This window comes from Tiliqua scincoides, chromosome 2 (genome assembly GCF_035046505.1).
Source record: "Tiliqua scincoides isolate rTilSci1 chromosome 2, rTilSci1.hap2, whole genome shotgun sequence".
NCBI lineage: Eukaryota > Metazoa > Chordata > Lepidosauria > Squamata > Scincidae > Tiliqua > Tiliqua scincoides.
This window is the reverse complement of record NC_089822.1, coordinates 183,825,253-183,966,094: the sequence shown is the minus strand read 5'-3', so window position 1 is coordinate 183,966,094 and position 140,842 is coordinate 183,825,253. Positions and strand designations below refer to the sequence as shown.

Sequence of the window (140,842 nt, the reverse complement as noted above, 5' to 3'; positions counted from 1 at the left end):
TCTCTGAAATTGGTTACGGTCTTGTGAAAGATGGACCTGATATACATGGGTAGTGAAATAGGATTGTGAAATCCTGAAGTTGTATGGTAGACTGCAGTGCTTCATGCTAGGGGGGGGGAATACAATTTTTGAATATTTCCCCACATTTTTATTTTATGGGTAACATTATACAAAAGAAATTTATCCTCTGCAAGTAGGGAAAAAAGCTCACCCAGGGTGTGATTAATCTGTGGAACTCCTTGCCACAGAATGTGGTGATGCAATCTGGCCTGGATGCCTTTTAAAAAGGGATTGGACACATTGCTGGAGGAAAAGTCATCTCAGGTTACAAGTTGTGGTAGGTATGTGCAACCTCCTGATTTTAGATGCTCTTCTTATGTTCTTATGTAGAAGTAGAACAGCAGGAAGAAATCTGCTGGAGGGGATCTAGGAAATTACAGGACAATCAGCTTAACATTTGTTCTAGGTAAACTGGTGGGAAACATAATGCAAGAGTGAATTTATTGACAGCCCAGTCCTTACCTGCCCTGGTGCAGATGTATCCAGTGCAGGTTATGTGGAGGCTGGAGGTCTACTCAGGGTAAGGGGGCATTTGTCCCCTTGTGCTTGGTAAAACTCCAGCCTGCCCAATGCTTCTCGGATCTGTGCCAGCGATATTGCTGGAGCGAATCCAGGAAGTCCTGTGTAATGCCAGCTTGTTTGAGAAGGGGGTTAGGATATGGTGGAGGAGGCCTCCTCCATTGATTCTCCCCCTGCCTGGGAGTAGTGTAGGTGGGGGGATTGGTAAGTACTGCAGATGCTGCAACATACCATGTAAGTGGTCCCACTCATAGGACACATTCTGGGCAGCACCAGCAAGGTACAGGAGACACCATTTAATTTGGTGAGCACCTGTGTATTGCCATCATTGCTCAGAATGGCTCTGACTGCAAATGGGAGGGGCCGCTTACACAGCATATTGCGTAAAGAGCGCTGTGCCTGCCACAACTGAGGAAAGTTGTACACAGCCTATTGCAGTGCCTTCAGTACTTACCATTTTACCTCCCCTCTAGCTTCTCTGCTGCCTCCTAGACCTGTCCAACCCCCCTTCCTGTTCTGCCTCCCTCCCACCTGCAGAATACCCTCTCCCAGCCCCTGGGCCACTCACAGTTTACTCACCCCCACCAGCGGCCAGGGGCTCAGATTTAGTACCAGTTAGCCAGCACAGGCCTTCCCAATTGCACTGCTGGCTCACATTAGTTGCAAATGTGCTTTATGGCATGTTTGCAACTCTCTAGCCAGCACTAAATTGTCTGGCCTTTCTAACCTTCTAGAGTTATATGAACATGTGGATAGCACAAGGACAAGTGTATGGATAGGTGATCCAGCTGGCAATCTCAGATCTATGTCATTTTCAATAAAGGGGGTGTGTTCTTGCTAGTGTTTAATTTTGGTCACTAGTTTAGTTGTTATGAACTAACATTGGAAAAGTGGCCTTTTCTGTTTAAGGTTTTAATTTCTACACTAATTCAGGGCCCAGTCCTATGCTGCCCTGGCACTGCATGGTACAATGGCACCAAAATGGCCACTGATGTGTCTTGCAGGGTCAGAGTAGCAGCCAGAGGTCTCCTCAGAGAGGGCAGAGGAGATGCCTCGGCTTTGCACTCCCCACTGGGAACTGGCTTTGACTGCAAGGGGGAGGGTCAGCTTACAAGGCATGTTGAAGTGCCCTGCAAAACTCAGTGCTGTGTCCCTTTCATAGCTACACTACTGCATTCCATGGGGAAAGTTTCTAGATTTGTGACTGCTACTTCTGTCCTCCCAAGGCTGCAGTTCTATAAGCACTTACCTGAGAGTAAGCTCATTGAACACAATGAGACTTTTGAGTAAATATGCATAGGATTGTGCTCCATCTGCATCCTTGGAAAGGCTTATGATATTGAGCACATTTGCCAATCCCATTTGACTCAGTGGAATTTAATAGAAGGCACATATGTTTAGGATGAGAGTATAGCATTTTCTTTTAACCACTTCAGCCATGCCTCTCTACTCCAAGGGAATATGGGAGAGGAAGTCTCTGCAACAAGGGAGAAACTATCAGAAAATGAAACTAATTATACTATAATTAATTACAGCAACTTGATGAAATGGAAGAAAAGTAGTTAGCATGAGAATTAGATGGAATTATTCTGGGAAAAATGGTAAATGTGAACATAGTTCAAAGACTAAAGTAGTATTTGCTAGACTTTCTTTGGTGTGATCCCTGGCGCAGCTAAGGGGCTCATGGGGGGTACTACCTTTCTAAGGTTTTCAGGAGACCTGCTGAGGGCCACAAAGGAGAAGGCGCATCTGGAAAGGAGGCTCTATGTTGGACATTTTGTCCTTTCTCGCCAGGAAGATAGGTAAGGAGATTCTTGGGCTTGTGTGTGAGTCAAGACACTTGTTGTTCTATCTTACAAAACACTTTGCCAGCAGTCCCCCTTTCTTTGTACTAGGCAAGTGGCTGTGCTTTTCTTTATTCTTGGGAGACTGTTGGTTTCAGGCAAAAAAGTTATTACTCTTCTACCCAGGCTGCTTGCAAACCAAGGCACAAAAACTGAGACCCAAAAATTTAAGACCAAAGGCAGTTTACTCACAATCTGATGCAGACTTATACAAACATTTTTCTCACATCAAGATTCTTGAAATTGGAAAACCAGGAGCCCTAAACAGCTGCCCCTGGATGCATGTAAGTATGATAAAACAATAGTTAAAAACAAAGATTAAAATACACTCTCCTCAACTACAAAAGTCAGCAAACCAGAAGCTATATATACATAAGGAGGAACCAGCAAAGAACACACCCTTTAGAAAGACCATTAAAGGGACCACATACAATTTCATTTTAAAGAACTAGATACTCAACTGATGAATACTACTCAGTGTTGTTATTCCCCAACAGAGACTGCCTCCTGGACCCTGGGGTGCTGACATGGGGATGTTAAAATTCTTTGTGCCCTGGGTACCAGTTGGCTTAGCTACACCACTAAATGGGATGACCTCTCTATTTTATATTGAACAGTCTGCAGTGAAGAGGTAGAAGAGTGGCTGTTAGATGGACAGAGGAAGCCTTACAAAATTCACCACGCATTCCTTCTTCATAGGATCCTTTGAGAAGACTAGACAAAGGCTGATGGACTGAGGACACAGAGCTTCAAAACTTATACTTTATTTTAATAATACCTGATACATACACAACATGCCCTGGGGCAGGGGAAGTTGCAGGGCTTCTTTCCAGTGTATAAAAACAGGTATATGAAATTTCAGCAAGGAAAATGTCTGCTTTTTGCACCATATCACCCTACTTCTTGTTCCTGTGGGAAAGCCCACACCACCAACTCCATGTTCATCTTACACTTGTCTAATACTTCAGGAATGGAGAGGCAAGCAGAGACATGTGTTGAGTACTGGCGGATATATTGTGCACAGTGATTGGGATTGTCAGTGGGTTGCAACAGTGAGACCCCAGCTTCACTAAATTCTTGGGAAATATTCTTTCAAGAAACCAAGATTGAGAAATACATCTCATCAAAAAGTGTTTCATGTTGGGGAAACCCCACTTCCTTGATTGAAGAACAAAGGTGCATAGTTATTTGATTTTTCTCTGTAAACCGCTTTGTGAACTTTTTGTTGAAAAGCAGTATATAAATACTGTTGTTGTTGTTGTTGTTAACAACAACAACAACATGGGAACAAATATTGAAAGCTGGAATGGGGAATCATATGAGATGGGCACATCAGTAAGTTTCCTGCCTCAGAAGGGCAGAGTCCTCAGGGGCAAGCTGCCACCTGGTTTGCTCCAAGGGTTCCTGGGATTCCTACAGACTCAGGGAGTCTGCCAGACAATAACTGGCAGTGCAGGCAAAGAAACTAGTGTGGCTTTCACTATAACAAAAGCCCTGGATTGCAGAGCATGTCCTCTGCTTTCCTTGCCCCTTGTCAGGGGCTCCCTGGCTGAAAATGTGCTGTGCCTGCTGCAAGCGAGGAAAGATGTGCACATATGCACCCAGGGCCAGTGCTATCATTAGGCCAACTAGGCAGCTGCCTAGGGGGCAGACCTCAGAGGGGTGCAGTACTGGCCTTTAAGGGGCACAGTTTTATATGGATTAGTTTTTTTAGACTGACGGAAGCTGGAACTGAAGCTGACAGAACATACCAAGATCCAGGTCTCCAGAGCTTGCGTCCTGAGTACACTTCTGTACTGCAGCGAGTCATGGACTCTTTGCTCACAACAGGAGAGGAAACTGAACACTTTCCACATGCGCTGCCTCCCATGCATTCTCGGCATCACCTGGCAGGACAAAGTTCCAAACAACACAGTCCTGGAACAAGCTGGAATCCCTAGCATGTATGCACTGCTGAAACAGACACGCCTGCGTTGGCTCGGTCATGTCGTGAGAATGGATGATGGCCGGATCCCAAAGGATCTCCTCTATGGAGAACTCGTGCAAGGAAAGCGCCCTACAGGTAGACCACAGCTGCAATACAAGGACATCTGCAAGAGGGATCTGAAGGCCTTAGGAGTGGACCTCAACAAGTGGGAAACCCTGGCCTCTGAGCGTCCCACTTGAGTTTGAAGTTCCTTGAGTCCCACTCTCCCAGTTTGAAGAGACACTTGGCCAACAGACTGAGGCAAAGAAGCAAAAAAGGAAGGCCCATAGCCAGGGAGACAGACCAGGGACAGACTGCACTTGCTCCCAGTGTGGAAGGGATTGTCACTCCTGAATCGGCCTTTTCAGCCACACTAGACACTGTGCCAGAACCACCATTCAGAGCATGATACCATAGTCTTTTGAGACTGAAGGTTACCAACTATGCTAGTTTTTTTAAACCATTTAAAAAATGCAACTGACAATTTATATTTTTTAAGATAAATACCACAACATATATAAAATATACATACATCTTCATCATATTATTCAAAATTTTATTTTTTAATGTATATACAGCCTTTCCTTCTCCTCAAAGTACTCTTTTGGATATTGCTCAAGGTGGTTTACACATGTAGGCTTCCTAAATCCAATAAGGGTCTTTACAATGTTGTTATGTACATAGAACCCTTCAAATTCCAGCTGTTATCCTTCAGTGGTGTAGTCAACTTTGTCTTAGCTGTAGGAACACTCCGAGCTTTCTGCAGGCAAGCCACACAAATCAGGCCAGCAGGAGATTTTCCACCTGTTATCCTTCTTGTCACCGACATTCTCAACATTCCAAGCTGCTGTTCTCCCACAGCAAGCAACAGCTCAACAGCAACTCCTCTCTGCCATCAAGGGTCATGACAGCTATCAATTGACTTTTCTGATCTCACCTCCAGTAACAACCTGGGCTGCACCTGCTTAGCTTCTGGTAGTCTTCAGGCAGCTCTTCCTCCAGATTTGCATACTGTAACATTTTGTTTCATATTTTTATGAATGATAATCAAACAATTTAGTTTTGACCTTCATCTGAAGGGCCTCGCCGAACCTCCCAGATGTAACCAAAAGTGTCTTCCAGTCGTGTTTGGGAAGTGTTCTGAGGTATGGGGAGGCTATACGTAGGCTCCCTCTGGAAGCAGTAGCGTTGCTATATAAGTGCAGGGGGTAGCAAATGCACCGGGCTACAGCTGCTGAGAGGGGCAACATCAGGGGCTGGGGGGCAACATCGGGGCAACTCCACCCACATGTGAGTTGCCTTGGGCTGCTGCAGCCCCGCCAGGTGCCCTCGCTCTGCGTTTGGGCAAGAAGGAGGCAAGGAGACGCGCCCTGTGTCTGTTGCTGGCAGAGCCTGGACAGGGGTCGAGGAGGCAGCAGCAGGCACTGAGCGGAGAAAGTTTGCAGCTCTGCTCTGCTGTGCCGGAGACCTCGGCGGGGCTTTGGAAGGCTTTCCTGGGACGCTTCAATGTGGGGAGAGGAGGTGCAGGAGGAGGAGGCTGCGGAGACAGGACCTCCTTCTCCTCCCTCCCTCTGCTGAGAGCCAACAGCTACAAGTGCTGACGCCGCCGCCTCCACCACCACCACCACGACCTCAGAGCACAATCCTATGCATGTTTTCTAAGAAGTAAGTCCCATTGTGTCCAATGGGACTTACACCCAGGAAAGCATGGACAGGATTGGAGCCTCAGTCAGACAGGCACAACTTCCTCCTGCCTGCCTGCCCCAAGACTCAGGTCCTCCTCCCCACAGCCACAGCAGGAAAGCCTTCCTTTCACTCACCCACTCAGAGCCAATCCTTGGCACATCTACTCAGAGGTAAGTCCCAGTGTAGCCAATGGGGCTTACTCCCAGGAAGGTGTGGAGAGGATTGCAACTCAGAGCCCAAACCTGTGCTGGTCTACTCAGCAGTAAGTCCCATTGTAGCCAATGGGACTTACTCTCAGGAAAGTGGGGCTGGGACAGGAGCCTGATAGCCCAGCCCAGCTTAGGCATGTCTACTCATAAGAACATAAGAACAGCCCCACTGGATCAGGCCATAGGCCCATCTAGTCCAGCTTCCTGTATCTCACAGCGGCCCACCAAATGCCCCAGGGAGCACACCAGATAACAAGAGACCTCATCCTGGTGCCCTCCCCTGCATCTGGCATTCTGACATAACCCATTTCTAAAATCAGGAGGTTGCGCATACACATCATGGCTTGTACCCCGTAATGGATTTTTCCTCCAGAAACTTGTCCAATCCCCTTTTAAAGGTGTCTAGGCTAGACGCCAGCACCACATCCTGTGGCAAGGAGTTCCACAGACCGACCACACGCTGAGTAAAGAAATATTTTCTTTTGTCTGTCCTAACCTGCCCAACACTCAATTTTAGTGGATGTCCCCTGGTTCTGGTATTATGTGAGAGTGTAAAGAGCATCTCCCTATCCACTCTGTCCATTCCCTGCATAATTTTGTATGTCTCAATCATGTCCCCCCTCAAGTGTCTCTTTTCTAGGCTGAAGAGGCCCAAACGCCGTAGCCTTTCCTCATAAGGAAGGCGCCCCAGCCCCGTAATCATCTTAGTCGCTCTCTTTTGCACCTTTTCCATTTCCACTATGTCTTTTTTGAGATGCGGCGACCAGAACTGGACACAATACTCCAGGTGTGGCCTTACCATAGATTTGTACAACGGCATTATAATACTAGCCGTTTTGTTCTCAATACCCTTCCTAATGATCCCAAGCATAGAATTGGCCTTCTTCACTGCCACCGCACATTGGGTTGACACTTTCATCGACCTGTCCACCACCACCCCAAGATCTCTCTCCTGATCTGTCACAGACAGTTCAGAACCCATCAGCCTATATCTAAAGTTTTGATTTTTTGCCCCAATGTGCATGACTTTACACTTACTGACATTGAAGCGCATCTGCCATTTTGCTGCCCATTCTGCCAGTCTGGAGAGATCCGTCTGGAGCTCCTCACAATCACTTCTGGTCTTTACCACTCGGAAAAGTTTGGTGTTGTCTGCAAACTTAGCCACTTCACTGCTCAACCCTGTCTCCAGGTCATTTATGAAGAGGTTGAAAAGCACCGGTCCCAGGACAGATCCTTGGGGCACACCGCTTTTCACTTCTCTCCATTGTGAAAATTGCCCATTGACACCCACTCTCTGCTTCCTGGCCTCCAACCAGTCAGTCCCATTATAGTCAATGGTGCTTACTCCCAGGTAAGTGGGGCTGGGACACGAGCCCAAGAGCCCAACCCAGGCTGGTCTACTCAGAAGTAAGTCCCATCATACCCATGAGGCTTACTCCAATGTAAGCGCAGATAGGATTGGAGCCTCAGTCAGTCAGGCGCAACTTCCTCCCCCCTGCCTGCCCTGAGTTCTCCTTCCCCCACAATCAATGTGAACGGCTGGCTTCTCCACAGCCTCCTCTACCCCCCCCCACAGTGGCTAGACCCGAGCTGTGCCACCAAACAAAATGGCGGCGGGGGACATGCCCCACTTCCCCTCAAATGCGCAGGGCTCTCCTCAATGTAGTCCTTTGCCCCCTGCAGCCCAATGTGCCTGGCGTGTGCCAGTGGTGGCGTCTGCTTCTCCCCCCCATGAGCCTGATGGGGCTGCACGAGCAGCCCAGCGTAAGACCTCAGAGGGAATGGAGGTGAAGTAGGAGGGAGCTGGTGCTGGGGGGAGGCAGCTTGGGGGATGTGGCAGATTTTTTATTTTTCACTTTTTAAAAAAGTGGGTGTGAAATCAAAACCCGGAAGTGACGTCACTTCCGGATGTGACATCACTTCCGGGGCAACATCTTGAGCTCTGCACCGGGCAGCAGGATCGTTAGCTATGCCACTAACTGGAAATGCCTCTCAGAAGCCTCCCCTGGGAGGCCTTCTAAGGTGCAAGGTCACAAGAAGCCTCCTTGCACCACAGAGGGCCTCCAAGAGGCTTCTGAGAGACACTTCTGGTTTGACAAGTCTCTCAGAAGCCTCTGGAAGGCCGACATTCTCAACATTCCAAACCACTTCCCACCACAGCAAGGTTACAAGCTGCCTCCCCATGCCTCCAAAGGCATCCTGAAAGCTTCTGAGAGGCACTTCCAGTTTTTTGTCAAACCAGAAATGCTTCTCAGAAAACCCTGGGAGATCTTCTTAGGCATGGCCTCCCCATGCCTCAGAAGACCTCCCAGAGGCTTCTAAGAAGTACTTTTGGTTTGAAGAAGAAATGAGAGGACCCTCCACTTCCCATGAGGTCTCTGACTAAGAGAGGCTGCTTACCAGTTCGTATCTCTTTCTTCATAGCTTGTGGACCCATGAGCCTGTGACACAAAAGGGAAAAGGATGAGTGGAGAGGTAGGATAACTAGTCTTCCTTTCTTTTGAATTCATATGCACTGGGTTCATGCCGCTTTTGCTTCTCAGCTGGCGTTCAAGAAGCATGCAACTCCATGTGCTTTCAGAAAGTTGTGATGGCTGTAAAGTGTGCTTTGCCACTAGAATGCTAGCTATGGTGGCAGGAAGGGGGATAAGATTGGGCCTCTAATTTATGGCTGCTGAAGCTTCTCCTTAACAGCTCAATCCACAGCGCTAGCAAAGAGAAATTAGATGCAAGAATTACAGCATTGCTAGTAATCACAGATTTAAACCAAGAGGTTGTGAAGGCAGAGCAGTGCACTGCAGCATGAGGGGTACAATTTATGGAAATGGGCTGCCGAGGGGTACACAAGTGAAACATTTTTGGGAACTACTGATCTAGATAACCACTGTTGGAAGTGGGATGGAGAACTAGGTCTGATTGCAATATAAGTGCTTAATTCAGTTTTGCAATAACTGAAGCAATTCATTTTGCAGTAACTGAAAATTATTGTCCTTTATTATTGTTGTTTATTAATACTGTATTATGTTTGTATTGCAAAAAAAAATTGTTGCTTGTAGAGCCTTTGTTCGCAACATAATCAGGAAAGATAAAAATGGGCTTTAGAATAACCATCAGTGTCAAAATATAACTTAGCCTAAGTTTCTGCTTTGCAGCAATGTTGACAAGTTAACCCATCATCCCACCCTCATTTTTGCCACTAAAACGACAAAATATTTATCACTCTTGATGAAGTGGCAGGAACAACCTTCCTCAAGCTGTTCAGCATGTAAACCTGCCAGGGTTCATTTTAGACTTCCAGCATTTCCTATCTCTGAAGAACATAAAGCAATCTTTCATTTGAGACCTAGAAAATTAAGGCACACTGAAATTTTTTCTTAAGTATTACTCTGAAAATACATCTCAGAAAATTAATCTCCCTTAATATGTAATGTAAAGGTTACTTTTTCTTGGGATTTAAATAAAAAGCCTGCCTATGTAAACCGCCTTGAATAAAGTCTTGAACAAAGACCAAGAAAGGTGGTATATAAATACCTGTTGTTGTTGTTGTTGTTGTTGTTGTTGTTGTTGCACATAAATTTTAAGAAAAAGCCTGCAATTATTATTTAAAAAAGGAGCCACTGCATAAGGTATAATTCTAAAATCCTTCAAAAGCAAGCACACCTGCACAGTACTGTAGGACTCTGATCTTTCTAGTAAAGGGTGCCACCAATTGATTGTAGTGGAATGGATCCAAAGGTGAGGGGCCCCTTCCACAACATGTTGAGTGCCTGCAAAATGTAGTGCTGTGTCCCCCCTCTGGGAATGCCACTATCCTTCTTCCACTATAAGAGATTAATAGCTCAGTCCTGATTGACCCAGCATGCAGTGCTGCCACAGTATCTTGTGCACAATGGGGCAGCCGGCGGTGGCTCCTCTGGAGAAAGGAACATTGATCCCCTTCACCTGAGTAAGGGAAGTACCCTGTAATGGGGCTACTCAACTCTGTGGTGGCTCTTTAGCTGGTGCAGAAACAAGAAGCCTCGTGTTCGGCCACGTGGTCCAATACAGGGCTCTGGATCAAGCGCAGCTGAGCTCCACTGGTCCCACTCCCCTCCCACCCTATTCCCTCCCCCATCATGCCTTCCCCCGCCCTCTACATGCCCTGAATCACCTCCTCTGTGCCTCACCCCACACCCTGACTTACCTCTCCGCTGCTAGGTGCTTCGCACAGAGCACCTGGTGGTGGATCGCCAGCCTCCAACCTGTGCTGTCCCAACACTGGCTGATGCTGGGCCAGCTCCAGTGCTCAGCCAGTGTAATGCCCACAAACGTGCCTTATGGCATGTTTGCAACAGTGCACACTGATGGTGAGCTGGTGCACACTGCTCTGGATCAGGCCCTAACAGTGCAAGCCTAAGGGCCCAATCCTATCGAACTTTCCAGCTGCAGTCCAGCCGCAATGCAGCCCCGAGGTAAGAGAACAAGTGCTTCCATACCTTGAGGAGGGCTATGTGATTGTCCCCCCACTGCAGGATGCAGCAAACACCCCATTGATATAGTTGCACCAGCCCTGGAAAATTGGATAGGATTGGGCCCTATGTCTACTAAAACTGATTTTAGTAGGCAATTAAGGGCTGCAAGTCTATATATACATGCTTGGAAAGAAGCCTGGGAGGGCAGATTCAGACACTCAAAAGAGTTTTTCTTTCTTTATATGATGTTCCCCAAAGCAACCATGTCAAGAGAAATATCATGCTGCTCACCAGTCTCTCTGGTGTTGTATATTGGAAATATCATGAAAACAAGGTATTATAATTTCCTGTAAATTTGATGTGCGCTCCATATAACAATTCATTCTAAGAACCTCTACATTTGGAGAAATCCTCTTGAGAGAGAATGGGTTCCCTTTTCACAAACACATTGAGCATGTTCTGAGGGCTTTTTGCCATGTCAGTAGTTGTGCCCTCACATGGTGAAAACTGGTACTAAACATGATGAAGTGAGCTCATTCTGGTTTTAAAGTGGTTTACATTTAGTAATCTCCTACTAGTAGAAGGTGTCAGAACCAACCTTCTATGTGTCTCAAGAGCCTCTTGTACTGAATGTTTGATGCCCTTCCCTTCTAATACAGCTGTAAATGGAGGCACTTCACAGTGAAAAGAAATGGTTTGTTGATATCCTGTGAAGGAATTATGTGCACACAGTGGAAGTGTCAAAAAGGTATTTCACTACATACGCAGAGAGAGAACAACTAGGCACCACTACAAAGAAGGAACAAAAATGAAAGGTGACTGTGAGCTCTCTGGGTAACATGATAACATGACCTTTTACAAAGGATTTGTTCAGAAATCTCATTACAGATATGATTATACATAAGAGATTAGGATAGTGGGTGAAAGATATAATGAAAGATGGTATACAGGCTTTGGAAATGTCTTTATGAGGACTGAACTGTTTCTGCTTTTTATTCTTTCACTGCTGGTTCATTTAGTTTAGTGTTCCCATGGAAACATAGTGTTGCCTGTCTAGTTGTTTCCTTAGTAAGCGTGTGCATGGTGAGTGCCCTAAGCACTGAACTATAAAAAAATCTGTGGTATTTTTAGATGCTGAACTCACATTTCAGTGAACGCAGCATATCTGTGTGTGTGTGTCAAGAGTTCATAAATGACATACGACTGGAATGTGATGTATGAGGGATATCACTGAGGTAATTTGTAGAAACTTACATAATTCAGTACATTACTGAAATGTTACATTGTTTTTGTTGTTGTTTCTGGTCTGAAATATAGTAATACTTGAGTCCTTGTCTCCACATAGGGAGTTGATAAGTACAAATTGATGAAATAGTGAATTATTCATCCACATTCAGTTGGTGTTGGTATAATTGGTTTGCCAAATTCTGAGTGCCAAAAATGTTCCTGAACCTGTTTTAGTTGAGGGGTAGAGAGAGACACGTTTATTCTCTGTGGCAAAGGACTGTGAAAATACTATTTACTTCCCCCCCCCCCAAAAAAAATATTTGGGTACTTGTACTGGTGAAGAGTGGCTCACTTCCAACTTTCAATTCCATAGACCAGTGGGTCTCAAACATTTAGCACCAGGACCCACTTATTAGAATTAGAATCTGTCAGGACCCACCAGAAGTGATGTCATGACCGGAAGTGACATCATTAAGCATGGAAATTTTTAACAATCCTAGGCAGCAATCCTGCCCACACTTACCCAGGAATAAGTTCCATTTACTATCATTGTTAAAAGAATATACATAGTAGTCTGTATACAGAAGTGTAACATTTTCCGAAATGCATACATATGATGGTAGCATCAAGTCGACTATATTAAAATATTGAAATGAATGGGGACCCACCTGAAATTGGCTTGTGACTCACCTAGTGGGTCCCAACCCGCAGTTTGAGAAACACTGCCAATAGATAGTTAGAATGTTCTGAGAACTGCGTAACATTATCTACAGCATGATTTGAATGTTGTATCTGAGAAACATGATACTCTTGAGTAGAGTGGGCTACAAACACCACTTGTGCATTGAATATCCCAGAATAGCACTATGAGCAATATGTTACATGACACATTAATACTATGTACAGTGATATCAGGATTGTAGGAGACCAATATTAGCTAATGTTTATATTCAGATTACCTTTGTCTGGTTATTTTTGGTGATTTTAGGGCATGCCAAAATAAAGAAGAATAGCAGCCCAATCTTAACTCCCCTAGAGCTGATGCAGCCACACCAATGGGGCATGTGCTGTATCCTGTGGGGGGCAGTCACAGAGGCCTCCTTAAGGTAAGTCTCTGCTTCCCCAGTGGGTCTCCTTGGATCTATACCAGCTATGTTGCTACCATAAGTCATAGGAGAATAAGGAAGACGGAAGGGGAGAGGGGTCATTGGATCTATGTCAGCTATTTTGTAGGAAGCAGGATCAACACACCCCCATCCCAATTCCACCTCCTGCTTCCTCCATTCCTCCCATCACCTTCTCCCATGTCAGCTTACCAGTACTCACATGGGTAGGCAGTAGTGGCAGTGAGCTGTTTGTGGCAGTGGCTCTAACATGACCACTGGTGCCATGCTGCCGTATGGCTATTTATTACAGCAGAACCTCTGTTCATCTGTCATAAATGTTAGTTAGTGTTGAGCTGGAGGACAGGACTTAACAGGCAGCCCTGAAGTTTGCTTCTGCTCTGTTATGTTGACTTGCAATGTAAAGAAATAGAGTGGGAGAAGAAACAGATAATTCCCTTTGTCTCATACACTACTCTCTTGAAACCCTTGGTCTCAAACATTGGTCTCATACACACCTAGACTTCTAAACTCCATATCTATGGTATTGGCAATCTTGAATTCTATAATCCTATTGAATTCTGCAATCCTATGAACAGTTTCCTGGGAGAAAACCCCACTGAACACGATAGAACTTGTTTCTGAGTAGACCTACATAGGATTGCATGGTTAATCATATAATTTTATTAGTTAAGAAAGCTTGGGGTCATGTGCACAGGGCTCACATGCACACAAGAATCCACATCAGTGCCTTACGAACCCATTATGCAATGACAGTATGTTCTTGTAGTTGTTCCCCAGTACCTCCTGGTAAGTCAGAGTCCATAAGGATGCTTACTGGGCAATTGTGGGGAAGCTGCAGTAGCAGAATTCTGACTTCTTTTTCCCCCCAGTACCACAATTTGCAAGGCCCATGATGCTGCATCAGCAGTTGGGGAATCCAGGAATTGTTAAACAACGGTAACAAAGAAAAATTATGGCCTGTTGTGGCCACCTGTTTCACACTCCCTCCCAGTAAGCCTCCTCATTGGATTTCCAGCTGGAAAGCTAACCAGCAGCTAGGCAGTAGATAAGAGAGAGCTTTCTTCATCACTACTGCTGTAGCTGGCAACATGAACGAGGACTTAGGTCCATCTGCTGCCTGGTCCTAGGGTCCCAATAACACCCACAGCAAAACACAGCAGTTGTCATAGTGGCCATCTCCTGGTAAGAACAGGCAAGAATTCTAGGCCCTTGTGAGGGGAGAAAGGAAGGCCTGCATAAGCAAGAAGGGCAGGAGACACAGAAGTAGTGGCTGAGGATAGAAGGACTAGTCTAAAAGGGGTCTGCCTGTACTAAGGGTTGTGTAATTAGTGATAGGCAGTCCAGCTGTAATTTTGGTGACTGAACAACTTGCCAGTGACGAGGAACAAATGTACAAGAGGAGCACAGTTTCATTAGGATGGGCAAACTGCTAATTGTGCTGTAGGAACAGTCACAGAAAACTGGAACATTTTCTTTTCTAGAATCGGCCATGCCATCAGCTTGGATTCCTTTCCCAGATCTGCTAGATCATTAAACTGCAACACATGCAGACTGATTATGTCATCACCCAGAAGCCTGCCTGCCTGCAAGCTTCAACATGCTCAGCACATCAGGCCAGTCTCTCTTCAACAACAAACCCATTGCATAATGTACTCTGAGGGAAGTACATAGAAAGATCCTATTATGTAGGCCATGGCCTGCCCAAATAGCCAAAAGTACTGGGATGAGGATTGGGGGGAGGGATCTAGGAAATGGTGGAATTCATCAAGGATTCTAGGAAGGAAAACAATGTTCTGGGATCTGTCTCACTGGACCTTCAAATTTGTTGCCAGAATCCATCCTGTTTTTCCACATTTTGATGGAATCTACTGAGATTCAGTATTCCATATTCTCAATAGTAGGGACTGAAAGGGTAGCAAACAGTCGTATAGGAGCCCCCCCCCCCCAATAACATTCTCACCCCATGCCTTGGAAAGCATATGAACATGCCAGCTATTCCCACAAGGGTAACCATAGCAGTTTCAGTTCCAAATGAGATGCCATCACACACTCAATCTCCTTGTCCAGAAATGGGAGTTTGGAAACTGGTGTATGATTCCCCAACATGATGAGACACAGGATGGTTTTCTTCAGAAGGAAACATATCATAGCCCAGTGTTTCCCAAATTGTGGGTTGGAACCCAACAGTGGGTCACAATCTGATTGTTGGTGGGCTGTGAAACTGATGCTGATAGCTGACAAGAAAAAGGTATTGAGCCTATGGAAAGCTGAGCTGCATACATACATTTACTCATGGATTAGTGAATGTGTCTCATTCACCTTTTGAAGGACAAGCTGAGAAGAATGCAATACTACCAGAATGGTCCCAATTCAATGAACACAAGCCCGCAAAAACACACAAGAAGGAAATCTCCCTTCTCACCAAGCTAAGAAAGATGTATTGAGCCCTATGGAAGGTGAAACTGAGGTGCATGCATGCATTTACTTATGAGTAGGTAATGTACTTCAGTTCATTTTGAAGGGCAGGCTGAAAGAATGCAACGTTACCAGAATGGTTCCAATCAGATGAATGCAGTACCCTACTCTAAAGAAGTCCTCCCCTTAAGCTGACAAGGAAAATATATTGAGCCCAATGTGCATATTTACTAATAAGTAGGCAAATGTGCCTCGGCTCCTATTGAAATCTAGGTGAAGGGGAATGCAGAATGTTCCTGATCTGAAGAACATGGAGCTCAACAAACACTCCAGAAGATGTGTCCCCAAATAGTAAAAAGGATCAAAACAGAGGCTTGAGCAAGCTGGTAAGATGAAACTGTTCTATTTCCCGCCTCCCCTTTAGTCTTGTAAAGCTAGATAGGTCCCAATAGAGTGTTATTTTTAAAAGTGGGTCCTAGCACTAAAAAGTTTGGAAACCACTGATAGCCTGTTTTAGTACCACTGGTAACACGTCTTCCATCAGAGATGTCCTATTAACTTCTCCTGACTACTTTCCCAGTCCCCTGCCCCCAAGCAGATCTGATAAATCCAGTTGGGCAAAGGTCAAGCAGGCAGCAGATGGTCTCACACTTTGTGTGAACGTTAGTCCCTGGAGAAGTGGAACTACAGGTTAAGTATCCCTTATCCAGACTGCTTGGGATGGGAAGTGGTCTGGTTTTGAGATTTTTCTGGATTTTGAAATAATTGCATAAATACTGTATAATAAGATATTTTGGGGATGGGGCCCCAAATGTGTTTGTACTTCAGAAAACACTTCACAAGAGCTCCTTATGATTACTTCTGTGTTCAGACTTATGTTGACACTTCGTAAGTGCTCCTTCTGCAGTCTGCAATGTGCTGCACTGCTGGCTTCCTCTTCTGGGTGCATAGTGGTGCTATGCCAGCCAGGAACAGGAAATTTTTTCAAGAAGTCATGGCCCCCCAAATGTCTGAATTTTGGAATAATCCAGATTTCAGATGTTCAGATAAGGGATAACCAACCTGTATGAATGAATGAATAAACCTTTATTAGGCATAGATAAAAAAATCATAAAAGCAAACATAATCAGTGCTAATCCCGTTTACAAAAACGGAGTTTAAGATACTAAATTACTAATAATACATTTACAGTTCAACATAAAACCAACCTGTATAAGATTGACCGACATGCGTGGGTCAGAGGAAATTTTATTTTGGACTAATTGAGCTTACTTGCTATATATAACTATTCTTTTTCTAGCTGAAAGAGTGCCAATGTGAAATCAGGTCACATGCAAAAGCAAGTGTGAAGAGACAGTTGTAGGCTCAAGCATTTTGGTATGAAAGCTCCAGTGACGTAAATGTGTCAGTGCATCCCAGTCATGTTCTGGCAGGAACTATTTTCAAAATGGAAGTGAAAAAAAAGAAAAAAAGAAACATTATATTAATTTTCATTTCAACAGTGACTGAGCAGGGCCAGTCTATGTTCTATGGACTGTCACAGGAACACTTTTGTTCTTTTATGTGATAGCAGTTGCTCAAAAGATTTTTTATTTCAGAACAAATAACTGATAATGATTAATTATATTTGAAATAGCACTCTCTGTAAGTGCTCAAAAGGTTTCACCTGCATTACCTCCACAATTCCCACAAAAGCCCTATAAGTAGAGGTGGGAGAAAATTGTTTTATTTTTTTCATGGATTTTGGTGTTTGCCAAAGTCAGAAGTGCAGGCAAGTGCAGAAAGTGGTGTTATGTGTTTTTATTCAAAATTTGCATTATAATTATAAATTATAATTGCTTTAAAAGTGTACTAGGTAGGCTATATAGCGTCAGCAGATGCAGGCACAGTCATTACCCATGCACCCCCATTTGATAATAAATAAAAACCAAATAAAATTGTGTTTTTTTCAGATTTCCAATTTTTTTAAAATGAGAAGTGTAGAAAGCAGTGTTATGTGTATTTTTTTCATTATCACCTTTTACTCCCATGTCTGTTTCCAAGTCAGTTCTTTGTAACAGAGTGGCCATACCCTCAAATCAGGTGTTCTAGTACAGCAAAGCATTGATATAGTCTTTGACTTCTTGCTGTACCACATGCCTGTAACATGAAGTACTTTGTTAAGGTGACCTGGGACAGTCCCAGACCAGGTCCCTGCTGAACATGCTTTGGGGTCATTGCAGGGCCAGTCCATCCATAAGGCCAGCTGATGGAGGCTGCATCAAGGGCAGATTGCAAAGAGTCCAAGGGGACAGTGGGGTCAGGCTGACTTTTACCCTGAATCTACTATAGCTGTCTCTCTCCAACCTGCTGCTGAAGCAAGCTGCAGTGATCTGCTTCTTGCTTGCTGAGCAAGAAGAAAAGCATTCCCCTCCATACTGTGCTCCTCACTCACATCAAATCTGGAAGTGTGGGGCCACTGGTGTCGCTAGGGGGGTGCAGGGGGTGCGGGCCGCACCGGATGATGCACCGGGGTGTGTGTGTGACACGTCCTGGGGGGAGGATACGCTAACATCGTGGGGTTAGGAGCTACCGCGTCCTTCCATACACCGTTGGATGCGGAATTCCCAGCAGAGTGCAGTGCAAAAAACAATTAAAATTGCTCCTTTCGTTCATACGTTATGGCCAAAAAACCGGAAGGGAAAAATGCATGGAGCCCTATGGAAAGTGAAAGTGAGCTGTATCGTGTGTTTACTTGTGAGTAGACTCCCATAGTACTTCCCATAGTCTGTTGGAAAGGGCAGGCTGAGAGGAATCCAATAACACCAGAATGGTCCTGATCCAATGAATTCAGCTCCTCAAAAACACCCGAGAATCTCCCCCCTCCCAGCTGCGAGCCTGAGTCAGAAACGAGGCTGCGTTTACTCACGAGTAGGCTGACTTGCCTTAGTCAAGGCAGGCTGAGAGGCTCCAAGGAAGTCATAATGGCCCTCATCCAATGAGTGCAGCCCCCAAAAACACCGGGGAAGGAGCTGCCTCCCTCCCAGCTGCCTCCCTCCCAGTCTATGGAGCCCTATGGAAAGCAACACAGCCTCAGTTGTGTTTACTCACAAGCAGGCAGACATGCCTTGGGTGGTGGTCAGGCCAGGCAAAGGGCAATGTGAGGACACCAGAAGGGTCCTGATCTGATGGAGCTGCTCCAAAAGGCAGCCTCCCCCTCTAAAAAGAACATAAAAGAGGCTCGAATGGTAAGGGGAAAGTTTTCTATTTTGCACTTGTGAAGCCAGGTGGGTCTTTATCTTGATACACCTGAAATAGAAGAACTTTAAACTGGGTACTGGGGAGGGCTGGAAATCTCACTGATTCTTTTTGGGGGGTTGTTATTGCAGGCAGTCTACAGAGTAAGCCCCATTGACCACTATGGGACTTACTTCAGAGTAGACATGCATAGGATTGGGTTCACAGGCTGTAATCCTACCCACACTTTCCTGAGGGTAAGCCCCATTGACCACAATAGGACTTACTTCAGAGTAGATTCACTTGGTGGAACAGGACTGGCTCCCCCTAATTTAATTATTTCTTCTATTTTAATTTAATTATTTATAATTATTTATTTTAATTTGCTTGATAATGTCACTTCTGGCCATGACATCACTTCCAATGGGTCCTGGACAGATTGCCATTCTAAAAAGTGGGTCCCAGTGCTAAAAGTTTGAGAACTGCTGCAGTAAGGTGTTAGTAAGTTGACACGGGGTGTGTGTGTGTGTGTATGACTCTACAAGTTTTCAAAATCACTAAAATCAGAATTTGGAGGAATAAGACCATTATGTTATATATCAATCAATGCTTAATTTCATGCAGAATGCAATTAAACAAACCACATTGAAATATCTGTGTTATAACAAAAGGTACAGCCAAAAAACCAGTGGGGGCGGGATGATGGTGCATCACCATGCCCACCTGGGGCGTTGCCCTGCCCACTGCACGGGGTGATGCACAGGCCTCCTGCACCGGGTGACGCGAATCCTAGTGACGCCGCTGTGTGGGACTTTCTGTTTTATTTACAGGGACAGCTTTAAGAAAGGCATTTACATTGTCCTTGTGAATAAAAGTGCAAGTCTCTCACTTCCAGGCTTGAAGACAACATGCATACATCATGGTAAGGGGTTTGGAGGTTTTTTGTAAAGTAGAGTCAGCAGATCTGAAACTGCATCAGGTGACATACATGTGGATAAGCAAGGATGTCACTAACCTCTTGTATACCCCCCCCCAACTATGTGAAGCAGAGACTGAGCACAGTCTGGGGAGCATCTATACTCTCATGCCCTGTCACCAACCTCTTATTATGCTAGAAGCCATGGAAAATGAACACAGAGGCCTAGCCACAACATGTGTTGGCGGCTGTTTTATTGAATATTTTTATATTGTTTTATGATGGAAATTTATGTATATTTTGTTAGCTATCTTGGGTGCCCATCATAAGGGGGAAAGGTGTGATATAAATGCATCACATAAATAAATAAACTTGTCTGCATTCCAAAAGTAGGTTACAGAACTGACTTGGAATTCTGTAATCTGCTCCAAAAGTTTAACAGGGCAGAATGGATGCCTGTTTTTCTTCATATGATGGAATGTGCTGCCTCTAGCAATCTTGCTGCCCTGTGCAGCAGGCCCAGACCAAGCCAAACAGGTGCCCAAAGCAGTGACCAAATTCCATCCCCCTTTGGGGTGTGTGCACACACTAGTACATGCCTGCCTGCCCCATTACCTCCTCCTCTGCCTCCTCCACCCTGTCTCACCATTGCATCTTCAAAACAGGACAAGGAAAAAGGACCCTGGGAGCAGAAGAGGCAACCATGTTGGTCAAAGGAAAAAGAAAAAGCTAAATATCACTAATATCATTACATTATAAATGCCAGTACAATCTCCCACTGGATAAAATGAGATTTTAAAGGCTAATATGTTACCAAAAGGGCTGTTTTGTTTAGGGGAATTATTACACTGCCCTTATTGGAACATTAGGGTCGTAGGCTGGATAACAAGATGGCGTAATGCAGAGAAATTCCCTTTTGCTTAAAGAGGAGACAGAGAAAGATAACTTTTAATAAAAGATTATAGTTTTATTACAAAAGCGCAACGGTAAACATAATGCACATGGAGAAATGATAAGTGTATGTTTCTCTGTCCTAATGCTTGAATTCAATGTACCTAGCTTTCATGGTGGTTGCGTATGAAGAGTATTTGGTGCATCTGAGGAAATCAGAAACGAAAGGGGGGCTGTAGGGAAGGATTTTAGGGGTCCCTGCTCTGCCAACCCCAGCTGCTAACTAAAGATGGGAAGAGGAGAAAAGGGGGGGGGAGAAGGGAAAGTTCCAGGCATAATGTAGTTACCTATCCTGTAGAGCAGTTGGAGGGGGGGGAAGAGTCCTGTGAAGAGGACCCTCTGACACAACACAGATGTGTTGGTCCTTGGAGAGAGAGAGAGAGAGTGCATGTGAGAGGAAGCCCTCACTTAAAAGGGGTTGGGAGACAGTGCTGAGCTGGATGGTAGCTTGATTACTACCACACAGCAGGGTGCTTGGAGTATGTAGAACATTGAAAGAGGATCAGGATGTCAGTTATCAGCAAAATTCAATGGGGTCTATGGCTGGCTTCCTAGATGGGGGAATGTTGTAAACAAAGGGGGGAGGGGGTTGGGGAATTTAGGGTTCTTAGTTTTCATACCCTAAAACCCTCAAGGCCCCTTGCTCAGTAATACTGCCACCACCCTGTATGTGCCAGTGCCTCAGTCCAGGGACACTGAGACCCTCTAGGCTTAATACTATCCCTTGCAGGCACTGAGCTCTTTTTAATTAAAGCCTCAGTCCTCAAGTTACTAGACCTCAACGGATGCTTGGTAGCTTGCTGAATGACTAGGCAGGATTCTGAACCTTTGTTCTCAACAGAGAATGAAGCAACTTGGTAAAAGGTATTTTAGTTTATTAAGTAGATAAGGTTACACACTCTACATAAGGCAGCAAGTGCTAGAGGCATAAACATCTAGGAAACATATCAGCAATAAAATAATAAGGCTAGCTGGCTATCTCTATTAATAGCTATCTCTCACCTGGGTCAGTTACTCTTGTAGATCTCTTAGCTCCAGGGCTACCTATGGGGCCAGGTGCCCATGATGGACAATGGAGCCAACAGGATGTTACACCCAAAACTCTGTTGAAGCCCCATACGCCCCCTGGGCACTCATTATTATACTGCTTATGCTAATAGTACTGAGGTGACTTCATACTTACTAGACTGTCCTATCAGAACCCTTGAGGAACAGAGCCTTCTCGAATTTGGCCTGGTTGCTAACCCCTGATAGTTCTTACCCCTCTCAACTGAAGATCCACAGCTGCACTCAATCACCCTTGATAAGGTGCCCCTCTGTCTGCTAAGGTGCTAAACATTCCAATTGGTTGTAATTCTTGTTATCTGTCCTTCCTGGTCATCAAAGGAGAGACAACACATTCCTTCCTCTTTGTTTATTTACCCACATTCCTGCAGTTGGGAACTGCTAGCAACTTCTCAGTTACACTTTCTTAGTTTGGTTCAGGCTTCTGATGCTAACTTAGGCCTAACATGGACTTATTCATGACAGGGAACTTAAACAATACAATGAATCAGCAATACAAGAAGGCAGTTCAAGTTTGCATACAGTACTTAAACAGTGATTGGGTTAAAACAATACAATGAATACAGTAATGTAGGAGACACTTAAACAGAGATTTAAGACGCAGACTTCCTCCCATAATGTGTGACTATGGGTGGTGGTGGTTGTGTAACCATGGGCTTGTGGCTTGACCATAGTCCTGGAAATGTGGCCTATGTGCTGGGAGAACAGTTTAGCCTGCATGATATTTTAGTCCATAGTAACATAACCAGATATAGAGAGAAAATCACAACTAAAAGGCAAAAGGGGATTTTTACGTAACAAATAACTCAAGAAGTATTTAATGGATTTTTTCCAAAATAGCAAGAGAGGCATGATGAGGTTTAATATTTTTTGTTTGGACCCTTGCACTAATTGCCCATTGTAAATGTTCGTCTAGTGTGACATTATATCTTTTCTTTTTCCCCTAAAGGACATAATTTCTTTATTATCATAATTGCTCCTACATGTCTTCTATAAAATATCTTTTACTTTCTCCTCTTTTGAATTTGCTGACATGCATACCACTATCTCCTGAAAAGTGGCAAGTCTTGATCATCTCACAAAAGACGTGAGAGTTACAAATATAACGAATGTCATTGGTACAAACGTCCATGAAATCTTGGTAGTGACTTTCAGGGTCTTTGGGATGGTAGAAAGGGTTGTTGCCTGTTAATGTAGCTTGTTATTGAATCATTATACAGAAACTGACTGCTGCTACAGTGCATTTTCCTGTAACAAACAGAGGTGTTGTGTTTGTGCTGGTGGCAGGGTTAGGGAGGAGCCAGCAGTCACTGTATTTTATGCCTATCCCAGATGACAGATGCTTCCCAAATGACAGCGTAATATTATGTCAACGCTGAAGCTAGCATAGAAACAAAAAACCATGTCGACCAGTGTTTCTCAAACTGTGGGTCGGGAGCCAATTTCAGGTGGGTCCCCATTCATTTCAATATTTTATTTTTCATACTTGAGGTTAACGTGGTATGTGACTGCATTCGGGGAAATGCTACCCATCCGTGCTTTTAACAGGCTACTACATATATATCCTTTTAATGATAGTAAATGGGACTTTCACCTGGGTAAGCGTGGGTTGGACTGCAGCCTTGGAGCCCAAGCCCATGCATGCTTACTCAGAAGCCCCTTTCTAGTCAATGGGGCTTACTCCCAGGAAAGTGCGGTCAGGACTGCAACCTGGGCGGCAGAGGTCTCCTGCCGGGGAGGAGCTCGCGGCCAGCCCGCGCCCCCTGCAATGACGTAAGCAAGGCGAAGCAATGCGCGTGGGGAGCACGACGGCGGCGCCAGCGGGCGAATGAATGAGCCGGCGCAGCCGAGGGGCGGGCAGAGCGCGAGCGACCGGAGGCATTCTACTGCGTTTCATGTCAGTCACGCGATCCCCCGGCGCGCGCAGCCCCCTCTGCGCATGCGCTGTCCGCCTTCTTGGGATCGCTCCACACACCAGGCCACCTTCGTGCTGTGCCTGGGAGGGGGCGGGGCTACGGAGACCAGTGACGCTCATCATCAGTGAGGAAATCTCGCGAGACTTCTCCCCGGCCCGGGCAGGATCTTTCGAGATCTCTCTCTCTCTCTCTCCTCGCCCGCTGCCGCTCCCGGCCCCCTCCCCTCGCGAGGAGGCAGCCGGAGTCTCGCGCCGCCGCCGCTCATTTAAACAGTGCTGAGTGGGCCGCAGTCGCCTTTAGTGACGGGAGCGGCAGGCCAAGCAGCTCCTCCCTCAGCTCTTTGCTTCCCTGCGGACTCCGCAGGCCGCCTCGCGTCGCCCCTCTCCGGCCTCGCCTCCTCCTCCCCCCGGGGCAAGCATGTCCGTGGTGGGGATCGACCTGGGCTTCCAGAGCTGCTATGTGGCGGTGGCCCGCGCGGGGGGCATCGAGACCATCGCCAACGAGTACAGCGATCGCTGCACCCCGTGAGTAGGCGGCGAGAGGGCGGAGGGCGTGCGGCCTGGGCCGGGCCGGGAGGGGTGGTGGAAGCATGCCGCGGCTGGCGCAGTCCTGCCGGACCAGTGCTCGGGGCTTAAAGGAGAGGCAGGCCCCTTCCCGCCCCCTCATTGATTCAGCGAGTGGGCGACCACCCCCACCCCAGGCCCATTGAGCCGCAGGCGAGTGTGCCTGCGAGCAGAGGAAATGCACTTTCCCCACGCGTGCGCACCCAGGGGAGGTGCTTCAAGGCTGACCAGGGGAAGCCGCCCCACTGGCCTGGCTGCGATGGAGAGGCAGGACCCTGCGGCAGGCAGTGCTCTGAGTTCAGGGGCGTGCTGTGGGCATCCAGTGCCCGAAAAGTGCCTACTTGGAAGTGAGTCCCATTGTCTTCAGTGGGGCTTACTCCCAGGAGCATGAGCCTAGGATTGCACCCTTAGTGGCGTCACACTGCAAAGGCGTTTTCTCTTTGGGAAGCTGGTCTTGTGGCACCCTGAAGCAGTGTTTGTCAAACCTTCAGCGCTGGGGCCCACAGGGGTGTCAGACATAAGGCTCGCGGAGGCTTTTTATCCTGCCCTCAGGCTCTCAGCTGCTGAGCTAAGGAGTTACTGCTGAAAGGGCAGCCCACATGAAAATGGGGCTCTCCCATGTCTTGAAACATGATCAAGATTTGTGTATTTTCTCTTCTGTCATTTGCAGGTCATGAATTCCCAAGTGGGAAAAATGCTTATTTTTGGTTATGACCTGTTTAATGACATCACTCTGCCTAATGACATCACTTCTGGCCCTTAGCAGGCATTGTGAATGCTATTCAGCCCTCTATATGACATGACTTTGACACCCCTGGTTTAGAATGAGAATCTACCAGGACCCCACCGGAAGTGATGTCATGATCAGAAGTGACACCATCAAGCAAGAAAATTTTTAGCAATCCTAGGCTGCAATCCTATGCATGCTTACCCAGGAGTAAGCCCCATTGTTAAAAGCATATACAGTACATAGTAGCCTGTTAAAAGTACAGATCTGTAATGTTTCCCCAAATACAGTCACGCATTATGCTAGCATCAAGTCTAATATTATAAAAATAAAATATTGAAATGAATGGGGACCCACCTGAAATTGGTTCATGACTCACCTAGTGGGTCCTGACCCACAGTTTGAGAAGCATTGCTTTAAGACTTGCAGGTACATTTCTGTGGAAGAGTCCATGGAGGTCCGTCTGTTTCCGCTTTGCTAGCCTTTAGTGTTGCAAGACTGTCTGTGTTTGCTGCAGTAGATTTAGAGCCCAATCCTATGCATGTCTACTCAGAAATAACTCCCATTATAGTCAATGGGGCTTACACCCAAAAAAGTGTGGATAGGATTGTAGCCTAACATAGCTACCCTTCTGGAAGCTGGTCACTTGGTGAGTGGCAATTTAACCCTTTTTTAGGAATTTTCCCCTAGGGCTAACTATCAGGTGCTATGTATGCCTCCTGCATGATACAAATGTGCATATCTCTTCTGATGAGGTAAAGTAGAAAAGGTCTATAAGCACAGATGGAAAAGCAGAAGACTTTCTGCTGAAGTACTTGGGTATAGTACTGCAAGACTTGTGCTTACAAAACAAAACCAGAATGGAAAAGTGTGGGAGCACATGTGTATTTCAGTGTAAGTTGTAAAACAAACTTTTAGAATTCTATGAATTCAGTGAACTGATAGTTTTTCTCACAGTATGTTGCTCTTACAATTGGACTAGCTAGCACTATTCACACGGTATTGCATGTTTTCTCTTACCTGCTCCTTAGTTTTAGTGCATGTACTTACTATTCATGTCATGTCAGTTCACCTCCCCATTTTCACTCAAGTGCAGGAACCTTACACCAGACTCCCATGTTACATGCTTTTACCTGGCTACCTTTACATAATGATACGGTCATTATGATACATAATGATTCTCACGGTCATGTCGTGAGAATGGATGATGGCTGGATCCCAAAGGATCTCCTCTATGGAGAACTCGTGCAAGGAAAGCGCCCTACAGGTAGACCACAGCTGCGATATAAGGACATCTGCAAGAGGGATCTGAAGGCCTTAGGAGTGGACCTTAACAAGTGGGAAACCCTGGCCTCTGAGCGGCCCGCTTGTGCAGCATGGCTTTTCCCAGTTTGAAGAGACACTTGGCCAACAGTCTGAGGCTAAGAGGCAAAGAAGGAAGGCCCATAGCCAGGGAGACAGACCAGGGACAGACTGCACTTGCTCCCAGTGTGGAAGGGATTGTCACTCCTGAATCGGCCTTTTCAGCCACACTAGACGCTGTTCCAGAATCACCTTTTAGAGCGCGATACCATAGTCTTTCAAGACTGAAGGTTACCAACTTGACCTTTTAAAAAATTTAACTTTTTATTTTATACAATTGTAAATTGGACTTCCAGGCAGCCAGGCCAAAAGGTACCCAAAAGCTGCTGGTATAGCGCATGTGTTTGAATCTTTGGCCAGATGTGAACAGATGCATTTACAGGACTGTCCTGAATAAGGAGAGATTGTGAATGGGCATGGAAGCAAAGTAGTGAATAAAAATAATCAATTTTTATTATTTGAAAGCTTGTTTACTTTTAAGATTATCTCATTCATAAGGTGACTCACATGTCAGGTTACTCACTAACTCAGTTATTTAAAACAGCATTTTCTGTGCAATTAATTCTTTCTAGAACTTGGGTTTAAACAAACCATTTAAAAGGATCCTGAGACCCTGGCAGTACAATTAAACAATTTCTTTTGAATTCTGTGAGATGTTTCAATATTTTACACTTACACTGTGGTGAGGAATGGATATATTTCCAAGTAACAGAAGGACAAAAACAAGTCAAGTATAAATTCCTTAAAAATAACTGTTCTTAAATGAGTAGTGAAGTATTTTTAACATCTGATAGTTTGGTAGGTATTTATGAACTGTGGAGAGCAATACACAGTTCTTTTACTTTAGTTGCTGGGTGATGTCAGAATACCTTTTTCTGTTTATTGTCTTTTATAATGAGATTAGCAAGGGCTCAAAAATTATGTTGAATTCGGTACCAAGAATCAGGTTGCTGCTTGTCTGGATTTGCTGGTTTTCAGCTCATGAAATGACAGTGCTGTGTTTGGTCTTCCAAGAGCCACAATGTTCTTCATCAGAATCTCTTGTTGCTTTTCATAAGGAGCAATATGCAGTTTGTCTCTTACACCTCAAACTTGAGGGACTAGGGCAAGGAGTAGTTAGATCCAGATATAATGCCTCTGGTATTAAGCTGACTTCTTACATGCTGTCTTCCCCTCTCCCCTTTACCTGAGAGGCACATTTGACAGAGGAAGGCAGTGATTGTAAATCAGCTTTTTAGCAAAGCATGTTGGAAAACAGTATTGGGGAACCATTGGTATGCTGGTGACATTGATCCCAAGTTGATGATTCATATAAATAAAGTGCTGTGATGAAAATATGGGTGAAGTGAACCCTTGAAGGAACTGTATCAGGCTTGTAGGAACTCTTACAAAACGTTTCGTAAGTTTGCATGCATCTCTCCTTCTCACAGTGTTGATCGTTTGTGGCACAAATAGCCCCAAAGAAAAAAAAGCAACTTGCTTCCAGCTCATGAAAAATTTCATGCTTTTTCACATGGAAGTAGTTCTTACTTGCCTAAGGCAAGTGGCTGTTTGCAGGTCAGAGCTGTATGATTACTTTGCTTCATGCCCAGCTCCATAGTTTAGGGTACACTGAAAGACTTTGAAATGAAGTCTCTGCCTCTGTAAAAGAGGAAAACAAAGCTGTTAATATTTCCTCTTTTCCTTGACCAGTCCCAAACTACAGTTTTGTAATCCACACTTGTAAAAATAGGCAGCTCAATCTAGCCCCTCTTTCATCTAATCTTCAAATACTGCTTTCCCAATGCTTTGTCATAAGGATATTTATGTTCCTTGGCACACTGGTTAAGTGGTCAGAGCAGTGGTTCTCACACATTTAGCACCGGGACCCACTTTTTAGAATGAGAATCTGTCAGGACCCACCGGAAGTGATGTCATGACTGGAAGTGACATGATCAAGCAGGAAGATTTTTAACAATCCTAGGCTAAAATCCTACCCTCACTTACCCAGGAGTAAGTCCCCTTGACTACCATTGTTAAAAGAATATACATAGTAGCCTGTTAAAAGTACAGGTCTGTAACATTTCCCCAAATGCAGTCACAGACCATGGTAGCATCAAGTCTAATACATTAAAAATAAAATATTGAAATGAATGGGGACCCACCTGAAATTGGCTCGCAACCCACCTAATGGGTCCCGACCCACAGTTTGAGAAACACTGGGTTAGAGGATTCTGTGTGTAATGTTGGTAACGGTAATGTTAAGCAGGTTCCACAGGAATTTCTGGGAATTGGGTTGTCATTGTTGTGGCATTTATTAGTGATTTTCAGGGTATGAACAGAAGATGGTGAGGTCTTTAACAGATCTTGCAAAATGTGTACATTATCCATTTAAACAAATTGCAAGTTGTGGTATTCTGTTTTCAGTAGCTTGGCAGCAGTATGTATCCTCAAACGAGGTTTACAGCTATCTTCCCTAAAAGAAGACTTTTGTGTCATTGTAGCAAGTCTCTACTTTAATGTAAGCTATGGGAAACAAGTTGAGGATTTGAGTCTTAAGTAAGCTTGCTGATTTAAGACTTGTATGCCAGCATTCTGTCATATGACAGATCCACCTAGGCAGCTAAGAGGCAGTTAAAAAACAAAATATTAATAAGCACAGTCAGTTTGAAGGAACTTTGCAGCACAATTCTGTTTGCTCAGAAGTAAGTTCCATATAGTTCAGCATTCTTCAAACTGCGGATCACTGTGCTTTGAAAGACCCGTCCTCATTGCAGAGAAGACACTTGATTGGAGGATGCTTGTAGATTAGTTGCATTGATTCATCTTATAAATCAGAATACAGTAAAGGAGTATTGGTAGCAAGTGGCAGTTTCATTCTAGATCAGTAAATAACTTAGTCATGGCAGTTGGAACTGACCAAGATGATGGATACCTCTTATGTAACTGATTGGTATTAAAAAGACCACCTTTATAAATGGATTGGTTTGATTAGCACTTTATTCTTGTCACCACTTAAACATTCATACTATTGTTTTTAGGTGTAGATAGACTGATTTATTTCAACTTTTGTTCTAGAACTAAAAACATTTTCTCATTCTAGATCATGTATATCGTTTGGACCCAAGAATCGCTCAATTGGAGCTGCAGCCAAAAGCCAAGTAAGGGTTTTGAGTGTTCAGGAATGTATCTAATTGGAACAACAGTACAAAATCTAATTGGAACAATGACTGGAACAGTACAAAAATCACTAATGCTCATTTTAAATTGGACATTTGCTTCTCAATTCAACTTCATGAAAAATCAAGCTCATAATAGATGCCACTTCTTATCTTCCTTTATTTTCCAAACTGTTGCATATATGCCTTATGCTCTCCATTACTATGTATTATATCCCCTTTGAGTGCCAAGCAGAGGGATGAATTGAACTGTATTCTGGGAATCAAAAGTTTCTATGTCCAGTAAAATCAGATTGCTTTCTCAAGGATGCTGCTGTCTTTGCTTTCTTTGTTGTTTGTATTATTGATGCTTCTTTCAGTAAGACATTCTGGGCAGTTCTAAGCATTTTTATTCACAAGCTCTTTTGAGTTCAGTGGGATTGCCTCTTGCACATTGATATTGTACGCAGTGGTAGCATGAGTGTACTTAATAGTTGAGTCAGTGACAGTTTGCTAAAATGAGGGTTGCCTTTCAACAGCTAGGCTTTGTGTTGCTTATAAACATAATACAGTTACTTCAACAAAATCTAATGTGTGTCCTAATAGCAGCACATCTTGTTTTATTTATTGTACATAAAAATAATTCAAGGAAACTGAAATGACATTACTGATTTTCTTGTTAGATTTTTAGGGTGCATCCTTGGCTCATTCATTCAGAATGTCACGGTATTTTGAGTTCTTGCTCTGGCTTGCAAGTGTCTCTGACTGCATTCATTATGCTAGGTGTTAACTAGGAGTTCTAGACACTCAGTACTAGTTTTTGCTTGCACACGTTTACACCAGTGTTTTTTGAGTTGCTCTGAGACCCTTAGAATGTGGCTTAAAGAGCTATTTGCAGGTGTGTCTTCCTTTCTGTTGAGAGTGAACAGTGGGAGGCCGCTGGGGGAGTACCTGTCCTCAAGCAGAGAGTTGGGATCGTTTTGAACTACAGCAAGGAGGTCAGGTGTCTCATTCTAGGAGTCTAGAAGGCTGATGCAGTGGCCTTATTCTAGTGTGCATCAGAGCATTGGAGCAAGCAGTATGAGTTTGCTAGGTGACGTTGCTGAAGAAGCTGTTGTAGCAAAAATGCTAAGGAGTATCAATTTCTATATTCCACTTTCAGTGTATTTTCAAATAGCTTTGGTTGTTCATCTGATTGCTTTATGTACATTCTCTGAATATTAAAAAAATAAAGTTGTACTACACAGAAGGTCAAAATAACTGCAAAATATAATTCAGTAAGATGAAATGACTTATAGAAAGCCTTTTACACAGTTAAAAGAGAAAATGTTCTAACTTGCCAGATGAGGCTAAACTCTTTTCTTCTTTTAGGTAATTTCGAATGCAAAGAATACGGTGCAAGGTTTTAAAAGATATCATGGCCGTGCATTTTCAGATCCCTTTGTTCAAGAGGAAAAAGCAAAGCTTGCTTATGAACTTGTCCAGCTGCCAAAACGCTCAGTTGGCATCAAGGTGAGTTATTTAGACAGAAGTAGAAGCCAGTAGATTGGCTTATTGAGGTATAGCTGTCTGAGTTACATACTGCTGCATTGGTGCTTTTGCACAGGAGCAGTATATGTGGTGATTTTGTGCAAGTGCAGTAGAGCTGGGCTGGCAAGAGGTGCTGTTTTAACTTACATGCATTCTGACCTAGCGTAAATTGTTTAAAGGATGAAAGCATGGCAGATACGCTGATGCTCACTTGTGAAAATACAGAAATGCTTTGACAGGCGTGTGAAAAAGTAGCATTGTTGTAGTATTAGAGATGCATGTCTTTTATATCTTAAGCATTAGACATTGTGATCCATACTTGATGATTCAACCAAATTGCAGGTTTTTTCTTTCCAAACCTGTTACTCCATTTGAGATAAAATAAATGTAGTCCATAATTGGAATCTTAATTTCTTAAATGTAAATTTAAAATCATTTAAAAACTGCTTTTAAACAAGAGAGGAATACTTGTGCACCCTAGGTTTGGCATTGATAAAAAGCTGCTTGGGGCTTTCTTGAAGGTTTAACATTTTACAACATAAAACATTTTGCATTTGTTTTATATTTCAATTAAGGTTCAGTACATGGAAGAAGAACGAAATTTCACAATTGAGCAGATGACAGGGATGCTCCTCACTAAACTAAAAGAAACTGCAGAACATTCACTTAAGAAACCTGTAGTTGATTGTGTTGTAGCTGTAAGTAGCCAATATGGGTGGGTTAATTTCTACACTGGTTTTCTGTAAATGGAAAGAGTACAGTGCATGTTTAGAACTAACTGTTTCATAAAACCATAAAATTTGGCACATTGTTCTGAATTAAAGTGAGAGTATCTCATTTGTAGATTATTTCTATGAGTCCTTGATTTTCTCCTAGGTGAAAACCAAGGCTAATGCAAGCCAGAAAGTGAAATTCTACAAGGTTAATAGAGTATAGTGAACTACTCAAATTGAAATTACCACAGCTTCAGTGATGCTACCATAACAGCATCAGTGATAGCAGCTCACCTGAGATAGGGCAAACAATGTTGAAAAGTCTGTTACATAGCTGTGTAGTAGTAGAGAACAGAATAGAACTTGTTGGTATGGGCAGAGGTAGTTACATTGGAACTGGATGTCTTTAGAGGAAAAACTGAAAAATGGCATTTGAGGCCACTGAGAGCTGCATTCTTTTTTGAACTGGTTGTTCTAAATCTTGGAATTTTAAGTAAAAACTGCTGTTATTTTTAAGTTTACTCTTACAGTTGTGAGGACTAGATGTTACAGCAGATTACTTAGGATCCCAGTTTTCTTAGTGTTATGCTAGAAATAGTCAGTGAGCAGCAATGCAGTTTCAGTCTGGCAGTAAATGTCTGATTATTTTAGCTGCTGTTGTATGGACTAATGCACAGAAATAGATTGAAAGGCATGATTTGTATTTTTTTTGTTTCACAGAACTACTGTTACTGTAACATTTTATTTATTTACTGTAGTTTTATCCTGCTTTTCTCCCCATACAGGGATCCGAAGTGGCTATTAAAAATACTTAGACATTAAAAATATCTCTAAATGTGGAGAAAATGTTAAGCAGATTTTGTTGGTGTTTTTCTGCTCAGGGAGTGATTTTTCTCTCAAATATGGTTTTGTGCATCTTTTGTAGGTTCCTTGTTTCTATACAGATGCAGAGCGGAGATCTGTGATGGATGCTACACAGATTGCTGGACTCAACTGCTTGCGACTAATTAATGAAACTACTGCAGGTAAGTAGTTGACTTGAAAGGAATTCAGTAGCTGAGTCCAGATATGATGCAAAACCATAGGGGATGTTAACCATAATTAAGGAAGGTCAAAACTTGCATTGGGGTTTGAGCTGCTCTCCAACAGGTAAAATATGACTTAGAGCTGCTTTTCTACTGTTTCTCATCTGTTTGTGATTTGGCTTGTAACTTTCCTTCCACTTTTTTTAATGATGCAGCAGCCTTGGAAGCAGAGCAGCTGCCCCAACAGATTTGTCAATAGTGTTTGAATTCAAGCATTGTAGGAAATAACTTGTTGCAAAACTGTGGTTGTTAGATGGTTGTGCTGCATAGTGACAGGATTTTTCTAAATGGTAGACATAGCCAAAAATGAAAGTTGTTTTTACTTACAGTGGACTGAATTCTCTCTTTAGTTGCTCTAGCGTATGGGATTTATAAACAAGACCTGCCTGCACTCGAAGAGAAACCAAGGAACGTGGTGTTTGTTGACATAGGGCATTCAGCTTACCAAGTTTCAGTATGTGCATTCAACAAAGGAAAACTGAAGGTAAGTGTATAGCTATGTATTGCTTTGAATTACCAAGGATATTGCTCCTTTTCTGATTGCTGCTGCTCTAGTTCTGAGAAGCAGGCAAGTATTAGGGCATGGAGATGAAGAAAACATTAAGTAGCCTCCAGAGTGTAGTGCTTATTGAAGCTACCTTTCCTACTCATACTTCCTATTGATATTGTTCAGGTGTACAGGGGCTGCAGAGGGGAGGGGTTGTAGGTAAAAATAATCCCACTCCCTTGTGTGAGCAGAATTTCTGTGAATGGAAGATGTTACTAAGATACAACATTAAGCCCTTAAGCATATATAGTACTAGTTGTTTGTGCAGCTATTTAGTTTCCTCCCTGGTGGGTATATCCTACTTGCTGAGTTCTGGTGAAATATCTTGATAGTTAAGACGAGTCCTATTTACTTATGTTGTTGTGGCCTTTTATTTTGAAGCCTTCTAGTTTGTTCTTCCTATGTGAAAAGGCCAGAGTGACTTGAAAATGACTTTACTGATGTCAAATGAACTGTTTCCTCAGACTGTCGTGAAATATGCCTCTTAAAAGGGGTCCTGGCATGAGACTAAGAGTTAATACATATTATACTCTTAACATAGATGTGCATGTAGACATGGTAAATGAGATGGATCATAGCCACATATGTGAAGTATTACCTATACATCAGTAATACAGGTGGAACCTCATTACCCACCGGTATCTGTTCCCAGACCTCCCCCCCCCCCCCCCAAGATACTGAAACCCATGGATAAACAAATCTGCTGGTCCTGGTCCATAGGACCTTTGAAGGCAACTGGAGATGTTCTCTGGTCACCATCTGGAGGTATTCACCTCCAGAGGTGCCAAAAAGGCACTTTCTCTTTCTCTGAAAACCAGAAGTGACTTTCTGGTACCTCTGGAGGCCTTTGAGGCCCTCAGAGGCTGTTAGTGACTTCGGCGGACCTCAGAAAGGCTCATTGACACCTCTGGAGAACATTTCCAGTTGCGTCTGGGAGCTCAGGTCTGATCTCCATTGCTGATTCAGAACCTGCTGTTAGTCAAAACTGTGGGCTCCAATTCTGCAGATACAGAGACTGCACCTGTGACAATGGCATGCTAAGGGATTCTTCCCTTTCCCTTTACAGTATCATGAAATGCATTGCTCATTTTGAGAATGCATTTCACGATATTGTAAAGGGAAAGGGGAGAATGGGGAAGTTCTCTAGGCACTTAATCTCTTTTTCTAAAATGTAGTTCAAGGGGACACCAGTACTCAGGAGACTGTCAGAGGCGTAATATATAGTAATACGAATGATCATAATATCATAAGAGGTCCCTTGGATGCTTGATCACCATGAAATTAATGATGTAATTTCCTGTGATGGGAAGCAAGAGGCTTAATGCTCCTTTTGCACATGGCGAGCCTTGCAAACAATAAAAAACATCCCATAAGAGAGAAAAATGGCAAGTCAACAATAAAATGTCTGATGCGAGACTTGCCAGCTCTGGAGGATGCATTCATAGTTGGAGCAACTGCATCTGGGTTCTTCCTAGGCCATGCTTGTCAGGGAGAGCTTGCACTTGCTGTCTACCTGATGGAGCACACGTGTAAGGCCAGAGGACACCTTGGGCATGCTGAGGCTAGAAATGTCAGCAACACAACAGGGAGCCATTTGGGTTGTCCAGCACACCCTGCCAATACCTCTGCCTAGCATATCCTCTTCCATCATTTGTACCTTAGGGCGTACCCCCCGCTTTCTTCCAAGAGGGGCTCATTGCTAGTCCCCTAGTGACAGTGGTCTGTCTCCCTCCTTCCTCCATCTACATCTGGGCCATTAGAAAGGGGCAGACCATTCTCACTGAAGAATTAGTAATGAACCTCTCCTGGGAGTAGGCGGGAGTACACCCTGAGCTACCAAGATGGGAGAAGATACAGGGAGGTGGGGGAGGGGAGGCAATATCACTATAAAAATACTACCCAGGCAAGTGGTGAGGTGACTAACCAGAAAAGAAGCTGAGGGAAGGGACTGTGCCAGTGAAAGCCCTCCTAAGGAGGCTAATTTAATTGTCCCATATGTATAGCTGAGGAGGAATCTTGGTGCATTCTCCCCTCCCCCCTTCCTGTAATGCTGAGGCCTAAGTGTGCTGAACCTTGTGGGGAACCAGTATTGGTGAGGAGGGAAAAGCCTCTAGATGTGGCATTCTCCAGCAACTTCCAGGATGAAGTTAGACCCCTCTAGCCTCGAAGAGATTGGACATACAAAATACTTAAAAATCTACAACAACCAAGACTTATTCTTACTTCAAATACCAGCCACCTACTTCACTTTAGAACTAATTGAGTCATGAGCAAAACAATAAACTCTAATAAAGGGTTAACACAGCTTTTACTATCCTAAGTTTTTATTCTTTGCTTTATTGTTTTATAGTTTTATGAATTTTTGTAAGCTGCTTTGGTACCCTGATAATGGCTGGGGTAGAGGCAGGGTATAATTTAATTAAAATTTTATTTAATTAGGAATATCACTTTGACTGCAACATAACTCTGCATAACAATTGTGATCCAGAGCCTTGAGTGATACTGACAGCCCAGTCCTAACCTGTGCTGGGGTACAAGCCATGATGTGTATGCGCAACCTCCTGATTTTAGAAATGGGTTATGTCAGAATGTCAGATGCAAGGGAGGGCACCAGGATGAGGTCTCTTGTTATCTGGTGTGCTCCCTGGGGCATTTGGTGGGCCGCTGTGAGATACAGGAAGCTGGACTAGATGGGCCTATGGCCTGATCCAGTGGGGCTGTTCTTATGTTCTTAGGTGGCTGGAGGACAACTCGGGGTAAGGGAATATTTTCCCCCTTACCCTGTGTCAAGCCCCATCCTCCCCATGGGCCACTTGGATCTATGCCAAACTACTTGGATTTGTGCTGGCACAAATCTGAGCAGCCTGTGTAAGGCTGCTGGGGCTAGGATACAGCTTACACTGCTGTGGCTGGTCCCACCCCTTCCTGAACCACCCTACCCCATCCAAAAATGCCTCTTGCTACCTGTTCTGCCCTCTCCCTATGCAGATCTGCCTAGTACCTTCACTGCCTTTTGATCTAGTGCCAGCAGGTCAGCACATGCCCTTGCACCGGCCTAGCCAGCTTACCATGTGCTTTATGGCATGTTTGTGACACTTGTAGAGTGGCGCAGGGACCTGTGCCAGTTTAATGAGCAGTTCAAATTGTGCTTTAAGTTGTGTAGAATCACAGTAGTTTGTGTTAACTGGGCTATTAAGTTATAGCCGTGAAGAGTGATCTGTATAACTCTGATGCTTATTCTTTTTGTTATGAAGGTTCTTGCAACAGCATTTGACACCATACTTGGTGGCAGAAAATTTGATGAAGTATTAGTAGATCATTTTTGTGAAGAATTTGGGAAGAAATATAAACTAGACATAAAGTCCAAAATTCGTGCACTGTTGAGATTATCTCAGGAATGTGAGAAATTAAAGAAACTGATGAGCGCAAATGCATCTGATCTGCCAATGAACATAGAATGTTTCATGAATGACATTGATGTCTCTGGCACTATGAACAGGTATCTGTTTTCATATTTGTTTGGCTAATCTTTGGATACAAATGTTAACTTTGTTTTCAAAAGATAACTACCACCTTTGCAACTTTTACTGTAACTGTATGCATATCAATTGTATATTTCTACCTCAGTGGTTCCCAATGTTCTACTCGGACTTTAGGAACCACTGAAGTCTTCATGTGGGGGGGAGGGGGGAGCAGCAACATGATTGCCAGGATCATGCTGTTGCCGGGCAGGGAAAGGGTTGATTCACTTACCTAGGAGCTCTCTGGAGGGTCTAGGGAGCCTCTGCAGCCCTTCTTGAATCTTGAGGGGGGGAAAAAACCACTTCCAGCTTTTGTCACAAAATAGGAAGTGGTTTTTCTTTCAACAATTTGAACTTCCTTGAGGATGGCTGCAGAGGGGGTTGCAGGCTCACCAGACTATCTGGAGAGCCGTTGCGACTCCCTAAAACCCCCTCCCTACCTGGCTGCAGCGCAATCCTGGTTGTTGCCTATTTCTGAGCCATTCCCTGTAAAGGCGAATGGCCTTTTTCCGGTTCCCCAGTGGGTTGCAACCCACCAGTTTGGGAAGCAGTGTTCTACCTGAATAGGTGGCCTTGAAGAAGAAATGCAAATGGAGCATGGAAAAGATGGTTGTTAATTATGAAACAAAATTATGTTGTTTTTCCTGTCCCTGCATTGTACTGTTGAGTACAGGTAAATTTGAGAATATTACTAATTTATTGCTTAGATGATACAATAAAATGAGCTTCATATGGTGGGTTTTGGAAAACAAGAAAAGGATTTTTTCCAAAGCTGTCCAGTTATTTTTCATGGTGTATTCATGTTGGACAATGGTTTATTACAGCTGAGTTCCCTAATGCTTGTTAGAGTTCTTTAACTTGTTTCTAGAGTGAGGGCAAAGAGTGTCAGTGTCCATAATCTGTAAAGGAGGCACTTTCACAGCAAGAGGCATGATTTCTTGGTATTAAGTTTCCATTATGTACAATATAGATGTATATGACATTCATTTCTTTTATAAGGCCACAGCGTTTGAACTAGGGTAGTGATTCTCAAACTGGTGGTTTGCAACCCACGAGTTGATGTAAAGGTTCCCCCGTCCCTTTAAGGGACGGGGAAAGAGAGAGGCAGGGAAACTATCCCCAGGATCGTGTCCCTATGGGGGGGATGCTTTCACTTACATTTAGATAGGTAGGGCTGCTGGAGGCTGCAAGAGGTACGGGGAGTCCTACGCAGCGCTCAGCAGTGCTCCTCAGGGCTTGGAATCTTTAGTAAAAGTGGGTGCAAAGCTCTTCTGTTTTGCATGAGGTACTTTGTGCCTGCTTTTACTGAATGTTCCAAACCTTGGGGAATGCTGAAGAGGGCTGTGAAGGTCTCCTTGCAGCTCCAGCAACCCTACTTAAAAGTAAGTGAAAGCACCCCCCCTTAGCAATGCAATCTTGGGGATTGCATTGCTGCCCTAGCCCCTCCCGTGCAACAACTTACTGATGGAGTAAAGCTCCTTCAGAGTTTGAGAACCACTGAACTAGGGTGTTTGTAATAGCATAGCCCTTCATCCATCCTCTGAGTGTTCTGTCAAAACCCATGACTGCAATTCAAAAGTGAGCATGTGCATGAGATTCTTTCTGAGAACTTCCCTGTTGTGAACCACATCTGTGAACTGATATGGATGGTATACAGTTCACTTACACTATACTACAGTAAATACAAATATAGTTATGTATGACTTTTTTCTTTGTAGTTTAGTTTTGTTGTGCAGCTTCTCAGTGGTTTTGTGCATTACAATTGTGCCAAAGCCTGTGGGGTGGCGAAAGGGGAGAAATAATGGTGTCTATTTGGGTTAGGAACCTCTTCCCTAGGTGTAAACAAGAGGTAACTGAGAAATATGGCACTGTAGAATACATAGCTTGTTACAATTATTTTTCACATGTGGTGTTGTGACCCATTTAAGCACAACTTTGTATGTGCTATCAAATGAGAGAGAAGATCCTGCAAGCAACTTAATTTTGTGCTGGTGCTATACTTTTCTTTGTGATAACTTTATTTCTATCCATCCACAGGAGCAAATTCTTAGAGATGTGTGATAACCTTTTGGCTAGAATAGAACCACCTCTTCGCAGTGTCTTGGAGCAAGCTAGTAAGTGTGAAATGTGTTATCTGGAATGCAGCATATTCCTAAAATATATCCTTTTTTCCAATCTGGCAGCATATTAAAAACTTTGGGTTTGTTATCCCCTCAGTATATGGTTCATTTCCTTTTCAAAAAATATTCATACATTAAGTAGAATATCTTTTCCCTGTTATCCTTTATATTGGTTGAAGAAAGAGGGATCAACTCATTTCCTCTGAACTATTGAATCAATGTGTGTGTTCAGTAAGTTCCTAGCAACTATGACCATTTTCATTGGTACGTGGTGACTTCACAGGGCAATGGCCAGAAGTCTGCAGAACATTGGCCAGGATAGCTTATTTGAGAAATTTATATCCCACCTTTTCCATGTCGAAGCAAATGATCAAGGTGACTTACAAAGCTCCATAGTAGAGTACAAATCAGTTTTTACAATAATTATTCTAGGGGCAGTTTGTAGAACCCTTCTCTTCCAAATGGAATGCTTCCCAGTGTGGTCATCACATCTGGGTATGCCTTCTGAGCTTCCAGTAGGAGCAGTTTCAGTTCACCTGGGGCAGTGATGTCAAGTAACATTGTGATACAATTTCTAGGTTCTCCCTGTAGGGAAGGGGTGCTAGTTGCTTCGTGCTCCCCACCTGTTCCTTCTCCTGTGGAGGCTATCCTTTGAAGGAGAAGGAATTGGGGCATAAAGCCACCAGACTAGAGCAGAGCCTGAGGGGCAGTCATCCCCCCCCCCGCCCCAGCATAGAGCCCAAGGCAGATGCTGCTCAGGCTCCACCCTTATTATAACTCTCTTCATCATCATTCGCATCCTTCAGTCTCGGAAGACTATGGTATTGCGCTCTGAAAAGCGGTTCTGGGACAGTGTCTAGTGTGGCTGAAAAGGCCAATTCGGGAGTGACAATCTCTTCCACACTGGGAGCAAATGTAATCTTTCACTGATGTGTCTCCCTGGCTACGGGCCTTCCTTCTTTGCCTCAGTCTGTTGGGCAAGTGTCTCTTCAAACTGGGAGAGGCCATACTTGCACAGCCTGCCTCTAAGCAGGATGCTCAGTTCACCATCTTCCTGAATCACTCTGTTCTCCCTCTGGAGAAATGGTAGTTTCAACTTAGTTGTTATTTTTCTGCTGGCTAAATACATCTCTGCCACGGCTGCAGTACTAAAATGTCCTTTCCCTTATAGAATTAAAGAAGGAAGATATCTATGCAGTGGAAATAGTAGGAGGGACTACAAGAATACCTGCTGTAAAAGAGCGGATCAGTAAATTCTTTGGTAAAGAAGTCAGTACAACTTTAAATGCAGATGAAGCAGTCACACGAGGCTGTGCATTGCAGGTAAGAATGCTTGTATGCAAAGTGTTTAATGTGATTGAATCTGAACGGAATAGTAATGTGTTGGGTAAAAATGCTTTTTTGTAGTTTTCTAGGTAGTTAGGTGAAATATTGGTTAATTACAGAACCTTTTACAGGATGAAAGCTTTTCAGCCACACAAATTGTTAAAATGGCAGACATACAGTATTGCTCTGTGGTCAGACAAATATGACTAGTATAGGTCTGCTCAATAAGCCATGTCATTAAGTTCAGTCCGCAGCAACCCAGGACATCCAAGTAGTGCTGAAGGAATATGTAGTGTAGTGTCACCCACTTAATCTGTAACATCTCAATTGGAGGGTATACCTTTTTAAAACTGGTCAGGCTAATCCTTCTCAATTGGTTTCTAGCTACTGTCAAAGTGGATGTGAATTTCTGTCCAACTTATATACTAATAAAATGTCTTGAAATGTAATCTAGTGCACATGGGTGCCACTGAACCATAGAAACTGCACTCAACCTATCGCAGCCCTCTGGGTATTGTCAGGGATAACTTGTCATTTTCTCTTTGGAAGGTTCTCCATGGGGTGGTTCACTTGATGACTAGCTTGATTACCTTGGGTGCTGCTGTTGTGTTTGAGTGTGGTGTGGGTTTTAAACGCTTGTTGCTTTAACTCTAAAATTATATTTTAATGATGGCTTGATGTTATGTTCCGTGTGATTATAAGTTGCTCTTAGAATTAAGAGATGGTATAATGCCTGTTTCTGGAAAGACACAAACAAATCAGGGGCACATTATGCATTCTTTGTAATACTTAGTTTCTCCCTAAGAGACAGCAACTTGGGAAAATTCATGAGAGAAACTGAACTGCCTGTCCTGGGTACCAGCCCCATTACTTCATAACCGGTTGTATTGTTAGGGATGTCGTCTTCATATTTACATGTTCATTTGGTTTGAAATGAATGAATTTGTTGAGAAAACATAGGAACATTGTTAAGAATGTGTGCTCATTTACCCCTCCTAATTCTTATTTTAGTAATAGTACTATAGTTAGTACAGTGGCATACAATTTTATTTAGGGTGAACTTGGTAGGATTCTGAAAATTTAATTAAGAGAATTTTATCCTATCTTTCCTACAAATGTGGTACAATAACAAATTAATACAACACAGGATGGCCCGATATCCAGATTCAGTTAACCGCGAATCAGGCCTATGGGTCCCCCCCAAGAATGCTGCCGCCGGAGATTAGCGGAGCAGAGCTCCCCTCAGCTCCAGAAGGTGGGGGAGGGGCAGGTTTTCCTTCCCCACATATCTGTGGTTTCAGGTAACTGCGGGTGAATCAGGAACTGAACCCCCATGGATAAGGGGGCACCCCTGTACTTTTTAGAAATACAATGTTTCAGCTTACTGAACGGGAAAATACAAAAATACATTGTCTGATAAAACCATCGAAGTGCAAAGGTCTTGGTTTCTGTTTAAAAACTGAGAAAGGGCGTTGGTCAAGCTTTCTGGATGGCATTCCAGTGGTGTGATGGCAGCACTGAAAAGGTCCTGTCTCTAGTACCAAACAGATCTTTCTTAAGCCATTTCTGCCCCACGTTGCATATATGCAGCAGGATCCAAATGTGTACACCTGTGGGCTGGGCAAAAATGGGTTAAAGTTGGGCCCAAGAGAAAGGCCTCTGAGGCTGATCTTGAGGTTCTGGCAGGTTTACATGGAAACATTTATAAGATTAGATTGCTTATTCATCAGATAAGCAGCATGCATAAACTCAAGTCTCAGAATATATTTTAGTAAGAAACCTTCGAAGGTATAACTGGCCTGTGTGCTTCTTGCACAACTGATCTCAATGTTTTGTTTTCTGCAGTGTGCTATTTTATCCCCAGCATTTAAAGTGAGAGAGTTTTCCATCACAGATTTGGTACCATACCCTATATCTTTGAAATGGAATTCCCCAGCGGAGGAAGGAATAAGGTAAAACTTGAGCACTAAAAGCAGTAACAGCTGATAACAAGAGATCTCTTGTGCAGATGAGAATTCAGAAAAATACTGAAGTTTTATTATCTTGGTTATTTAACTATCTGCAACTCATTCCTCAGGATCTCATTGCTCTATGAGATTTTGCAGTGCAAATTTAACATATCCACAAAACATTAGCTATGTCTTAAAGTCATACCTATTAAAGTCTGCACTTTCTTAAAACTTTCTCACTAGATGAAGTGAAGATGTTTGTTCAGAAATTAACTCTTCATTTCCACAGTGATTGTGAAGTCTTCCCAAAGAATCATGCTGCACCATTCTCCAAGGTTCTCACATTCTACAGAAAGGAGCCTTTCACTCTGGAAGCTTATTATAGTTGTCCTAAGGAATTGCCTTATCCAAATCCTGCCATAGGTATGTAAACAAAAAGAAAGCAGTGCTGCTTTCAGAAATGCTACTGGTTTCCTTTTGAAATCTGTGCTTAGGATTCTTTCCATCTTGCTGCATTTTACATTGTGCTAAGGATGTGAATATGCTCAAGCTCAGTGAAATGATTGCTGAAATGATACTAGCCTAAAAAAATATGCATCTTAGATTGGTGCAGTGATGTGTGCCAAATGGAAGGACAAATACTGGGTAACGAAGTTTCATAACCAATAAAGTGTTTCTCAGCATCACAATGGCAGTTGGTTTTAGTGTCTAAGCAAATGCCAGAATTGAAGAACTCCTCTTAAATAAGCAAATTTTATGTCGCCTGTATTAACACCAAACACTGTAATCACTGATGAGGGTTTTGATTTTAACAGTATATTAATAGTCCACACTTAGTTTACAGAATTATTGCTTTAATATTGTCTGGCTTTTCTTTTAGCTCAATTTTTAGTTCAGAAGGTAATACCACAAGCAGATGGCTCCAGTTCAAAAGTGAAGGTTAAAGTCAGAGTAAACATCCATGGCATTTTCAGTGTTTCAAGTGCATCACTAGTGGAACTTCACAAATCAGAAGAGAGTGAAGAGCCAATGGAAACAGATCAGCATGCAAAAGAGGAAGAGGTGATTGCTGTATGGTCTTACTAGTGCTTCTTCAGCAGTTCAGCATCACTGGTTGTCTTGAATCACTGCAACTAGCAGCTGGAGTTATAATATGACCCCCTCTCTGACCTGCCCCTTCTCCCCTTCCGTCTTTCTACTTTTTTTGCAATATCAGTAGTTTTTAATTATCAAAAGAGCATATGTTCCTGCCACAGTACTCTATTTCTTCAGCTCATAAAACCGCTAAAGTTAGCTGTGCTGCCTTGTAGCTTTAAAGTGCTAAGACAACCAGCTAAAACAATATCAGGATAGACAAGTGCCTCACTTGACCTCTGGAGAAATAGCATCTTCCTGTGCTGTGAAATAGAGATCCCTTTGCCCCTGTCATCCTACCTGTACCTCTTAATGGCTTGTACTACTGAGCATTTTGAATATGAAACCAGCTTTGAACAACTTCCAAATATGAAGCAGAAGTTAGTTCTCCGATAGCCCTATTCAGATATCTCCCCCCCCCCATTTTCATAGTTGTCTCATATCTACAAAAAGTGAAGCTCTAGGCACCTGCAGTGTAGCTGGCAAGCTGGTGCATCACAATGGGACATAGTTAGCTGGTCTTTCTCTGTTTGCCACCTCGCTTATTCGTCCTCCATAATATCGGCATAGGGTGTTATTCTCAAAGTTTTTTTTTAATTATTTCAGAAGATGCAAGTAGATCAGGAAGAGCAACAAAAGACTGATGAAAACCAGCAGCAAGCACAAGCTGAAAACAAGACTGAGTCAGAGGAAATGGAGGTAAAATTCTGTGTGATATTAATACTTAATTTTCAGAGTTGGATAATGGAAACATAATTTCCATTAGTCTTTATGGGTGAGTGACAATACAACACTGCATTTTACTCGGAAGCTTCACTGCATTCAGTAGGACTTGCCCACACATAAGAGTGCATAGAGTTGCATTCAGAACATATAGTTGACTAAACGTACTATTTCTAGATTCATACATTATCTGACATTTTGATTGTAAGCATACTGATGAGGAAATAACTGAATGAATTCTAGGACTTTCAAAGTGAAAATACGAAACTTGAGACAGACATCTGGAAACTAGAGTTGATATGTCATGTGTTTTAATGTTTTGAATTCTGTTTGAATTCAGACATCACAAGCCGGATCAAAAGAGAAGAAAACCGATCAACCTCCTCAAGCTAAGAAAGCAAAAGTAAAGACTACGACCATTGACCTTCCTATTGAAAATCATTTGGTGTGGCAAATAGGAAAGGACATGTTGAACTTATTTATTGAAAATGAGGTGAGCAAATTTAAAGTGCTAGTGTCAATAGAAGAAGACTCCCAATGCAGGGAGTGTGTAATACATTCCAAAGGCACAGTAATATCTTTTTTCTTTGAAGTGGGCTCCTTAATGGAAACAAAGTTGTAATTAAATTGTTTCCTGCAGGGTAAAATGATCATGCAGGATAAACTGGAGAAGGAACGCAATGATGCCAAGAATGCAGTGGAAGAGTATGTTTATGACATGAGAGACAAACTCTGTGGCATGTATGAGAAGTTTGTTAATGAAGAGGTGGGTGTTGCTAGAATATAAAATGTGTGATAACATAGTACTCCTGTAGTACACAGATGAGAACATAATGTACACTGAAGCGTTATATCTTGCTTGTGAAGATATTTGAAAATGAAAAGAATGACTTAAAGCTGCAGGCTCCTAACATTATAGTAACACAAGATTTTGTGTTAAGTGTGTAGGAGCAGAAAGTATTGCACTTAATTGTTCTTTCAATATATAACCTGACATTGTTAGATTGGAAACGTAATTTCATATCATTACAATAGTGTTGAAATACATTCTTCGTGGAAAAAGTATCAGTTTGTGTTTCAGTTGACTTGCATTTCATTTTATTCTATTTAGGACCGTAATAGTTTCACTCTGAAATTGGAAGATACAGAAAATTGGTTGTATGAAGAAGGTGAAGATCAGCCAAAACAAGTTTATATTGATAAGCTAACAGAACTGAAGGTAAGTAGTACTGCAGCACTATTAACACATTTAAATGAAACAGGACACAAGGGTCTGTCTAAGCAGCATGGAAGGATATCTCTTGGACATTGAACAGTTGACATTGAAAAGTTCTCCAAAGAAAGTAAATTGATCAGAGAGTATTGGTTTTATACATTATTATTTCTGTCAACCTCATTTCATAGAATTATAAATATTAACTTTTCATGGTCACTTTAGATATGTCTCAACACAAGCATCTTGCTTTAGAGTTGCAACTGTTTGGTAATTAAGTAGATGTGGAAAGCTGCTTTCTATAAAACATTTTTGTGTGCCATATAGATTTATATCTAGCCTTGCATTGGTGTGTAACTCCTTTCACATACAACTATCTTGATAAATTTTTCTTTAATTCAGGCTGTGGGACAGCCCATTCAGGCACGATTTCAAGAATCTGAAGAAAGACCAAAAGCCTTTGAGGAGCTGGGGAAACAAATTCAACTTTACATGAAAGCTGTTCATGCATTTAAAGCAAAGGTATTGGGTCTCTCTCTAGTCTCCTTAACATGGCAGATGATGTTTCACCTTTATTTTGGACATTTTTCAGTGGTAAGGCTTAAGTTACCATGTTGGTCCTGTTGGATTTCAGGTGTTATCAAAACTCCTGCCAAACTATAAATGCGGTGTAATGTATTGGTATAAGGCAGGGGTGTCCAAACTTTTTGGCAGGAGGGCCACATCATCTCTCTGACACTGTGCTGGGGGCTGTGAAAAAAAGAATTAATTTACATTTCAAATTTGAATAAATTTACATGAATGAATATATTAGAGATGGAACATATGAATGAATGAAGGTCTTGCAATAGCTTAAGGCCTATAAAAGGCCTTGCACAAAGCAAGGCCAACCTTTCCTTCACTGCCACTGCTGTATCACAGACGCGAAACAGCAAGCAGCGGAGGGAGCCCACAGCTCACGTGAGAGGTTGAACACTCTCAAGCTGAGAGCAGTTACATTGGGCCAGCACAGGCTCGAGCAAGTCTCCGGAGGGCCAGAGGCTCATTGGAGACTGGGAGCTCCCCGCGGGCAGGATTGGGAGTCCCTGAGGGCCACAAGTGGCCCCCGGGCCGGAATTTGAGCACCCCTGGTATATGGTGTAGAACAGCATTTTTTTAATTCTTTTTTTTTTAATTGTTAGGATGAACAATATGACCACTTGGATCCTGCAGAAGTGGTTAAAGTAGAGAAGAGCACAAATGAGGCAATGGAATGGATGAACAACAAGCTCAATCTTCAGAACAAGCGAAGTCTCTCTTTGGACCCTGTTATCACGGCTAAAGAGATAGAAGTGAAAACTAAGGTAAGTAAATACAAAAGAAAGTTAAATTGAATGATGTCTTATACTAGCTCTTAGTACATGATTCATAAAATTTTCACAGCTAATAAATACTCAGAGGCAATGTGAAGGTAGTTTGGAAGTAAGGAAAAGAAATCCTGGAATATTCTGACCTCAGTTGATCAAGTCACAAACTTTCATTTGTTACTTTACCATCCTTTTGGATGATAGTCTAATAATGTAAAACCCATGTCAACATCTTACTTCTAGATATCTTGTCTAATACTTTCCAATTTTTTCACTTTAGGAACTGATAAACTTGTGTAATCCAATAGTCAACAAACCGAAACCCAAAGTGGAACTTCCAAAAGAGGATCAAAAACCAGCCGAACAAAATGGTCCAGTAGAAGGCCAAGGTGATGCCAGCAGAGAGTCTCAGACTGCTGAACAGAGTACAGATTCAACAGCTCAAACAACTACAGAAAAGAAACTTCCTGAAATGGACATTGATTAAATTCCAGCACTTGTTTATATTAGAAACTATAATAAAGCTTTAAGTTGTCAGTTTTATGTTCTGAATATAAACAGGAGCCGGGTGAGAACCGCAGCTTTCTCACAGTTACTCTCTTTGGATGGGATTGGTCAGTATGAAGCATCAACTCTTGGGTAGCTAACTATTCAGTCAGATAAGTTCATATGTTTTGCATATTAGAAGCCCCTAGAAATTATTAGATTTGCAGAAACAGCCATAGGTTATCCTTCAATTAATCGTATTCCTGCTGAGTCCCACTTAAAAACAATGAGGGCAAGTGCAAGATAATTTTTCCTCTTCAAGTGTATTACTAGGTTGCTCTTGCGGATTGCAGCAGCACTGATTTAGAAGTATCCATTGATAGAGAATGTCAGAGGTATTTGAAGCTCTGCTTTTATTGCATAAAAGCATAACAAAGTATCAGGGTTTGATCCTTCTGCAAATACAGAAGCAATAATGGCTTGTTTTCTTGCTGGAAGTTGAATTCATTTCACATTGTGCCATTGATAGTTATGTGAGGTATATGGCGCCATGGGTAAGATTAAATGTGTGTGCCTAAACTAAAGAAATGGAAATGTTTGGAGTGGTATTTTAGCTCATGTCCACACTCCATTATGAATATTAATGTCCTGGACGTGCATCACATTGTTTATTGGATATTCAGATTAGCAAGAATATATACCTAAGACTGCTATTAGATATGCTCATGGTAAATTCTCCCCAGTTATATGAAATACTGTGTAAGTTTCTGTCTCTAGTTTTAAGTAGTTGCTTGTAGAGAATGAGGATATACTGCTAGCTGTCTGCTGCACTTATGAATGATTCTGATTAGTTGCTAACCTTGAAGAGAGTATTTGCTTCCGACATTTGAAAGTGCTTAGTTTTATTTTCTGACAAAAGAACAAGTCTGGCAGTTTTCTCATGTGCTCTTCTACACTTCAGCTGTTTGCTTCTAGTATTGATAATTGTCATATAAACTTGTATGTGTTGAAATCAAAATGGAAACATCTATACACACATTGCAAGAAATAAATGCACTGGATTGTACTGGATTTTTTAAACTGTTGATTATGGGTAAAGGATATAGAATTAAGAGCTTGGAAAATAAATGAATGCAGTCTTCCTTTTGCAATAGCTCCCCTAAACAAACCCACCTCAGATCACACTTGCACATAGGTCATGCAGTTTTATTTCGGGCTGTAACCATGTTTAGATGTTAAAACTTGTGCTTCTCCACAGCCAACTAGGTATTTGCAGGAATGGCAGTGTGCTGGAGTTTCAAAGCACTACTATGTTCTTAGTAGGACTCTAAAAGTACCATTTATACCTTCTTAAATCTTTAGCTTTTAGTTGAGACAAAATCAGTGCTTAGGGATTTGGAAGAGACTCCCAAGAATACTTTGAATCTAAAATGAGAGTTGGGAATATTACTGCTGATATTTTGTCTACTTGGTCATCAACTGCTGCCTGTTAATGATAGCTGCAACCCTAATGAAATAAAAGCTTTAGATCTATCAAGCCCCATTGTTTTAAGGCTTTTATTCTGAAAACCATTTCAATTCTAATTTCCCTAAATTCAAGAATCTTGCCGTTCTCTGCATTGCAGATTGTGTGGTATTTACAAAGTACTCATTTGAAGCGCTCAGTGTACATTATAGAAATATAAGCAATTACAGTGTACTGTATACTATAAACAGGTAATACTACGTAAACTTGCTATATTAAGCCTTTACGCACTTTGTATGTCAAACTGGAGTTTAAGGCATATGCTGGTTCCCTCTGAAGGAAATAGGTGAAGAATGAAGACAGGATCTGGTGGATAGTGTGGAAAAAGAAATAGATGGGAACATGAACACAAATCAGTATGTGGTAAGTGCCTGTGGAAAGCAATGGAAGCTAGAGCTTGCAGTGCGATAGAAGAAGCTAAAGAATCTTTTTTTGATTGCCTGTATATGTTAAGCATAGCACACTGGTGGTAGAGTGCAGGGTCAAACTTACTGTATTTGCTCACTCATGAAGCATCTCCCATGAAATCTTGATGGAGAAAAGTTTATGGGCACAGGAGGGTCATATAACAAATATCCAACTAAATGTTTTTAAACAGACGTCTGAGTGAAGTTTCTAAATCTCCTTGAGCCATTTCTTCCCAACATTGCATATATGCAGCAGGGATCAAATGTGTACACCTGTAGGGTTGGGCAGTAATGGGTTAATGGCATTGGGTAATGGGTTTTTCCCTATTTTATCCTAAAATGTAACTAATAGAAGCTGCCTGTAAAAAGGGAGCAGAGTGGGCATATTTTGTCTTTTTGGTTCTCTCTCAAGTTCATCAATCATGTTATCCACCTGGTTGGGATAGGACTTGAGTTTGTGCTTTTTATGGCCTTTCCTAGAGGGACAGTTTCAGAAGGTGGTGTTGGGCGACTTTACAGGCCTTGGGTAGAAAGGTAGTGGGTAATGCTAATAAAGGAATGTTGCAAGCGTAATGTAGGAAACACTAAACAAAATACATGCAAATCTCTAAAATTGAATTCAAGATGGCTGCTGCCTTGTGTGTCCATTGTCTTCTAGTGTTCTCATGGAACTACTTCAGTTCATTTATTCACTTAGTAACCAAAATAGGTCATATCACTACAAGTCTCATTTATAAAAGGTGTAAAATAAAATAAGTTTTCACAATCTGACTGCAGCATCTTAGTGTTCAAACTGCTGAAGTCTTGCTACTGCACTGTGCTGCAAAAGTCCTCAGCATGTCTGAATCTAATGTATGTACACCTGAATTGTTGGGTATTTCTTCGGATCAAGACTTTTATAGTGCAATCTTATGCATGGAATTGGAAACTGATTGAACATAAGTGAGACTTAGTTCCAGGTAAATTGATATAGGACTACAACCTTAGAGCTGCAGTTATCTTTACTGTAAGTAAAATTGGTCTTGGCCAAATATGATCTTGAGGCTTTATTTTGTAAGTTTCCACATTCCATTTTGCTAGACAGTACCAGGTCTCTGGTCTTAGTCCTACAGCTATAATGTATGGTACATGATTAAAAAACTTATTTGAGCACCCATACCTGGCCATTAAAATAGTTTCTTGAGCCCTTTAACATTTATCTAGTTCCCAGATTACGTGCTTATAATATTCAATGTTTGTCTCCTTTTACTTCTTTGGTTACTATGACTTGGTATTTTACAGACTTTGTCATGTTCACGAATTCCTCTCTCTGGTTCCAATAAACACATATTTTGTAATTTCCACTGTTCTATCTGGCCATCACAAAATTGATTTTTGAGTTTGTGTTCTTTGGGATTTACAAAACAAATTCTGTTGTGTTCAGAGGTTGTTGAATGAGACATTATATAAACAGCAACATCCTGAAAATACATTCCTATTAAATAAAATATTATTCCTATTACATTCCTATACAACACTATATAGTGTTAGTGGCTATTTTTTAGATAATAATAATAATATAATATACAGTATTTATATACCGCCTTTCTTGGTCTTTATTCAAGACTTTATTCAAGGCGGTTTACACAGGCAGGCTGATTAAATCCACGCAGGGATTTTTACAAATTGAAAGAAGGTTCTCTCTTTCAAGAACCACCACATTCAAGCTGTTACACTCCGATCTGGTTTAACATTCTGGCCTCCATCCTCCCACGCTCCGAGCAGATGGAACAGCTCAGCTGCAGCTTGCCAGCTGCTTCAAGGTCGCATGGTGCCGGTGGCCTCGAACTGGCGACCTTGTGGATGTTAATCTTCAGGCAAATGGAGGCTCTACCCTCTAGACCAGACCTCCTGCCTTTTGGATTTTTGGACATGAACCGAATTATGTAAATAGTCTGTTCCACCATGTTCAGAAACTATGTGCAACCATCAGAGCAGTCAGTATTTTCCCACAGATAAACTGGACTTGCATGCATATAGTTACAATTGCCATCAGTAGAGATGTTTGAAAATAACATCCAAAGTAATGTTGGTAATAACTCCAAAGTAAGCCCACTGTGTTGAGTAAGATGTAGGCTGAAAACCTATCTTACCAGAAACACTTAGCTCTGGCCAGCCACATTTTTATTTGCGCTTAGTTGCATAGTTAGTAAGCATAAGCTTGGCTACTGCATTTCTCTTATAATTCAACTTAATTCTGTAACGCTGGCATCAGTAGGTCCTGTTGCTAGTTATGTCACATTATATTCAGTACAGATACTTATGTTTTTTGCTCCCTTTTAAACTTTCAGTGTTGTGCTTTTGGATTGGTATACAGCTGAATTCTAACCAACTTTCCAGGGCTGATGCAGCTGCAATGCAGCCCTAAGGTAAGGGATCAAACATTTCCTTACCTTGAAGAGGCCTCTGTGACTCCCCCAATACAAAATGCAGCATGCACTCCATTGTCACCATTGTATCAGTGCTGGAAAACTGGTTAGGATTGGGCTGATAAAAAGCCAGCCAAGGTTTTGAGAGTGATGACACTATTACTGTTTTGAATAAATTGCTAAATAAGCAGTGATTGCTACAAGCCTTTATTGATCAATTTTGGTACAGGCATTTCATCTAAGAACACCTATTAGTTGCATCAAATCTTAACTTTTCAATTAAGATATTATGGCATAGCAAATTTGCATTTCCTTCAGTTCTAAATTCCTGACGGGGATTAAAATATCCTCTCTCAGCACAGGATATTTAACTTAGATATCATAATGGTTTGATTATCTTGTACTTGCTGACAGTTGTACAAAATGTACATAGCCTGGAACTTACCATCCAGCTGTGAAAATCTAGTGGTAATAAGGTCTGTAAATGGTTTTTTGTGTGGTTTTTTTGCTGATGTGGTTCCTTTTACAATGGAAAATGTTTTTATTTCTATGGTGCTATTAAGACACATGGCACATTGCACAACATAAAGATGGGTGCGCTCTTAAGATGGCAGAGGGAGAGAAGGAGATGGAGCTGGGGAAAAGGGAAGCATATACTGAGGTGTATAGGAATGGGAAGTGAGGCATAGTGTCACTGACCTCATTTGAAGGTTCTGAATGAGAGAGCATGCAGTAGGTGTTCAGGGAAGCAGTTCCAGCTAGCATAAGAGGAGGTAGGGGGAAGAATGGATTTTGAGGGAGCAGGATTGCTGTGGCTGCGTGATGTACACACAATGCAGACTGGTTTAAGGAAACCCCTCCCCTACTCCCTTCATAATCATTGGAAAGAGTTTGCATCAGTTTGCTGATGCCTTTTGTAAAGTGGAAGAGAATATGGGGAGAAGCCTCTCCATTTCTATGTACCCATGTCTGAAGTTCTCTAAAGTGCCAAAATTTTGTATATATTATAGCTTCTCTTGCTCTCCTGTTCTTACCATTTGCTAGCCTTGGGGCTCTTCCCTTACAGAAAAAGGAGGGGGGAAGAGTGGCATTGGCAACTCTGCTCCTCCCCTCCCTCTGCCTCTTAAGCAAACCTATCTGTAAAGGGTAAGCTGGGAAAAACTGGACTTAAATGTGACAGTGCATAAAGAGTTCCACTTTGAATTTGTGTCTCGGTATAATTCAAAGTGATTTTCACCTATAAAATCCTAAATAGCCTAGGATTAAGCTAGGACTGCCTTCTCCCTTACAAACCTGCCTGGCTGAGAATAGAGGCTTTGCTCTAGGTGTCCCACCATTGAAGTTAGGTGAGTGGCTAGTAGAGGTACCATACTTTCTGGGTGGCAACCTGACTTTTGAAAATAATCCATGGGAGGCATTTGTAAGGTACTTCATACACTTCAAGGCTGTTTATCATTGCGTGCCTGCTGATTGCTTTCATTCCTTCCTAGATAGCTGTTAGTGTTTTATATGTTTAATTGGTATGGTATGGGTTTCTGTATTCAGGGGTACATTTGAGCACTAAGAACATAAGAACAGCCCCACTGGATCAGGGCGTAGGCCCATCTAGCCCAGCTTCCTCTATCTCACAGCGGCCCACCAAATGCCCCAGGGAGCACACCAGATAACAAGAGACCTGCATCCTGGTGCCCTCCCTTGCATCTGACATAGCCCATTTCTAAAATCAGGAGGTTGCAAGTACACATCATGGCTTGTAACCCATAAGGGATTTTTCCTCCAGAAACTTGTCCAATCCCCCTTTGAAGGCATCCAGGCCAGATGCTGTTACCACATCCTGTGGCAAGGAGTTCCACAGACCAACCACACGCTGAGTAAAGAAATATTTTCTTTTGCCTGTTCTAACTCTCCCAACACTCAATTTGAGTGGATGTCCCCTGGTTCTGGTGTTATGTGAGAGTGTAAAGAGCATCTCTCTAGCCACTTTATCCTTCCCGTGCATAATTTTGTATGTCTCAATCATGTCCCCCCTCAGGAGCCTCTTTTCTGGGCTGAAGAGGCCCAAACGCTGTAGCCTTTCTTCATAAGGAAGGTACCCTAGCCCAGCAACCATCTTAGTTGCTCTCTTTTGCACCTTTTCCATTTCCATTACCGGTATGTCTTTTCTGAGATGTGGCGACAGAACTGGACACAGTACTCTAGGTCAGCATCGATTTGTACAACGGCATTATAATATTAGCTGTTTTGTTCTCAATACCTTTTCTAATGATCCCAAGCAAAGAATTGGCCTTCTTTGCTGCCGCCGCACATTGGGTCGACACTTTAATCGACTTGACCACCACCACCCCAAGATCTCTCTCCTGATCTGTCGCAGACAGCTCAGAACCCATCAGCCTATATGTGAAGTTTTAATTTTTTGCCCCAGTGTGCATGACTTTACACTTACTGACATTGAAACGCACCTGCCATTTTGCTGCCCATTCTTCCAGCTTCTGGAAGAAGTTCCTCACTTCTGGAGCTCCTCACAATCACTGGAAAGCACTGGAAAGTCCTATCAGTTTTAGGAAACCACTCACAAAGAAGGTAGTAGAAAATCCTGAGACCACAGAGTTAATACTACAACATCTCATTATCTGAAGGGAGTGGATGGATGCTTTGTGTTAGCCACTGTTGGGGACAGGCGTGATGGGACATGCTACTAAAACTCACTCAATTACAGTTCTGAATGCTCTATTGATAGTCAAACTTTCCCCCAGCTTCATGTTTGGGCTGGCTCTAGTGAGGTGGGAAGAGTGAAAACTGCAGGCAGAGGTGTAACTTAGAATGGCTTTATTCCTCTCTTATTTTTACTAGATCTCTGCTCCCTTACTCACAAAATAGTTTTTTTTTAAAGAAAAAAAAATAACCAATGTTTTATATACTAGGATAGAAGAGTTTGTGAGCCAACACTACAGAGCAGTTTAAGAAATACTGTATATACTTGTGCTGCAAGAAAAGGGGTGGTAGTTGAGAGAGCACTTACGATGACTCTGCAATGCCTGCAAATACTGTTTCCATAGTGCAGGCGTGGAGAAGGATTGAGGGTGAGTCTCTACCAACTGTACTCTTCCCATTTTTAGCTGTGTACATTTGATCCCTGTTGCATCTATGCAACATTGGGCAGAAATGGTTTAATTTTCTCCATACAGCACTTTGGTGAGCTATAAACACCTTGAAATCTTTACATAAAAGCCATGCTTGAGCAGACCAAAGGCCCATCTAGTCCAGGGTTCCATATCGCACAGCGGTCCACCACATGCATCAGGAAGCACACAAGACAAGATACTTGTAGTCAATGGTGCTTACTTCCAGGGAAGTGTGGATCCTGGCAAAAACAACAGAGTTGCAGCTCCTGTGACCATAATTAAGGCTGCAATTCTAGGCACATTTTCCTGAGAATAAGCCCCATTGCAGGACATGGGACAGCAGGAAGTCTTCTGAGTAGACAAGCACAGGCTTGTGCTGTAAGAGTCTTGGCTTATTGGTGAAAAGGGGTCACTTATTCGGGAGCAAGTCTCATTGAACTCAGTGGGGCTTACTTCTGGAGTACACAGGCTTAGGATAGTGCTGTAAGGTGCCCTGCAATCATGCTGAAGCAACACAAAAAGAAAAGACTCCAAAACCGAGTCAAGCTGCATACAAAATTATGCCGGGGATGGACAGAGCTATGATCTTTTTTTCTCTCACACAACACCAGAGCCAGGGGACAGCCACAAAAGTTGAGTGTTGGCAGAGTGAGAACAGAGAAAAGAAATACTACTTTATCCGGCCTGTGGAACTGCCTGCCACAGGAAGTCTGGCCTGGATGTCTTTAAGAGGGGACTGGACAGATTTCTGGAGGGAAAGCCCATCAGAGGCTGCAAGCCAAGCTGTGTGTGCGCAGCCGCCTGCCTTGAGCAGGCTGTCTCTGAGAGCCAGGGCTTTTGAGTGCTCTGGTGGGCCACAGGAGGCTGGACGAGCTGGGCCCTGGCCCGAGCCAGCTCTGGGGCTCCTCTCAAGCTACAGCCTGCCTGCAGCAGGCAGCCTCTCCTCCCCCACCAGGCCTCTCGCGGTCACTGAGCGGCCTGGCCCCCTGACGCGCCCCCAAGCACATAAAATGGAAGCCGGAAGTCGGGGGACGCGCCTTCCGGGCCCTGGTACTACAGAGAGGGTGCTCAGTCTGTGCCGCTCTAGGAGCCGAGCCGGAAGTGCCTGCCGGAGCCGGATTCGAGAGGCGAGGGGGACGCAGCGTTGGGAGCGGCCGAGCGTTCTGTGCGGGGCTCCCCTGAAGAGCCACCGCCCTGCGCGCGAGGCAGGTCCGGGCAGCCGGAATCCTCGGCGGCGGCGCGAAGGCGAGCGGTTGGGAGGGTGCCGGCTAGTCATGGACGAGCACACGTGACAGTGAGTGCCGTCCAGGCAGGAAGGGCGTTGCGACCCTGTGGCTCTGCGGCGTCTGGCGTGACGGCCCACTCCCAGCCCAGTCCCTGGCACGTCTACTTGGAAGTAAGTCCCATTACAGTCAATGGGGCTTACTCCCAAGTAAGTGAGGCCGGATTGCAGGCTTAGAGCCCAATCCTATGCTTGTCTATTCAGAAGTAAGCTCCATCTAGTCAGTGAGGCTTACACCCAAGTAAGGGTGGTTAGGATTGCAGCCTTAGAGCCCAAGCCTAAGACCCATTATAGTCAACGGGGCTTACTCCTAGGTAAGTGTGGATAGAATTGCAGCCCCAGTACAGTCTGGGATGGCAGCGAACTGGAATAAATAGCCCTTGTCTGCAGGAGAAGGGGGAATTAGCGGGTTTTCCAATAAGTGATGTTATTTACAATATTGAGGAGAAAACCTAGGGTTGGGCCTGCGGTTTTCAACCCTTTTCATCTCAGGGCACACTGACGTGGCACTAGAATTGTCAAGGCAGGGCAGGCATGCCATCAGTTTTTTGACAACTGAAATGTTGTGCCACACCAGGGGGCTCGTATCCCCCAATGGTCCAACTAAACAAATGACCCTCCCCCAAACTCCTGAGGCACACTTGCGGACCATTTGCGACACACCAATGTGCTGTGGCACAGTGATTACTGCTTTGGGCCCTTCCTGATGCATACATTGTGCAACCTGTTGCTCTGTTGTTGTGGGAGGCCCTTCAGGTATCCTGAACATAACACTTCTGTTGTAGAAAAAGCAACCTGTATGCCAGTCTACCAAATCCAGGCACTCTAACTATTATGCAAATCAGGTAGTGGGGTATAAGCATCATCCTGCTGTATTTCCATTCCAAATTGTTCTCTTTCAATGCTGTCTTGCAGCAAGGAAATTATCCATTTTTCTTACTTATTGTTGCTTGTTATGTGTATGTATTTGCTGTATTTATTCTAACAGTTGTACCCTTCCCCTTATCGTAAGATGATCTCAGAGGAGTTCACTATAATAATCTGTAGTTGAATCCTCGAAGTCTCCTAGACCAATATTATGCATGTCTACTTGGAAGCAAACTCCCTTGAACTCAGTTGAACCTACTCCTAGTACGTGTGTATAGGCTTGTAGGTTAAGACTGTAAACCTATACCCTTTTCTGGGAGTATACCCCACTGAACATAATGGGGTTTATTTGTTAGTAGACATGCATATAATTGCTCTGTAACTCTAGTAAATCGTCAAATTAACTATGTAGGTTATAATGTCCCTTGTAATCTCTTTTTTTATGGCATGGGAATTCCTTACTATATTCTTTGCTTTATGAAGTTTGGTACAAACACTTTTTGGAGATGATACTCATCTCCAACTGTGATACATTTGGAACTGTTTCACAAATAAAAACCAGGGCATGGTTGTAATACCCTATTTTTATGCCAGTGGTGGCTTTGTGAGCCCCACTCTGCTGTCATATATTGTTGAAAGCCTGCCTGTTTGTTCATTTCAACAGTCTGTCCTCCACTGATTTAGAATCCAAGGACAATTATTCTTGTGGTTATAGGAATTCTAGAGAAAGCTTCCTGGTCCCAAAGACAATTTATTATCAGCACTTCAAAATATGCCACAGAAGCTGCAGTGTGTAAAATGAGGAGTTGTTCACTTAGTGCACTGAGTGTTGTTCATACACCTGCATTCATCTGCATGTGCACTAGTTAGGATGCTTATTTTTTCTTACATATGCTTATAGGAAGACTGACAATCTGCATGCTTGCACCCAAGAAGATTGCAATTATGATATGTTTTCATTTTTAAGTGTGTTTCGTACTGTTTTATTCGTTTAAGCTGGAAGTGTGAATTGTATTTTGCTGTCTAAGAGCTCTTGCGCCTCTTGCACAGGTGCGCATCCTTGCATCCTTACAGCTCAGGATATGATAACCTTGGAGTTTTAGATCTTGGGATGCTGAACTCTTACTATCCTTTTGTAAGAGAGGTTTGGCATATGAATATGCCAGCTAATGCAGTCACATAATCTTTTTAAGTGATATTCTTCTAAATGTCAATCATGCTACAAGCTAGGGGATGGTTTGTATGCATGTGGAACTTAAGTGTGCAATGAAATACTTCCTTGAAAGTAGTCTTCTTGAAAGTAGTGAAGTTTGCGTGACTGTTTGCAGCAAGCATGTGTATGATAAGGATTCATACTCTGTTGGACAATCATAATTATAGTAGTCTAAGAATAGTAACTTACTCTGGGGGATCTATTCATCATTCACAGGAACTTTAAATGTCTTCAGAGGACAAAGAAGCTCAGGAGAATGAGCTTCTTGCTTTGGCAAGTATTTATGGAGATGAATTCAAGAGAGCAGAGTCTGTGCAGGGAGGAGAAACTAGGATCTCTGTGGACCTGCCACAGAACTTCATCATCTTTGTGCGAGGTGAGTCCAGCTCTTCTTGAAGTCAACTTCTTGAAATGGTGCATTGCTGCCATGTGTTCTAACTTGTACCCCCCCCCCCGGAGATCTCCGGTATTTTGGAGTTGATACCTATGTATGGTGTGGGACAGGCAAGGCCAAATCTCAAATTTGCATTCTCCCCCTTACATCAGTCATCTAAGCCAATGACAGATCATGTGGGTGCAGTATACTTTCATGTGGGTCAGATGACATAATCTATTTTTTACACAGGTACATGGGTAGCATCTGTTACATCCTGTACTGCTGCGTGAAACATGTTAGTAAATAAATTTGTGAATTGTGCAAGGTTCATTTTGTGTTTTATCACAAAATTATTTGGAGTATTAGAAAGTTAAGCTTGCCTTACTCTTTAAAGAGTTTTGGCCTACTATTACATATGGCAGCAAAGATCACTGTTTTACCCTGTGGAGTCATTTTTAAACTTTAAAAGTTATGGAAATTTTGAAAATAGAGATGCAAATCAGAGTAAAACATGTTTAGTAAAGAGACGGCAGAGAGAAGTATAGTGTAAAGGCTTAGGTTTCTGAGATAAAGTGTGTGTATGTGTTTTAGTGACACCTAATTTTAAACACTATCATCTATAAGCTACATGTAGCTGTAATGATTCCTTGAGTGGCTTGAACTGTGTGTTGGCATCCTTCAGTCTCGGAAGACTATGGTATCGTACTCTGAATAGTGGTTCTGGAACAGAGTGTCCTCTCCAGTGCGCAAAGCCTGGGTAAAGTAGATATAGAGGATAGACTGTTTCCCATGCAGCAAATCTCCCCTCTCCACGTGACTGAAATGGTCCAATGGAAAGGCAGAAGCCAATACGGTTGGTTCCAGCAGTGTCGCAGGAGTTGCCAGAACGTGACTGTGTTCAGCCATGAACTGCCTCAGGAACCTTGGCTCTGGATTTTGCCTCAAGGTTGACTCCTGAAGCCTTTTCCATAACTGGCTGTAGCCACAAGGCAGTGGAGGTTTGGGATCAGAGTTTTCCTTCTCTCAGATGAGCTGCCTTCCCAGGCTAATGGGACTCATTACTCGGTGGCTGTTCAGTCGCCTCTTACGACAAGTACAGCCAAACTGAGGGCCTATTCTTATCCCCAGCCCCCAGGCTGAACTGACATAACATTATTTGAGGCAGAGAAGTAACCTATTTTCAGTGCTGCATGCTAACAACAATGATGCTGAAATAATTTGTCACCACTTGTCTGCAATGAAGGCTTGCAGTGACATCAGTGGCCTTCTGGCAAAAAAGTTTCAGAACACCTTGTGTGTGAATAGTTACTTGCCCCTGTGTAAAACTGTTTCTCTTGTCCTCATTTCTGCCACTGCTTTGTTCTAGCAAAGGGGTGTCCAAAGTTTTTGGCAAGAGGGCCATATTATCTCTCTGACACTGTGTTGGGAGCTGGGAAAAAAAGAATTGATTTACAATTAAAATTTGAATAAATTTACATAAATTACATAAATGAATAAATTAAAGATGAACTTATATGAGTCAATGAAGGTCTTGCAATAGCTCAAGGCCGATAAAAGGCCTTGCACAAAGCAAGCCTCTCCTTTGCTGCCGCTGCTGCATCACAGACGTGAAACAGCAAGCAGTGAAGGAAACCCTCAACCCAGCTCACGCAAGAGGTCAAACAGTCGCCATCACACTGAGAGCAGTTGCAACGTGCCAGTGCAGGCTCCAGCAAGTGTCCGGAAGGCCAGAGGCTCATTTGAGACTGGGAGTTTCCTACGGGCCAGATTGGGGATCCCCGAGGGCCACAAATGGCCCTTGGGCCGGGGTTTGGGCACCACTGTTCTAGCATAACTCTACATCTGGCAATGGTAGCTTTTACCACATGGTAGCTCAAGCCACCTGCTTGTACTGGTGTAATATCAGCCTGTGATACTGGGGCAATGTCCAGAATGGTACAACATTGTGTCTCATCTTGATGTGTATGTTTTCTGGAACAGAAGCTTACTAAATCAAGCCTTATGTGTGCTTGAAAGTTGCAGCTTGTGTTTTCTTTATTTCTGATTGATGCTTTTGTATTTTCTTTATTTGTGTAAAACCTTTCATCTGAGATTTTAAACGAATTCCTGAAGTATCCAGGTGGAAGGAAACCTGACCATTGCAGCAGTCATCTTGTGCAAAATTATCCTTGATAAAAGTGATTATGAAATTGTTGTCACTAATAAGATTATTTTCTTTTTTAAATTCAAATTAATAATTCAATAATTGACTTTACTATGTCCTCTGTAAAGAATCTTTCACAGAGGAATAAATTATTTTTAAATTAAAAGATCAGGGTGATTTGAGCTAATTATTTTATGTATTCCACTACTTATTTTGGAAATGTAGATATCAGATTAGTATGGTATACTTTTCATCAGAAAGATAATTCTGCATCTGTTTAGTGTTCTGTAGGCAATTGTCTACATTATTAGCACTTCAGTAGGTTTTAATAAGCCTAACTGCACAGGATTGCAGCTTTTTTACAGCTCTAAGTGTGTACAATATTGCAATCCTATACAAATTTATGTCCTATGCTGACACCAGTGACCAGTGCCGGATTTTAGGTATAAACTAAACAAGCTACAGCTTAGGCGTCACAATCTGCAGAGACCTCTAATTTCAGAATTTGGGGTGGGGGCTTTTAAAAGGTTGTGTGCCAGATTTATATATTTAAAACTGTTTATGCAGGAAATTTTGTTATAATTTTTTAGAAGGGACCTCCAAGCTTTATATAGCTTAGGAACCTCACTAAGTCTAAATCTGGCACTGGCAGCGACTATAATTTTCTATGATATCTAGACAAGGAAGACTATGGTTATTGCTTTGTCTTAAAATCAGAATAGGAAACAACAGATTGAAGTGATTTCTGAATCTGATTGGGAGAAAACTTAGGTTAGCAGTAACTTTGTTGATTGATTTGAACATAGGTAGCTATGTTTGTTGTGAACTAGCAAGTGGAAGGGAGAATTGACGTGCGTGATGGGAGGAGGAAGCATTTAAACCCACTTAAACCAGGCCACTGCCTTTCTGAACCATTTGTAATAGAAACATTTCAAATGAAGGGAAACTGTGGGATTGTATTGGACAAGTTAGGGAGATAGCATCACTTTCTGTTTGCATCTTCCTAATACAATCAGTTGTGTGTTTTATTTGTTTTAGGCAACCCAACAGAGAATCTTCAAGGCAGGGAATTTGAGTGTACTGTTTGCTTTTTGCCTCCAATCGTGCTGAATTTTGAACTCCCACAAGACTATCCGTCAACCTCCCCACCTGCATTCACTCTCAGTAGTAAATGGCTCTCCCGTGCACAGGTTTGACACAAATCTTTTCTTGTAGTTCACCAGAATAGTAATCTTTTTAATGATTAATACTCTGGATGTTGCCAATGGAAGACCACTTGCACTAAAATCCAGATTCAGCTAGGGAAAGCAATATGTTGAAACTCCTCACATGTTGCAGTACTGTCAGAAGTGCTCCTTAGATTAATGTTCTTTTCATTAAACTTCTGATTATTCCCCAGTTACATTGTGTCAACAGTACAATTGATGTAATGAAATTTTATTTAGGTGTTCTGAAAACTGCTCTAAAATCTAACTTCAGAATGATTAATATTGCACAATGTTTTGAAAAATCACACCATACTTTTTTTTCCTGTGTACACATGCATTCATAGTGATGAGCAAATGCAAGCATGTATGATGTGGGATATGAGTGCTTTAAAATGTTTCATGATGAGAAAATGCTCTCTTGAAGATTAAGTGTTCCTATACTTCGCTATGTTATTAAGGCTGGAGTTCTGATTAGTAGTGTCATGAATATGTACAGTTTAGGCCTAGGTTAGCATGTGAAGCCTGAACCAAACTAAGTCAGTAACGGAGAAGTGGCTAGCAGTTCCTAGCTGCAAGAATGTGAGTAAACAAACAAAAAGATTGTTGTCTCTCCTTTGCTGGCCAGAAAGGACAGACAGCAAGAATTACAACCCACTGGAATGTTTAACACCTCAGTAGACTGAGGGGCTCCTGATCAAGCAGAATGGAATGCAGCTATGGATCTCCAGCTGGGAGGGGTAAGAACTAGGAGGGCTAGCAACCAGACCCACTCCGAGAAGGTTCTGTCCTCAAAAGTTTCTGATTGGACAGTCTAAGTATGAAGTCACCTCAGTACTATTAACATAAGAAGTATACTGATGAGTGCCCCAAGGGGTGTGTCCACTTCTTATTGGGCAGAGTTTTTTGGGTGCAACATCCTGCACGCTGTGAGCCGCATTGTCCAACATGGGCATCTGGCCTCACAGGTAGCCTGGAGCTAAAAGATCTACAAGAGAAGCTGACCCAGGTGAGAATTAGGGATTAATAGAGATAGCCAGCTAGCTTTATTATTTTATTGCTGATGTGTTTCCTAGATGTTTATGCCTCTAGCATTTGCTGCCTTATGTGACTTTATGTAACCTTATGTACTTAATAAACTAAAATATCTTTTACTAAGTTGTTTCATTGTCTGTTGGGGACAAAGGTTCAGAATCCTGCCTAGCTGTTCAGCAAGCTACCAAGTACTCATTGAGGTCTAGTAACTTGAGGACTGAAGCTTTAATTGGAGAAAGCACTCAGTGCCTGCAAGGGATAGAATTAAGCCTAGAGGGTCTCACTGTCCCTCGACTGAGGCACTGGCACATACAGAGTGGTGGCAGTACTACTAAGCAGAGGTGGCCTTGAGGGCTTTAGGGTTCGAGTACCAAGAACTCTGAGCACCCCAAACCCCCCTAAGTTTGCAACAAGTAGGAAGAAAGTTGTGATAATACAGTAGAACCTTTTTTGGATTAAAAACAATTGCAGTGAGTATTAGAGTATAATGATGCTTGTAAGTGACAAGTTCTATTTAAAAAGTGGAACTTCTTCCAAGAAAATGTGTTCTGAATTGGTGCAGATGGGTTTCTTGTCTTTCTTTTGGGAAACTTCTATTGTAGCAGCATTGTGTTAAATATGCTCTCATCTTGAAATCTGACACTTTCTTTAAAAGTACAGTTTGACATATATTGTCCCAGGAGTTCTGGAAGGCAATATCCCCCCATCAGTCGTCTTCTTCTTCTTCCTCTTCTTCTTCTTCTTCTTCTTCTTCTAGCTCACTGCTCTCTGCAAACACTTGGATAATTTATGGGAAGAAAATCAAGGCTGTGAGGTCTTGTTTGCCTGGATGCAGTTTCTCAAAGAAGAAACACTTGCCTATCTGAACATCACCTCTCCATATGAGCCAAAGATATGCAAACAAGGAAAAGAGCAAAGCAGAAAAAATGAAGATCATGTTTCCTGCATAGCAGGTTTGGCAGCAGCACAGGAAGAGACCCTTGATGCAAGAGCTGTGCAAGATATTGACTCTCTGTCCAGCTTGATAAGGGAAATTCTGGACTTTAATCAGGCCCAAAGAGAAAAGTGCTTTAATAGTAAAATGTACTTGTGCAATATCTGCTTTTCTGAAAAGATTGGAGTGGAATGCATGTACTTCATGGACTGCAAGCATGTGTATTGCAAGACTTGTTTAAAGGACTACTTTGAAATTCAGATCAGAGATGGACAGGTCCATTGCCTGAATTGTCCAGAACCAAAATGTTCTTCTGTTGCTACTCCTGGACAGGTAACAACAATTTCATGGACAGTCTGTTTAAAAAAACATGCAAGCAAATTGACCTGTGTGGGTTTTCTTTATGACCAATACCTGGGAAACTAATCAGGATTGGATTAGATGAAGCTTGGGAATATAAGTGGAGTCTGTTTATCTGTGGATTTTTCATCCACTGATCTGGCTCAATACTGATCCCATGGACCGACGTTGAGCCAGTCTCGGCTCCACCTGAGCCCTCCAAAGGGGACCAGAGCTGCACTCTGTTCCCCTCCGGAGTGCTTTCTGAAGCCCACAGAGGCAGCATGCGTCTGAATGGGTGTGTGCCTGAATGCAGGTCAGAATGACCCAGAGAGGTGAAAAGACACCCAAGGGAAACCAGAAGTATTTTTTCCCCACCATATTAGGGATTCTGAGGCCTGGGGAAACTCTCCAGGTGCTTCCCCGGGCCTCAGAATGTCTTGTATGGTGAAAAACATCATTTCCAGCAGCTCCGGTCTCCTTCGGAGAGAGAAAGGGATGGAACATTGCAAATCTGATTATCTGCGATTTTCGGTATCAGCGAGAGCTCTGAGAATGGATCTCTCACAGATACCGAGGCCCCACCTGTATATCTAATATTTGTGCAATGTACCCTTACATGATTCTGTTTTTGTGTTTGTTTTTCTGATTGTGTCTATAGATAGAGCATGAACTAAATCTTACCAGGACAGATTCAGAATAACAGCCACTATTAACTTGCTCATTTTTCTGGGATCAAAATTCACCAGCACTATAGATTTTTGAAAAATTGATTAACTTTGTTTTAGGTGAAAGAATTGGTGGATGAACAGCTATTTGCACGCTATGATCGCCTTCTGCTTCAATCAAGCCTAGATTTGATGGCAGATGTTATGAATTGCCCACGTCCATTCTGCCAAACGCCAGTAATGCAGGAACCAGGCTGTACTATGGGCATTTGTTCCAGATGCAATTATGCCTTCTGTACCCTCTGTAAGAAGACTTACCATGGCATCTCTCCATGTAAAGTCACTTCAGGTGAGCTGAAAAAAAAAATACTTTCATTGTGAAATGTTTGGACGTTAATTAGTATGTCTACTGTACTTCTTCCTTTGATATAGTCACCTCTTCAGGGCTATTTGTTGTAGGATTGGTGGAATTCTTCAAGGATGTAGCTTATACAATGCATCTTTTCACTGTGTTTAATTCTTAGCCTTACTGTTTTCTTATACTTCTTTGATGTCTTCTGCTCAGTAGGGGAGGAATTGCTACCTGTAAATTGTAGAGGGAGAAACACTGGTTGGGTAGAATATAATGAAGTGTATAACTTTGTTCTTTTCCTACTTTTTCTATGGCATATGCATTGAATTCATTGTTAAACACACAGACTGATTATGGGACTCCATCTAGAAAAAAGAAAAATGGAAAATTTTCCATTCTCTCTCACTGCTTCATAGCCACTACTGATTATACAGGTCCAGCCTTGTTATACACAGATTTTTTATACACGGATTTGACTTAACACGAATGGCCCCTGCAAATGAGAAGGAATGTGCTGATCCCTGGAGAAGGGGGAAAATGCATCCCTTTAAAATCACAGTTTAAAAAACTGCTTTTTACTGTTGCAGAGAGACAGTCATGCAAGTGATTACAGGTATAACCTAAGTATCCACATATTTTTCTATCTCAAAGCTGATAGGAAGGGCCCTTTAAATTAAAGAAAAACAGTTGTTTAATAATGCAGGAGAAGGCAGCTGGCTGACAATCCATCAGTCATTCTCTCTGCAGGCTTCACTCCTCCCTTTCCCCTGAGCAGGTGAACTAAGGCTAAATGGCAGTGATTATCACCTTCTGCATTCTTTCCCTCTTGCTGGGGCTCCTGGTGAAGGGAGGGAGGGATTGCTGCCTCCTAGTGAAGCCTGAATGCCTGGAGAGAGACTGATGGCCTCAGTGTGCATTACAAACTTCAGCAAGGCTGTTTTTAAATCACAGGAGGAAAGAGACTTTGTTTTTTAAATTGATTTGCTATACAGGTGCAACCTATTTATCCACTGATTTTTTATCTGAGGATTTGTCTCAACTCAATCTGGTGGTGGGAATTCAAAGTCGCACACACCTTTGCCCTGCGCTGGTGTCTAGCTCCATTTCAAGGTAGCCTAAAACACTGCAAAAAGGCTCCGCCTGGCACAGACAGGGAAATAGCCCTGGAGCCATGGAAGAGGTTCCTCTTGGGAAGGAATAGTAAGACTCCTGGAGCTCAAAGAGACTCCAAAGAGGCTGGGGAGGGGGCGGAAAACTTCTGTAGCTAGAACACCTGCAGCAAGGTGGAGCTCACTCTCACACACACACAGACAGGGGCAGGTGCAGTAGCAACAAAGGGGATTGCTTTAAAAAACCCCGGGAGTGTTTGCTGAATTCCCTCCTTCAGACTGAGATGTTGCAGGCTCTCTGTGCTCCAGCCTATGGAAACAAAAGAGCTCAACAAGCAAGTCTTCCCAGCAAGCAAAGCATGAGATTTAGGCTCCAATCCACACTTTCCTGGGAGTAAGCCCCATTGACTACAATGGGGCTTACTTCTGAATAGAAAAGGACTCTTAAAAGCTCAACAGAAGCTGGGACAGCTGGCAAGGGGGGAGGGCTGAGTACAGGGACGCGATTGAGAACAGCTACCTTAGTTTCCTTCCAGCCCCAAGTGTCAGGCTGTAGTGTATTTGTGTAACTCTATGCAATTTAGCACAACACGTTTTTTCTTAATTGCGCCGGGTCAGGGAACGGAACTCACGTGCATAAATAGGCTCCACCTGTAGTGCATTTTTTGCCATCCAGGTGAGTTCTTGGAATGAAACCCCCAGGAATAATGAGACTCAACCTGTACTGTATAAGATAAGGATGCAAAACTTTTTTACTTGAACTGTTTCTACTTGAGAAATGTAGTTGGATATTTGTACAATGTGATTTTCTGGCTTAGCACAGTGTTTTTTTGTTCCATTACTTTCCTTAGAAAAGTTAGTGGATTTGTGCAATGATTACCTTGAAGCTGATGAGGCTACAAAAAAGTTTTTAGAGCAACGCTATGGCAAAAGGGTGATTCAAAAGGCTTTGGAAGAAATGGACAGCGAAGAATGGCTGGAAAAGAATTCCAAATCATGTCCATGCTGTGGAACTCATATAGAGGTAAGATCAGAGCTGAGCAGGTGGACTTGGGAGAATCAAAATGTGTTTTCTCAAATCTGTTAGGACAATAATACAGCTCCAGGTGTGCACGTAAATTAGAACTTTGATTCTTGTTTGAGGAGCATGCACGTTCCCACGGTAATGGCCTCAATCAAAGCTTGATTTTTGTAGAAAGCAATTACTGTCTGAGTCTTTTCTTGCAGGGGCTTGGCAAGTCTTGAAAAGTGAGATGGCTCACTACTACTGTTGACTATATATGCACCAGTTAATATTTTCTCTTAAGGTGAAAGTGACAGTCTTTTTTTACATGCTTTAACTTTCAGTTCTTTTTGAAGATATGTATTTCCTTTTTTGCAAACAGAATTTCTTTTTATACTAATTTCCCTGTCATTTTTGAATGTATTCCTTTTCCTGTAGGATTGTGCCTGAAGAGAGTTTGTAAGACATAAACAGATTTCTTTTATGAACAAGAGGCAGTGTTTTACTTTTATTGCCTTATTTATGAAATATCTAGAAGTGTAGATAAGCTGATGTCAAAAAGTGGGCTGGATGATTTCTGATAAAAGGTGGAATAGCTACCATTCTGTGTTCTTAAGTGCAGATATTCGTGTTTGGCACCATACTGACCAGCTTAATTACAAGATTCCAAAAAGACAGCATGATGATTACATAAGACTTTTACCTACTTGTCTTACAGCCCAATTGTTGTACAGACGCTGATGCAATGTCTATCATATTCTAAGCCCACCCAAGCAGGCCTGACCCCAGTTCACTTCGGCAGCAGATTGATTGGGGGCATCTGTCTCTGCTTACTTGCTTTCACTACTATGTGATATGGAGAATGCCCTGTTGGAATATTGGAAGCTGTGGCACACTTTTTCCTTCAGCTTATGTGTGACAGAAATCTTTTGGCAAATCTTTTGGCAAAAAAGGAATCTCTTGATCTGAACTGGAACCTAAGCTCAGAGGTGTAACAGGGCAGAGCATGAGGGGTAATTGCTCTGGGTGCAATGCAAATGGGGTGCAATTTTAACAACATTTTTAAAAATATTATTCAGATATCTTTTAAATTTAGATATCTTTTAAATAAATGTTAGATTATATTTAGATATATGTTAGATATAAATTACATATGCATATTATATATCATATACTCCGTGTATTTGTGTCAAAACAACACTTAATGTTTGTTTTTAATATATATTTGTTCTTGACAGGACTGCTAGATTTTTAAATGCCTAACAAGCAGAAACTCAACAGATGGATGATGTCCTGATGAGATATGCTTCTCCTGTTGAATTTCTACCTGTGGAGGTTTTAAAGGCGCAGATAGACAACTGGCTTCTTTTGTGGAGCTTGCTTAATGACAGAATAGCTAGTGAAATGCATATGTCTGCTGTATCTTCTGAGTGGACATGGGGACCGTCATCCATGCAGAAAAAAGTTCTCTGCCTTTTGTTTTTGTTTTCACAGCTTCTTAGCCATTATCCCCAATAGTAGGAAACTTAGAATTTTCAGGGAGGGGGGTAGGTAGGTGAGGCCAGTTTTAAAACAAACAACTTTGGAGTAGAGTAGGTAGCATGATCTAAGTGAGCCCTTAATTTGCTTCTATGTGACTTCTTTCAGCATGGTTAACCCAATGAAAGAAATCGCAGAGGCAAGGGTTGCCACTCTTGTTTCCACTCAGATGTCCTCCTTGTCCCGTACATGGAGGAACCAGAAGTGTAGGGCAGCTTTCCCCCTTTAAAAAAATCTTTCTAGAAAGAGTCTCCAAAACTCCAAGTGGATGGTGACTGAAATGCTGACTTTATCACTCAGCACAAATGCTGATGACCAATGATAAGTTTAGCAGGTATAGGTGTTCATTCTTGCTTTTCTGTTTTTCTCACCATTATCAGAAATTAGATGGCTGCAACAAGATGACATGTACAAGCTGTCTGCAGTACTTTTGTTGGATTTGTATGCATTCCCTATCAAGGGGAAACCCTTACCAGCACTTCAATGACCCATCCTCCCCATGCTTTAACCGGTATGTATTCTTATATGCTATGCAAAGGGAAGAGTGAGTTCACTTGCATCTTGAACCATGTGTGTTTGGTGTTAGCAGGGTCTGAAATCTAGAATAATTTTTGTATATATTAACCAGTAAACCAGGGGCTGTAATGATTAATATGCAACCACATAACTCTCTCTCTCTCTCTCAACACTGATCTAACACTAACCTGCTTTTTCAAGAGAATACAAGCCTGTATCACATATATGACACTCCATCGTTGGTTTACTATACAGTAGCTGAAAACTCATGACCTTTGAGTTGGTGTTATCTTTAGGAGGCCCCAGAATTCTCTTTTGGGTTGTGTCGGGCCTCTATGGTCCTCAAAATGGCCCACAGAAGCTGCTGGAAGCCAAACCAGAAGTCACTTCCAGGCACTTCTGCAGGCCATTCTCGCGCAAACTGAAAAAGGCCTCTGAGGCCTCCTAATGACAACACCAGCATCACAAACACAACACTACCAAGGTAAGGATTTCGCATGATGGGATTCAGAGAATGTATCCCTTTCATTAAGCAGTGCATACCAATATTGGATTTATTGATGCAACAAAACAAATGATGTGTAATATTTTTTCATCTTTAAATTTGAAGAGCTTTGTTCCAAATTGGAGCTGCAATTTCTAACTTAGGACTATATTTTAAAGAACCCTGTGGAATGTGTGCATGAAGTCCTTTTTCACCAGCAAGGCTAGGAACCATAATGTTGAAAAGGTCAAAATCATAATAGTGTAATTAAAACAATTTTGATATGTTTGGAAATGTGACAGAGGTTTTTATTTGCCAACTGGTTGCTGAGTCTTAAGGACTTACTTCAGCTACTTTCTGCATTCTACTATTTTAGCTCCAACTTTAACGTACGTTATAGTTCATAGAATCAGGGAGTTGGATGGGATCTTCAAAGCCATCTCATCCAATCCCCTGCTAGATACAGGAAAATCCTCTCTAGTTATTTTATTTCAGTGGATAATGAGAATTTCATCTGGGGTAACTGTTTCTTTTGTATGTTTAGCTATCATGTTTCAAGATGAAGGAGATAGGCACTTTGGTGTTCATTAAACAGTATATCTAAACTTCCAGTGTTCTTCACTATCTATGAAATAGGTATTTTTACAACAAACAGAGATTGTTGTACACAAATGTTGAGATTTGAGATTTCAAGTAAGCTGCTTTAGAAGTGAAATATATTTTCTTGAGTATCCTTAACCTTCAGGGATTTCACTAGAACAACATAGAATGGCAGAACATTTTTAATTAATAACCCTTCAGGACTTAACCTCAGTGCATCATATGAATATATTGATGATAGTCAAGTAATGTGTTTACTTTGTAGTAGATATTGAGGCTTGTTGTGACAAATGATCCATTTTGATGATGCAAGTAGAATGATCCTGAGGTCTTCAGTGTGATGATGAGATTATCACTTTCTCAGCAGCAGCAGCAGCAAGAAGGACCAGTTTATACAATCATTAGAATCAAGTAAAGCTATTCCCTCAGTGGCACATGAAGAAGGGGTTCATGTGCCACTGAGGGAATACTCCCATAAAATGACTCTCTGCGCAGCAAACTAGAATGTGACCAGCTGCTTTGTTTTCTGGCAGACTAGTCAACCAGGTAATCTTGCTGCATGGGTTGAAATGGTACAATCCAGTAAAAGCTTTTCTTGATTCTGCCAACTGTGTAAATGCGTCTTTGGTATGAAGAAAGAGCTAGTAATGAAAGTAGAAGGAAATCCATAGTGTTCATGGTTTGTGACATGTTCGTACATTTGGATATTTTTGGGTTTCATTTCATTTTGTTGCTAATTCGTTTTATTGTGTATCTTAGGCTATTTCAAGTTGTGCAAAATGATGCTGGCTTAGATGAAGATGAAGATGAAGACTAGTCCTGAACCAGAGTTAACAGTTGAAGAAATCAAACAAAAATGAAATTGTGCAATGCATGTTCTCTTCAAGATCTATTTTCAAGGTGGGCATCAAATAAGATGACACAGAAGCACTGCAAGATGCTCACAGAACTGTTTTGTGTTCTGCCACCAGAAGCCTTTAAACACTTGGGTTTCCTTTAGTTTTTCAAATACTAGAGCACTGAAAACCTGAGCAAAGCTCATTAGAATTTCACAATATGCTCCTTGTAAATGACCCTGTTGCCACTAAAATTGATCCAGTAACAACTGGAATGTTGGACTGTAACCATCTTCTGTTTGTTTTTCACCTTTATGAAAGGAGCATGTGTTGTTCTAAATAGGTATTGCCACAAAAGAAGAAATTCCACACTATTCTGACCTGCATGAGCATAGTACCTCATTTAAGTCACTGTCTGCTCCGGAGAGACCATTCCAACTTATCACAAATGTATTCTATTGAGAGGCAAGATAATTTGTGCAGAACTATCACCTTACATGGAACTGCATCCTTCAACTTTTGCTGCAGCGTTTCCAACATTGAGGATGATAGAACTTATTTTTTGGATTCCTGTTGGCTGCATCTCTAAAGCTATACTTTCAAACCATGTAAAAATTTTTGCCATCCTGCTACCTCATCCCACCTAAGGCCGCCAGATGCTATAAAACAGCTTAATTTGTGCTCACCTTTTCTGGCAACTTCCTGTGTTCCTAATTGGTAAATTGGTGAACTCATGCCCTTCTTCTTATTAGAAATCTGATGAAATAGAATGATGGTGAAATGCTTCTCACCAGCTGCTACAGTGTGACAGATGAGTCTTACTAGGTAGTTAAGTGTACCTTGTGGCAAGTTACTTCATAAATGGGTTAGCATGTATAAGCCTTAACCATGTGAGTATCAGCTATTAAGTGCTGGACATTCACCTCAAGGGGGAGATATTGAGTGGAATGCCAAAAGGCTTTGTCTGGGCCTTGGGCCAGTCAACATTTTGATAAATCTGGATGATGGGGTGGAGGGGTTGCATATCAAACTGGCAGCTGATAGAATGCTAGGGAAGGATGGTTAACACCTGGAAGATGGAAGTAGGATTCAGAATGATATTGACAGGCTAGACTATTAAACCCATTCCAACAAGATGAAATTCAACAGTGACAAATGTAAAGTCTGTGTATAGGCATTGGTGTACTAGGAGGGGTTACGGGGGCAAATGCCCCAGTGGGCAGCACTGCTAGCTGCCATTCCACTGCTATCCATGCTCCCTCCCCTGCTGCCACCTTCAGCCACCCTGTGGACCAGGGAGGCTATGTGTAGCCTCTTTTGGCCTTCTGGAGGCTTACTAAATGTCACTTCCAGTTTTCTGACAAAACTGGAAATGACATGTAAATGCCCTCCAGAGGCCTTAGAAGGTTCTTTAGGCCAGGACTAGAACCAATGGATTGAATACACAGGGTAGTACATTAGGATAGTTCAGTGGTTCTTAAACTGGTGGGTTGCGATGCTTCCCCTGTCCCTTTAAGGGGTGGGGGAAGAGGATAGGCAGGGAAGTGATCCCCAGGATTGTGTCCCTAAGGGGGCGAAGAGGGGATGCTTGCACTTATTTGGACTCAGTGAACGCTGCAGGAGATGTGGGGAGCCCAGTGCAGTCCCCTGGTGGGCTCCCCAAGGTTTGGAGTCTTGAAATGGAGTGATCGCAGTGCACCTCCTGCAAACAGGAAGTGCTTTGCAATTGCTCTGTTTCAAGATTCCAAGCCTCAGGGACCCCTGTGGAGGGCTGCGCTGGGCTCCCCATACCTCCTGCAGCCTTTATTAGCCCTTGCTGAGTCCAAGTAAGTGCAAGCATTCCCCCTTTGTCCCCCTTAAGAACATGATCCTGGGGATTGCTTCCCTGCCCTTGCCCTGCCTGTGCAAAGACTTACTGAAGGAGTAATGCTCCCTCAAAGTTTGAGAACCACTGGGATAGACTGAAGAAGAATTTAACTGTAAGACCTGGTACAATTGTGGACTCTCCCTAATTGGAGGTTTTCATGCTGAAGTGGATGATTATCTCTGGTGGATGCTGTAGTTGCCTGTGTTGAGCAGCAGGTTGGAATAGATTACCTCTGAGGTTTCTTCCAGCTCAACATTCTGTGAGGGTCAGTTGGGCCTGAAGTGCAAAACATTTGCTGCTGCTTCCTTGTCTACCCTGCTAGGAGGAGAGGTATGAGGTTTAGCAGCACAACACAATCCTCTTCCCACCCCTCCCCCAGTAGAGCAACCACACACATCCAAGGCAGTGAATAGGCTTCCTTACATTGCTTCTTCATATATGGAATCTTTTAAATAAATCAAGAGCTGTAATATATGCTGGGAAGGCTCCCAGCATGTCCTGGACTTCCTGATTTGTTTATAAAGGGGCTTTGCAAGGAAGGAACAAGGTGAATGGGAAGAGAGATTGCAACCTTCCGTGCAGTTTTTGGGGAAGACAGCAATGCTCCATTACCCTACCCAGGGATCGCAACAAGTCCCCAGGGCCATTGTTGGAGGCATGCCAGCTGAGCTGCTTAGCAGTGCAATCATGATGCAGCAGACTGCAGCCCCAGAGGCTTTGCTCTGCTGGGTTTTGGGGGCCCACCATTTGATTAGTGCCCACCATTATTTGATTAGTGCTGATTTTAGGATTCCTTGTGGTCACTGAACTCAGAAGTGCTAATGATGTAATCACATCACACATTGCCAGTCATTGGCACTTCTGGGTTTTGTGATTGTCAGAGGAGGGGCAGGGCATCGCCAGTCCAGTAAGTTTGGGCAATGCTGCCCTATCCTCTCACTTTGCTTCTTCATGCAACCACTTCTAAGAAACACACAAACAAAAGTTGTGGGGGACACACAGCACTTCCAAAGTGCCCCTTTATTTAAGGGAATGAAGGAAAGAGTGAAGAGGGGGGATGGTTAGTCAGATGGCTGTCTGTTGATCTACTTCCCACTCACTTTGAATGAGTAGGAAACAGATCAGAGTAGCTCTACCTGTGGTGGCCTGGAGGGAAGTGGTGATACTTGGGATAAAATCCAACTTAAGTCTGTTTGCTGCAACCTGCTGTTCAACATGAGCTGCATCATGAGAGGGCTGGCCCTGAAATTAGCCCATAAAACAGCTATCTTCCTTTTACATCTATCTTCATCATTATGGGTAAAAAAGGCTTCTAGGCTCCTCTTACTTGGTGTCTTGTTAACTGTATCATTGATCTTTGCTCATGTAAAATTTGCCTATTAACAGACATTGCTGATAAAATTACCATAGCTTAATAGTGTGATAGTCTTCCTCCTGAAGTTTCCTGCTGTAGAGAGAAATATTTTTTGACTAAAGGGCATGCGTTCCCCCCCCCCCCACTCCATACTTAAACTGTTAGGGGCTTGAGTGGACAAGCTTCTGCTGTCCATTTTTATTCTTGCAAATGACAACTTCAGCATTTTGTGCTAACTTCTGTCAACCACTGACTTTGATCCTCAAGGAAACTGACTGGTTTCTGGTTTTTTCTGAAATAGAAGGAAATCAGCAGGCAAGCAATTATAAAGAGCCTTGAAGAGGATAAAGTATATTACAAATGTCCACATGAATTATATTCTAGAGTCAGGTTGCCATCAATTCCAGGCCATTTAAAATTTTGTAGTTGAAGCAGCATTTGATTTATGCCCAGAAATCTTTAGGCACTGTCACAGTAATTCCAGTTTTTCCCGTTTGTCCTTTGTAGGTTTAGGTGAAGGGGGGAATCAGCAGCAGCAGACTTGCCACTGTCATTCTTTTCCCCTTCTTTTCCCCTTCCTCTCTCTAGAGGGGAAGCCCAGTGGTAACAAATGGTACAAATTGGAGAGAGCAGGGTAAGCTCTAGCATGTGCAATATTTTGGCACTTTAGAGGACTTCATAATATGGGTACTTGGAACTGTGTTGATTTTATGTGATGCATATCATGAAAATTTCTGATTTTTTCCCCCAATCAGGTTCTCTGAAAGTCATACATTCATGATGCTTAAATAAATCCACAACCTATGGAACAACAACAACCATGTTCTGTTCTGTAAAACATTTATATAATGTAGAAAAGTCACATTAGTAGCAAGGTGTCACAAAATTCCAGACATTCCATTCCATTCAAAGGCCCTGATTTAAACAGATATGTAGTATATTAAGAAAAAATGTATTCTTTCCCAGTAACCCTAAAGTACATAACATTCTAGTAAGGAGAATGAACAGCCTTTATTGTTTCTCATTTGGTCTGTTATTAAAAACAGAACTGCTAAGTGTGCCAACAGAAAACACTTGAGGTGGCGACATCCTATTTGCTGCAACCTCCTCTTCGTTTAGGTCCACAGAAAAGAACCCCTTTAGTAATGTGTTTCTCTGAAGACTAAAGATACAACAGCTGGTGCAGAATAGCCTCTCTTTGCGAGTCTTCCTCCAAAAAATCCCATGAGCCAGTTCTGAGAGACTAATCACTGTATGGTTTCTTAGACTGGCTTCTTTCTGCTTCTGTTTTTTTTATGCTGTACAATGGATCCACAAGTTTGTTGTGGACAAGCATCAAACCTGTCACAATGAGAAAGATTAGATGAAACATCAGGAACTTAACTCCAATGAAAATGTGTCCCTAAATTTATATATTAAAATGTATGTCTATTTATTCCTTGCTTTCTTATAAAAAGGTTTGGACGTTAAGGAGCAACTTCTCCTGAGCAACTTTACACAAGCATTCAGATTCAGGGCACTAGGTGATGGATATTTGGTTCAGCAGACCAGTCAGTCTAAATCACAGGTGTCAAACTCATTTCAAGCAGTGAGCTGAGTAGTATTCATGGTGAATGCGGTAGGCCAAAAGTGACACCATTAAACAAGTGATGTAATTATGCAGGAAGTAATGTCATTAAGCAATTGACCAGAAATAAGCATTTTGTTCTTATGTAAGAACTCATTAGCAAGTGACAAGAGAAAATATGCAAATTCTGATCATGTTTTCAAAATATGGGACAGCCCAATTATCAAGCTGAGAGAACCCAATTACTATGTGGGCCACTCTTTCTGCCAGCAGCACTGCTGAAAGGGTGGTGCTGGGAGAGCCCAGTTATTATGTGGGCCAGGTAAAGTGCTTCCATAGGCTGGCTCTGGCTCATGGGCCTTATATTTGACACCTCCGCTCTAAATAAAGATTGGGGATTCAATTGCTTTGTCAGATTGGAACTAGTTACAATAGTTGGCTGCTATCCTCATTATCAGCACCCATGCCCAATCATTCAAGCTGAAAGATATAATGTATTCAGCTTTCCCATCCCACATCATCAGTGAAGTGGGGATGAAGGAAGTACCTGATTTTGGGGTGGGGGGTGGGTCCTGAAGAATCCCTACTTGTAGAACCTCTCTTCTAGCTAACTGGGAGATGAGATATTGTTCTCTAATCTCTTAGAGGTGGACCTTTCTTCTTGGAAGGAGGTAACAGGGTGGTGAGAGACATTACATTACAAGAGGCAAAAAGAGACTTAAATCTTAATGTAAATGTCCAGCATCATACCACCAAAGAGTTAGGCATACTCTTATTGTCAGACTCCAGTACAACATGCAATTATGAGCATTTCTCAGAAATCTTTCTTAAAAGGAGCATGTGTTTACTTGTTTTCAGGTAAGTGATCAACATTAACTGCAAGGGTGGATTTATTTATACCACCCTGAGCACTTTGGAAAAAGGGTGGTATAAAAATAGGAAAAATATGTGGCCAAGGGACATGTCAGCCCTGTATACATCTGGGTATCTGTTACTATAGATGAGGTTGATTACATTGAACCTCATCTGTCTACTTACCTTGGAAGTACTTCACTGTTTTTACTTTCAGCTCCAGAGTGGCATCCTCATCACATACAAAGACAGTACGGGGATGTTGTTGAAAGGCAGATACTGTCCACATGTGGTTCACTCCGTCCTCAATAGCTTTATACAGAGCAAAAGCTTTATGGGCTCCAGTGATTAGAATCATAACCTGAGTCACAAAATACACAGGAAAGAGGATGAGACCTTTCATTTAGAGCTTCAGAAAATACACAAAAGGAACTCTTTGCTACCCTCAGTTTGTATGGATTTAAAGTAATTCAAACACTGCACTTAGGCTGAGGTTATCTCAGTGGAGAAAGCAGAAGAGGCTCAGGCTAAAGCTCTACAACAGGGGTGTCCAAACTTTTTGGCAGGAGGGCCACTTCATCTCTGACACTGTTGGGGGCTGGGGGAAAAAAGAATATATATTTCAAATTTGAATAAATTTACATAAATGAATATATAAGATAGAATATAGAATTTTGGGGCTAGTGGCTTGTTGCTTTATGTGCAAAGCTGATTTACAGTGCCTATCATGATCAGCTATCCAAGCAAGGGAGAGCAATGAAAAACAACGGATCAATCTGTTATTTGCTGATTTATACAGTTTGCATAGAAAATAGGGGGCATACACTGTGGAGCAAGATTAATCACACATTTATAAATTATACATTGGATAAAAAAAAGAACAAGGAGTATTTTTAAGCAATTGGTTATATGTATGTTAATCCACTCGTTATCAAAACAGCGGTTTGCAAAGTGGAAACCACTGTGTGCCGAGAAAGGCATCCCTGGCATGGACAGAGCTTATCTTTTCCACCCAACGTCCTCTCCGTTCTGCTGCAGATCGCCCACAATCTTCATGGTGGTCAGCTGCTTCCAGGGTCTGTTGATCCAGCATGCTTTGTGCCCAAATTTCCAGGTATGCATGGCTGGCTGCTCTGAAGGTCAGGGGTGATCTGCAGCAGAATGGAGAGGCCCCCCAGGCGGAATGATAAGCTCCATCTGGGAGAAGGATCCTGGTGGGTCTGGATCTGACCCAGGGGCTGGGATTTGGTACCTGCTAATCTAATAAGAGCAACACATAATAGTCTAGCAGGAGTGACCAAACTTGCTTAATGTAAGAGCCACATACAATAAATTTCAGATGTTTGAGACCCACAGCCACAATATTTAAAAAGCATTTAAATTCTCATCATGAACATTAAACATATGTTTTAATCCGGGAGACTCTCAGTTTATACCTGGAAAGGTTGAACACTTCTTATTTACCTTTTACAGGTCCAACCTTGTTATACACAGATTTGACTCAACATGCATGGCCACTGCAAATGAGAAGGAATGTGCTGATCCCTGGAGAAGGGGAAAAATGCATCCCTTTAGTTTAAAAGACTGCTTTTCTTACTGTTGTAGAGAGACAGTTATGCAAGCAATCATTCCATTCTTCAGCTGAGCCAGGCAAAGGCAGGGGGACCTTTGCATTTCTAATTACTGACTGCCTCTCAACAACACTCAGAAAACTTGTTTTTAAACCAAAATTGTAAAGGGACTCACTTTTTTATTTTTTTAAACTGTTTTTATTTAACACATTTTATGGTATCAACAGGGAGTCCCAGAATCAAACCCCTGCAGATGTTGAGGCAAGGCCTTATTTCCATTAGGGGCAATGGAGTAGCAAAAAACCTGGAAATGGGTCTTTAAATTTATTTTTCCACTGTTTTTTTAATCCATGGATTTTTTTTATCCACTAGGGGTTCCAGAATGGAACACCAGTAGATAACGAGGGACAACCTGTATATTAATTGCGATGCAAAAAGGAGCTCAGCCAACATATTTCCAAGAACTGCACATTATATTTCAAACAGCCACACGTGGCCCACAAGCTGTGGTTTGGCTACCCTGGTCTAGAGTCTAGACAACTCCAGTCAAGTATTGCCACCAGCCCCAGAGCCCTCTATGTCTTCCCCTCCAGTAAGGAACTACTTTGCTTCTAACCTCTCTGGAATCCATGACTGTACCCACTCCAACTGTCAAAGCCATTGTGGGCACTTTGGCAAGGTCTCCATCAAAGAATCTGGCGTTTGCCAATATTGTATCCATAGCCAAGGTCTTCACTCTGGTTCTGGACACCAGGCTGGAGCCTGGCTCATTGAAAGCAATGTGTCCATCTGGACCAATACCTGCAGTGGAGACAGCTCAAGTTTAAAATTTCACAATAGTTAACAGAAGCAAAGTTTGAATCAAAGATTGCAAGAGTGAGATTTCACCACTGAATATTCAAGCACCATTATCTCCTGGTAGGATGCTTAAGTGTAGTTTAGCTCATAAAGCATTTGGTGAATGTTTAATTGCCTCTGATAAATAGACACCCACTTCCATATACCAGGAGCTGGCAAAGGCACTGGAAAAAGGAATGGCAAGCAGAAAGAACAGAAGTGAGTGTGGATGTAAAAGCTGTAATTAGCAAAGGTGCACTTTTAAGGTAAATCTCCACACAAACAGTATCCAAGCCTGGAATAAGCTAGGTTGCTAACAGACAGTCACTTCATTTGAATACAAGTTCATGCCTTAAATGCCATCCCAGCCCTCTGTCTCCTGGCTTGCAGTTTTTATGAAAGCCAAGTCCCTTGACTCTCACTAGTCTCCCCTCAACTACTTTAAAATCACAGCCCCTTTTCCTGTTCCACATGGTATCCTGCATGTACCCAACTTTCCCATCTTCCCTCACCCAGGGCAGTAGCACCAGTTTCTAACAACCAGAAACAGATCCTAGTTATAGAATTTGTTGCTACAAGTTAGTAAATTGGCTCTTTACCTGGTTTTGTGTTTAGCTTGTGTCCAATTCATCCACTTATAGAGAAGTTTGGCTAGTTTTCAGTTAATGTGAATTGGGGGGGGCAGAGTAGCAAAAATCTTATTTAACAGGATGTAAACGCAATCATGAATAATGATATGGATTTGGATTAAATGAGCTGCTTCAGTTTACACAAGGACTTGCACTAGCCCAATGTGATGCTTAACTGTTTCCCCCTGCTACCACATTGCCAACTGATTTTGAAGTGTTCCTTCAGTTGCAGAACCAATGTGCCATGGAGGACGCAGTTCAAGAAATGCAAGTTTAAAGCCTTCTTGGGGAATCTTAAAACACGCATTAAGGTCAGGATTTTATGTAGTTAAAAAATAAATTGAGCTAGTAATAATAATTCCTAGGTCCAAAACCATTGCAAAAAAGATGGGAAAAAGTGACCTTTAAACCTAAAATCTGCATATTCTTGTAGCCCCGATTCATATTTAACTGAAAGTTCTACTAGCCTCTCTTTGCTCTTGCATATCCTCTGCTAGTGTTTGAACGACTACTGGGCACAAACTCCAAATCATGTATTTTGGAGCTGTTCCAGTCCTTTTTATCAGGCGACACTTCAAGAGCAAGTAGTTGGAGAAATCCCTCCATATTATACTGAAAAACCAGAGAAGAGCAGAATACACACAATTATGCGGAAGGTTATGATAAACACCACATTACAACAGAATAACATTTTATTCTGTTCTGTTTAACTGTCTTGCCTGTTCCACACATGCATGAGAATCACTTGATGGCTCATCAGTCTGACTTGCACTTGAACAGGAACTCCCTTTGCTGCAGATTCTGTGTTTTGAGGCAATACAAAAGCTCTGTGTTCAGCTGCAATGGCCATTTCACGCATGCAAGTCATCTTCCTATTGCAGTCACCAAGTGATGAACATGCATGTGCGAACTCACCATCATTCCCCACTCCTTTAAACGTTCACCTCCAACAAAGAGCTCAATTCCTCCAGCTGCTGTGATTTTTTCTTCAAAAGCCTCACACTCCGCTTCTAGGTCAGCTGCATTTCCATCCAAAATGTGAGTGTTTTCAGGAGAGATGTCAATGTGCTTGAAAAAGTTGTTCCACATGAAGGAGTGATAACTTTCTGGGTGATCTCTTGGCAGACCTGATAGAAGGATATGTGACCTCATGTTAAAATACCTCTGTGACTGTAGGACAATGGCTGTAGCTGTTCATTTTTTGTATCAGCTCCCAGTGATCCTGATAAGCAACTATGTAGATCAGTATTATCCTCCACTTGTAGATAAGGGGGGGGGGGTTTGGAGGCTGAGAGGTAATGATTTCCCCAGGGCTACTTATTGAGTTCCTTGAAGGAAATGAGTCAGGACCTTTCTAGTTCACAGCTCAGTCTCTTACCCATTACATTACAAAACAAACACCCTACAAACCAAGTAAACAACACATGTGGGCAGGAAAGTGCAATTATTTCTTCCTCTTATAGCTGAGGCAACTCACCCACATATTCATCCATATTGAAGGTTTTCACATATTTGAAAGAGAGATCTCCATTCTTGTAGTATTCTATGAGTTTTTTGTAGCATCCTAATGGAGTGCTTCCTGCAGGTTGAAGAAAGCAGCACAAAATCCAATACCGCTCTGAACAAAGCTCAGCAGTATGCAGCATTCAACCACAGTCATATTTTGTGTTACTACAGATGGAAGGCACAAAAGCATGCCCCAACTGTGCAACTTTAATCCCAGCTTCATTTGTTTGATTTCATTCAAAACCTTGACAATGTTTGCAAGACTGATTTAGCACCCCAGTTCTAAAACACCATTTCTTAGCAGTGCCATCCATCCTTGTCCACTCTTCCAAGTACCAGAATGTAAAGAACATGAACCCAACCTTCCTATGCTTATGATGAGGCAGTATACATATCAGACAGAAATCCTGGGACAATCAATGATCAACCACGGCTTATCAGATCAATTAAGCAGCAGAAACTAAGCACCTAAACTGTGAATGTGCTTCTGCCCTGCCGTGCAACCATGTTCAGAACAGGCTGACAGTCCAATAACTGCACTGTAGTTCTAGGCATGGGATGTCTCAAATAGCAAGAAACAGTGGGCGGCTGCCAAAAACATCAGGCCTGTGTCAAAGTAACCACATCTTCCCTTCCATCATGTCTGGTTATTTATTTTCATCACTTTCCAACTAAAAAGTTTTCAGCATAGACAAATATCTTTCAACACTATGTTTACAGAAGTTCTACCATTAATAATATCAATTTAAAACCACCACCTACCTTGGGTTCCAGCTCTTGACATTATGACATGCATTTCTTCACTTCCACCAGCAGAAGCGGGGAATTGCACAGTCATTATGTCAAGACACCTTTTAAGTTGAGTTAGACACCATGGATGGTAAGGAAGATCCTCAACACAGTGTCTGTGTTTTCTACTGCTGCTTTCAACTGACACAACCATGTTCCTTGTAACATCTAGTTCCATTCACCTCTACACTAGTGTGATGTCTGTTGTTAGGACAACCACAAGGTAGGGAGGGAATTGTGTCCAGAAGCTGGTCATTGCCTCATCCACTAAGCACTACGTTCTTGCACACTGGTTGTCAGAGGCTCAGGATCCTCTGTGCTAAGCCAATTTGGACATATTATGTATGGAAAGCAGACAATCTAATTCCGATTATTGCATGGAGCTGTTTTGCACAAATAGCACTACCCTTGTTGCATCTAACCATTAGCAGCAAATATCCTGTATAAGAGTCATGCCTTGATGGCAATACTATGTAGCTTGAGTGCTCCAGCAGAGCAAGGAAGAAGGAAATTAGAAGCAGTTGAACTGACATAGTAGGCACCAAAGTCCCCAATAAGTTCCAACTTGTAACTTACCAGTAGGAAGTCCAAGGGTAAAGTATTTGTTTGGACCAGGGTTAAATTGGATGATTCGATTCCTGATGTATTTTGCAGCCCATTCACTGGCCTGAGCATAGTTTTCTAGAATAATGAGTTTCATCTTCACCTGAAAGGTTGAAAACAATGGTTTAACAAACAGACTGCAAGTATGGGGGAGGGGGGAGTTTGACTAACCAAGGCCAACCTAAGAATTATCAACTCATCATGCCAGTAGCAGTTTTTCTTGCTTAGGTACATTCTCTTCCAAGAACTACTGAGCAGGAACTAGCTCCTGGGTAGAAACAATAATTGGAGCTTCTCCAGAAAACAAAAGCCAGTTTACTCAGAGTCTATGAAATACAATGTATAATGCATTCATATTGCTTTGTTTTGATTTACAGCCCAGCCTATCTGAAGAGCTCACAACATGAAACAGCAATTATACAGATGGGAAAACAAAGACAGCTCATGGTTGCTGAACGTCAACATTCAATGTGTAGGTGTTTCTATGCAAATGCCAGAAAGCTCTAAGCCAAAATGAGGGAGATGGAGCACTTGGTTGCAAAAACCAACAGAGATATAGCGGGCATTAACAGAAACCCGATAGAACATTCACTAGAACAGTAGGATACTGTTATTCCATAGACTGTGTATCCTGGAAATGATGGGGAGAGGCATATCGGGGTGATGTAGCTCTGTAAGTCAAATAGGGTGTAGAATCCAACAAACTAGAAAATTTAGACGGACCAGATTTCTCCATAGAATTGTAGTGGATAGAAATACTAGGCTCAAATAATGTTTTGGTTCTGATGACATGCTACAGTTGTCCTGATCAAAATGCTGAGGGTAATCTTCGCCATCCTAGATTAAGAAATCAGGGAGGCATCAGCAAAAACACTAGTTTGTACCAGAGTCATCTCTCACCTCACCCACTGCAACCTCTTCCTCTCTTGTGCTTCATCAAGTTCATCCAGCCCTCTGCAAATCAACATCAATTACTCTGATCACCTCATACCAGCCCTTAAATCCCTGAGCTGACTTTCTATCTGCTCCCAGAGCTAGGAGGTACAAGCACAAGTACCTCATGCTTACCTACAAAGCCCTCACAGCCTCATCCCACCTCTCTGCTCCCATATCCCACTACACTTCTACCTGTGACTTTTAACTCTTCCAGCTCCACCACCATCAGTTGCCTGAAGGTATCCTGCTGCACTCCTCTCTTGTTGCCCCATATTTGGAACTCCCTCTGAGGAGTTCATCTGAGTGATGTCACCTCTCTTACTTCCTTCAAACCTCTCCTCAAAACCTACCTTTTCTGTGTCAATACACCTAGTTCTCTACTACCCCTTTGGCAATACCCCCTAGTTCTCTACCTTACTACAGCGAAGTCCGAGTACATGTTGTTGGCAACCTTCAGTCTCGAAAGATTATGGTATCGCGCTCTGAATGGTGGTTCTGGAGTACATGGATATGACGTAAATCACATGTTCTTCCCCATCTTCCTTGGCACCACTCCCTTCTTCTATTGTCTCCCTTGTGTGTCTATTTAGATAAGCCATTTTCAACCACTGTGCCGTGGCACACTGGTGTGCTGCGAATGGTCCCCAGGTGTGCCATGGAAATTTGGGAGAGGGTCATTAATCAGAAGCATGTGAGCCCCCATTGACAGCACAGCTTGCCTTGTCAATTATCAAAAAGCTGATGGTGTGCCTTGACCATTTTAGTGCCTTGCTAGTGGGCTGCAAGATGAAAAAGGTTGAAAATCACTGATTTAGATTGTGAGTTCTTTGGGACAGGGACCCATTTTCTATTAAGTTTTAAAGTATCACGTAGATGATAATTATATACTACAGATCACAATCAAAGTGCAAAAGAAAGGTTAGACAATATGCAGATCTCATGACTGAGGCTTGCATACTTTGACCTTCCAAATGTAAACAGCAGCCACACAGGACCCCAGTCAGGACCATGGAAGGGGGGGTTATAGCCTCCTCCATCCTCCATCCTCACACATCCCTGATTGCCCCCTCAACTGCTATGTGGCCAGGTGGAAAAAGCTTCCATTGGCTTCCATTGGAAATGGAAAAGGTGCAAAAGAGAGCGACTAAGATGATTACGGGGCTGGGGCACCTTCCTTATGAGGAAAGGCTACGGCGTTTGGGCCTCTTCAGCCTAGAAAAGCGACGCTTGAGGGGGGACATGATTGAGACATACAAAATTATGCAGGGGATGGACAGAGTGGATAGGGAGATGCTCTTTACACTCTCACATAATACCAGAACCAGGGGACATCCACTAAAATTGAGTGTTGGGCGGGTTAGGACAGACAAAAGAAAATATTTCTTTACTCAGCATGTGGTCGGTCTGTGGAACTCCTTGCCACAGGATGTGGTGCTGGCGTCTAGCCTAGACGCCTTTAAAAGGGGATTGGACGAGTTTCTGGAGGAAAAATCCATTATGGGGTACAAGCGATGATGTGTATGCGCAACCTCCTGATTTTAGGAATGGGTTAAGTCAGAATGCCAGATGTAGGGGAGAGCACCAGGATGAGGTCTCTTGTTACCTGGTGTGCTCCCTGGGGCATTTGGTGGGCCGCTGTGAGATACAGGAAGCTGGACTAGATGGGCCTATGGCCTGATCCAGTGGGGCTGTTCTTATGTTCTTATGTTCTTATGGCTCCCCAATATAGTATTTTGGCTCCAATATAGGAACAAGAAGAAAAAGAAAAAAGGATAAACACAAAAATGTGTTGGAATGAAGAACACAAAGCATCCAACACAAAGTTACATTCCTCTGGCTATTTCATATTCTTTAACTTCAACAAAGACAAATGGCACAAACCCGGAAAATGAATTTCTCAGTCAACACAATCATTGGGCCTGACCCTGTCTTTCCACAGCAGGACCAACTGCCTTTTCATCTCTGTTCTGCAACTCTTGTTTAAACCTTGGATTACTTCTGTATGTCTAAATTCACATTCCCCACCCCCAAGCCACACCTCTGTGCAAGTGTTTCAACATCTAAACACGTTTCCTCTGCCTTTATCTCTGCCTCTTCCTCCTTGTGTGTCCATTCCTGGGAGATTTGTTGGCAACCTTCAGTCTCGAAAGACTATGGTATCGTGCTCTGAAAGGTGGTTCTGGAACAGCGTCTAGTGTGGCTGAAAAGGCCAATTTGGGAGTAACAATCCCTTCCACACTGGGAGCAAGTGCAGTCTGTCCCTGGTCTGTCTCCCTGGCTATGGGCCTTCCTTCTTTGCCTCTTAGCCTCAGACTGTTGGCCAAGTGTCTCTTCAAACTGGGAAAGGCCATGCTGCACAGCCTGCCTCCAAGCGGGACGCTCAGAGGCCAGGGTTTCCCACTTGTTGAGGTTCACTCCTAAGGCCTTCAGATCCCTCTTGCAGATGTCCTTGTATCGCAGCTGTGGTCTACCTGTAGGGCGCTTTCCTTGCACGAGTTCTCCACAGAGGAGATCCTTTGGGATCCGGCCATCATCCATTCTCACAACATGACCGAGCCAACGCAGGCGTCTCTGTTTCAGCAGTGCATACATGCTAGGGATTCCAGCATGTTCAAGGACTGTGTTGTTTGGAACTTTGTCCTGCCACGTGATGCCGAGAATGTGTCAGAGGCAGCGTATGTGGAAAGCGTTCAGTTTCCTCTCCTGTTGTGAGCAAAGAGTCCATGACTCGCTGCAGTACAGAAGTGTACTCAGGATGCAAGCTCTGTAGACCTGGATCTTGGTATGTTCTGTCAGCTTCTTGTTGGACCAGACTCTCTTTGTGAGTCTGGAAAACGTGGTAGCTGCTTTAATGAAGCGTTTGTTTAGCTCGGTATCGAGAGAAAGAGTGTCGGAGATTGTTGAGCCAAGGTACACAAAGTCATGGACAACCTCCAGTTCATGTGCAGAGATTGTAATGCAGGGAGGTGAGTCCACATCCTGAACCATGACCTGTGTTTTCTTAAGGCTGATCGTCAGTCCAAAATCTTGGCAGGCCTTGCTAAAACGATCCATGAGCTGCTGGAGATCTTTGGCAGAGTGGGTAGTGACAGCTGCATCGTCGGTAAAGAGGAAGTCATGCAGACATTTCAGCTGGACTTTGGACTTTGCTCTCAGTCTGGGAAGAGCTTTCCGTCTGATCTGGTCTGGAGATAGATGAAGTCTATCTGCTGCTGAAGTCCTAAAGTCCTGCTGAAGTCCTAAAGTGCTGCAAAGAGATCATTGCCACTGAGCTGCATGAAATCCTTTGCCTCTGCTGGAGAGAAGGTGGAGTACCACGGGACATGAGGGATGCAAACAACGTCATGCTGTACTAGAACAAAGCTGACAGGGGTGACTGCAATAACTACCACGGCATCTCTCTCCTTAGCGTTGTAAGAAAGCTGTATGCCCAAGTTGCACTAAAGAGGCTCCAGGTACTTGCAGAGAGCGTTTATCTAGAATCGCAGTGCGGATTCCGAGCCAACAGGTCCACTACTGATATGGTATTCTCCCTTAGACAGCTGCAGGAGAAATACAGAGAACAACAACAGCCACTCTTTATAGCCTTCATAGATCTCACAAAGGCTTTCGACCTGGTCAGCAGGGAAGGCCTCTTCAAGATTCTCCCCAAGATCGGATGTCCATCCAGGCTCCTCAGCATCATCAGATCTTTCCACAAGGACATGAAGGGCACTGTTGTCTTCGATGGCTCCACATCAGACCCCTTTGACATCCAAAGCAGAGTGAAGCAGGGCTGTGTTCTTGCACCAACCTTGTTTGGGATTTTCTTCGCTGTCCTGCTGAAGCATGCCTTTGGAACTGCAACAGAAGGCATCTATCTCCGGAACAAATCATCAACCAGAAGTTAAAATAAAAGCACCAACTTTGAGTATGCTTATTTGACTCTTAACTCCATCAAATGAATAGTATGTCCTCAGAGAAAATATGTGTGAGATGTAAGCAGACTAGTATACTGAACAGTTCGTCCTTTTTAAGAAGTCTAATACGTGGCGGAACAAAGCTCACTCCCCCCGCACCCTGCACTTTGCCCCCCCCATTCATCCCATAGAAAGCCATTTGATGTCCCCAACTGCCTTGATCGAAGGAACGACCAGCTTTGACTAAAGAGTGACAGCCCAATGCTATGCATGTCTACTCAAAAGTAAGTCCCATCCTAGTCAATGGGGCTTACTCCCAGGAAAGTGTGGATGGGATTGTAGCCTTAGAGTCCAAGCATATGCATGCCTACTCAGAAGTAAGTCCCATTCTAGTCAATGGGGCTTACTCCCAGGAAAGCGTGCAGAGGGTTGCACCCTGAGTGATCTGCATCCGCATTCCAGACCCGAACGATCCACGGCGCAGGCGGAGGAAACAGGGAGGGCAAGTTTCTGAGCACAAAGCCCAGGAGGAAGAGGAGGGCGACCCGGGAGGGGGAGGGAAGCGACTCTGTGCAAGCCCCACCAGGGCAGCGCGCCCGGCTTTACAGCAACAGGCACCATTCCCGTCCCCGGAGGGTGCCCGTGCAAGGCACCGACCCGCTCTCCCCCACCTACAGCGCGCCCACTCCCGGAGAACCGGCAGGCGCCCTCTGCTCCGCTCACCGTCCCTGCGGCGCGTCCGGACTCTCGCCTCCTCCGCCAGCCCGCCCACTGCTGAGCTCAGCAAGTCATATGAGCGGCCACGAGAGCGCGCGGGCCCGAAAGCGCTGAGTCAGCCGGCTCTGCCCCGCCTCTGGTCTGGCCGCAGGCAGAGACCCAGGCTCGGACTTTGGCCTGCCTGGCTTGGGGTGTGTGTGAGAGAGAGAGAGGTCACAATCCTACCCACACTTTCCTGGAAGTAAGCCCCACTGACTAGAATGAGACTTACTTCTGAGTAGACCAGCAGAGGCTTGGGCTCAGAGAGTGCACTACCATCCCTCTTGCCTGCTTGCTCCTGCTGGGGGGCAAAGGGGGTCATTTGTACCCAGGCCCAGGGGTGCGCGTGTGAGACCATCACCATCCCTTTGCCTGCTTACTCCTGGGAGGTGGGCCCAGGAGCCACAGAAGGGGCCCCAGAAATGTCCTGGGCTCTTGCCTTTTCCTATCTCAGCTGGACTCACTGCCTGCATACCAAAAGTGCTGGGCAGAGGAATGCATACCTGACACTTCTTAATGCAGTGTCAGATCTGGGTGGAAACTGGCCTGCTGCAGTAGTTCTTCGGCTTGTGCATCAGGGACACGGCTGCAAGGCTACAGCTGAGTTTTGGTACACACAGGACACTGCCCGTTCTCCTGTGAGCTTCAATACAATGATGCTCATTTTCTGCAATGATTTTCTATATTGAAAAGATTTTAGAGAGACTGAGGGGCATGTTTGGTTTTCCATATTACTGTATCTAGCTGTTGACACCACACTGGCAGGTAGACCTGGCCCTGCATTGGGAAACCAGGTACTCTGGGCTCCAAAGATTGCCACCCTGCCTTGTTTTGCCCTGTCCCCACTCCTGTTCTGCCCACCCTTGTCACCACCCTCCCCTGCTTTGCTTCATTCCCTCCCCCTTTGGGAAGGGGCCCAAGAGAAACATTGTACCCCCTAATAAAATTCCTCTCAGAGGCCCTGTGCGATGGGGTCAGTGGGGCTGCCAAGAGTGTGTTCTGCCCACAGGCTTGCTTGCCCCCTCTGGGTGGAGAAGACAGAAAGATTGGACCCATTGCTCTGGTACCTGCAAGGGGAGAGCATAGGCATGCGAGCAAGCAGAGGGGGCTGCTTGTGCCTGGAGCACCCCCTGCATAATCTCATTTGCTGGGCAGTGCAGCAGGGGTGATCGGTCCTAAGGAGTCCAGTCCTCCCTACTGTGCCACCCAGGAAGAGAAGGTGTAAACAATCAGAGCAGGTTCTTTGCAGAAGTAAGCACAACTCACACTTGGGAGCAGGGGTGCAGCTGCCCCTTGCAACAACACCCAGTCTTGCTGTGCCGCCTTGAAATGGGAGTGTGTGTGAGCAAGAGACCACAGCCATGATCCTGCAGAGAACAGCCTTTTGTTGTTCACATGCACTCTCCCTCTGGAAAGGGTGAATGGGGATTCTGCCATGCTTTCCTGAGGGAGAGAGCTGGCAAGCAAGAGGAGATAGGTCAGTGTACCTTGCAGAAGCATTCACTATCTTGCATGATTGCACTCTCCAGGGTGGCAGGAAGCATAGGGCAAGTCACTGTTGTGAGCTGGCAACTCTTCTTCCCTTTGCTTGCCTGAGATTCTTACCTCTCTTTCTCCAAGGCTCTACCTGCTGAGGCTGGGATTGCTGGTCAGTGATACCTTGATATGGCTTCAGCTAAGACCTGTAGGGGACAATTTGTGACCCTGTCACTTTCTCTTCTGAGCCTGTCCTATAATAAGTTGTTCCTGTGTTCCAGTCTGGGCTTTTCAATCTGTTTTCCCACTTCTTTTGGTGGCGATTTAGTTTTAGGAGTGTTTCATGTACATCCTTAAGGTGAAAGTCCCTGTCCAGTGGACTTATTCTTATTCTACAATATCCTTATTCTACAATATCCTTATGAAAATTTAGTTACTCTGGAACCAGGCTAGTTTTTCTTTTTTCTTTTTCTTTGTTCTGTTTTTTAAGGTTACAGCATCTTGATACCATTATTTACTTATTCAGTGCCATTCATGCACATGATGCTTTGAAAAGAATGAGAGGACAGATCCCTGCCTTGGGACTCTTGCAATTCAGATATTGACAAAAGGGAGAAAATAGGAAGGAAAGGGAAATGCAGGCTGGAGTAAACAGCTGAAGGAATATACATTCAGATGATGATCACTTTAGTGATCACCATCACTTTTTGGCTTAATAGGCAACCATTTGAGAGCCCAATCCTATCCAACTTTCCAGCACAGGTGCAGCCACAATGGAACTCCTAGGTAAGGGAACAAACATTCCCTTATCTTGAGGAGGCCTTTGTGACTGCCTCCCCACCACAGGATGCAGGGCATGCCCCATTGGCATGGCTACACTGGCACTGGAAAACTGGATAGGATTGGACCCCCAGTCTGTAGAACTCCTTGAAAACTCCTTGAGTTTGTCCCCTCATCATCATAATCATAACTGGGCAAAATCAACATTAAACAGTTTCCTTGCTGAAGCCTGAGCAGTTTCTGTAATCTTGCACAGTCAAGATTATTCAGTAGTCTCATGGTGTTGATATAAACAAAACTGTATATAACCAGGCTGAGCTTTGTCTTTGTATGTGGTTGCTATGACAACCTGGGAAGTCCTTGAAAATCAGTAAGAGACATACTCTAAAGAGACACAGCCTGTGTAGAAATGGTCCCAAGGCAGATAGCACTAGCCACTTCCTGCAACAGTACTCCATGGAAGTAGCCCAGTCTGTTAAAAACAAAGTGACAGCTTACTGCTGAATTTCAGAGGTCCTTGTCTCTCCAGGTGCTCCCCCAGCTTCCTAATTGAATTCTGATTGGTGTGGTGATGAGAAGACAGTTGAATGCTACTGCTGTCACAAGATTCCTTCGGAAAAGAAGCAGAGATTTATGTATTTTACAATTACTAAATACACAAGTCACCCCTTTGCCTCTGGGGTGATGGTTTATATGGTGTTGCATATTCAGTTTGGATAATTTTGAATTCACCAGCACCACCTGGAAAGCAATTCCATAAAATAAGCAAATAATTTAGGAGTTTGTGCAAAGGATGACTTGACATCATGAGGATGATGACTGAGAGAGATGACCTTGTAGGGGCGTGTCAAGGTAGCCTTGCAGCCTTTCAACCCAGTGCTTGGAAACAACTTGGCTCGGCAGCACAGACACTGCTGGGGGTGTTAGAAACTGTCCAAAATATAGAAAAATATATATCCAGAGGATTCATCACAATGGGAAAGGCCTATTCATATTGCTTCCCTCCAGCATCCCACTCTTCCATTTGCTCAGTCATTCAGTGTTCAGGGATGGGATTGTGCTTTCTCAGTCAAGGAGATGTTCTGGCACCTTGGGCAACAATAGTGTGACCTGCATCCAGGGAGCCTAGTATATCCTTACTGTCTCCTTCAAGATGATGCCTTTGCCCATTTATTGCCAGGGAGCTGAGGATCAGTGTTGCCTGGGACCTCTCTGCAGAGGACTGGACGTAACCAACAAGCTCCCTGCTGGCTTAAGTCCCAAGGAACACATTGGCAGCTCACTGGAGTCAACAGTAAGGAACTAACTCTGTATAAGGCAACTTTATATGTTTAACAATTTCTCTTCTCTCTGGATATTTTAATCCCTCCCAGAACAGTAAATCCTCTTCTCTAAGTTAAAATGACAACCTTTTCTAGTAGAGCACTACAGTATATTGAAAATTCCAAAGCAGCACACTGTCCGAAACTCCTATAGCATTTAATTGTGCCAGAAACATTTAACTTGGCAATTGGCAATGTGGCATCAGGATGCAGAAAGGCATCCTTTCTCAAGGTATATTTCTTAAGAGCTTACAACCTTTCATTAAAATAATGTCACTTCTCTTTGGGACTAGACATAAATGTGGTTTCGCAGAAGCAAATGTTTGTGCTTCCAATGGCAATTCTAGTATTCAAATGCCTGATGGGCTTAAGGAGTTCCCTAGACTCTCAGAATTGATTGCTTGGAAATTATGTGTATGTATATGTAAGTAGACACCTCCTTGCGCATACAGTCATTATCTGCTAGGGTTAGGTTCCTGGAAAACCTAGTGGATACTGGATTAGTGGATATGGAATCATTGAGCCTAAGGGGAAAATGGAGTTAGGTTCCTCTTCACCATACACTTTATGGACTTTATGAACCTGAATCTTAACTTGACATCTATGGGGCTGGGCAATAGTGAGGGCTTATCAACATCTCCAACATCTGATGCTTCCTCCTCTGTGCTGGCTATCCCTCAACTCACTGAAGGCTGCTGGCTCACTGATGGGGCTTCAGAGTTCAGCAGTGGGGGGGAGGGTTACTTATCCCTTCCTCCACTTGTCTCTTGGCTCGCCCCAGCGCAGCAACTTCTTTCCCCTCCACTGTCAGCTCATAGCTGCAAAGAGCCTTCCCCCCACCCCAACTGCACTGGCACCAGATTTGTGAATAAGGAGAACAAAATTGCAGATAAGAAGTAGGTGGCAATTCTGTCCCTTGCAGATAAGCAATATTTGCCAGACAGCAAATATGCATATAAAAAGAACTGACTGTACTTAGCTTTCCTACTACAAAAGCTGTGATTGTAAGGAGCTAGGGATGCATTCTCCTTCCTCCACACACTGCATTGTGATGCATTTTCCTTAATTCAAGCTTGCACAAGGCCAATTGTGACTGCCTGCAACATGTTTCCATGGAGCAAATGTGGCTCATATCCTAGTCTCTCAGCTTGACTACTGCAGCCCTCTCCTTTCTAAACTTCTGTTCTCCCATCCAAGCCCTCTCACTTGTGTCCAACCTTCTGTTGCCCAAACCAGTCATCTCATTCATTGTTCAGATCATGTGAGGTCCCCCTCCTTAAATCTCTGTGCTGGCATCCTGACTACTTCCATATCCACCAGGAACTCCTAATCCCTACTTTCAAGGGCAGCTGAGAACTTTTGTCCCATAGCTCTCCACCCTCACAATCTGATCTATCCCTGCCTCTGATCTTTGCTCTTCTAGTTCCACCAATCACAGCTGTCCAAAGGTCTTATACTTCCTGAACAAGTTGACTCTCTCTCCATACTGTGAGTACAGGTGAGACTGGAAAATGTAAGATCCCAGGAAATTTCTCAGCCCCTTCCTTTGGCTACTGAGCCCCTTTTTTGTCCCTGGGCCCAGGTACAAATTACCCACTTTCTATGATCCTTGCTTTGACATATAATGTTTGGCTCCCAGAAATATGTTGGCTCAGCTCTTTCGTGTATCACAATTAATATAAAAGGTAAATATGAAATTTTTGAGCTTTATGTTTATTTACTGGGTATAAATGGAGAGACCAATGGATTAAAACACGTTTAATGTTCATGGTGAGTAAATGTATTTAAGAATTTAAATATTTTTTAAATATTGCAGCTCTCAAACATCTCCCTTGTGGCTCTTAAATATCCAGAGTTTATTGTATATGTGGCAAGTTTGGCCACCCCTGCTATATACAGTACTACAATATAGTTGGCAACCTTCAGTCTTGAAAGACTATGGTATCGCGCTCTGAGTGGTGGTTATGCCTCCATTCCTCCAATATTGCCTCCAATATTATAATGCCATTGTACAGCCAACGCAGGCGTCTCTGTTTCAGCAGTGCATACATGCTAGGGATTCCAGCATGTTCAAGGACTGTGTTGTTTGGAACTTTGTCCTGCCAGGTGATGCCAAGGATGTGTCAGAGGCAGCGCATGTGGAAAGCATTCAGTTTCCTCTCCTGTTGTGAGCGAAGAGTCCATAACTCGCTGCAGTACAGAAGTGTACTCAGGATGCAAGTTCTGTAGACGAGGATCTTGGTATGTTCTGTCAGCTTCCTGTTGGACCAGATTCTCTTTGTGAGTCTGGAAAACGCGGTAGCTGCTTTACCGATGCGTTTGTTTAGCTCAGTATCGAGAGAAAGAGTGTCGGAGATTGTTGAGCCAAGGTACACAAAGTCATGGACTACCTCCAGTTCATGTGCAGAGATTGTAATGCAGGAAGGTGAGTTCACATCCTGAACCATGATCTGTGTTTTCTTAAGGCTGATCGTCAGTCCAAAATCTTGGCAGGCCTTGCTAAAACGATCCATGAGCTGCTGGAGATCTTTGGCAGAGTGGGTAGTGATAGCTGCATCGTCGGCAAAGAGGAAGTCACGCAGACATTTCAGCTGGACTTTGCTCTCAGTCTGGAGAGGTTGAAGAGCTTTCCGTCTGATCTGGTCCGGAGATAGATGCCTTATTTATATATATATATATACACACACACACACTACAATATATGAATCCTGTAATAATATATATATGCCTTATATAGATGCCATATACAATATATGAATCCTGTAATAATAATATCTGATGTGCGATTATGACACAGTTATGAGCTGAACATCAGGGAATGGGATTCCGTGTCGGCAGGATGCTCATAGAACAGTGTTGTTCAACATTTGTTCTCCGCTGTACCACTTCGCATGATCCACTTATTCGAAGTACCACCAGAAGTAACTGGCAGCAACATCATTGCCAGTTACTTCTGGGTTGGGAGGTCGGGTGCAATGTGACAAACACCAGAAAGAGCCTCAGGGTGTATGAGAGGGCTTTTTTGAGGGCAGAAAACCATGCTTTGGAGCCTCGTGTGCTGTTTGTTGGGTCATGTTCCTGGTCTCTCTGCCAGGCAGCAAATATCCAGGGGGCCTGCAAGTACTACCAGACCCCTGTGCCGCTAGTACCACTAGTAGTACCCATGCCTCAGGTTAAGAAACATTGGGCCAACTTACCAACATTGGGCCATCCTAACCAACATTGGGCCATCCTAACCAACTTTCCAGCACTGACCTAGCCTCAATGCAGCCCCAAGGTAAGGTAACAAACATGCCTTTACCTTGAGGAGGCCTCCTTGACTGCCTCCCCAATGCAGGATGAAGTGCATGTCACATTGGCACAGCTACGTCAGTGCTGGGAAGTTGGTTAGGATTGTGCTCATTGTCATAGACCAGTTGTTCTAAAACATTTTAGCACTGGGATCCACTTTTTAGAACAGGGGTGTCCAAAGTTTTTGGCAGGACGGCCACATTATCTCTCTGACACTGTCTGGGCTGGGGGAAAAAAAGAATTAATTTACATTTGAAATTTGAATAAATTTACACAAGTTTACATAAATGAATATATTAAAGATGAACTTATATGAATGAATGAAGGTCTTGCAATAGCTCAAGGCCTATAAAAGGCCATGCACAAAACAAGTGCTAGTGCGGGCTCCAACAAGTCTCAGAAGGGCCACAGGCTCATTGGAGACTGGGGGCTCCCTGAAGGCTGCATTGGGAGTCCTCAAGGGCTACAAGTGGCCCCAGGGCCGGGGTTTGGGCACCCATGTTTTAGAACAACAGTTTGTCAGGACCAACCCGAAGTGATGTCATGGTTGAAAGTGACATCATCAAGCAGGAAAACTTTTAACAGTCTTAGGCTGCAATCCTATCCACACTTACTCAGGAGTAAACGCAACTGACTATCACTGTTAAAAACAGTATACGTAGTAGCCTCTTCAAAGTACAGATCTGTCACATTTCCCCAAATGCCATCACATACCATGGTAGCATCAAGTCTAATATGTTAAAAATAAAATATGGAAATGAATGGGGACCCACCTGAAATTGGCTCGCGACCCACCTAGTGGGTCCCGACTCGCAGTTGGAGAAAGACAAACGGGGTGGCTGCTGTACATCCACAGAACAGCACGGTGAGTCCTCATGAATGCTTTGTCCCAATAGGAAACATTATTTCCACAGTGGGCAAGCAACTAACAGCCCAATTCTATCCACTTACCTGGGAGTAAGCCCCTTTGACTCTAATGGGACTTACTTCTGAGTAGACAGGCGGCACCCCTCCTCGCAGAGGGCCGCACTCCCAGCGTGAGAGTCCCTTGGAGACCGACCTGGACGCAGCGCAGCTACAGCCCGCAAGAGACCCCCAAGCGACCCAGGAGCCGGGGCGGCCCCACTGCTTCGCCTCCGCGCCCCAGAGACAGCCCTGCTCGGAACGCGACCCACGGAGCGGGCGCTGCTCTCCGGGCCGCGCGAGGGGCGGCAGCCTGGGAGGAGGAGGAGGAGAGGAGGAGGAGTAAGAGGCGGAGGGAGGAGGAAGCGGAGGGCTCGGCAGCAGCCACCGACCCGCCGTCGGCCTCCTCCTCCGCGCCCCAGCACAGCTCCGTCCATTGGGGGACGCGGGCGGCCGTGTCAGCCGTCCCCAGCGGGGCCTCCTCTGCGCCCGGCACCGAGTCGCTCCTCCCCACCCAGCGCCATGGCGGCGGCGGCCGAGCCCAGCAGCAGCGGCCGATACCAGCAGGTGAGGAGCGGGCTCGTCCATCACGCGAGCGCCGCGGCTCTGTAGGCCTCGGGCGGGGGGCGTTGAGAAGCCGGGGCAGAAATCCCCCTCTGCTCCGCTCCCCGTTGCTGATGCAGGCGGAGTGGCCTCCCTGCGCCCGGGCCTGCTCGCCTCCCTCAGGGTCGCCACACCTGGAGGAGGGAGAGGAGAGGCCTCCGCCTTCTGCAGGGCCCTCCTGGCAGCAGGGGGATCGGGCCCGAGCGAGAAGGCCTTCTGACCCCGAGGCACGGAGAGGGGTTCAGCATCCAGTCCTGTGCACACTTCCCTGCGAAGAAGCCCCACTGACTACAGGGCTCTCGCTTCTGAGCAGACGGGCACAGGGCTGGGCTCTGTGGCGACAATCCCCTCCACACTTCCCTGGGAGGAAGCCCCAGTGACTGTCATGGGACTTCCTTCTAAGTAGTCATGTATAGGATTGGGCTGTGAGGCTACAATCCTATCCACACTTTCTTGGGAGTAAGCTCCACTGACTACAGTGGAACATTTCTGAGTAGACATACACAGGATTGGGCTCTCAGTTCCTGGGTCCCAAGTAGTAGTGTTTTTGCCAGTCCTTTGGACATCAGGAGTTTTTCTGCTGAACTTTTGAAGGGACACATTAAGAGATGAATGAATTGCTCAGGTTAGTCATCCAGATTTTGAGGGACAGACCCCAGGTCCCCTTTGCCACAGTGTTCAGAGGTCATGGGGATGCAAATCTGCCTTGATTTGGGAGTGTGGAGCTGGAAGGGGGATTAGCCTGGATTTAGTGAAGACCAAGCATGTGCTGTAGCTAGAGGTGTTTGAGAATGGTGTTATTATTTATTTTTCTCTAAAATAAATAGCACTTTATTCTTCCTTTTTCAGTAAAATTCAGAGTTAAGAGAACTGGGACAGACAAAAAATATTTCTTTATCCAGTGTGTAATTAGCCTGTGGAGCTCCTTGCCACAGGATGTGGTGATGGCATCTGGCCTGGTTGCCTTTAAAATGAGATCCACAAATTTCTGGAGGAAAACTCCATCACAGGGTACAAGCCCTGATGGTTAGGTGCAATCTCCTGATTTTAGAAGCAGGCTACCTCAGAATGCCAGATGCAAGGGAGGGGACCAGTATGTAGGTCTCCTGTTGTCTTGTGTACTCCCTGAGGCATCTGGTGGGTCACTGTGAGATATAGGAAGCTGGACTAGATGTGCCTTTGGCCTGATCCAGCCAGGCTTCGCTTATGTTACTCAGAAGTAAGCTCATTGTGTTCAGTAAGTCTTTGGCCTTAATCTTCTCTTAAGCAGGTGTAAACAAACACCACTAGCTGTAGGAAACAGTTCAGCCCTTTCTCATTTGCTGAGCTTTTCCCATGTCCAGATAACCTGGAAAAAAACCCAGCAGTGTACTTATGTACAGTACTGTACAACTTTCCTGCCCACCCATTAAACACTCTCTTTGCAAGGGAGATAATTTCTTGAAGGTCAGCACTTTGAAGTGTGTTATGATTACATTTACCTAAAGCAGAGTTGACCTAAAAGGGGGGGGGGCTGCATATAAATTTTGGGAATCAACATGGTTATTGTAGGTATTCATTCAGTTAGACTTTAGTGGGATTAATTTAAAATGGTTTGAAGGCTGAGGTTTTTGTATTTCATTTGAAACTGATCCTGTCATTACATGAGATTGGGGGGGGGGGAGTCCAAAGAAAAATAATATCTGACTAGACTGCCTTAGTGATTGCAAATGATACTTGCCAGATCATCTTGAGAGGGTTTAAAATTTGTTAGTCTGGAGAATAAAAGGATTTGGGTACTTAGAGTGAAATCCTGTGGTGGGAAATGATGGGAGAGAGTGTGATAAGTGAGATTACACTACAATATGACAATGTTACACTATAGTATGAAAATGCTGCATGCCTCCCCTGGACAACCTGAAGTCAAGCCTCAGACTGAAGGGGGGGGGGGAGCAGAGTGTTGCAAACTCCAAAAGTTGTTTTTTGTTTTGTTTTTAAAAGTTAGCCCTCAGACTTTTTAATACATGTGGAATAGTTTAAAAGTGTCCAGGAATGTTGGCATAGCACAGTGTTGGATTGGGTGACTGTAAAATGTCCTTGTGTGACTGTGACCAACTGTGAAATGGGAGTATGTGTTAGTTCTGAACATTTTTGCTAAGGTTTCAAGATTTTCTTTGAATTCATGAGGAAAAACAAAAGGTTTGAAAGAAGAAAATCTTAGAACCTAACTATTACAAATCTTGGAATGTTTGACTTCTTAAAACTTCTATCAGAATTTATAATAAAATGAAAAACTTGTCCTTTGCTTATTAAAAATTTAATGAGTTTAAAATATTATTTGGGGACCATTTATTATTAGCTTTAGTATTAATTAGGAAGTTCAAATGTATTTTAAAAATACTTTTTTATTTCTTTTCCCAATGGACCTCATGGAAATCTTGCAAGAGAAAAATGTTTCCTGCTCAGAACGGCAGGATACTAATGCCAAAGAGAAGGAACTGAAATCTCAGACTTCTCTTTTTACAAAAATACCTTGCCTACCTGAGACAGGTAGTCAGGATGAGAAAAAAACAAGGCTAAAGTGAAGTATGGTGATAATAAGAATATTAATATGCTGCTTTTTAATTTTAAAAAAGTCAACAAAGTGATCTGTGTAGCTAAAGAAGTAAGTACCTGGTTCTTTGCTCACAATCTAAAATCATGCTTACTAGTAAGCAACCACTAGAAAAAACATATGTTGAGGTAAATGGGGGCAGTTACTCTCCCTTTGCTAAATATAAGAGGAGTACTACTTGAAAAAAGTGCCTCTGTCCAGGTCAAAGGGGTGGAAACAATATACAGGCCTGTATCTCTTAAAGATGGACCACATATAGGAAGGTGGTCAAAGCACAACAAAGAGATTCTTAGTGAGGCAATCCTATGGCTTGCAGCAGAGTGTCTGTTTACAGGACAAAGAATAGGCTCTTAATGCAAAGAAGAGGGAATTGGTCTCCAATAGCCTGCACATCAGAATGTCTGGCAGGGAGTGTCTGTTTATACTACAAAGGCATTAGATTGGGCTGAATGCTTGCTTAACAACCTGATCGCATAACAACGGGGATCCTCCTTAAGTGACTGCACATCTGTATTGGTTGTAGACATATGCAGTAACATGTGCACACATTCCATTGGTCTCCAGTTCATCCAACTGTGGAGACTCTTCTGATCGAAACCTTTGGATAGTGATACATTTATAGCACTAGTCATTGGAGGAAGTGAAGAGAGCTTTCTGTGTACATTGGTCAAGTACCATGCTTTTCATCAGGACCAAATCATTGCTCTTGGAAGGTTGTATTAGTCATATTGGGAGCTATGGGTGTGAACTGAAGACAGGAAGTTCTCAGTTGATGTTCATCCCAGTTGATTATTGGGTGCAGTCTTTAATGTAGTCATTTGTGGTAGCATTTTTTTGTGCTGCCTTGTGTATTGGATTACCTTGTAATTCTAGTTTGCGGCCTAAACATTAACATGCAAGGGGCGAGACTTTTAAGAAGTGGATACAGTATTTTGTCTGCTAATATTCACATATAAAAACCCTGGGCAATGCACAATTTGTCTCTGAAGTGAAAATAGCTAATCTTTATTAATTTTGATGTGATGTACATGAAAATGACAATAAAATCTGTCAGTTGACTTTGGTTTATGGGAAATTAAATGCATTGTGTACATTGGTGGTGGGAAAGAAGTGAACATTTACCACTTCTCATCTATGGTACTATCTATTGTGGATCTCTTGCAAATTGTAGCCAATTTTGCATTTTCATTACTATTTTCGTGTTTAGCACCTCAAAATCTATAAGAAATGACTAATTTAATCTTGGGGCCATGACATTTGTAAACATTTGTTGTCCAGTGAAATGTGTTGCTTTTTTGTCTTTATCAGTTTTATGTTTTAGTTGGATCATTTCTAATTTCTTCTGAAAAAATTGAGACAGCAAACAATGTTTTGTTAATGCTTTTAGAGCATATTGTTTCTGTTGAACGAATAAGAATAAATCACATTTTGCTTATTCTGCAGTTTCAAACCCTTATTCTACTGAGTGTTGCAAATAAAGCTAGGTTACTCAGCTTTTGGGGAAATGATTCATGTCATTTGGAATCTGTGTTTGAGAGGCTCTGTAGTGCAACATAGACCAGAATATATGCTTGCTGACAATGGTATCGCATTTAGGTGTGCATGATGAGTCACATCTGCTGGTAGACATGCACTTATATGATGGCATTTGGTCTTTTAACTTGTTAGTGGTGTGGTATTTTATTAGAGCCCCTGGTTGATGGCATGGGATGGTTTTTTGGGGGGGGGAAGGGAGACAAGACACTTTGCCTTGCTTTGTGCAGTGGAATTCTGATTGTGTGAGCACCATATGTTTAAAATAATGAAGTTTGCAAGTCTAATCTATCTTTGGTGGCTCTTATTTCATTTCTACTTTGGACCTTTTAGGCATACTCCTGCCATATTTTCAGACTTATGTCAATGGACAAGAGAGTTGGAATTTCAATCTTTTCAAAAATTATTTTGCAAAATTCTGAAACCAACCTCCAAGATACATAATGCTCACTGCCAATATAAACCATGGACCCAGCTTATTTATTTTTACACTACTCTTCCGTCAAGAAGCTCAGGGTGGTATACATGGTTCCGTCCCTCCTCTTGTCATTACAACAACCCTGTGAGGTAGGTTAGGCTGAGATCTAGTAATGGCTCCAAGGTCACCTAGAAAGCTCTGTGGCAAAGTGAGAATTTGAACCTAGACACCCCAGCTCTAAATCCAACACCAGAACCACTACACCTTCCTGGCTTTCAGGATGTAGGTGGAACTGTGCAGAGAGATAACTGATATTCAGAAATGAATATTATAATTTGTTGACAGTAATAATGCTCACTGAAAGTGAAAACTCTGATTCACTTTGTTTGTTAAATGTGTAGCCCACCAAGGGTGCTCTGGACAGGTAATTCTGGGTTTTCCTGATTGCATTCTCCTACCACTTTTACGAGAGAGACTAATGGGCCCAGGGCGACCCAGGAGCCTTCTACATGGACATTTGATATGAATTTGACATTTGTCAGCTTACTTACACATTACTGATTTCATACTGTGTGTCTTAAAAACAAAAACAAAAAAAATCCAGCTTTCCTAGCACTAAATTAGTAGTACTGTACTAAAATTGGGTGGTTGGTTATTGGGTGGATGGGAAGAAGGTGTCTTCTTTCCGTCCAAGCAATTAGCAAAACCTAAAAATCCTAAGGATTCAGTATGTGGAAGTGGGCACTGCTGGGATAGTTCACTTCTCAGATAACCTGATCCAGGTTCCTGACTTTATCACATTAATAGGCTGACTTTGATACCTGTTCTGGGCTTTCAGTGATGGAAGGATGCCAGTAAAGAAATATAGATTATATTTTATAGGAAGAAGAGAAGTAGTATGTTACCAAATACTGATCTGCTCTTAATTTGTAATTTCTGCTGGGCAGGATCTTGTTTTGTAGATGATCTGTATTTATGTGCAGAACACTATACTGTGACTGAAGTTCTGGTTATGTAAACATTCTGTTTACTTGTATGCATAAGGCTAAACGAAACATAGCATTGTGGTCTTCCAAGACAGTTGGATATAGCGTGTTAACAGTGGCTGGAGGCACATGAAAGTCTGTCCGATTGCAGTGTAGATGAAATGTGCTTATGTTTAGGTCTTGTAATAGTGAAGATTGAGAGAATTGGGCTCTCTTGTGATAAATGTAACTGTTGTGTTGCATACTTGTTTGTATGAGACATCTACCTGTACTTCAGATGACTTATAAGGTTATATTGTTAATGAAGTTCTTATGATTTGGGTTGCTTTGTAGAGAAATTTAGGAGATAACTTTTTCAGCTAATGTTCTTGTTCAGCATCAGGGAGCTTGCATACCCAATGGTACATTTAGCTTTACCCAATAGCAAACAATTTACAGCAGCACTAAAGAGAGGTTTCAAATTAAGTTTGGGGGCTTCCTGAAGCTGAAAAGCAACTCAATAATGAGACTCCGCCTGTATAATTATTTGAAAAATTAATGTGGGTGTAATAATAACTTGCATCAGGTTTATGAAAACCTTGAATAGACATGATATATTTTATAAAACATCTGCAAAAAAGAAAGTTGATGTTATAAAATTTTCTTTTTAATCTTTTTGTGTTTTTATATAGCATCATCTAGTTCCATGGTGATGTTGAAAACAAAATTAACAACCAACAGCACTTTGATGAAAGATAAAATGTTAATTGATGTGAATTAAGAATGTATTTAATATGGAAGTTTATGGTTCTGAATATTTACTTCCTTTTGTTGTGCTGCCAGTGAAAACCACAACTAAGGAAAAGATGTTGGGAAGGGTAAACTTGTTCCCTAGTAAACCCTTGTTTGGGTAAAGTTAATGTTACATAAGAACAGCCCTGCTGGATCAGGCCATAGACCCATCTAGTTCAGCTTCCTGTATCTCACAGTGGCCCACTAAATGCCCCAGGGAGCACACAAGACAACAAGAGACCTACATCCTTGTACCCTTGCATCTGGCATTCTGACATAGCCCATTTCTAAAATCAGGAGGTTGCACATACACATCATGGGTTGTAGCAAATGTTCCCAAAGTGCAAATGATTACTTAGTGCAAGATTTGATTAGATATCCTCTAGTATCAGGTTGGCTAATGATTCTAGATGCCTTGCTTGAGGCATCTAGAGCAGTGTTTCTCAACCAGTGGTATTCATACACTGTACTCATACTAGTGGTACTTGAGATGGTGTCTGGTGAGATCCCTAGACCCCTGCTGCCTGTCAGCAAGATCAGCAATGCAATGTGACAAGTGGCCATAGGCGGCTTGGCTTGACAGGCAGAGCTCCAGCATGCACTTTTTGCAGTCTCAAAAAAGCCCCCTGTCCACCCTGTGCTTCTTACCTAGTTTGTCACATTGTGTCTGGCCTCCCAATCCAAACTTCCGGTGGTACTTCTGGTGGTACTTCCAGCAGGTGGACCATGCGTACAGGTGTACAAATGCTGCTCTACAGCTGTCTCTGCTGCAAACTCTTTTGGGGTGGTGTGTTGGCTTCTATTTAAGCCTTGTGGTTTATTGTAGTCTGGATTATGTGACGTGAATGGTTGGGAATTGATGTGTGGAGGATTTATCCATAGGACTTGGTGCCCTTTGGGTCACTCCCAGGTCTCTGATTCTATGAAAAAATCAGAAACTGGCACAGGCGCACCAAGTTAGTACTGAAAGGGCCTGAATTGCCCATAGATTTATTGACCCAATTCAAATGTGACAGTAGTGGCATAGTTCTCATCAAAATTACTTTCACATGGGCACATTTGTAAACAATTAAAACCATGTGGTTCAGTGTGAATGAACAGAATTTTCCATTCCAGAGGGCCCCCCCAAAGTGTGCAGCAATTCTATTCAGTAGCATTGCATGTGGTTTGCTGTTTACAAACTTGATGGTAGTTGTGTGGAGCCACCTGGCAACAGTTTTACACAGTACAACACATTTTAGGGGCCCAGGTAAGATATTGATGGAATTGCATCTCTCCATGTTCCCCAATCGCTTGTTGGGATGTGGGAAGAGCTTTCCCAGTGTTGTGGGGTGTGGTCTTCCTTAGTGCCTTCTGCATTAACCAGAAATGCAAATCTTTGGTGGCCCATGATTCTGTCTGCTGTTAAAAATGTCTCTCTCCTGCTCCTGTCATTTCATAATCCTTTATTGGCCTCATCTCACATACCATGCCAACTACACACATGGTACAAAGTGGCTTTCAAAAACTCTAAAGATATCCTGCTATGCTATGAGGGAGGAGAGAGCAATCTGTAAACCTCCGCTTGTGAGGACACTTGGTAGTGTAAACCAGAGTCAATAAAGAGGTGGCTGACTCTGTAATGATCTGTGTAATACATTATTGTTGTGCAGAGTAAGAACTGTGGGTTGTATTTTACTTTCTTTGTTGTGAAATCTTAGTGCATTCCTTCTCAGCTATCTTTTCATATGCCTTCTAGAGATTGTGGAGCACTCCCCTGTGTTTCCATAGCAACAGGATGAGATTTGAGGAGTGGTATCTGCAGTCTATGGGCATTGTCCTTTTGGGACTGTTCAGCAGTTTTTGCACACATGATTCAAACTGCAGTCTTGAATGTTTATTAGGGAGCCTGTCCCATTGAATTAAGTGGGACTTATTTCTGAGTAAACATTCATAGTATTGCTGTGCCAGTAATAGAAATGTACATTTAATAGTCCTGTGTTAATCTTGGTAAGAAGGATTATAAGTTTCCTCTGTATTGTACATATGCAGTTGTAAATAAGTATTTGCACTGGTTTTTCTATCATCTGAATGCCTGTAAGCGTAAGGTCTATTGTGTTAAAAAATCCCTCTACCATTGTCCTTTAGAATGGAGGCACTTGGGAGAGAATGGGAAAGAAAAAATAGGTCAAGAAGTAGCTGAAATGCCTGCGTAAAAGATACTGGGCATTAGAAGGTATCACAATAAAGATCTGGGAGAATGTGGGGAGAAAGATGGTTTTCCATTGGTGTTTTTCTAGTGTCTATCATTGTACCTCTTATCTAATTGTACCAATCTACTCCAAGGCCTGCTATGGCAGAAAAGTCCACTGGTGCAGGTTGCTGCAAAAGCACCATAAAGTACTTTGCAACAGTGCAGGGAGCTGGCATACAGTGGGAAGGCTGGAGCCTTCCCATGTGTGCTGGTGGAGCAAAAGAGGTCCACAGAGCAGGTAAGCCTAACTCAGGAGGTGGGGAAGGGTTGAACAGGGTGGGGGAAGTTGGAATGGGGAGGAGATGAGGTGGGGTGAGAGTATTGGGTTCAGGAGGGTGGTGGGCTTGATGGCGGCAAAGCACACTGAATCCTGACCACCTTCCTGGTGGTCCACCTGCATTGATCAATGCAGACTTGAGCCAGCAATATCACTAGCACAGGTCAGAATTGACCTGTTGTGGCTGCTGGGGCTTACCCTGGGGCAAGAAGACAAATGACCCCTTGCCCCAAGGAGATCTCCAGCAGCTGAAAATCCCCTGTGGGATGCAGCATAGTTAGTTAGGATTGGGCTGCCCATTTCATTGGGTTTTAAAGGCCAGTCCATTATGCTTTGCTTTTTTCCTGTACTGATTTCTGAATGCCAATTTGAAAACTGCAGTAGTTTGATCTTTTTCTTTTTTTAATAAAGATGGTGAGTAAATAAACACACAGGCTTCATTAAACCAGCATATTGTAAACAGAATGCTGCATACAATGACCATAAGACTTAAAAACAAACAAAAAACTTCCTAGTCATCATCTGAGACTCAAGGAAAGCTGGAAAAATTAGAAAATACAGGAATCCCCTGGTAACTGCAGATCTGCTATCAGCAGGTTCTCTGTAGTTCTCTGCACCCCCCCTGCACTCATTACCTTCTCTTTGTTGTTTACCCTGGCGCCAAGGCACATGGTTCTTGCTTTTATAGATAGCAAAACCTTCTTGCTTTTACAAGCTGCTAAAATGGAAACAAGCAGGCAGGTGGCATGATAGAGGGAGATAGAGGAAGCGCTGCTTTCAGTGTTCTGGCAGTATCTCCCTCTATTACAGTAATTTTCAACTTTTAAAATCTCATGGCACTTTGAGAAGGTTCTAAAATTGTCAAGGCCATCAGGTTTTTGACAATTGACAAGGCAGACCGCACTGCCAGCAGGGGGCTCACTTCCCCCAGAGGCCCTAATATGACTTTCCCCCAAACTCCTGTGACGCACCTGCAGACCAAGGTAATGGGTACGGGGAACAACAACGATGACAGAGAACCACAGGATGTGGTGCTGGCGTCTAGCCTAGATGCCTTTAAAAGGGGATTGGACAAGTTTCTGGAGGAAAAATCCATTATGGGATACAAGCCATGATGTGTATGCGCAACCTCCTGATTTTAGAAATGGGTTATGTCAGAATGCCAGATGCAAGGGAGGGCACCAGGATGAGGTCTCTTGTTATCTGGTGTGCTCCCTGGGGTATTTGGTGGGCTGCTGTGAGATACAGGAAGCTGGACTAGATGGGCCTATGGCCTGATCCAGTGGGGCTGTTCTTATGTTCTTATAACCCTATACTTAATAAAAGGTTCCCTCTTATCCATGGTTTTCAGCATAGCCACTTTTCAACTTTATGGCCAGAGGGCCGCATCAAATACCTGGCACGGTGTTGAGGGCCGGGAAAAAAATTTAAATATAAAATTTATATAAATAAATTAGAGATAGAACTTAGATGAGTGAATAAATGAATGAATGGGCTCATTCATTCAACCTCTCTGGCCCTTAGAACACCCTCCAGACACAACCAGAGCATAGTTCCTGTCACGTTCGGCCAAGTGGGCTAGAGGCTTTCAGGGAACAAGAGGCTGGCCGCGGGCCGGATAGAGACTTGCTGCGGGCCACATCTGGCCTCCGGGCCGGGGTTTGGAGACCCCTGGTTTATAGTATCGACAGGGGTGACCAGGAATGTATCCCCCACGAATACTGGGAGACACCTATCAAACACCTAATGGAAAGGGCAGATAGTACGTCATAAATAGTACTAGAATTAAGTGTTTCTTTAGTGTTCAAATGGAAGAAGTAGGTCTAGTCATTTTGCCTAAACATTGCAAGTATCTTGCTTCACTTTTTGTTTCGGAAGAAATATGCTTGGCTGATTTCAAAGCATAATTATTGTCCCATTTACTTTCTTCTTTCAAAACTTTGGTTGGGTCATCTTCTGTATTTGTCTCTGTTCCACAGCTCCCAGTAGGTGGAAAAGCCTTAGAAAATAAGCACTCTTCCTTTGCCAGGCTACATGTGAAAGCTGGCCAGTCTTCTGCTATCAGGGCACCATTATCAATTGAAAACTGTATGAGTTGTTCTTTCTCCTGGGTGAACCCTTGTTGTGCTAATGAACCATTAGTAGAATTTTCAGTGACTAGCATTGTAGTGTCTTGCCCATTAAGAAGGGACTCGCTTTCATGTTTTTGGTGAGGCATAATTGTGAGCCCTGCAGTCTTCAACTTTGTAGCTCATTTTTAATAGAACAGCAGAATAGCATTAAAGGGGCCTTTTGGCAAGATTCACTACATCTAAATAATGCAGACTGTCAGATTGTAATGTGTTACAAATATGACATATCAGTAGGCACTTAGCACATAAATAAAGAAAATTGTTGCATGTTGCATGCCACTGTAATTTTTCTGCAGTTTTTTTTCAGATTATGAATTGGCATTATTGGGACTTGATTTAGGAAACAGTGTTAGGGCAGAATCCTATTCAACTTTCCAGCACTGATGCAGCTGCAGTGCAGCCCCAGGGGTAAGGGGTAAGTCATTCCCTTATCTTGAGGAGGCCTCTAAGTATGCCCCCCACTGCAGGATGCAATGCATGCCCTTGCATCAGCTCTGAAAAGTTGGATAGGATTAGGGCTTTATTAATTTTATTCTGCAGGACTCAATTGTTAGCATATTTCCTTGGTCATTTATTACCCCTGTGTTTTCTTATCTTTGTTATACCATATATTAAGTCACTTATTCAGTGGTTTTCACTTATTTTTCTTCCTTCCACATGGGACCAATCATTTAAGTCTCAAATTCTCTTCCCCCACCCTTGTATTGTATCCTCCTTTTCTATGAAAACATGGCTTTTCTTCTTTGACCGCATGCATGGATGGAAACCTCAGTACAGTGGTGCCTCACATAACGAATGCCTTGCGCATCGAAAAACTCGCAGAACGAAAGCGTTTTGCGATTTTTGGTGACTCGTAGAACGAATTTTTATGACCTGTGCTTTGCAAGATGAATTTTTTTGTTTGTTTGTTTTGGTTTGTTTTAAGGGGGGATCTTCATGCCAGTTTATGAACCCGTTCACCCTAATAAGGGGAATCTTCATGTCAATTTATGATCCCGTCCACCCTAGTAAGGGGAGGATCTTCATGTCAGTTTATGATCCCGTCCACCCTAGTAAGGGGAGAATATTCATGTCAGTCTATGTAAGTAAGTCCCATTGTGCTTGCTCCCAGGAAAGTGTGCACAGGATTACAGCCTTCAAACTCCCCACTCAGCATCCCCTCCATTGCTCATTCACCCTCTCACTGCCCCATTTCCTTCATGTTTCCCCCCATGATCACAGCAAAAGCAAGCAATTGAGTGCAGCTGCTCTGTCCTCCTCCCCAGCTTAGAGCACAATCCTGTGTGTGTCTCCTCAGAAGTAAGTCCCATTGTGCTTGCTCCCAGGAAAGTGCACAGGATTACAGGCTTCAAGCTCCCCACTCAGCATCCTCCCCCCCCCGTTTTTGAAATCCTCAGTAGAGTATGTATGCCTTTAAAGAGCACTTAATAAACACTTTGTAAACCAAATTTGACTTTGTTCTGACTTTTCTTGCCCATAGGAACGCATTAATTAAATTTCAATGCATTCCTATGGGAAAATGCGCTTCGCAAAACAAAAAACTCGCATAACGAAAGGACTCGCGGAACGAATTAATTTCGTTATGCGAGGCCCCACTGTATTCCAGCATGTTTTCTCTCACTGGTCACTTCTTTCACAAATCCTTTTCTGTATCTCTTACCTGTTCCTTTAGAAGCTGGATTTGGATTAACTAAAGGACAACTAACTAGTTTGGATTAACTAAAGGACAACTAGTAGTGATCTTGAAATCAAGCCCATCAGCTTCTAAATTTCAATCATCTTTTTCTTTCATTCTTCTTCTGTTTTTCTGTTACTATATTATGAGGTTGTTTTTGGTGGGTGGAGATGGTGGTAGATGATCTCCTGATTTACTTATCCTTAACCCATTTCATGTTTTCAGACTTTCTGGACTAACTGGCAGCATAAGCAGGTGGGGCAGAAGAGGAAGGGAGAAAGAAACAAAATATGATGGTAAAAGGGGAAGTGTTGGAGGAAAAGCCTTCCCTAGCTTTGTGTTTTCAGAGACTTGGCCCACTGCTTCAGTGTAGGCATTCAGTAAATCGTCATAGTTTTTTTGATGAGGGTGCTCAATTCAGCTTGCTCAGAGGACAAATTAATATAATGTGTATATGTTATAGCATGGCTTACTTTTTTGCCCCTTTCAAATGGTTCAAATCTGTGGAAGAATGCCCAGGATGTCTTTTGAATTATACCATGCTAGCCCTACTCCTGCAGATGAGTACAGCGCGCCTCACTCTGTGTGCATTCAGTGTACTATGTGCATTCAGTGTGTACAATACTGCAGCAAACAAATGCTGTATTGGGGCTGGTGGGAGGACATTCTAGGCTGTCAGTTTCAGGGAGAAACTCCTTTCATGTTCAGTGCTTGTTGCTCCAGAGAAATGCTGAATATGCAGAGGTGGGGTAAGTATGTACATCATTGGTGGTGGTAGTGCTAACATGATGTAATCCTTGGGGCCCTCCAAGTGTTCTGCAACATGGATTTGGAACTTCTGACTAGAGCTCTAGAGAAATCATGATCACATCGCAAGTGGTACTATCTATGTGCGTAAGATATTGAGCAAGATCACGTATCTGAAGATTGCAATGTTATATTGATTCAGCAAAGTGATACTTATTTTTAAGTAAACATGTATAAAACTAGGTTATAAGTGTTTACAGCATTCCTAAGTAATTGATGGGCAAAACAGTGTTTTTGAGATAGAAAGTAAGCGTCCATTCTGTTTGGTTGGTAGAGTCACAAACAGTCATAATTTAAGCCTAGAACTGCAAATGTTGCTGAGCTGAGGCAGCTTGAGCAGAAGATCACCTGTACAGACTCTGTAGAAGATTGTGTTGATACAGGATAGCACTCTCAACTTTTAATACCTCTGATGACTTGCTAGTCCTTAGGTTAGTAGGTCAGCCCATTGGCTGCCAGGAGTGGTATGGATGGAGTTCTGCTGTTGCTGGGGCTGTCCAGACTGCTGAGCTTCAGTCCTCTCTGATTGAGCAAGCAGGAAGTTACTGTGCTTGCCTTCTGGGGCAGCCCTTTCCAGGAGACAAGCAGCAGCCACACCAGTTTAGCATGAAAGGGGGGGGGATAGTCACAGTTTGCCTTCTCAGCCCCCTTTACTGACTGGGCTGTGAGCCTGGTCTTCCCTGGGAAGACCTGGGAGCTCCTTTCCCACTCCACTGAATTCTTTTCTACCCTCTGCACCTTCACCCCCCAACAGGCTTTGCACTCAGCAGAGGTGCAGGAGACCGGACATAAGTGGGTGGCAGAGATAAAGGAAGGGGTGGAGCAAGAAGTGGCTTCTCCACTCATCACTTTCCACACACCCTCATTCACCCCTCTAAGAATCTAGATTTTTTTTAACTGTCAGAGTGCCTGCCAGCTTCAAAGAAGGACTCCTTGCAAAGGATCCAAGTTTGTATCCTGCAACTCCCAGGTAGGACGGGAGGCGCATCTCCTCCAGTCAAGCAGCCTGCCCTCCTCCTCCTCCCCTTGCAACTCCTGATGCCTGCAACAGATCCTGTTCTGACCCTTCTCCAGGGGCTGATCTTTTTCTTCCCTGCTCCTGGGCTGCAGGTGGCTGATTTGGACTGCACTTGCTCCCTCCAGTTCATCCTTCCAAGCCCCCAAGCTGCAGAGCATGGAGTGGAGAGTGGCCAGAAGGTGTTTGCCCCAGGGGCCTCTCCAAAGGGGAAAAAACCAGCAAAAAGTGCTTTTTTTTTCCTTTGGAGAGGCAGTGATGGTGAACACAGTCCCTGGCTGCTCTCCGTCCCTTGCTCCCATCACCACCACCTCTCCCATCACCCCCCCCCAGCCAACAAGTATGTAAGCCTCCAAGTACCTTGTGACCTCCAACACAGCCTCAGCTGTGTCTGCTGTGAGTGAGAGGTCAGCACATGCCCAAACCATGCGGAGGAGAATTCCACTGATCCTCCTTACCCCACTTGCATCTTTACTCTTCTGCTACTGAAGACAAGCCAGTGAATCAGATGTAGTAAGGAGAAAGGGGGGAGCCACAAGAAGGCACTGTCAGGTTCTGATTGAGAAAACACTGTCAAGCTCTGATCTGTGGCCGAGGCTGCAAAGTTTTTTTTCCCCCCTCTTGGGATGCATTGAGAGTTTTTTCCCCCCTTTCTTCAGGAGACCTTGGGGACCATCTGGCAGGGTCCTGCAAACCTATGCCATAGGCCTATAGGAAAATCACAGTAAGAAATAATAACTTGCACTGCCCTGTTCCAAGTGCAGGCACAATATTCGCAGATAAGGAGTTGCATTCAATGAAAGATAGGTGGCAATTCTGTCCCTCACACATAAGCGAATTTGCAAATAAAGAGAACTGAACTGTAAATCAATCTGCCTCTAAGCTGACATAGATCTGTGGTACAAAAGACTCTTAGGCTGAATGACCAAGGATTGTATTCCTCACTTGAATAGAATCCCTGTTTAGCCAAAAATGAATGTGCTTTACTTGTTACAGCAACCAAGTAATATGCATGCTTGTTCAGGAAAAAAACATGAATTTCAAGATGGTTACTTGATTTAACTCAGTCTGTCTTTTCCTAGGTGAGTCAGCTCATTATTAAAATTAATCATTAAAAACCTTTATCCCTATCCCCTTATGCCAGTGTTTTGCAAACTCTCTGGGAGAGTTTGAGGGCGTGCAAGTCCTTGCACGGGCGGGGGGAAGGCAGCCATGTGATGCCCAACATTGTTCTACTATGGAGGGGTGCAGAGGCATGCTTCCAATCACCCCAGCCTGTAGCAGGCTCCAAGGGGTCAGTGGACCCCGCCGCCAGCCTCAGCAATGCTCTCCACACAGCAATGCTCTCCACACAACGTTGACCCCCGCAGAACGTGATCATGACCACTTCTGGTTTTGCAATCGAGAAACAGGAAGTGGTCACAATTATGTTCTGCAGGGGTCCGCGTTGTTTGGAGAGCCTTGCTGAGGCTGGTGCCGGGCTCCTCCGACCCCTGGGAGACTGATGCAGGGGGGAGATGAGTGGAAGAATGCCCCTGTGCGCTGATCAGAGGCGTGATCCAGGGGATCACTTCTCTGCCTTCCCCCCTCCCCACCCCTTAAGGGGGTAGAGCCCAGGACTCTCAGGCTAGGGCGTGGCGATGTCCCAGTTTGAGAACTACTGCCTTATGCCTAAAATTCTTTATCTACCCTTTAAAATTACTTTCAACTCCTCATTAATGACTTTTAATGAATGCAGTAATTTGAAATTAACCTGATTTGGTTTTGACTATGCACAATAACATTTATTTGCATTTTTATATCTATTCAGTTGCAGAATGAAGAGGAACCTGGTGAGAATCTGCAGGTTGTAAATGATTTCCCACCACCTTACAGCAGCATTTCTGGGGAGAATTCAGGTAAAAAAAATAAAAACAGTACAATCCTCTGCATGTTTACTCAGGAATAAGTTTGATTGTGTTTAGTAGGGCTTACTCCCGTTTTTGTTGAAGATTCCAAGTCTTGGGGAGAGCTGCACAGGACTCCCTGCACCTCTTGCAGCCTCCTGCAGCCCTACCTAGTTAAGAGTGAAAGCGACCCCCCCTTAGCAATGCGATCGTTGCTGTCTCCCCCCTTCCCCTGCCCTTTAAAGGGTCAGGGAAAGAGTTACACAAACTGGAGGGTCATGACCCACCAGTTTGAGGACCACTTCTATACACACTTTCCTGGAAGTAAACCCTTTGTGATTTACCAAAACACTATGTGATTTACTTCTGAATAGCCATATATATATATAGGATTGCGCTATTAGAGATGTAATTGCAACTGTCAAACATGCTATATACTGTCAAACATGCTTTATTCTAATGTTGATGATAATCCTGTGTTCCTCAGTGCTCCCAGCATAGACATAGCTATGCAGCACTGGCAATCTGTAGCTAATTTGTATTATATAGTAAACCCTAACAGACTTCAACAGATTTCAGAAATAATGGACAGTTTCCGAAGTTTATTGAGGTCTGTTAAACTATACCTTAGATCTCGCTTGCCTTGTGCCTTTATATGCCCTTATTTTGTCTTTTATTTACTGTTTTATTGTTGTTTATATTGTGGTGTGCTCACTTACTTGTTTGTGATTAAAGTCTAAAATTGTAAGCCAAGGAGCCCTAGAAGCTAGGTGACCCTGTCCCCAAGGTTCCCCCCCCCCCACAACTCCCTACCTTAGAGAACTGTGTCAGCATGCCATTCTTTGTAGCAAGAGACTCTAGTTATGGGAATGTTCCTCCATGCCTAAAGCAGCTTGTGGAGACTGGAGCAGATAGGGATATAATGGAAGAAAGGGGTGTCACTATTTAACAAACTCCTGACATTTGCAGACACCCCTTCGCCTAATTAGTTCATTAATTTGAGGGTTCACTGTATTGTGCTTATGGCTGGGAAGACTTGCCATCAATAGTACATGTGTTAAGGAGTGAGAGAAAGGCACAGTAAGATACCGAAGAAGCTTTCTCTCCCTCCTTTTGTTGCTGCTCTTTCCTGTTACAGATGAGCAAATATTAAGGTTACACAGCACCATACTGAGAAAGAGATCTTGACTGTCTTGCATGCCAGTCCTAAATCTTAGTTGCTCAGTCACATTGCTATTTACTGCAAATGTTGATCTGAACAACCAGGCTCTTGTGTGTGCAGTGTATTTGAAAATCCTGGCTAATTATTGCTTGCTGCTTGCAGAATATATCTTCCTCCCAGCCTTCATTGTATCTCCAAGAATTCTGCAGACATTCCTCAATTGATCTCTGCTGTTATGACAGGCTATGATCATCCTGTAAAGTCCCAAACCATATGGGTTTTCAAATTGGCACCTGGGAATATATTTGCATGTAGTGCAGAATTAATGCGATGAATCAAAAAACCATAATCTGCTTCTAAGTGACATTCATTATATGATTATGTTCATGATTGATACAAGTATAGCTGTGACAATTTTCACATTTTGCAAAGGGAATTAGTGCTGCTTGTCTGAAGAGGTTATACACATGGGATTCCTTTTAAGATAAAATCACACCTGAATAAGAGTTCATATGGCTTACTGTGTTACTGCCATCTGCGTGGTAGTTTTGCTATATCTATCTAAGAGTCTCTATCTCATCTTTTCTCTGCAAGCAGCTCCAAGACAGTTTACAACAGTAGTGAAATTACTTACAGTAAAAAGATTCAATATCAGAGTGGTGAAATCATAAAATAAAAGCAGTAGAGCCAGCAGCTAAAACCTGTTAAAAGTGTTCTTAATACCATCAGAAGCATGAGTGAAGAAGATGGGCTTTGCCTGACTGAAAGATAACAAAGATGTCACCAGGCAAACATATCTGGGGAGTTCCATAATTGGGCACCATAGCAGAAAAGGCCATCTCCCTGGTAGCCAACTGCCAAGTCTAGCAAGGCACCCAGAAAAGGAGATGATCTTAATTGGTGTGCAGCTTTATATGGGAGAAGGCAGTCCTTTTGTAGGGTTTCATTTCTTCTATCCTTTATTCTTCAGTAACCAATGAAATTGTTAGTGTTGAGTGAATGTGTTGTATCAAATGGTTTGGGATTGTGTGTGTGTATAAGTAAAGAAAAAAGAAATTGGAGTACCTGTTTAGATTTTAGCTCATGATTAAATTCCTTGTTGAAATCAGTGGGACTCAAAAAGTGCTTAAATTTTGGCTGGATCGTAGTCTTTAATATTTTGCTTGCAGAATGTATTTTAATCAATGTTATATTCATATAAAAAAAGATGTTTTATTCAGATTGGTGGAATTCATTCATCTGCCATATGCAGGTGTTAGTACAGTGTACCAATATTTAGAAAAAAAAGAGTATAAGAGATAGGAGAGTGGGAAATTTAGTCAGATGGAAAGAGTTGTAGGCAGAAGGACATGCATAAGAATTTGGGTACTTTCAAGTCCTGAAAAGTTCTTGGACATTTTTATTAAAATTATTTTTACAGTACAGATGCACTGTTCTGTAATTTGTAGGCACTGTAAATATGTTTATAAAAATTCTTACCTACCTTTTGCTATAAAATTGGCTCAAAGCAGCTTATAATAATAAATACAATTTTCATCATTGAGATAAAACAGCAAACCAACAAGGATATTAGGCATTACTAGTGCTTCTTGGAAAATAAATCTTTCACCTCCATTGTCCTATACTGGGGCCTCAAGAGAACATCTTGATAATGTGGCTTTCATAAGTTATAAAGGAAATAGAGCACATTTGGATTGATTCAAGAGTTACTGTGTATACATAGTATTTTCCATCCAGTGATTTCTGTGAAAAATACATAATTATAAAATTATATAAGCAAACATAATTTATGTTTCAGCAGCCCCAGAAACATTATATATATGTTTAAATTCCTCCCCTTCCGTTTTACTGGTCATAATTCGTTCTGGTCATGATTTGCGCTTGTGCTTACTGCGAGTGGCTTTTTGGGAATTCAGAAGGGTGTCTTTCCCAACCTACCTGGAGATAGGGACTAAACCTAGTTCAGAGTTTTGCAACCCCTTCCAAGTCCATATTTTGAGAATCCTTGCCTTATAAAATATAAGCTCCTGGAGCTTTCATGTACATCCCTGGTGTATGTGCTGTGTGCTTATCTCTCTGTGTTTCCTCTTCAGTGCTGGATTCTACACTAGAGTGCCTCTCTGCACCCATATAATCTCCATGAATGGGGATTTTCCCCCCTGCCCCATAATTGGCTTTTGTACCCATCTATGACACCAAAACTGCTGATCTGAAAAATGATTTCCCCCTTTTTTTGAGGTGAATGAAGGATGATGTTGAATATATACAGTGCCATGTTTTTCCTGTTCCCATCATAGCCACAGAAAATTGTCCATGTCTAAAAAATATCTGTTGTTTTTTTAATTGCCCAAATCTTCAAAGTCAGTGAGTACATTCAATTAGTATCTGTGTCAGAATAACCATATTCCAATACCTGTTGTCACTCTTGACTAGATGTAGCTGCTAATTTATGTTTCACTCCCATGCAACCCTCTAAGGCAGTGGTTTTCAAACTCTCATGGAGAGTTTGAGCCACTGTAAATGCTTGCGGGGGGGGGGGACGCAGCAGGGGCAGGTGGAAGGCTAAAGCGGAAGTGGAGTGTGATCGCTCCGCTTTCACTTTCACTGCTGCGAGGGCGTGGCGATGTCCCAGTTTCCAGCACTGGCATAGCTGTGCCAGTGGGGCATGTGCTGCATCCTGCAGTTGGGGGGTAGTCATGGAGGCCATAAGGCAATATTTGTTTCCATACCTCAGAGTTGCATTGCTCTTGCCTTGGTGCTGGAAAGTTGGTTAGGATTGTGCCCTAGGGCAGTGGTTCTCAAACTTTTAGGGAGATTTACTCTGTAAATAAGTCTTTGTGGGGGGAGGGTACAGGGTAGTGACGCAATCCCCAGGATTGCATTGCTGAGGGAGGCGAGGAGGGGTGCTTTCCAGTTACTTTCACTCACTATGGTCTGCTGGAGGCTCCAGGAAATGCAGGGAGCCATGCTTAACCCTCCGCAGGGCTCCCTGATGCTTGGAACATTGAGACAGAAGCACGCGCAAGTACTTCCTCAGTGTTCCAAGCATCAGGGAGCCCTGCAGAGGGCTGCACAGGGCTCCTTGTGCCTCCTGGAGCCTTCAGCAGCCCGCAATGAGTGAAAGTAAGTGGAAAGCGCTTCCCTTAGTGCCCTGATCCTGGGGGTCATGTCGCTGTCCTCTCCCTTTCTCCCATTCCTTAAAGGGACAGGAGAACCTTTATACAAACTGGTGAGTTGCAACCTGTCAGTTTGAAAACCACTGTTCTAAAGACATCTTGATGAGATTGTAGCACACATTTATTTAATTCATTTTCTGCTATTGCCACTTCTTTCCTTTTCATAATTTTGATTTTTGAAATGCATACTATTTAGATCCTGTGTGTAACTCAGTTTGCAAGCATAGTGATACTTCCACAAATAAAGAGTATAACTTTAAATGCATGAATTCTTATTACTTTGATAATTACCCTCTCTTTTTCTCCCCTAGTGTATTTTGACTACAAAGATGAGGCTGGGTTTCCAAAACCACCTTCTTATAACGTAGCCACAACACTGCCTACTTATGATGAAGCAGAACGAACTAAGGCAGAAGCTACGATTCCTTTAGTTCCTGGAAGGGTAAGTGTGTTTTGGTGCTGCAGACTATTGTACCACTAAATGAATAACTGTATCAATAACACATTTTCATGAGCATTTTCCAAATACATGAGTATTCCAAATACCTTCCCTTTTTTAAAATAAAAGGTACAGCTGCAGCACTCTTAAGATTCTCATTAGTACTGTATATATATATATATATATATATATATATATATATATATATATATATTGCCTAAGTAACTATGAAACAAAGTGTAGGCTGATGGTGCTATATAAATAATAATAATAATAAATAATAAAAAATAATAGTGAATTATTTTCCCCACTCAAAATGTACAGAATTATAAATTTCATACTATGTTTTAATAATCCCTTATTTTGCCAACTTGTCTGAAACAGAAAATCATTTCTGGAAATGTAGTCTTTCTTTGTTAGTTATGGTCTCTGTCTTTTTCATTCATATACAAAGAATGTAGATGCAAGACTTTTCTTACTTCTCTGTCAGCACAACCCTATTCATGTTTACTCAGAAGTAAGTCCCACTGTATTCACTGGGGCTTACTCTCAGGTAAGTGTGTATAGGATTGCAGCCTGTGACATTCACTGAAGGGGTGGAGTGTTTTTCACTGATGTTAATGTTTTTCACATTTTAATGTTACTCTCTTTGGGAAGAAGTCAGGTAAAGCTGTAACTTCATTCTGATAAGATGGTCCAGATTGGTTTCAACCTGAAATTTGCTAGCCATCTTGACCCATTTCTGTCTTAGGAGGAGGACTTTGTGGCACGGGATGACTTTGATGATACTGACCAGCTGAGGATAGGAAATGATGGCATTTTCATGTTGACTTTCTTCAGTAAGTACAATTTAAAACAATAACAAGTTTGGATATCAGAGCTGTTAGCAAGACTGAACTAACATTTTACTTTTATCTTTTACGGTAGTCCACCCATGTAGGAGACTCCTCCTTATTGGAATATAGGTTGATCCACAGATTTTCTTGTCCACAGATCTGACTCACTGCGGGTCCCCTGACCCACATTAAACCTGACATGGCCCAACCTGTACCAGGGAAGCCCTCCCCAGCACTCTGAAGGCCTTCTAAAGCTTTAAAACATCACTTCTGGTTTTGTTGAAAAACCGGAAGTGACACTCTAAGGCAGCCTTTTTCAACCACTGGCCGTGGCACACTGGTGTGCCGTGAATGGTCCCCAGGTGTGCCACGGGAATTTGGGAGGGGGTCATTTATCAATAGGACCATTGGGGAATGGTTGGCAACCTTCAGTCTCGAAAGACTATGGTATAAGCCTACAGCATCTGGTACTCCCAGGCGGTCTCCCATCCAAATACTAACCAGGCCTGACCCTGCTTAGCTTCCAAGATCAGACAAGATTGACAGCATAGTGTGCCTTGTCAATTATCAAAAAGCTGATGGTGTGCCTTGACCATTTTAGTGCCTTGTCAGTGTGCCGCAAGATGAAAAAGGTTGAAAATCACTGCTCTAAGGCCTCCCAGAAGCCTTAGAAGTCATTCTGAGGGCCAGGGGGGCTGTGAATATGACCACAGATGCGACCAGAAATATTTTGGTCGTGTTTGGAAGGTTTTACATACCAAGAACCACAGGTTTCGGTATCTGTGGGGCTTCCGTTCCTGGATCTCCTGTGGATGTCAAGGCACGACTATTGATAATTTAAGGCTGCAATCCCATATACACTTACCTGGAAGCAAGCCACATTGAATACATTGAGACTTACTTCTGAGTAAACATGCATAGGATTGCACTGTAAATTGATTCTGTGGGTATATGCCTGCATGCCACTTTTGGAGTGTGGTTGCACCTTTGCTGCTGGTGCAAGTATATAGTCAACTTAACAACTTGACCCTTATAAAGAAAGAAAGCTTTTGTAATTTCTTGGGATATATAGTACAGTCTGAAAGGCATTTGTTTAATAGAAGGCTGGTAGTAGAAGGAGGGTAGGGAGTCAGATAGAGTCCCCAGATACCAGCAGTGGTATGTTAAGGTTGCATCTTATTGGAATGGAACTTCCAGAAAAATGAAAAAGGTGAACATCTTCTCTTGAGAGAAGTTGCTGTTTAGCTTGCTGTGTAGCTGATTCTAGTAGATTGTCCAATAGTTTCATCTCCAGAAACACCATCCTGTCTACCATATTTCATGAAAGTGTTGCTTTTTCTATCTGTAGCCTGTTCATTTCAACAGTGCCATTTATCAGTGAGCAGTATGCTTGTTTTCTATGTTCATTGCACTATTATTGGTAATTTTGTAGTGTATAATATTTGGTGTAGGTGTGGTTCAATTATTTAATTGTTTTTTATTTTTACATTTACATACCACACTATGAAACTGGACACATCTATTTATTCTTTTTCAGTGGCATTCCTTTTCAACTGGATTGGATTCTTTCTCTCTTTCTGCCTGACTACCTCAGCAGCAGGAAGATATGGGGCCATTTCTGGATTTGGTCTCTCTCTCATTAAGTGGATCTTGATTGTCAGGGTAAGTTGCAAAGTGGACAAAGGCAACTTCGCAAATAAAGAAGGTGTTTGAGCCACACTGTAATAAATCATTCCCTAGTGACTCCTCTCTTTCTAAAATTCCTGAAGATAAAGGTTGACCACACCACAGTAAAGCTTTGCCACCTCTGCACCTCAGTTGAAATGAATAGTCTAGTGTGCTTGGTCCAACCCATGGGCCAGAGTTTGGAGGCCCCTGATGCAGGCATACTTGACTTTGTTCATACTTTTACATTTCAAAATCATACTTTGACATTTGTCAGCCCAATGTGCGGTGGCAGTGAAGAAGGCCAATTCTATGCTTGGCATCATTAGAAAAGGTATTGAGAACAAAACAGCTAATATTGTAATGCCAATGTACAAATTGATGGTAAGGCCACACCTGGAGTATTGTGTCCAGTTCTGGTCGCCACATCTCAAAAAGGTCATAGTGGAAATGGAAACTGTGCAAAAGAAAGCGACTAAGATGATTACTGGGCTGGGGCACCTTCCCTATGAGGAAAGGCTACAGCGTTTGGGCCTCTTCAGCCTAGAAAAGAGGGGGGACATGATTGAGACATACAAAATTATGCATGGGAAGGATAAAGTGGATAGAGAGATGCTCTTTACACTCTCACAAAACACCAGAACCAGGGGACATCCACTAAAATTGAGTGTTGGGAGAGTTAGGACAGACCAAAGAAAATATTTCTTTACTCAGCGTGTGGTTGATCTGTGGAACTCCTTACCACAGGATGTGGTGATGGCATCTGGCCTGGACACCTTTAAAAGGGGATTGGACAAGTTTCTGGAGGAAAAATCCATTATGGGTTACAAGCAATGATGTGTATGTGCAACCTCCTGATTTTAGAAATGGGCTATGTCAGAATGCCAGATGCACGGGAGGGATCCAGGTCTCTTGTTATCTGGTGTGCTCCCTGGGGCATTTGGTGGGCCGCTGTGAGATACAGGAAGCTGGACTAGATGGGCCTATGACTTGATCCAGTGGAGCTGTTCTTATGTTCTTACAGAGAAAGCCGTTGGTATCTGAGAAATACTGCACACATGCAAAATTCCTACACACGTGTAAATTACCACTTAGTATATTGGGGGTGGTGTCTTGCAAACGTGTAAATTCCCACAGTATATTGGAGGGGGGTGTCTACCTTTTCAAAGAGCAGCAGTTTCTTGCCCTGTCAATTTCAGCAGCAAACTGTTTCATTTCTATAATATTGGTGCTGTCCCTTCAGTGGAGAGTAAACTACTCTTTCTGCTTTATAACCAGACTCAAAAGGAGAAGAGTCTATCTTCTATTTATTCCTTTGCACTAAAAGACTATAGATCATGCTGTTTCTGAAAATGGCATTTATCTGATATCGGCCAGAAAAATGGAAATACTGTAATTACCTGCTTCTGAACAGTCTTGAACTGTCACACTTCAGCCACTTGGAGGAAAATAGCAATAAATTGCAATCAGTAATTATAACACTGGACTACTGCTGGCATATGGAGCATATCTAGCACTAGGTCAGTAATAAAATGCCAGTTCTGAAACTCCCATTGTGGTTGGAAGAAGGAGGGTTGAGCCCAGATCAGATTCAATGTTCTAAATTCTGTTTTCTTGTGTTTTCAGTTTTCTACCTACTTTCCTGGTTACTTTGATGGTCAGTACTGGTTGTGGTGGGTGTTCCTTGTATTAGGTGAGTTCCTTTAAAGTGAATTTCAGATTCTTGCATAAATCTAACTTATAAGGTTGTTTAGTTATCCTTTTTGAGAGGAAAAATCAATATTCCATTTTTAATGATGATTTTAATGCATATTTATTGTTATTTCAGAAATGACCCTTCCTCAAAATCTTATAGATTGTTCCTTGGCTGGCCACTTGTGCAGGGTTTATACTATTTAAGACCTATAGGGCACAATCCTAATCCCTTATGTCAGTGCTTTCCAGCACTGACATAAGGGCAATGCAGCTCTGAGGTAAGGGAACAAACCTTCCTTTATTTTGAGGAGGCCTCCATGAGTGACACCCAACTGCAGGATGCAGCACATGTCCAATTGGCACCACTATGCCAGTGCTGGAAAGCACTGGCATAAGGGATTAGGATTGCACCCACTGAAGATTTTTGAAAGTCTGTGCTCTGCAAAAGGATCCTGCCATCTAGTAGAAATTTCATCGCTTTGATGTGAAATGATGTTGATTTGCCAGAGGGTTTGCCCAGCAGCTTAGTCTGTGAACTCAAACACACATGATGTGGGAGATCTATGAACAGGATCTTCTATGTCTTTTTTTGTTTTTACTTCAAAGCCACCATGAGTGTTAATTTGATTGGGGAAAAATGACTAGGAGATAGGATATTTTAACTCCTCCTTTGCTGTTTCCCCAATCTAAGCCCCCCCCTTCCAACACTTGGCAGAGGAAAAAATGCTCTCCTGCCTTTTTTACCCTGGGGTTAAGAACAGCTTGGGCATGGGTGATTAGATTTTTGACAAGTCCTCACTTGGGTCAGGGAACCCTCAGACAAAATTCAGGGCATTGCTGGGTGCAGCAGCAGTGGGGAAGGAGAGGTTGGTGGAAATCAGCTACCCTGGCTGTAATCCTGTACACAATTTACTGGGAGTAAGCCCCATTGAATAGAATGGGACTTACTTTTTAGTAGACATGCGTAGGATTGCACTGCCAGAGACCCTTGTATTAGTGGAAGGACTAGATCTCAGCCAGTGTTTTTAATATAAAAATTGCATACTGCATTCCAAGTTAGAATGCTTAGTTCTGTTATTCTTAAATTATGTTTCAAAATGAAGAAAACAGTCCACTTGGTTTTTGAAAACCACCTTCTAATTGTTAGGGTCTTCAAAAATGTATTTTTGTATCAGCAAGTGGAAACTGTTTTGAATCTGAATAATGAACTTTAATGGAAAATTTTTAGGGACTATAAACCAATGTGAATAGAGGAACCTCAGAACACCCTTTTTATACATCCTTGAGGTCTGGAGGGGATATTTTGTTTTTAGCCATGAAGTTCCTGCTTCTCAGCTGTGGAGGCTATGAAAGAGTGAACAGAGACTTATTTGAAAAAACTTGGATCCCAATCCTATCCTTCCCCACCCCACCCCCTGCTTGCCAGTGCAACCACACTGAAAAGATTTTAATCCCCTAACTCAGGGTTGTCCAAGCATTTTGGTAGGAGGGCCACATCATCTCTGGCACTGTGTCAGGGGCCAGGTAAAAAAAGAATTAATTTACATTAAAACTTGAATAAATTTACATAAATGAATTTATTCGAGATGGAACTTATATGAATGAATGAAGGTCTTGCAGTAACTCAAGGCCTATAAAAGGCCTTGCACAAAGCAAGGCCAACCTTTCCTTCACTGCCACTGCTGCATCACAGATGTGAAACAGCAAGTAGTGGAGGGAGCCCTCATCCCACAGCTCAGGTGAGAGGTTGAACAGTCATCTTCACACTAAGAGCAGTTGCATTGGGCCAGCGCTGGCTCCAGCAAGTTTCTGGAGGGCAAGAGGCTCATTGGAGACCGGGGACTCCCTGCAGGCCGGGTTGGGAGCCCCCGAGGGCCGCAAGAGGCCCCCGGGCCAGGGTTTGGGCACCCCTGCCATAACTCATCTATAAGTCTCCTGCTCCATAATGGGTCTCCTTGGACCTGAAACAGCTTTTTAGTTGGCCCATATCCTACGGGAGAAAGGGGATAGAGAGGCTGCTGACAGAGGAGATAGGATCTGGCATGCACCATTACTGCCAGATCCACCCCCTCCCGCAGCCCCTCCCTGCCCGCTTTCACCCCTTCCCCTTATTTGTTCTGGCAGCTGTGGCAGGGTCTGGCAATGGATAGGGAGTGCTGCCACCTCTTGCAGTAGCGTTTCCAAAATGGCTGCTGACAGAGCACTCTGCATGCTGTCACCGGCCATTTTGCAACAGCAGAATTCTTTTCTGCTGTTCCAAGCGCGTCCAGTCAGCAGCCCAGTTCTGCATAGGACTGGGCTGTTAATGAAACTATAACAAATTTGGACATTGCCTATGTGAAATTTGTTTCTTCATTGGAAATTGGGAGATGAGTTTTGTATACCTCAAAAAAAGATTATGTAAGTAACATAATTATGTGTCTTTCTTAGGCTTTCTCCTGTTTCTCAGAGGATTTATCAATTATGCAAAGGTCCGGAAGATGCCAGATTCATTTTCTACTCTTCCCAGGACTAGAGTTCTCTTTATTTACTAAAGGTAATACTCCAGTGAACTTGCTTGAATATTTTTCACATTCTTGGATTAAAATATGTAATTTTTGGTGTTTTTTATGTTATATGAACAAACAAATAAAATGTGCTACTACATTCTAAACCTCTTTCAGCGTTGTTTCATAGAGACAGTGGCAGATCTGATTTCTTTCTGGGTCTAATGTGTACTGATCCTAATCACATTTTCATGAAATCAAGTTGCATTTATCTCACTGTATGTGTTATCTATTTCCTGCTAAAAGGTTTTATACACTTAGAATGTTAGAAGGCATACCGAGGGCTGCTTTCCCTTGCAGGAAACATAGTGAGCACTGGAAAGCCTCCACTCCCATCCCATCCTATTCATCAAGGGTGAATATTTGAAAATAATTATGTGGAACATTTTCACAGACCTTAAATTCAGGCTTAACGGATGTATTGTCTTAAGGGAGTCTGTAAGAATTTGGCACTGAAACTTAAAGTGTTCTCATGTGTGATTATATCTATTGAGCTATACAAATAATTTGATGCAGGTTCTGTTGTGCCTGTGTATTGAGGATGCTCATCCCTTCCTGACGGCATTGCTGCTAGATGCCAGATTGGTCAGTAATAAAAGCTTGGCTGTCAAGGACTTGATCTGAGTTGATCAAACCAATCTGGCTTGTATCACCAAGACTGATACAATATTGGCTTGGTTGAATAGGACTTGCTGGAGGAGGGGTATTGCATGCTCTCAACGATGCCCTCCGGGTTTCAGGATCCTTGTATCAACCTCACCTACAGGAAAGGAGAGGTGGAGGCATAGTTGTCTGTTCTGATACCATTCATCCATCCAGGTTAGGAAGGCAACTGAAGCAATGATGGAGAAAGACTTGTGCTGAAGCTGACTGAATTCACCTTTGGGCTACTCCATGGCTAGCATGGCAGTGAAGAGGGGTGCTTCTCAAACTTCTTCAGTTTCATCCAGCTAAGCTGTTCCAAGTGGTATGAACCAGAAAAGCCTCCGGAGGTGAGGGGAGCATTGCTTCCCTTGTCTTTGGAGGCTTTGCATAATGTCAGGCTTTACTTGGTTAAGGGGGTACCAGTCCACATCCCTGTAGCTAAATGATGCATGACTGTACTTGAAACTGTTGGGAGAGTTTATCCAGGGGTTTACTGTTGAGTATCTCCTATATATAGATACCTGACTGTATTTTTGTCTACTTCAACTGGAGAAACTGAATATGTTTGAGTTAGTGTCTGGAGGTTGTGAAGGACTGATGAGAACAAACAAACTGAAATTTAATTTTGACAAGATGGAAGTTCTTGAAATTATGGGACACTCTGCCATTGGAGATGCATTTGGGCCCCTTCTCTGTATGTTTTTTTTGTCTACAGCTGAAGACCTACCTTTTTCATCAGACCTTTATAGATTTCTTATAACTCTGTCCCCTTGTAAAGGTCTCATTTGGTTTGATATTTTATTGTTCTTTTGTGATTTATGGTTAAATAAAACTAATAATAAACCATCCTGAATCCTTGTTGAGAAGGATAGGATTACATTTTTTATAATAAATAATTGGATCTTGTGTGCAGCAAACCTTTTCTACAGGTTTGTGCGAGGACTTCTGTGTACTCACCTGCCAAACAGATGGGCATGCTGGATTAGAGGGACCCAAAAGACAATAAGTTGAAAAAGGCAGTTATTCAAAATATCTGAGAAGGACTGCTTTAGCAGCAGTCCATAGAAGCTGTTATTCAAGAGAATTCTGTCCAGGACAGTAGTGGAAAAAAATAAACTTAAATGGGATGTTAATAAAACTGCATCCTTTAAAACTGAGCCTTAGTTTTCCTTTTCCACTTTTCTTTTTAGCAAGCCAGCAACCATAAAAGCTGTAAAAGGTTTGCTTTTCAATCCAGGAGTTAATGAGATACATAGCTTGACCACACACAAGATTTCCTTAGCTGTGGTGGAATACTTTTTGAAAAACATCATGACATGGGTCCTGTAACAAATGAAGTTGGCATCCCCCCTCCATTAGAACACTTGACTGGAAAAGCTGTAAAAAAAAAAAGAAATGCTCTGTGGTTATGAGATTCTTTGCTTAACAAGGTTTGCGGTGTCCTCGGTAAGATCTTGGATCCTCCTGGATCTTAAATTCACACTGAATTACAAACTTCCTTGCTATTAACTTCCTTTCAGTGTTGGAGCTGCAACTGCAGTTGAGTAGCATGCCATATGTACAGCCACTCCCTTATTGGGACCAGTAGTGATAGCCTTGTCCTGAATTTGACCTTTCAATGTAGAAGCTATTTGGTTCATTTTAGCAATGGTTACAGTGCTAAGAAGATCACTAGTTAATTGTGGTCCAGCATGATTTGAGGCATGTGATTGTAGCCTTGGTTTTATTTTCATGTGAGAGGCCTAGGGTCAGTGCAAATGTAACCTATCCATATTTAAGGGATTGGGAGCTAGCTGCAGGGTTGCATACTTCCTACTTTCACTTCACCCTGCCTCCCTTAATTATGACTTGTCAGCACTAACCAAGGCTTGAATCCTAGTTTATGAACTCAGCATTAACAGTCATCAGCATTAAGAATGGTTAATGTTCGTAAATAATGAAATAAACCATGGTTTGTCATTTAAAGAAATTAAGAATAGTGATTTGCATTTTAGAGAAGGTAGGGCAGGAGGCCTAGAGCAATGTGCATTCCATGGCCTCTTCCTAGTGACTTAATCAAGGTTACCAGCATTGTTTCCTTTAAGCTGTGTGACTGTGCAGCTCAAATTCCATTGAAGCTGAGCTCCACACAGTTTTGAGCGTGGAGTTCCTGGAAGTCTGGTGATGACATTTGACATAATCACTATGTGTCTGGAAATGCCAAGCAGCTACTGCACAGCAAGCAAAGGAATCTGCACAGTGGCACAGGCCCCTTAGTGTGATTCCCGGTGACCAGTGCATCTGAACCAGCCCCTTGACAAGCCTAATGTTCTCTTTCACAAGAGAGTTGTGGTAGAAACTGATCAGATGTTGAAATAGTTTGAATATCAGACATAGTGAAATGTTATCTTTGAGACCACAGTCCATTAAAATCTCACATACCATACATTTTGCCTATACCTGTAATGGGCATTCTCAAAGGGTAAGAGATCAAAGACGCTCCAGCCTTCTAGTAGCTGTTCATGAAGAGCAGAATACTTATAGCATAGACAAGTGAATTGCTCACTTGTGTCCCACTGACAAGGCAGATTATGTTCTCATGATTTCAGTTAACCCTTTCCACACTCACTCTGTTGCACAGTTCCACTGATTTATTTCCAAGTAATTATGTTTAGATAACCAACAACTGCTATTTCAAAAGCTTTTCTAAAGTCTTTTAAATGAACATTTAGGATTAGCAAAACTAGACTTCTGAACTTTCCCTACTAGCAGGAATGAGCAGTTTTGGTAAAAGGATTCATACTCTGCCAGGTACTTGTTCTCTCCAGGCAGTTATACTCTCCAGACAATAATGTAGCCTTATAGTCAGGAAAGCAGATATGTACTGATTGATATCTAGTCAACCTGGACCCCTGAAGCATTCCTTCACAAGATTTGGATGGGAGTCCGAAAACAGGGACTGAAAGATCAAGTATTTGCCATTTATGCAAGACAATTTACTACAGCCTTCTTCCTCTTCTTTACTTCCTCTTTTACCACTTCGGGTGTCGAGAGAGATACAAAGTTCTGATTCTTGCACTTCTTGCAGCCTCTTCCAATGTTATTTGATGTTGTTGCAATATATCTTTGATGTTGTCTCTCCGTCCTCCTCTGGGTCTGCCTCATGCTCTTTACCCTTCTCCTCTCTTAATATATGCCTTTATATGGTATAGAATCCCAAGTCATTCTCTCTAAGTGAGCAAACCACTTTATTTGCTTTCTTTGTTTATAATATACAAGCAGTGGTTCTCACATTTAGCACTGGGACACACATTTTAGAATGAGAATCTGTCAGGACCCACCAGAAGTGATGTCATGGCCAGAAGTGACATCATCAAGCAGGAAAATTAACAATTGGCTGCAAACCTACCCACACTTACCCAGGAGTAAGTCCCATTTACTATCATTGTTAAAAGAATATACAGGTTGAGACTCATTATTCACTGTTCTAAGAACTCATGTGGATGGCAAAAAATGCACTAAAGCAAATCAATTTAAAAAACAAAGGCCCTTTGCTCTGGTGATTTAAAAACAGCCTTGCTGACCTTTTGAAATGCACACAGAGAGCTTAGGCTTCACTAGGAGGCAGCAATCCCTCCCTTCACCAGGAGCCCCAGCGAAGGGGGAATTGAGGAGGTGATAATCGCTGCCACTTAGCCTTCTTTCTTGTGCTCAGGGAGAAGGGAGGAGTGAAGCCTGCAGAGAGAATGATTGATGGATTGTCAGCTGCCTGTCAGATTGATGGCTGCCCTATCTTGCATTATTAAAGGACTGTTTTCCTTTAATTTAAAGGGCTCATCAGCTTTGAGATAGAAAAATCTGTGGATTCTTAGGTTATACCAGTAATCACTTGTATGACTGTCTCTCTGCAACAGTAAAAAGCAGTTTTTTAAACAGCTTTAATCACAGATAAAACTGTGATTTTAAAGGGGTGCATTTTCCCCTTCTCCAGGGATCAGCACATTCCTTCTCATTTGCATGGACCATTTGTGTTGAGTCAAATCCGTGTATAAAAATATCCGTGTATAACAAGGCTGGACCTGTATAAGGTTTTGCATAATCTGATAATCAGGTGATCACTTACTCCATATTGGGTCAATGTTTGCCATAACAACTCTATCGAATGCTTTCTCTTGGTCTACAAATGCAACAAAATATATGAATACTTCTATTAGTTGTTACAGTGTAAAGATTGCATCTATACAACTTCTGTTTTTTCTAAAACCCATCTTTTCTTCTGCTAGTTGTAATTCTATAACTGGTCTCATCCTTGATTAGCATACATTTTCCCTGCATGACTCAAGAGCGAGATGCCTCGATATTGTGTGCATTCTCACTTGCTCCTGTAATTCTTCCACAATGGTATTATTATTACTTGTTGCCAAGCCATGGCTATGGTTAATTGTATCCAAGCTACATTAAAGATTCTATGCAATTATCTAATGCTGCTTTCTCCTGCCCGTTGGTAATCCATCTATTCCTGGTACTTTGTGTTTAGGTGACTGTTTAACAACTCTTGCTACTTCTTCAATCAATAATTCTGGTTCTAGCACTATTGTTTTTTGGTCTTGCATTTCTCCCTCACGATGTTCTCCTAGAGCAGGGGTCTGCAAACCCCGGCCTAGGGGCCAGATGCGGCCCACAGCAAGCCTCTTTCCAGCCTGTGGCCAACTGCTTGTCCCCTGAAAGCCTCTGGCCCACTCAACTGAACATGACCAGAAATGTGCTCTGATTATGTCTGGAGGGTGTTCTGAGGGCCAGAGAGGTTGAATGAATGAGCCCATTCACTCATTTATTCACTCATCTAAGTTCCATCTCTAATTTATTTAAATTTTATATTTAAATTGTTTTTCTGGCCCTCCACACCACGCCAGATATTAGATGCGGCCCTCTGGTCAAAATGTTTGGAGACCCCTGTCCTAGAGGACTGAGGAGTTCTTTAAAGTGTTCTCTCCATTTTTCTGTAACTCCTGATGGTTCTATTAATGGTCTTCTGTTCTTATCGTTAATGATTTCAGTGGGTTTATAACTCTCCTCTCTTTTCCATATACTTTTAACTACTTTAAAAAACATTCTGCAGGCTGTTCTTTCATTGTTGATTCGTACTTTTCCAAAGCTCTCTGAGGATTCTTGTTTTGCTTTCTTAATTATCCTGTTAGTATCTCTTCGTTGTAATGTGTGGCTTATGTAATTTTCTTCTTTCCCTGATTTTATCCAACATTCATATAACTCTTTTTTCAACTTTGCTAATTCTTTAGCCTACTCACACCACCATGCAGTATGCCTAATCCTATTCCTCCTTTTTCCATTTTTCCTTTTTTCACATATTTCTCCTGTGACACTAAGCAAGGTATTTCTATATTCCTTCCATTCCTCCTCCATGCTCTTCGTTTCTGGTGGCAGTTGTTTATATACTGTCTTTACCTCTTGCTGTAACTGTTCTACGATTCCTTCTTGTTTAAGTTCCGCTATCTTAATTCTTGATTTTTATTTGAACTTCTATATATGTTGGATTTATCACTTCTTGCTGCTAACGCTACAGTCTTATGATCGGTGCTACACAAACCTTTGGGGATTGCTCTGGCATCAAGTATTTTAGATCTTTTAACTCTTGTTAATATATAATCTATCTGACTTTTGATGGAGATGTCATTCCATTTATACCATGTATAGCATTGTGAGTGTTGATGTTTGAAAAAAGTGTTAGTGAAAAGTGTAGTGATCCAGAGAACTATGACAGACAAGCTCAGCTAACAGCAGGGCAGAACCCTTTATAGAACATCAGGCCCATGCACATGGGCTTAAAGTGCAAGATGTTCCTTGTTAATCACTAACGTGCATCAGTGTCCTCCACATTACCTTGTGTGATATCATGTAGGCAACAGCTTTGTCTTTCATTTTGTAACTTGTATACTTTGATTTATTATTATAACATTAATTTAAAAATTTAATTTATTGTGAAATTTTAAACTTATTAGAGGAGCTTTGAGGATTGTTCTTTTTGCCTCTCAAAACCTTACTTTTTTGTGACCTGTGTTTCTTGAAATGTAATGTGAGGCGCCTGATAAGAAGGCCTGTTTGTGCATATTGCCTTGGATCCATGTTTGCTTTTAACATGGTCTAGATGCTGGGTAATTCTTCTAGTTTAATACGTAGTTAGTCTAAACTGGTATGTATCTAAGAGAAATTCTTTCTGTCTCTCTTCCTACTTAATTAATTTGGGGAGAAGGGGGAAAATAGAGTTGCCATTTATTTTCCCCTGCTCCTGTGCCATATCTTATCTTAGTACATTTCCAAGAGGAATGAGATCAGAATAAAAACGTGGTAACAGGAGGGGTGGAGGTGGAAGTGGTTGGTTTGTAGGAACCAGGGAAAACTGCTGAATAGCTGTGTCATCTCTAATGGCTTGCATTTGTCAAAAGGATTTCTAATATCCTCAGTCCCTTGTGAATGACGTTCTTCTCTTAGCCAAAATAGTAACTATACTTTTGTTCTTTCCATATCCTTCTTGGACAGATGTTTTTTGGCAACATTTTCCTGCATTAATGAATCCTCCCTCAAGTAGTAAGTGGACACCTGCAGGAAGTGAATCAAGACTGAACACAGAAAAAGAAAAAAATCATCTGCTTTAAAATAAATAAAGTACTGTTGGAAAAAAGATCATTTCTTTCTATTTGTTCCTAGATGTAAAATTTTAATAGTTTAATGCAGAACTCCTGTAATCATTGAATCATTAGTGGCTAATGTTTGAAACAGCTCTTGCAATCAAGTCTGTGATGTTACTAATAATGCCTTATATAGTATTTGTAGTCTTTTAAATAGCATGAGCTATTGCCCTGTAGCCAGAAGGGGTCAGTCTTGCTTTTTGTTCTCTTCCTTAAAAATAAACTTGGAATATGTTCTATTAGTGTACGGTACATAATAATGCTGGCCATTGTGAAGGGGTGTTCTCAGAACTTTAGAAAATTGTTTTGACTGTATTTCTGCACATAGTATGTATCCGTTTTAAATAAATTGAAAACAACCTGAAAGTAAAACCAATGCACAATGTGGATGCTTTTAACGTATAAGTACTGAAAAGATATGACAAGGAAGGTGGCTCAAGTATTAATTTTTGGTAGTATGTATTCTTAATCTAGCAGTATATATTGCTTTTGTACTGCAAACTTTTTGGGTAGGAACTCTTGCAGTGTATGTTGGTGTCAGAGTCAAAGATTTTGATGGTATGATGTATAAAATAAGAAAGCAGGTCACAATTTTGGTTGGCTTTAGGACTCATGAAATGGTCCCTAACATAACTGTACTACTTGCTTTTCTAGTGCATTTACAAATAGATTAATGTGCACTTTTGTGATTTCTGCAAAGGAGTAATTCAGAGTTTATTATGTTAAAACTGTAAATATAGCAGAATGTTAATAAATGTCACTTATATTAGTAGGGTTTTCTTTTTGCTGTAATCAGTGTTGTTGCTTAGTGGGGCCATCTGTGGAGCTTCCTCTTTTTTCAGGCATTCCATCTTGTCTTAGAAGTTGTTCCACTTAAGGCGTTACCCTGAACTTCTTGGCCTAGAGATTCACCAGGAAACCGACTCAACTTATTTGTGCCTTTGGAACCATTGGTCTGTCCCAAGAAGATGTAGACAAGGTGCATACACAAGTTCTTTCCTGACCTGTCCCAGGCCAGTATTTGTATATTTAATGAAATCTGAGCAACACCCCATTAATGGAATGTTTATTGGTTTAGTGAAGACATTTTTGTCCTGCCCTTCTGCCCCCACAAACTACCAGAGCAGCTCACAACAGATAATGATTTATAAAATAGAGGGCAAATCATTTGTTGATTACAGCCAGAGCTAACCAAGCCCAACTGTCCAATGCAACAAAGAGTCGTGTACCATTGCTACCATTTCCCATTATAGCAATACTCTATTTCCATTGTTCTCTGGTATTATTTTTCAAATGGTAGCACAGTCATAAGCTAAACATCTTTTAGGCAATATGGCACATACAGCAGGTTTGTCGATGAAAGTTTTATTGTAATTTGAGTGGCATGATTTCATGGCTCAGTTAGCCACATTTTTCAAATTTCTCTCCTGTCTTTCACTGGATAGTTAGATGGCTAATTGGATTATAAGAGCATCAGGCAATTTACAATTAAGCAATTTATAATAAAACAAACTGAACAATTTAAAAGTAATCAGAGACTGACCAAAATGCAGCATTCTAGCAGACACAGGAACTGCTCAGCTTCCAAGCCCAAAAGCTTGATGGAATAGATGTGTCCTTCTACCTTTTTTTCCTTTTTTTCTTTTTTAAAAAAGAAATCCTCTCAAACTCCCTAAGGCAGGAAGTTCCACAGCCAGAGAGCTGTTGTAGAGAAGGCTCTGTCTGCCATACACACCAGATAGACCTCACCCAATGATGGTACATGGAGCAGAACAAACAGTAGATTCATGTTTGTTCATCTTCCCCAACTGGGGAAATTCGAGGATATCAAAGACTGAGGTTCCAAGGTGGGCTTCTTCCCTGCAGTACTTTAAACCAGTGTTCGCCAAACCATGACCCAGATCCGGCAACTTGAAAAAGGTATCTGGGTGCAGCATGGAGCTTTCCCTTCAGTGCCACAGCCCTGCCCCCATTTTGCTGCTGATTGTCTCAGAACCTCACAGTGCTTAAAATTTTCTCAATCCCCTGAGAGGAAATTTTTGTTTATCTATCTCAGCTATTTTCAACCCTTTTCAGCTCATGGCACGCTGTCAAGGCACTAAAATTGTCAAGGCACACTCCCGGTTTTTTACTTACATTAAATTACTACATTGCAATTAATTTTTAATTAATATAATTAATAATAATAATAATAAATAATAACAGGTATTTATATACCGCCTTTCTTGGTCTTTATTCAAGACTTTATTCAAGGCGGTTTACATAGGCAGGCTTTATTTAAATCCCTTATTAAATAGGGATTTTTACAATTTGAAAGAAGGTTCTTTCTTTCAAGAACCACTACATTCAAGTTGTTTCATTTCGATCTGGCTTCACATTCTGGCCTCCATCCTCCCACGCTCAGAGCAAATGGAATAGCTCGGCTTCAGCTTGTCAGCTGCTACAAGGTCGCACGGTGCCGGTGGCCTCAAACTGGCAACCTTGTGGATGTTATCTTCAGGCAGACAGAGGCTCTACCCTCTAGACCAGACCTCCTCCTCCTAATTAATGCAATTAAAGAATTACATGTTAGCATCCTTCAGTCTCAGAAGACTATGGTATCGCGCTCTGAATAGTAGTTCTGGAACAGTGTCCTCTCCAGTGCGCGAAGCCTGGGTAAAGTAGATATGGAGGATAGACTGTTTCCCATGCAGCAATTCCCCCCTCTCCACATCGCTGAAATGGTCCAATGGAAAGGCAGAAGCCAATACGGTTGGCTCCAGTGGTGTCGCAGGAGTTGCCAGAACGTGACTGTGTTCAGCCATGAACTGCCTCATGGACTCTGGCTCCGGATTTTGCCTCGAGGTTGACTCCTGAAGCCTTTTCCATAACTGGATGTAGCCACAAGGCAGTGGAGGTTTGGGATCAGAGTTTTCCTTCTCTCAGATGAGCTGCCTTCCCAGGCTGATGAGTCCCATCTACCTGGTGGCTGTTTAGTCGCCTCTTACGACAAGTACAGCCAAACTGAGGGCCTATTCTTATCCCCAGCGGGGCGGGGGGGGGGGATTGGGTTGGGTTGGGGTTTGTCATGGGCACAAGCCTAAATAGGTCTACTCAGAAGTAAGTCCTATTTTGTTCAATGGGGCTTACTCTCAGGAAAGTGTGGTTAGGATTGCAGCCACAGACTTGGGGGGAATGTGCCTGTGGGACTTACTTCTGAGTAGACATGCCTAGGATTGGCCTTATGGTTGCACTCTTTTTTATCAAATACAGGAGCAGGCAATTGGCACTTCTCTCTCCCCCACCCCACCCCCTCCCACAGGCACATTCCCCCATCTCATAATTGCAGTTAGCACCTCTCCTACTGTCCCTCCCCTCACCTTCCAAAGGTCCAGAATCACTTGCCTCCCATTCTCCCTCCTCCCATTGCCTGCTCCTGTATTTCAGAAAAAAGTGTGACTAGTAGACACTTTGCCCAATCCTAGGCATGTCTACTCAGAAGTAAGTCCTATTATAGTCAATGGGGCTTACTCCCAGGAAAGTGGGGCTAGGAGAGGATCCTGAGAGCTCAGCCCAGCTCAGGCATGTCTACTCAGAAGTAAGTCCCATTATAGTCAATGGGGCTTACTCCCAGGAAAGTGTGGATAGGACTGTGGCCCAGAGCCCTTCCTCTGAAAGGCAAAGGCAAGGCAGGGAGAGAGGGTCGCTTTGGGGAGCTGCAGGCAACTGTGGCAAGGAGAAGGGACTAAGAAGGACCCTCAGCCAGCCCATTCTTAGGCTGCTGGCCTCAACAGACTCCTTAGTACCAGCTTGCCTGTCCTTGGCTCCCTCATTCTCACTCACTCCACCCAGACCTCCTCCAGGCTTCTCTAGAGGCCCAATCAGCACGCAGGGCAAACAATGGATACCCAATCCTAGGTGTGTCTACTCTGGTAAGCCCATAATAGTCAATGGGACTTACTCCCAGGTAAATGAGGATCCCCAGGTAAATGAGGAGCGGGTTGCAGCCTTCCTCTTGCTCAGCTGTGGCTGCTCCTTTTTCCGCCTGCTGCCCCTTGAGAATCAAAGCAGCCGCTTCTCCACCTGCAGCTGCTGCCTGCCTCCTCTGGCCCTGGCACACCTCAGCCGCGGCACAGCGGTTGAAAAACGCTGATCTATCTGATCATCTGTGATATATACTTACCTACATTTATGTATGAAAGTAACTTTCCAGACAGCCTTTTCTTATAAAGAGAGGTTGGTGGTAATTAGCAGTTGTCACTTGCATAGAGATGCAGTTTTTCCAGAGAGGTGTCAGTTCGCTTCTTCCTCATGTCATTTCCTGAGATGTTAAAAGAAGTGAGCATGATAATGGTGATATTTGACTGCCTTGGTGGAAAAGGCAGTCTTTTCATTTGCAAAGAGGTACTGATGGTTTAAAAACTCCAGCTTTGAAACTGTATGCCTTTAGAATGCTATTTATCAAGTTATGTTTGCAGCAATGCCACAAGTGGCTTGATATTTTTAGTACAGCCCATCTCAACTAAGCTGCTGAGTACTTTGTATTCTTAAGATTAATTCATTCTCTCTTGGCTTCCGGTCAACAGATTCCATTTCCGGATTCCATTTAGTCACTGTCTAAATAAAATAGTTTGCTTATATTTTAACTGTTTCCAATCTGAGAATAACCAGAGTAGTTAAATTTAAAAGACTTTAGAAAAGCTTTTGAAATAGCAGTTGTTGGTTATCTAAACATAATTACTTGGAAATAAATCAGTGGAACTGTGCAACAGAACTTGCCTCTGACTATATGCCTAGTATTGGGGTGTAACACTTCTGTTGCATACAAAGTCATGGGCTGGCATCCAAATGTTTCCTTCTACTGATGGATGCCACTTCCTCCAGAGGAAAGACTCCTTGTTCTCAAGGAAGAGAACGTTGGGTGCAATCCACTGTAACATCCCATCTCTGCAATTTAGCGAATGGCATGTGTTTATCTGAATGTTCTCTCCTGACATCTGCATATATGAGGTGATGTACCCTAAAGATTTTTAATACCATGTCAAAGAGTTCCATACTGCATCTCATTTCCCCCTCCCGCCCCAAACACCTGGAAGCTGCTCATAAAGAAGTATATGTTCTCTGTAACATACACATTTAAAGATGTGTCAATGATATTGTGACAGGAAACTGTTTAAGAAAGTAAAACCCAGTGGATGCTGTTGGGATGCAGTAGAGTTGGGTCTAAAGCACTGACCCTGAATTTGGGCTTCTCCTGTGGAATCTCCATGGCAGGGTCAGTCCTTGACATCTGGGAAGCTCCTCCCTCTCAGGCAGGCAGATCAGGTTACCAAGTCTTCCTGAGGGGAGGGGCTCCCTTGATTTCCCAGAATGACCTTGCCTCTAGGCAAGGTAGGTTGGGTTTTTTCTTGATCAGCTTACCTGACCTTCAAAATTGTTTTTTTTCTGGGGCTTTGGCCCCTTCTTTACTTTTAAACAAGTTGTGAGAAAAGGAATGCAGCCGTCCTGCCTGAACTCCCCTGACTGCCGTCCTTGTTGGGGCAGAAAATGGGGTTGCTTCTTGCCCCTTAAGCAGCCGGATAACAGTAGGGCTCATGCTTCCCCCTGGTTTGGGGACAGCATCGGAGCCTGCCTGCAGGGCGATTCTTGGCAGTGGATGACAGCTCAAGCCTTTTCCCACCAAAACTGCACCACAGCAGTGGGTTGTATTTTTCCCGCCAAAACTGCACCACAGCAGTGGGCTGCTTCCCTGAAGCTGTGTGGAGAAGGCAGATCCACTCTCCTGATTCCTGCTCAAACAGTGGTGCTGACAAGACAAGCCTGTTTCCTGCAGAGCACCACACAGCAGGTAAGGTGTTGCTAAGACCCTGTGAGGGCACAGCAGTGTCTACACAGCCCTTCAGAAGCCAGGTGAGGCGTTTTTTGATTCAATAAGGGGGTGATTGTGGAAGATGGCAAGCCCCTCTAGAAGGGCATCTGAGACCCTGAGTCCAGTCTCTGCCTTCACCAACTGGGAGGAATTAACAGCCATGATTCAGGCTATGTTTCCTCCAGCTTGGCCACAGCCGTGGCAACCCTGCAGAGATCACTGGCCCAATGCGGTTTTGATCCCTTCTAAGCCTGAGCTAGCCTGAGCTTTTTCCACCCCCCCCAAAGGTACTCCTTCAGTGTCGGGGGGGGGGGATTTTTACCTCAGAATTTTTTACCTCAGTAGCTGCTACTGCAGTAAGAGAACTGTTTAGCTCATGCCTGGGCACATCCCTCTCCTCAGGATCTCAGCTGAGGGGTTTTCAGCCTGTTCCATCAGGGAGGAGGCTGCACGCTGAAGAAATCATGAGGCTGCCAACTGTCGTCCCTGTGAGGCACCAGATCCTGCTGGGACTGTATATCCCTTCACATCTCAAGCAGTTAGGTGGAGGGTTCAGGAGCTTGCAGACCTCCTGTCAACCATACTCTGTGCTTCGGCATGCTGAGGGTCAGGCAGGCTTAAAAGCAATCTAGCCTGTCCCACGTTCCAAGCTTCGCCTTTTCTCCACAGCGCTTGCTGCGGAGTGCCTTAAGGTCTCCATTTTGTGAGTCATGGTTCCCTCATGGCTTCCAGGGATGCAACAACATGCCTGAGGTCTCTGCTTTAGTGTACGCAGGGTCAAGCTCCCTTTCCCCAGAGCATTGGGGAAAGTGCTGGTTCGACTGGAGATTGGCCTGAGAGGGGATTTGGGACATCCTGGGGCAGCTGTTTCTCCCCCAGAACAGGATTCTCCAGGCACAGGATGCCTGCCAGTGTCCCAGGAGGCACAAAATTTAGTGCAAAGCTGGGTTGAAGGGCTTGTGAATCTGACTGCGGCTGACAAATTGGGGCAGCTCATGAAGTCTCAGCAGGGGGAGAGGACAGGACTTTAAGTCCTATAGGTTCAAGCACCAGTGTTCACCTCCCCAATCTTCATTGGGTTCTATTTTCTCTAACTCTGAGGGGACTCCACTACGATGTGCAAGTCTCAATCATCCTCTTCATCTTCCCTGCTACCCCAAAGCTCCTACAGGGGCAGTCAACATAAGAGGGCTCCAACTACTAAAGGTAACTGGCTTCTTGAAATGGGCACAACAGATTCCATATCCTCTCGGGAGGAAGGATAACTCTTGGGGGAAGAAGCCACTAACACAGAATAACCTGAACAGGATTTTACGTGTCCTATTTCCTAAACTGTTACCTAAGGCAACTAGGTCTCAATCTTGGCTCAGAGGCTGGGTCACCTTCTGCCTCTGCCAGTCTAACCAGGCCAGAGGCCAAGTGCCTGTTTTTCCTCAGGGTCCCACCAAGTCACCTGAGGTTCCCTTCCAGAGGCATTTAAGTCCATCTTGGAAGCAAAGTGGGCGACACCATCTCAGAAGAAGCATACTTCCAAATTGCTTGGTAAGTTTTATTCTCTGCCTCAGATTACTCTGCAAACTCCAAGTCAATGCTCCCATTGCTACCTTGCCTTCACATGCAGTGATTCTGTCAGAGGGCAAAGGGGAACCAAGGGACCCTTGTGATACAGATGTGGCTCTCAAGAGAGACTTAGAACCTCTTCTTATGCTTTCAAGGCTGCTGCCACTAATGTCTACGTAAAACTACCTTTTGGGGGGTAGAGGAGTTGGCCATTTCAGGCCACAACCTATCCAGGAGGGTCAAGAAGGTGCTGAGGAAAATTGCTCTGTAAGTAGCCTTTTCTACAGATGCCCCTCTTGATGCTTGTCAGTTTGCTGCAAGATCCATGGCCTCTGCCTTGCTGGCTAGACGAAATGATGGCTAGCTCCAACCCTGGGATGTTGACGCAGGTTCCCAGGCCAGATTGGTTGTCCTCCTGCTAAAAGGGAATAAAACCTTTTGGGGAGCACAATATCCCATTCTCATTGAGAACAGGGGTCAGAAAGAGGTTTTGCCCACTCTTTGAAAGAACTATTCCAAATATAAATAATATCAGTCCTTTCATGGTCACAAGCTATCCTTTCATCCCAAGGGTCAATCCAAGTTTAGATCTCAGTGGTCCAAGTTTAAGCCCCATCATCCTTTGGACAGATCTCCAAACTCTGCATCCTCCAGCCAGAGCATCAAGTCTAACAGATAATGCAACACTTGATGCCAGGTTTGCCTTTGAGTTGGCCTGAGCAGGTTAGTAGGACCCCATCACAGGTCTTCTTATACTGATGGGGGAACAGAGATTAATATGTGAGTCTTCTTATTGTAATAAATGGGGTGCTTTTGCAGTCCTTTTCAACACATCAGGGGACACTTCAAGGCTTTCCTGTCCCTCAGCTGTTTGGGCAAGGGAATGGGTTACTCCCTATAAGAGCAAAGCACACTGGTTGAGTCTCCAGCAGATAGACCAGGCTGAATGGTAAATTCAGTATTATTATTATTATTAACAGTATTTATATACCGCTTTTCAACTAAAAGTTCACAAAGCGGTTTACAGAGAAAATCAAATAACTAAATGGCTCCCTGGTCCAAAAGGGCTCACAATCTAAAAAGATACAAAAGAATACCAGCAGACAGCCACTAGAACAGACACTGCTGGGGTGAGATGGGCCAGTTACTCTCCCCCTGCTGAAAAAAAGGAGCACCCACTTGAAAAAGTGCCTCTTACCCAATTAGCAGGGGTTAGTAGGTGTTCTCATTCCTGAACAGGAAGTTCAGGCCACTGGTGATCGAATTGTTTTGTAAGCCAGCACTGCAACCAGCTGATGAGATTCTTTTCCAAGGGAGATGCCAAGGGGATGAACACTCTTCATCTCACTTGGCCCTGAGGTGTTCTGTATGCTTTCCTTCCTATCAGAGGTCTTCCAAAGGTGTTACTAAAGATAACGCTAGATGGGGTTTCTAACCTCAAAGTCCCCTGAGTATACCAGCCTTTTCACCTTCCACTGAGGCTGAACCTGCTATCTCAGGGTCCCATCCTACGATAATGATGCTGCAGCTAACTGCATGGAGCTTGAGCGACAAGCACTGTCCTATTAAGATATTGAGAGTTAGTTCGCAAGATCCTACTTGCTGATAGGAGGGCCATCTAGAGGGTTTATATTCTACCCAGAGGGGGTTGGTGGACTGGTGTTTCCAAAACCAGGTCCATTCAGAGAAAATTAAGTGAGGGAG

The 140,842-nt window shown here is 43.0% G+C and overlaps 4 protein-coding genes across 11 annotated transcripts; 3 read left to right on the top strand and 1 right to left on the bottom strand.

Moving 5' to 3' along the window:
• Nucleotides 1–23,747: 23,747 nt before the first annotated feature.
• Nucleotides 23,748–48,591, top strand: HSPA4 (heat shock protein family A (Hsp70) member 4). Its single transcript, XM_066613442.1, has 19 exons — nucleotides 23,748–24,095; nucleotides 29,306–29,363; nucleotides 30,732–30,872; nucleotides 31,466–31,588; nucleotides 32,529–32,628; nucleotides 33,039–33,172; nucleotides 36,490–36,734; nucleotides 38,794–38,870; nucleotides 40,048–40,199; nucleotides 42,048–42,154; nucleotides 42,441–42,574; nucleotides 43,032–43,213; nucleotides 43,892–43,984; nucleotides 44,349–44,501; nucleotides 44,649–44,774; nucleotides 45,120–45,227; nucleotides 45,624–45,743; nucleotides 46,403–46,564; nucleotides 46,848–48,591. The coding sequence occupies exons 1-19, from the start codon at nucleotides 23,989–23,991 to the stop codon at nucleotides 47,052–47,054; spliced, it is 2,529 nt and encodes an 842-aa protein (XP_066469539.1). The 5' UTR covers nucleotides 23,748–23,988; the 3' UTR covers nucleotides 47,055–48,591.
• A 7,045-nt stretch (nucleotides 48,592–55,636) lies between these two features.
• On the top strand, nucleotides 55,637–75,055 carry RNF14 (ring finger protein 14). Of its 5 annotated transcripts, none has more exons than XM_066617871.1 (8): nucleotides 55,637–55,724; nucleotides 58,094–58,253; nucleotides 61,435–61,586; nucleotides 63,394–63,903; nucleotides 64,698–64,926; nucleotides 66,890–67,062; nucleotides 68,961–69,091; nucleotides 70,940–75,055. In XM_066617871.1, the coding sequence occupies exons 2-8, from the start codon at nucleotides 58,103–58,105 to the stop codon at nucleotides 70,995–70,997; spliced, it is 1,404 nt and encodes a 467-aa protein (XP_066473968.1). In that variant the 5' UTR covers nucleotides 55,637–55,724; nucleotides 58,094–58,102; the 3' UTR covers nucleotides 70,998–75,055. The 5 variants fall into 5 exon arrangements, with proteins under 5 accessions (XP_066473968.1, XP_066473970.1, XP_066473973.1 ...); XM_066617873.1 differs by having other exon boundaries at nucleotides 55,642–55,720; XM_066617872.1 differs by lacking the exon at nucleotides 55,637–55,724 and adding an exon at nucleotides 55,726–55,809.
• Nucleotides 75,056–75,060: 5 nt separating this feature from the next.
• GNPDA1 (glucosamine-6-phosphate deaminase 1) lies at nucleotides 75,061–96,398 on the bottom strand. Of its 4 annotated transcripts, none has more exons than XM_066617881.1 (7): nucleotides 96,039–96,398; nucleotides 82,565–82,694; nucleotides 81,171–81,272; nucleotides 80,638–80,820; nucleotides 78,844–79,028; nucleotides 76,843–77,017; nucleotides 75,061–75,578 (listed from the first exon to the last, which is right to left on the bottom strand). In XM_066617881.1, exons 2-7 carry the CDS (start codon nucleotides 82,686–82,688, stop codon nucleotides 75,481–75,483), a joined length of 867 nt encoding a protein of 288 aa, XP_066473978.1. In that variant the 5' UTR covers nucleotides 82,689–82,694; nucleotides 96,039–96,398; the 3' UTR covers nucleotides 75,061–75,480. The 4 variants fall into 4 exon arrangements, with proteins under 4 accessions (XP_066473978.1, XP_066473974.1, XP_066473975.1 ...); XM_066617877.1 differs by lacking the exon at nucleotides 96,039–96,398 and adding an exon at nucleotides 88,150–88,200; XM_066617878.1 differs by lacking the exon at nucleotides 96,039–96,398 and adding an exon at nucleotides 88,102–88,182.
• NDFIP1 (Nedd4 family interacting protein 1) lies at nucleotides 96,123–132,499 on the top strand. The gene is made up of 8 exons (XM_066617882.1): nucleotides 96,123–96,521; nucleotides 112,808–112,895; nucleotides 117,533–117,663; nucleotides 118,412–118,499; nucleotides 120,034–120,158; nucleotides 121,788–121,854; nucleotides 124,287–124,392; nucleotides 131,582–132,499. Exons 1-7 carry the CDS (start codon nucleotides 96,477–96,479, stop codon nucleotides 124,388–124,390), a joined length of 648 nt encoding a protein of 215 aa, XP_066473979.1. The 5' UTR covers nucleotides 96,123–96,476; the 3' UTR covers nucleotides 124,391–124,392; nucleotides 131,582–132,499.
• Nucleotides 132,500–140,842: the final 8,343 nt, after the last annotated feature.

What these genes read in the sequence shown, in the direction of transcription:
- HSPA4 (XM_066613442.1), top strand. Translation starts at nt 23,989, where the DNA reads ATGTCCGTGGTGGGGATCGACCTGGGCTTCCAGAGCTGCTATGTGGCG. An exon ending in CAGTGTCTTGGAGCAAGCTA is followed by an intron (nt 38,871 to 40,047) that starts GTAAGTGTGAAA and finishes TTTCCCTTATAG; the next exon opens with AATTAAAGAAGGAAGATATC. An exon ending in AGAAGTTTGTTAATGAAGAG is followed by an intron (nt 44,775 to 45,119) that starts GTGGGTGTTGCT and finishes TATTCTATTTAG; the next exon opens with GACCGTAATAGTTTCACTCT.
- RNF14 (XM_066617871.1), top strand. Translation starts at nt 58,103, where the DNA reads ATGTCTTCAGAGGACAAAGAAGCTCAGGAGAATGAGCTTCTTGCTTTG. An exon ending in CTTCATCATCTTTGTGCGAG is followed by an intron (nt 58,254 to 61,434) that starts GTGAGTCCAGCT and finishes TATTTGTTTTAG; the next exon opens with GCAACCCAACAGAGAATCTT. An exon ending in TCCATGTAAAGTCACTTCAG is followed by an intron (nt 64,927 to 66,889) that starts GTGAGCTGAAAA and finishes TACTTTCCTTAG; the next exon opens with AAAAGTTAGTGGATTTGTGC.
- GNPDA1 (XM_066617881.1), bottom strand. Translation starts at nt 82,688, where the DNA reads ATGAAACTCATTATTCTAGAAAACTATGCTCAGGCCAGTGAATGGGCT. An exon ending in AATTGAGCTCTTTGTTGGAG is followed by an intron (nt 79,029 to 80,637) that starts GTGAACGTTTAA and finishes TCTCCACTGCAG; the next exon opens with GTATTGGTCCAGATGGACAC. An exon ending in CAGTCATGGATTCCAGAGAG is followed by an intron (nt 77,018 to 78,843) that starts GTTAGAAGCAAA and finishes TTTGTGACTCAG; the next exon opens with GTTATGATTCTAATCACTGG.
- NDFIP1 (XM_066617882.1), top strand. Translation starts at nt 96,477, where the DNA reads ATGGCGGCGGCGGCCGAGCCCAGCAGCAGCGGCCGATACCAGCAG. An exon ending in AGTGGATCTTGATTGTCAGG is followed by an intron (nt 120,159 to 121,787) that starts GTAAGTTGCAAA and finishes TTGTGTTTTCAG; the next exon opens with TTTTCTACCTACTTTCCTGG. An exon ending in GTGGGTGTTCCTTGTATTAG is followed by an intron (nt 121,855 to 124,286) that starts GTGAGTTCCTTT and finishes TGTCTTTCTTAG; the next exon opens with GCTTTCTCCTGTTTCTCAGA.